This window comes from Schistocerca gregaria, chromosome 3 (assembly GCF_023897955.1).
Source record: "Schistocerca gregaria isolate iqSchGreg1 chromosome 3, iqSchGreg1.2, whole genome shotgun sequence".
Lineage (NCBI taxonomy): Eukaryota > Metazoa > Arthropoda > Insecta > Orthoptera > Acrididae > Schistocerca > Schistocerca gregaria.
The window spans coordinates 497,240,694-497,368,293 of record NC_064922.1 but is presented as its reverse complement, the minus strand read 5'-3'; the positions used below and the strand labels follow the sequence as shown (position 1 = coordinate 497,368,293).

Sequence of the window (127,600 nt, the reverse complement as noted above, 5' to 3'; positions counted from 1 at the left end):
CATACCCCTCGACTCTTATAACTGCCATCTGTTTTCTGTACAAATTGTAAATAGCCTTTCGCTTCCTGTATTTTAACCCGGCCACCTTTAGAATTTGAAAGAGAGCCAACCAAACAATATTGTCAAAAGATTTCTCTAAGTCTACAAATGCTAGAAACGTAGGTTTGCCTTTCCTTAATATTTCTTCTAAGATAAGTCGTAGGGTTAGTATTGCCTCACGTGTTCCAACATTTCTATGGAATCCGAACTGATCTTCCCCGAGGTCGGCTTCTACTAGTTTTTCCATTCGTCTGTAAAGAATTCGCGTTAGTATTTTGCACCTGTGACTTATTAAACTGATAGTTCGGTAATTTTCACATCTGTCAACACTTGCTTTCTTTGGGATTGGAATTATTATATTCTTCTTGAAGTCTGAGGGTATTTCGCCTATCTCATACATTTCATAATATTGTCCTCAAGTACATTGCCCTTGTATGAGCCTCGATATACTCCTTCCACCTTTCTGCTTTCCCTTCTTTGCTTAGAACTGGGTTCCCATCAAAGCTCTTGATATTCATGCAAGTGGTTCTCCTTTCTCCAAAGGTCTCTTACATCAGCATACATTTCATCACTTTTCTTCGTCATCTGCAGAGATAGTTGGCATATAAACTTGTACTACTGTAGTAGGCGTGGACTTCGTGTCTATCTTGGCCACAATAATGCGTTCACTATGCTGTGGAATGTTGTGTCTACCCCGGGGGCCTTGTTTCGACTCAGGTATTTCAGTGCTCTGTCAAACTCTTCACGCAGTATCATATCTCCCATTTCACCTTCATCTACATCCTCTTCCATTTACATAATATTGTCCTCGAGTACATCGCCCTTGTATAGACACTCTATATACTCCTTCCACCTTTCCGCTTTCCCTTCTTTGCTTAGAACTGGGTTTCCCTCAAAGCTCTTGATATTCATGCAACCTTTCTCCAAAGGTCTCTTTAATTTTTCTGTATGCAGTATCTATCTTACCCCTAGTGAGATAAGCCTCTACATCCTTACATTTTTCCTCTAGCCATCCTTGCTTAGCAATTTTGCACTTCCAGTCGATATCATTTTTGAGACGTTTGTATTCTTTTTTGCCTGTTTCATTTACTGCATTTTTATATTTTCTTCTTTCATCAATTAAATTCAATATTTCTTCTTTTATCCAAGTATTTCTACTAGCCCTTGTCTTTTTACCTACTTGATCCTCTGCTGCCTTCACTATTTCATCCATCAAAGCTACCCATTCTTCTTCTATTGTATTTCTTTCCCCCATTCCTGTCAATTGTTCCCTTATGCTCTCCCTGAAACTCTGTAAAACCTCTGGTTCTTTCAGTTTATCCAGGTCCCATCTCCTTAAATTCCCATATTTTTGCAGTTTCTTTAGTTTTAATCTACAGTTCATAACCAATAGATTGTGGTCAGAGTCCACATCTGCCCCTGGAAATGTCTTACAATTTAAAACCTATATCCTAATTCTCTGTCTTACCATTATATAATCTATCTGAAACCTTTTAGTATCTCCAGGGCTCTTCCATGTATACAATCTTCTTTCATGAGTCTTTAACCAGGTATTAACTATGATTAAGTTATGCTTTGTGCAAAATTCTACCAGACAGCTTTCTCTTTCATTTGTTAGCCCCAATCCATATTCACCTACTATGTTTCCTTCGCTCCCTTTTCCTACTCTCGAATTCCAGTCATACATGACTATCAAATTTTCGTCTCCCTTCACCATCTGAATAATTTCTCTTATATCAGCATACATTTCATCAATTTCTTCGTCATCTGCAGAGGTAGCTTGTACTACTGTAGTAGGCGTGGGCTTCGTGTCTATATTGGCCACAATAATACGTTCACTATGCTGTTTGTAGTAGCTTACCCATACTCCTATTTTTTTATTCATTATTAAACCTACTCCTGCATTACCCCTATTTGATTTTGTATTTATAACCCAGTATTTACCTGACCAAAAGTCTTGTTGCTCCTGCCACCGAACTCAGAAATTCCCACTATATCTAACTTTAACCTATCCATTTCCATTATTAAATTTTCTAACCTACCTGCCCGATTAAGGGATCTGACATTCCACGCTCCGATCCGTAGAACCCCAGTTTTTTTTCTCTCCTGATAACGACGTCCTCCTGAGTAGTCCCCGCCCGGAGATCCGAATGGGGGACTATTTTACGTCCGGAATATTTTACCCAAGAGGACGCCATCATCATTTAACTATACAGTAAAGCTGCATACCCTCGGGAAAAATTATGGCTTTCGTTTCCCCTGGCCTTCAGCCGTTCGCATTTCCATCACAGCAAGGCCGTTTTGGTTAGTGTTACAAGGCCAGATCAGTCAATCATCCAGGCTGTTGCCCCTGCAACTACTGAAAAGGCTGCTGCCCCTCTTCAGGAACCACACGTTTGTCTGGCTTCTCAACAGATACCCCTCCGTTGTGGTTGCACCTACGGTACGGCTATCTGTATCGTTGAGTCGTTGAGGCACGCAAGCCTCCCCACCAACGGCAAGGTCCATGCTTCATGGGGGGGGGAATGATTTTGATACCTTTAAGTAATTCTCTTAGACAGAAGACATAATAAACAATAATGGCATTTTAATTCAGTGTGTTCAATGAACTCCACTCAACCAATCATCAGATAATACTAATGATGAATTAAACTACCATCTGTAAGGAGAGAAGTAATTATCAACGATGTGAACAACAACAAATGTAAATAGGCTGTTTAGGTTTTTATGTTGGTAACGCCACGTAGCGCTCTACATGAAAATCACTGACTGAGCTGTGTGAAGTCTGTGGCTGGTTGGCATTGTTGGAATTGTCGCTATTGTAGTGTTGAGCAGTTGGATGTGATCAGCGCGTGGCGTTGCGCAGTTGCAGTTCAAAAGAGAAATCCGGGAAGTACAAGATCAGTTACACAGGTAATACAAGAATTACAAATTTCAGAGGACACTCGCGCTCCAATACGGGATGAGTGACATGGAAATACGGAACAGCCACAAAATAATAACAAGGGCACTTCGGAAATTATGAAAGAAATTGCCAAGGTACACTGAATTTTGAGATGGAACCGCCGAAACGAAGTAACAATGACCGATATGCGACTCGCCGACATGATGATTTTGACTATAAGCTGTTCATCACTACACGTAAATTCAAAACATTTAAGAATTCTGGCAACGACATTCATCCACAAGCGTGACTTCATCAATTCTCACATTGTTTTCCTTCCAACTGGTCATTAGAGCACAGATTAGAATTTATGTGTGGCTGCTTAGAGAATGAACCAGCTGTAAGAATGAGATCGGTCATTCACGATTGTCACAGTGAATTATATCATGCCTTCCTCTCAGCATATTGGTCGCCAGCTACACAAGACCGAGTAAAACATAGCATCATAATAATGAAACATTTCGAACAATCTGAATGTTCTAGTCTTGTGAAATGTTTTGAAGACATGTTGCACGGGGGCTATGTAAGTAGGCTGTTTAGGTTTTTATGTTGGTAACGCCACGTAGCACTCTACATGAAAATCACTGACTGTGCTGTGTGAGGTCTGTGGCTGGTTGGTATTGTTGGAATTGTCGCTATTGTAGTGTTGGGCAGTTGGATGTGAACAGTACGTAGCGTTGCGCAGTTAGAGATGAGCCGCCAGCAATGGTGGATGTGGGGGGAGAGATGGCGGAGTTTTGAGAGCAGATGGTCTGGACGTGTAAGACTGTTTGTAATGAACTGATATATATATACTGTATATCTTGAACTGATTATAATGACTTTTGAACACTATTAAGGTAGATACATTGTTCTCTATGAAAATTTTTCATTTGGTAACTATGCCTATCAGTAGTTAGCGCTTTCAGCAGTTGGAATCTTTCATATCGCTGGCAGTATTGGCGCTCGCCGTATTGCAGTAGTTCGATTAACGAAAATTTTTGTGAGGTAAGTAATTCACGATAGATATAGGTTATTTTTAGTCAGGGTCATTCTTTTGTAGGGGTTATTGAAAGTCAGATTGCGTTGCGCGAAAAATATTGTGTGTCTGTTTAGTGATGATCAGAACAAGTAAAGAGAGAAATGTCTGAGTACATTCAGTTCTGCTGAGTTGTTTGAAAATCAAATAACGTAAGAGGTTTATCAGCACAGTAAATCATTAATTTTTTCTAAGGGGATGTTTCACAAAGAGGAACCTCACAGCGTCTGCATTTACTGTTGTGTTCGTATTTAAAAATTCTCATTATTTATTATATTATAATTTTATTTACATATTTACATGTTCCATTTTATTCTTCTGTAATTTGATCTGAAGATGAAATTCCTGAAAAAGATTACCAGAAAAAAAGGAACGGCTAGGACTGTGTCAAGAGTGTTTCACTAGCAGTCTGTTCTTCTTCTCTTTCATCTTCTGACTTGAGTTGCCCCTGGACTTCTATTACTAAAACGATCCCTATGTGCTGGCGTTGTATCAACATGATGACGGTGCTGTATCGTTAAAGTGGAGACCTCAAGTCATCACTATCGAGGAGGCTTCGAGTGAAACCCTTAAAAAATATGCTGGACAAGTACATGTTATTTTGAAGAAGGAAGAGGGAAAGATTGGGTTTAAGGTCCCATCGACATCGATGTCATTAGAGACGGAGCACAAGTTCGGATGGTGTCAAGGATGGGGAAAGAAATCGGCTGTGCCCTTCAAAGAAACCAACCCAGCGTTTACCTGGAGTAACGCAGGGAAATCATGGAAAACCTAAATCTGGATGGGCGGCATCATTCCGTGACTGTGCTGGACCAACTGTCGTCCCATCTCTTGGGTGGTCGTCCGCACAGTCATTTCCCTTGCTGTCGTCCATATTTACAAATTTTAACTAGTCTTGTGGGTCCCATCCTTTCCACGTGGTCCTTCCATATCCTTTTCCTTGTCTTCATCCATTTATTTGTTTCTTCTATTTCACACTGTTCCCTTCACGATACATTTGTTCTCTTATCCCTCATGCTTGCTTCTTGGATCTGTGTTAGTATCTTCACTTCCATTGACGTGAACTTATCTTTTTCGTTTATGCTCTAGTTTCTGCTGCATTGTCATAATGCACCATACTTTTATATATTTTTATTTTCGTCATAAATTTGTTTCCCAGCACAGTATTTTGCAGGTATCCGGCTACCCTTACTATTTTTGTCACTTGAAGATCCTAATACAGTATGTCTAAAATTGACATAGCATTGTTTTTACGACTCTGATAATACACTCCTGGAAATTGAAATAAGAACACCGTGAATTCATTGTCCCAGGAAGGGGAAACTTTATTGACACATTCCTGGGGTCAGATACATCACATGATCACACTGACAGAACCACAGGCACATAGACACAGGCAACAGAGCATGCACAATGTCGGCACTAGTACAGTGTATATCCACCTTTCGCAGCAATGCAGGCTACTATTCTCCCATGGAGACGATCGTAGAGATGCTGGATGTAGTCCTGTGGAACGGCTTGCCATGCCATTTCCACCTGGCGCCTCAGTTGGACCAGCGTTCGTGCTGGACGTGCAGACCGCGTGAGACGACGCTTCATCCAGTCCCAAACATGCTAAATGGGGGACAGATCCGGAGATCTTGCTGGCCAGGGTAGTTGACTTACACCTTCTAGAGCACGTTGGGTGGCACGGGATACATGCGGACGTGCATTGTCCTGTTGGAACAGCAAGTTCCCTTGCCGGTCTAGGAATGGTAGAACGATGGGTTCGATGACGCTTTGGATGTACCGTGCACTATTCAGTGTCCCCTCGACGATCACCAGAGGTGTACGGCCAGTGTAGGAGATCGCTCCCCACACCATGATGCCGGGTGTTGGCCCTGTGTGCCTCGGTCGTATCAAGTCCTGATTGTGGCGCTCACCTGCACGGCGCCAAACACGCATACAAGCATCATTGGCACCAAGGCAGAAGCGACTCTCATCGCTGAAGACGACACGTCTCCATTCGTCCCTCCATTCACGCCTGTCGCGACACCACTGGAGGCGGGCTGCACGATGTTGGGGCGTGAGCGGAAGACGGCCTAACGGTGTGCGGGACCGTAGCCCAGCTTCATGGAGACGGTTGCGAATGGTCCTCGCCGATACCCCAGGAGCAACAGTGTCCCTAATTTGCTGGGAAGTGGCGGTGCGGTCCCCTACGGCACTGTGTAGGATCCTATAGTCTTGGCGTGCATCCGTGCGTCGCTGCGGTCCGGTCCCAGGTCGACGGGCACGTGCACCTTCCGCCGACCACTGGCGACAACATCGATGTACTGTGGAGACCTCACGTCCCACGTGTTGAGCAATTCGGCGGTACGTCCACCCGGCCTCCCGCATGCCCACTATACGCCCTCGCTCAGAGTCCGTCAACTGCACATACGGTTCACGTCCACGCTGTCGCGGCATGCTAAAAGTGTTAAAGACTGCGATGGAGCGCTGTATGCCACGACAAACTGGCTGACACTGACGGCGGCGGTGCACAAATGCTGCGCAGCTAGCGCCATTCGACGGCCAACACCGCGGTTCCTGGTGTGTCCGCTGTGCCGTGCGTGTGATCATTCCTTGTACAGCCCTCTCGCAGTGTCCGGAGAAAGTATGGTGGGTCTGACACACCGGTGTCAATGTGTTCTTTTTTTCATTTCCAGGAGTGTATATTATGTGATGCCTTCCCAGAAGCGACAGAAACTGGTTATAATAATGAATTATAAACACACTTGATGAGAAATAGGATATTTCTACGAGAGATCATAATAAAAATGTAATTAATCAAGCTACAGCAAAATAACGAAGTCGTAAGTGTGAACTTTGTCCCATATTCCCATTTCATTACCTCGGAAACTAGTCATATGAGTCAAAGGCTTTAAAAATGTTCTTATACTGAGTTTTGAAATAGGTCTAAACATGCACGTTGTAAGTAGGCTGTTTAGGTTTTTTTATTGGTAACGCCGCTTAGCGCTCTGTATGAAAATCACTGGCTGTGCCATGTGCAGTCTGTGGCTGGTTGGCATTGTTGTAATACTCGCTATTGTAGTGTTGGGCAGCGGCAGCTGGATGCTAACAGCGCGTAGCGTTGCGCAGTTGGAGGTGAGCCGCCAGCAGTGGTGGACGTGGGGAGAGAGATGGCGGAGTTTTGTAATTTGTAAGACTGGATGTCATGAACTATCATATATATTTTGACTATTAAGGTAAATACACTGTTTGTTCTCTATTAAAATCTTTCATTTGCTAACTATGCATATAAGTAGTTAGTGCCTTCAGTAGTTTGAATCTTTTATTTAGCTGGCAGTAGTGGCGCTCGCTGTATTGCAGTAGCTTGAGTAACGAAGATTTTTGTGAGGTAAGTGATTTGTGAAACGTATAGGTTAATGTTAGTCAGGGCCATTCTTTTGTAGGGATTATTGAAAGTCAGATTGCGTTGTGCTAAAAACTATTGTGTGTCAGTTTAAGCACAGTCGTATACAATTGTTCTAAGGGGACGTTTCATAACGTCATTACGCAGTAAGCGAGTCAAACAGAAAGACTACTCAGGACCGCTGGCACAAATTTTGTGTATGGTGATAGATTATTGCAGCTAATTAGTAGTCTGTAATAAGGTGCATCGGTATTCAAGTGAATGTGCGTCTTCTGGCATCTGCTTTTCATTTTCCTTCAGCTTCAGCTTCTGCAGCTTGTATTGTGCAACTGCTATTCGAACCACTGAGTGTAAAGGAGATAATACTAAAAGAGTAGCAGGTCAGCTAAAATGTCAAAATACTTGATACTGGCAATGTCCAGCAGACACGGCCTCCCGTGAGGATACTAGAAGTAATCACCTGGTAACTAGATGTGGCTTTGAATGCTGTTGCTGTAGGGCGAATTCAGCGACTGTAGGATGAAATATGATAACAATATTTTGTGGGTGCAGCACATCACCTTAATTTCCACTCTCAAATAACCAGTTTCTTGCATGAGTTTGTTTTATATCCAGCTGAAATCGATCACCCAGATCCGTTCGCTCATATAAAAATTTGATTCATATTGATAACAACATATTTATCGGGTCGAATAAAACTGTTCCCTTTATTCTGCACTAATATGAAAACTTATATGAATTAAGAAAGATGCAACCGCAAAATCATTTATGGAAGCATTCATGTGTAAGAGATTCTTGGATTTGCGCTACTGTAAAACTGCTACTGTAAAACGCAAGTATAAGAAGCCCCTTTTGAATATAATAACCTTTCTCTCTGGTAGGAATAAATCTAACGACTGTGAGAAGATACTGCTGAATTTTTATACCTGACTGAAGCTATGTACACCGAAGAACCAAAGAAACTGGCACACCTACCTAGTATCGTGTAGGGCCCAGGCGAGAACGCGGAATTATCGCAATATGACGCAGCATGGCATGGCCTCGACTGATGTCTGAACCATGAGTCCTGCAGGGCTGTCCATAAATCCGTAAGAATAAGAGTGGGTGGAGATCTCTCCTGAAGAGCACGTTGCAAGGCATCCCACATATGCTGAAAAATGTTCATGTATGGGGAATTTGGTAGCCAGCGGAAGTGTTTAAACTCAGAAGAGTGTTCTTGGAGCCAATTTGTAGCAATTTTGGACGTGTTGGGTGTTCCACTGTTTTGCTGTATTTGCCCAAGTCCGTCAGAATTCACAATGGAAAAGAATTGATGCAGATGATCCGACAGGATGCTTACGTACGTGTCACCTGTCAGAGTCGTATCTAGACGTAGCAGCAGTCCCATATCAATCTAACTGCACACGTCGCACACCATTACAGAGCCTCCACGAACTTGAACAGTCGCCTGCTGGCGTGCTGGGACCATGGATCCATGGATTCATGAGGTTACAATTTGAAACGAGACTCGTCCGACCAGGCAACATGTTTCCAGTCATCAACAGTCCAATGTCGGTGTTGAGGGGCCCAGGGGAGGCGTAAAGCTTCGTGTCGTGCAGTCATCAAGGGTATACGAGAAGGCCTTCGGATTCGAAAGCCCAAATCGATGATGTCTCGTTGAATGATTCGCACGCTGACACTTGCTGATGCCCCAGCATTGAAATCTACAGCAATCTGTGGAAGAGTTGCGTTTCTGTCACGTTGAACGATTCTCTTCAGTCATCGTTGGTCCCGATCTTGCAGGATGTTTTCGGTCGCAGCGATGTCGGAGACTGATGTTTTACCAGATTCCTGATACTCACGGTATGCTCGTGAAATGGTCGTACGGGAAAAGCTCCACTTCATCGCTACTTCGGAGATGCTGTGTGCCATCGATCGTGCGCCGACTACAACACTACGTTCAAACTCACTTAAATCTTGATAACCTGCCATTGTAGCAGCAGTAACCGGTCTAACAACTTCGCGGCACTTGTTGTCTTACACAGGCGATGGTGACCCCAGCGCCGTATTCTTCCTGTTTACATATCTCTTTATTTGAATACGCATCCCTATACCAGTTTCTTTGGCGCTACAGGGTAGGTTAACTTCAGAACAATCAAATAGAGGCAGTGAGCATGAAATTAAAGGCCAACGAAAATACATTTTCATTACCGTGAAAGAACTCAGTAAAAGAACATCATGTCAACCAGACATAGTCTGCGACTGAATACCAATGACTGAATGGTTAAGAAACGCGTTGAACTCCCGCTCTGAGGGTTCATTACAATATTAAGTATGTACATAGATGATAATAATAATAATAATTGCATGTGCCTCTATGGCCTGGTGAAAGTCTCTCAATTGGACGCCACTTCAGCGGCTTGCTTGTCCCTAAGTTATTGAAGTGGAGAAAGGAGACCTACAGTTTAACTTGGAATCCGAATTGCGTGTTTGTTTTTGGCGACCCCTCATGTCGTGAGAGGTGAGAGCAAGGTTAAAACGAAGACTAAAAAATCAGCGGTATGACCGAGAATCGATCCTGCGATCCCTCGATTTCCGGGTACACACGTTATCACTATTCACCAATACCGACATACATTTGGGTTTTGACTGGTGAGTTTGCGAGTATCAAAATATATGACTTATAACTTAAATGTTTCACATAATCAAGGGATGTCAGAACACACAGCATGTAGCTAAGTATTCGACATAAATTTCAACTTGATACTTCTACACGTTTCTAAAAAAAAAAGGATCTTTATAGACACCTATCTTTCAGCTGCATTGACTAAGAATCTTAAATTTTTTACACCGTCAAGAGACCGTAGAACTTTGTATTTGCCGTAAATTTCAACTCGGTACCTTTACCCTTTCTTCAGAAAAAGCGCTCTTAACATATGGACAGACAACAAATGTAAAAAAAGTTATATAATTATGAATTAACAAGTTTAGGATTTTTTTCTTTAACTCTCATGGTGAAATATTGCTTCTTGTCAAATTTTATTACTCTTGTTATAGCTTAGCTGTCGGTAGAGTCACCCAAGCCGGACAGGCCGAAAGGGAGAGGCCAGACTGTGCCCAACAACGGCCTATTTGTCCCTTTCTCCTGCAGGAAGTCTGTTCTGCCCATGTCCCTGTTCCTATCATCACCAGTGACAAGCAAAGGGCGGGGAGGCTTTCAGGCGTTGGGGGAAGCCAGCCTCCCTAGGTGAGCAAAACCTTAAAAGAAAATCAGATAGCCCGCTTTCCAACTATTCTTGCGCAGCCCTCGTAAGGCGGCCAGGTGAATTTTTCCAATTACTACTAGTACTCAAAACAGCCTCGGATGAAAGTCAGATATACCGATGACGAAGCCGACGAAGAGAAAGTTTAAGAATAAATGGATTCCTTATACAATTGAGGTAACAACATGGAATGTCAGAGTTTTAGCAAACAAAGTAGAGGACTTAGCAGAAATTGTAAAAAAAGGCCAATACAGACATAGCTTCCTTAACAGAAGCAAAGAAAAAGCTACAGGGTAACAAGTATGTAGGAAAATATCTGATGTTACGGGAATAGCGGAACGCGTAAACAGGCGAGAGAAACAAAAGGGATTGCCATTTACTTACATAAAAGATGAGGAAAAAGGATTACAGGGTACAGTTACATAAATGAAAGAATTGTAGTTTTCACTGTCAAGGGAGAGAGATAAAACTTTGCTATCATTGCAGTTTATGTGCCTGATGAAGAGGAAAAATATAAGTAAATATTTCAATGACAAACTCCAATCGTTTTTTTGGCAAGTATACCAGTAAGCATCAAACAATACTGACAGGAGATTTAAACGAAAGGGTGGCGAATAAGCTGTCCCAAAAATTGTGAGAACGATGGGAGCAAATGTCATACATAACAATGGAAGATTGCAAAGAGATTTTGTTTCTTTTGACAAACTAAAGGTAACAGTATGTTGTTTCGCAAAAAAAAGATATCCATAAATAAACACGGTCAGCGCGATGATTTAAGTCTCTTATTGACTACACTATCATTAGTGAAAAATTAGAAGGCAAGGAATATGACACAGGTTCTTACCATTTCTTGGTGATATCTCAAATAGACGTGTACGCGAAATGCAGAAAGAGGAAAAAAACCGACAGGGGGAAAGATGAAGAAAGAAATCTGTAAAGTATATCTACTAAATGGGCAAAGCGTACGAGATCTGTACCAGGAGAGACTTAATCAAGAATTGATGAACAAAGAAGAAGAGAAAGAAATAGAAAAGAAATCGGAACATACAGAAACTGCAATTAAGAAAACTGTTGAAGCTTTAGGAAAAAAGGAAAAGATAAAATGAAGTAAGGGTTAAAAATTTGGACACCAGAATTAGACAAAGCTATAAGAAGAAAGCAAGACGCCTGTCTTAAGTATCTCAATGAACCAACTGAGGAGAATTGTCAAATTTACAAACAACGGAGAAATGCAGCGGATCGAGCAGTGAAACGAGTTCGTCAAGAATATTGGGATAGGTTTATAAACATAATAGAAGACGATACTTACGGAAGGTAAATAATACTCTATAAAACAACGAAAATGCTATATAAAACAGAAAAAGAAGTTTCTCAAATAAATAACATCCAACAAACAAAATGGATAGAACATCACAAGAACTTGTTGCATGAAGAAAACTGGTCCTCAGTGAATTGAAATAGTATGTGTAGACGATTTATGTACGATTGAATAAAGAAAAGTTCTCAACTAAAAAAAAAAAGAAGCTACTAGTATGGTTGGTATAAACTCTGACCTGCTAAAATTGGGAGGCACCCTACTACAAAAGAGATTACTTCATCCATTTAATGTGTGTTGGAAAAAGATAGCTATTCAAAAACATGATCACAAGCGAATGTGACATCACTATTTAAAAGGAGAATGCAATAGCTGCGAAAACTATAGAGGAATCAGATTACTTGACACAACATACAAGGTTCATGCAAGAATAGTGAACACGAGGTGAAGGTTATAGTTGAGAGATTATTAGTCGAAGAACAAATTGGATTTTTGAGGGGCAGAGCGACCACAGATGCGCTATTTATAATAAAATAGATAATCAAAAAACAGAGAAAGTATAACAGGGAAACACGTTTAGCGTTTATTGATTTAATTAAGGCATATAATAACGTAGATAGGGAGAAACTGTGGAAACGTATGGGAAAAGAGGATATCCACAACACCTAATAAACACATTTAATAGTCAGAACAAACACACGACTGTAATTTTATATATAAATGATTAACACAGCTTATAGCTACAAACAAAGAAGTTAGTTAAGGTTGCAGCATTTCACCCTCACTTTTTAACATTTATTTAGATGTAGTAATTTAGAAATGGAAGAAGATTGTTAACGGGCGAATTAAGGCTGATAGTAATTCCCGCTTGAATTGTCTTTTACATGCGGAAGACGCCACATTGCTGATGAGTAATGAAGATGGTTTGTAAGGGGGAATACATTTGTTAGGTAAAGTCTATGAAGAGTACCAGCTGGCGATTTCAGAAAAGAAGACAAAATCAATGACTTTCAGAAGGAAATATCCTGTACAGACAAAAATAGTGATCAGTAATAGAGCATTATAACTGATATAAGATTTTAATTATTTAGGTTATGACGTCACATATGACTAACACGAAGACATAGAGAAGAAATTAGCGAAGTTTGGGAATATATATGAAACAATAGACAGATGTCTAAAAATAAAGCGAGGAAAGAAACAAGACTGAAATCCTTTAGGGCAATGGTAGTTTCAGCTCTTGTTTACTGAAGTGAATCGTGGGTGATACGTAAATGTTAAGAAAGGAGCATATGAATGACAGAGACGAGGTAGCTAAGAGCAGTAAAGGGATGCACAAGAGTCCACAGATTTCGAAATTTGGGAAGAGCTAAAAATATTTAACATCCTCAGAAAAATACAAGAAAACAGAATAAACTGGCATGAACATCTCGAAAGAATCAGTGAAGAAAGATTATCTCTCTACATAAGAAGATTTAGGCCGGTTGGGAGAGGAAGTCAAGGAAGACCGAGGAAGCGATCCGTACCGTAATAGGCAAATAAAAAAAAAGGCCTACTTCTTGAAGTGAAGACGATAATGAAGGTTTTAGTGTTTCTTTAGAGTAAATGACACTTCCACAACCTAATCAGTTTTTTTCTTTTAATTTATTTTTAAAAACACGGTAACCATTTAAGGTTTTCACTGCCTGAAATATTCGTTTATTTCTAGATGAGTCAATCTGAACATTTGTATGACTGGTTAAGGAAGCCACCCGCCTTAAGAATGCCACTTCTGGAATTCGGGGAGGCGAGCGGATCCCGGGTGGAATCTGCCAGGTGAATTAACGAAGCACAGTGTGCCAGCCAGCCAGGTTGTTGTTTTTAGGCAGCTCCCCACACCTGACTACGTGAACACACGGTTGGTCCCGTGTTCTACCTCAGTTAGGCTATTGGCAAACATTCCGAAAGTGTTCTCACATTGACATTTTAAATTAAAAGGTTAATTTCAATGAAAAAAGTCATGTTACAAGATTATAAGAAATTCACACTTTATTTGTGGACATTTTGTTAACTTTTGTTCAAATTTTGTGGAAAGTTGTTAGCCCGTAGTTTGCTTCTCTCAGAAGTTATCGGCGTAAGGCAGTAGTGGCACGTTCTCGTCCCAGAAGTCCATGCGCTCTGCATCCTTGCCATGTGAGAGCGTAAAGGTGGCCTGCATGAGCATATAACCGCGGGTCGAGTTGTTGTACGGCTCCCATACCACCGGGTCTGCTTCTGGAGTAGGGTTTCTGCAAAAAGAGACGTCATTAAGTGCTCGTGGTGAGTACGGCTGTAGTTGCTCTTACATATTTATACCAGAGTAGATATTATGCACTGCATCACCTCTTCAGCAGGTTTTCACACACATATTATGTGACAGCTACAAGTTCTCGTAAAATCTTCCGATTCTATCCTGTGTTACGTTTATAACTGAACATGTCACACAAAGGCGTATACGTACCCGTACTTCGCGAAATTGCTCCAGTACCGAAGCACATTTCTGCGAACTTTGTCTTCGTCTGAGTCGGGATCCAGATTATATACGGTGTCTTTCCTTACAAAGAGAAACGGCAGATCGCTGGAGTGCGGGGCTCCTGAAACAAAAAAGGAGTTACTTTCCTTCTATATGCAAAGTGAGTTTTGAGGGTTTACTTTTTTTTAAAATCTGTATGTGGTCATCCCTGGGTGTTAGTTTATGTTTAGACTGAGATCGATACTTGTTCAGAAATTTGTCATCGTACTTAAATTACTTTTGTTTTTTAATTTATCGTTTCGTAGGTATTCTCAGATCTCAACAAATCACTATAAATATCCAATAAAATTCACGTTTACTTTTCCGAAATTCGCATAACATGTTGGCCGAGACTGTATCTCAATGGAACATGCTGCCTGTCTCCTTGCGTGGCCCATAGCACAGATTCCTGCATTAAGTACATAAACCACAAACGAATTGGTGCGAATAGGCACTTTTGTTGGTGTTAGCCATTTTGTCGTAGGTTGAAACATTGTGGCAGTAGGATGCAGAATGAAGCACACGTGGGGACTTTACATTTTCGCCACATGTACTGTCATTTTTCAAAAACAATGGTACCTCTGAGTTTTAGCATCCCCAAAGATACACATGCATTTTATGAAAGGTCTACAAGGCAAAAACACATTTCGCCTTTGCCCTATTTTTTTGTTGCAGGAATAGAGGGGCTCAATTTGATCTTTTAAGAGGAACTACATTTCTGTGTAGCTATAGTAGAAGGGCCTTCAGAAACAGATTGGAAGTACATTTATGAAACTCTTTTATGTCATCTGTGGCCTTAGGACATTACCCGTAACCCGCTTCTTCTTTTCTTATGAATCGATGAAGAGGAAACATGCACCAGCTGTGTCAACTAAATACGGAGGATATGTCGTCATCTCAGTAGGACTGTTTGTATCTGCTAGACAAAGACTTGCTGGCTGCTGCATGATACAGGTGGGCAAAAATGTGGAGCCGGTCGCTGTGACCGAGCGGTTCTAGGCGCTTCAGTTGGGAACCGCACGACTGCTACGGTCGCAGGTGCGAGTCCTGCCTCGGGCATGGGTGCGTGTGATGTCCTTAGGTTGGTTAGCTTTAAGTAGTTCTAAGTTCTAGGGGACTGATGACCTCAGAAGTTAAGTCCTATTGTGCTCAGAGCCATTTGAACCATTTTGAAAAATGTGGAGACACCAAAACCACGCTACCGTGCCTAACACGGTATAGGAAAACCGTTGGCATTCAAAGCAGCACTCTCTCGTCTCGAAATGAGTAAATACAGATCCTGCATGGTTTAAAGGGAATCTTTTTCCATTTTTTCTGCAATATAGTGGCAAGTTTAGGTGACGATGATGGAGGTGGATAGCGATCATGCAAAGTAGACCACAAAGCCTCAATGATACTGAAGTCTGGTGACTGTGGCGGCCATGAGACATGCGACAATTCATCTTCGTACTCAAAAAACCGGTCGTGGACGATGCGAACTGTGAACAGGGGCCCTGTCGTCTTGGATCCCGCATCATCATTGTGGAACACACATTGTTGCATGGGATGGAGCTAATCAACCAAAATGGTCACATAACCGTTGGCTATAACATGCCCTTGCAGAGTACTTTGTGGGATCCATGGGCTACCACGGTATGGTTGCCCAAATCATCTCCGAGCCCCCGCCATGTGTTACTTTTGGGGCATAAACTCAGCCAGAAGTTGGAAACAGCGTGCAACAAGACTCGTCCGACCAAATAAATAACTTTCCTTCCTTCTTCCATTGTCCAGGTTTCATGGTTGCGGCACCACGTTTTCCTGTTACGGGCATTTGCATTGGTGTACTGATTACTGATTTTGGAATCCCAGCTTGCCCTGCAATTCCCTGGATAAGAAGCTCCCTTCGTTTTTTTTTTTTTTGTTTTTTTTTGGGTGGGGAGAAGGGGGGGGGGTGAGGTACCGAAAGGATTCGCAGGCCCGCCATTCAGTTCACGTTGTAAATGAGCGGACGATGTTTTTACGCTTTCCAACTTGTCCAAGTTCGTACTGTTCTCACCACGATTGACAAAACGTACTGGGGCGCTGCACAAGTGCCTTTCGTGATCAGATACAACAGCGCAACCTGCAGGTTTGGTATGTATCTGCTTTTGTTTTCGAGCATGCATTTCTCGCGATGTTTCCATATTTTTGTCCAACCCATGTATTTGTGTGAATGGGAATAAGGTTCAAATGGTTCAAATGGATGTGAGCACTACGGGACTTAACATCTGAGGTCATCAGTCTCCTAGACTTACAACTACTTAAACCTAACTAATATAAGGACATCACACACATCCATGCCCGAGACAGGAGTCGAACCTGCGGCCGTAGTGGTCGCGCCGTTGCAGACTGTAGCGCCTAGAACCGCACGGCCACTCCGGCTGGCCGGGAAGAAGGAACACCAAACAAAGGATCTACCGAGATCTGCAGACGACGAAGCAAGAGAAGAAGCCATCCAGTCAACGATGTTTTGCTAATTGCAAGGTGTAGCCGATCTATGTCGTCATGTTAGTAACAGTCAACTCCGCATTTCAACGTAATCTCTTGGAAAATGTTTAACCGTTCGATACCACCCGTCTGCTTTAACCTATAACATCATCGAGATGAATGAAACCCTCATCGAAATAAATACGCACCGTAACAAGAATGTTAATTACTCTCGCCAACTCACACCTTTCAAAATAACCTAGAGCTCGGACGACAATGCAGAACAGTGTGTCACAACAGCCTACAAGAAAAATCGACGCTGTTCTATTCTACTTGTGCATAAGCACGGATGGCGTCACACGCCAATGTCATTGGTCCATGCCGACATCCGGTATTAGCAGTGAAGAAATGAATTGGTCTTCTTGAAAACCCGGACAGGTGTGCTGAATCGCATAACTTTATAGTTTAAACTAGGATTGAGAAGAAATTCTTTCCACCGTCTTAGCTATGGAAGGCACAGTTGTCGAACAACAGGGATTTACAAGCCTCTACAGGAGCTTCTTTATTGTTGTAAGTTCTTAACTTATTTGACTCATTCGTAAAGACCGGAAGTTTCTTCTAGGGATGGTCTAGGATGTTACTAAGGGCTGCACCGATCGCAGTTCTCGTGACTTCATGAGTAAGCTGAGGAAGCGGCTTGGAGGAACAAGTCCACAATTCTGGCTAAAGTAAAACTAGAAGTGAGATGTGGTGATTATATCTCTCTAATGATTAGACAAATAGCGTGTTCTGAATAGTACAGTTTCAAAGTTTCGTGTGACGTGTTGGATACTTTTTACGATGCGTTAAATACTAATTTAAAATCTAATATTTTCGCTATTTCACCCCCAATACTAGGACGTTTGTAATTTATTCTATACTGAAGTTTGGAGCTATGATTCGTGCAATTCTTCTAAAAGACTCTCTAATACAGGGTGTTACAAATTGGTACGGCCAAATTTTCAGAAAACATTCCTCACACACAAATAAAGAAAAGATGTTATGTGGATATGTGTCCGGAAACGCTTAATTTCCATGTTAGAGCTCGTTTTAGTTTCGTCAGTATGTTCTTTCACCTACGCTCAATGGAGCACGTTATGATTTCATACGGGATACTCTACCTGTGCTGCTAGAACATGAGCGTTTACAAGTACGACACAACATGTGGTTCATTCACGATGGAGCTCCTGCACATTTCAGTCGAAGTGTTCGTACGCTTGTCAACAACAGATTCATTGACCGATGGATTGGTAGAGGCGGACCAATTCCATGGCCTCCACGCTCTCCTGACCCCAACCCTCTTGACTTTCATTTATGGGGGCATTTGAAAGCTCTTGTCTACGCAACCCCGGTACCAAATGTAGAGAATCTTCGTGTTCGTATTGTGGACGGCTGTGATACAATACGCCATTCTCCAGGGCTGCATCAGCGCATTAGGGATTCCATGCGACGGTGGGTGGATGCATGTATCCTCGCTAACGGAGGACATTTTGAATATTTCCTGTAACAAAGTGTTTGAAGTCACGCTGGTACCTTCTGTTGCTGTGTGTTTCCATTCCATGATTAATGTGATTTGAAGAGAAGTAATAAAATGAGCTCTAACATGGAAAGTAAGCGTTTCCAGACACATGTCCACATAACATATTTTCTTTGTTTGTGTGTGAGGAATGTTTCCTGAAATTTTGGCCGTACCTTTTTGTAACACCCTGTATATGTGATTTTCTTTATTAAAAGCTACACTCAATACGAAATAATACTGCCATAAGAAATCTTGCTAGTCCTTTCTAAATTCACTGGGAAAGCGTTTAAAGAGCTGTGAATTTTCAGGTTCCAGAATCTGATTATCTGACTATACCTACTTCCGGTATTGAATTCATATTCACCGTTTTTAGAATAAAGTGAGCTGCTGTTAAACCACCAGTCTACCTTTCACTAATTTAATAATTTTTGCTTACTCATATACAAATTGTGTCCATTCATCATACAATAGAAACATCTACTTTCATCAAGTAAACTAACCATTATATGCCCATAACTTCATAGGCAAAACCTTTATGCATCGAAGTCGCCCTGAAGCATAATACACCATATTCTGGACAATGAGTTCTGAAGAGATCCTTAGTGCGATGTATCATTGAAACTACATACTTAAGTAATAGATAATTATTTAGTAAATCTTGTCTCGTAATTCCAATAACTGAAGAGAGAGTGTATAGTAGTCGATACTTTCTTTCCGACACGTATATAGCTCATTCGGCATCTTTTTAATAGTAAACGCCGCTTTACATCACTCGTCTCCAAGCACAGAGGCGTTGGATATCCATCCGACCCTTAGAGATTAAACCTAACTTACGTAATACATAGAATAGATTTTTAAATATAATTTGAAATGCTTATTTCTTTTGTCAATAATTCAATTGTATTTCTTGATATCACAAAAAATATTGGTCACATACGTATCCGAGGACAAAAGAGAGAACAAAAACAACATTAGATTGGATTTGAACATGGGACGCAAAAATTTGAAACTGTGATCCAAGCCACTGTGCTAGCAATTCACTTGGGTATACACAGTGCGAGAGGACTGATGAAGTGGCATCAAAATTTTGACCGTCAGTTTCTCGGAATCCATTGAATGTTGGCACCTAAGCAAAACTAGGTGTTCTTTTCTTCTCACCCTTCTTTCACGCTGCAAAGTTTCGACTGTGTCAGAGAGCTACCAATGGCGGGTTATTCAAAAGACATGTCCTATAGGACAAAGTGCACATTCGTGATTCAGAGGGCCTGGCACACAGTCTTATTCAGTAATAAGACAGGAACGTTCATTCAAAGCAAAACATGGGCTCTAAAATGCACATCATAAGAGCCATGAGCACTTCGTCATCTTCGGTACTATCAAACGTCTCTTCTACTCTCTCGTAGTTTTTAGAGGATACATTTTGGAGCTCATATTTTCTAGAATTTTCTGCTTCGAATGTTTGTTCCTGTAATGTTCCTGAATACTAGATTATCCGAAGGGTCTAGACTACTGAATCATCAATGTCGACTTTGTCCTACGGGACATGACTTTTGAATCACTCTGTATTTAAAAAAGTCTCACGCGAAATAGAGAAACAACTCTGTTTGTCTAACAGTTTACATTGAAAGCACATGTAGCACAGAACATATACAGGCAATGCTCGAGTTCCTCTCATCACCTCATCAACATATCTGGAATGATTGCTGATGCCGCTGCGTAGCAATATTTCTGAAGTGAGGTTGGTTACCTGGTAGTAAACGCACATAGACAAAATTATTTTTTTCATAAACCCTCAGAGAAAGAAATCTCATGGCCCTCCATCGAGTCTTTGCAGTAAATCCAGAATTATTTAACTACAGCTTAGTGGCACTCAGGAAACACGCCATGCAATAGCAAGGTAAAGTCTTTTGTTCATCTTGCAGTTTAGGAAGGATCCATCGAGTAACAAGACAAACTGTTTAAGTTTCACTTGCTTCGGAGAAGAAGAATGGTTCATAAACTAGACCTCAAAGTTCAGAACAAAACATTTTTAATTTCGGGGACGGTGATTCACACACCAGTATATTCTGACTCCCTAATACGTACACCATGAGCGTTTATCCTTGGATGAAATGTGGATTAACTACTAAAGAAAAACTTTTCTCACAAACTGCAGCAGCTGAATTTAGGGTCTCCAAGAAATAGAAACATTATGAAGATGATGGCAAACGTTTCCTTAAAACTCTTCAGTTAGACGGCATTGGAACTGCTAATTCACTTCTCGTCTTCTTAATTTTTTGTTGGACTATAGGGGAATCTCTCTTGCATATTCAACATACGGTCAGACGCTCTTCGTTTTACATAACGAATAAAATTAACACTTTCAAAGAAGTAATACGATTTGCGATCTGCAGATGTTATTGTCATTCGAAGTACTGAAGTAAAACTTAAAGTAAAATTTACATAGCGGTATTATTGCACATATTATTTGCACACTTCTACAGGATATTCTGTTCGAGTGACACAGGCATTGCTAAAATCGTTTTCGTGCTTAAAAGCAAACAGTCTTGTTTGTTCTATCATTAGATCGTTGTGTCATCACTTGACACGACGTCTCCGGCGTATAGTAAATTATCAAGAGGCCGATATTATTTCTGAAGCATTTAGTATTTCGAGTAACGTAGTAAGTTTTATAGACGTTGTTATTAATAATTATGTGCTGGTGTAGTTGTTAGCAAAGACAAGAAATGTTACAAGAAAAGCGAGGTGGCAAGCTATCTGCAGGCGTTACAAGTAATTTTACCGTTTTATCAAATTAGTTTTATTATTCTGTATAATTATTACAAAATTGAGACTATGGCTTACGCCTTAGCGAGGCTGCATATTACTGCACATGTTATTGCCTATAAGCATGACCTTTTTAAAAAATTATGTTTGACCAGATTACAAAAACATGCATCCAATTTTCTGTTGTTTGTAGAAGGTGTAAACTGCGATGTCAGGTCGTGCTGTTGTCTTGTGGCTAGACTATGTCACTCCAGAACCCTACAGAACAATGTAAGAATCGCAGTATTCATGACACTAGACATTTTTACATACACACTATGAGATCAATAGTATCCGGACGCGCCCAAAAACATACGTTTTTCATTTTAGGTGCATTGTGCTGCCACCTACTGCCAAACACTCCATATCAGGGACCTTAGTAGTCATTAGACATCGTGAGAGGGCAGAATGGGACGCTCTGCAGAACTCATGGACTTTGAACGTGGTCAGGTGATTGAAGTGTCACTTGGGTCACACGTTTGTACTTGAGATTTCCCATTCATAAAAATCCGTATGTCCCTAAATTGATGTTTTAAGCACCTTCTTGCTTCCCACTGTTGAAGAGCAATTAGGAATGGCGATTGCATCTTTCAACGCGATCGAGCACCTGTTCGTATTGCACAGCCCGTGGCTGAGTGGTTACACGACAATGACATCCCTGTAATAGACTGGCCTGCACAGAGTCCTGACCTGAATCCTATAGAACACCTTTGGAATGTTTTGGAATGCCGACTTCGTACCAGGCTTCACCGACAGACATCGATACCTCTCCCCAATGTAGCACTCCGTGAAGAATGGGCTGATAATCCCCAAGAAACCTTCCGGCACATGATTGAACGTATGCCTGCGAGAGTGGAAGCTGGGCTAAGGGTGGGCCAACACCATATTGAATTCCAGCGTTACCGTTGGAGGGCGCCACGAACTTGTAAATCATTTTTAGCCAGTTGTCCGGATACTTTTGATCACATAGTGTACTACCTAAAAGATGCTAAGAAACTATATGTTGCTGCAACTAATTGCGACTATTTCGTCATCACCTGGCAGAGTTTAAATCTTAAAATGATATATCTCAGATATGTATAATTGCAGAATATACTAAATATATAGATAATTATGTGGAAGCAAGTGGGCCTGGTGTGTGGCACAGCGTCATCAGGTACCCAAACACAACATAATCCATTATAAACATTAAAGTCTGCCAGATGATAATGAAGGAACTTGCGGAAAAATACAGTATTGTAGCAGTGTTTCGGTGTTATACAAAAAAACGTATTTCATCAAAGCTGGGGATCGCAACTTCAAGAAAATTTTATTCGTGATACTGCGTAACGATAAATTTTTCGTTTTATTTTATCTTTAAAGAACTTGTGTGATTCTTTGTACTTACCCCACTCTGAAGAGTTGACGCTGTCCACGTGGTAATCAAACTCATAGTAGAAAACTGGCAGATCCGTGATTTCAGTCACTTTCCTGACGAGGGCGTCAGTCGGCTCGAACATAAGGTAGTCGTTGTTGAACTGTTGTAAGAAAATAACAGGTCTCATTAAACTTCACTTTATATAACAGATGAAGTTTAAGGGACTAACGCGATATGCTTTTAGTTCCTCAGAAAGGAACATCAGTAGGGTTCCACTTACGCATTACACATGTGTTCATTGTATGAGAAATTCGGTTATTGCTTTGCAATACGAAATCAAACCTGCTGTTGAACAATGCGCATAACGATCAAAAACATGCATCATTCTTTTCTGTTCTGTATGGTGTCTATTATCATAGTTCAAGTTCAAGAGTAATAAAAATGTTTGGCATTCAGAACGTTGCGATCAATTATCTTCAGAAATGTCTTGAGGAAACTGACTGCTACTGTAATCCATCACGCATATAAAGCAGCCTCAGCATCACGTATTGTTTGATGATTTACCTACCACTGTTTTGTTTTAAACATATATTTTTGGTCTGACGAACAATAACGATAACGTTCGATAACGTTACTTTAGTATAGAAGCAACGAAAAATGAAAGCCACTCATAGGACGGAATGTGTAGTTTAGGGAACTGGAAGTAAACATATAGCAAATTCGTACTTGAATGAAATGGAATGTACAGTAAACTAGTAATATGGTCACAGTGTGCCGAGTTATATTCATCTGTAGGTACTGATAACAGTATGTTTTTGTTTATTAAAAACGATATCGTGGTACTTCTACATTTCTATGTATGTCGAACAGAAAATCAGTAAGTAATTCTATTCACAGATGAGCTTTGGTTTTCAAAAACGATGCTCATTACACTCCTCTACAAACTCTTTAAACACTTGAGTACAGTACTGTATAAATTATAAAAACACTTGATGTATGTGCAGGGAAATTATTGATTTGTTTGGAAAACTGAATGTATGATTAAAATATTTTTAAATGTCGGCACACTTCAGAGTACAGTTGAGAGTCTTTGACTTACATTACAACCAGCATGTTAATAATTGTTCTATTAGACTATTGCAAACATTTTATTAGAGAATATTAGTTCTGTTCAGTTATCATAACGTATTTTCAAAGTTAATCAACGTTCATATTAAAAGCAAGCAGAGGTCAATGTATAATAGGAGTTAGAAAGACAGATCTATTTTTTATTGGACAACCTAGATTGTTATGTATTTATTTACTTGTTTTTATTCTGCAGAACACCTCTTTTAAGAAATAATATTGTAGAAAGTTTGATTAGATATCCAAACATAAGTAAGAAAATAACCCAAATAATAACACACTAAATTATGTTGCTTAGTTTTACAAAGATTAATAACGAAGATGAAGGTCTCTGCTATGGCCAGCCAGTAAAAACCAATCTGGCTTTCATCTGGAACGATTTTAAAAACCTATGAAAACTTCAAATCAGGATGTGTATATCAGGTAAACAGCACTGCATCCTCCTTACAATTTTCTTCTGTAATTTGGTTATTTTAGATCATCAGATGGTGATGCACGCTTGAAATACTCATAAATGTTTTTCAACCTCTCCATTTCATTCTTAAGATACAATTAATTGGACACAGATTATCCCAAGAGGGAACATAAATCTGTCTAACATGGGACTGAGAAGCTGCTCTCTATCAGCAACAGCCTTTAGTTCTTGTGCAAGGTTACTAAAATTATGTTGCAGATTGCTACACAATGTTACGAACACTATTTTAGGCCGTGGTCGCAACTTAAAGAACTTTCCTCTATCCTCTATATTTTAAGACGATACTGATACTTTTAAACAAATTCCTAATATGAATCATATATCCCTTAGGAAAGTAGTATATGAGATAACTTCCAGTTACTTAAACTGATGCCTTCTTGAACTTCCTTAATTAATACCATGCACAGCCTTGACAGCTCACCTTTGGGGTAAAATTATTCTTTGTGCTTGAAGGGAAAATCATCAAAACATTATCCTATGCGACATGAAAGAATTCTGGAATGAAAAATTTAAAAAAACCAATAGCAACAACAATGTATCATCAGCACCAGCTGTGGGCGATGCTATAGTCATAAAGGTAATTATACTCAACTTCTGCACAAAGTCAAGAAATTAATCTGCCCTCGTTGTCACAAATATGGTGTCTACAGCTTCACTAATTGTACCAGCATTGAAACTTCCTGGCAGATTAAAACTGTGTGCCCGATCGAGACTCGAGCTCGGGACCTTTGCCTTTCGCGGGCAAGTGCTCCACCATCTGAGCTACCGAAGCACGACTCAGGTCCGGTCCTCACAGCTTTACTTCTGCCAGTATCTCGTCTCCTACCTTCCAAACTTTACAGAAGCTCTTCTGCGAACCTTGCAGAACTAAAGCTGTGAGGACCGGGCGTGAGTCGTGCTTCGGTAGCTCAGATGGTGGAGCACTTGCCCGTGAAAGGCAAAGGTCCCGAGTTCGAGTCTCGGTCGGGCACACAGTTTTAATCTGCCAGGAAGTTTCATATTAGCGCATACTCCGCTGCAGAGTGAAAATCTCATTCTGGAAACATCCCCCAGGCTGTGGCTAAGCCATGTCTCCGCAGTATCCGATCTTTCAGGAGTGCTAGTTCTACAAGGTTCGCAGAAGAGCTTCTGTAAAGTTTGGAAGGTAGGAGACGAGATACTGGCAGAAGTAAAGCTGTGAGGGCCGGGCGTGACTCGTGCTTCAGTAGCTCAGATTGTGGAGCACTTGCCCGCGAAAGGCAAAGGTCCCGAGTTCGAGTCTCAGTCGGGTACACAGTTTTAATCTGACAGGAAGTATCATATTAGCGCACACTCCGCTGCAGAGTGAAAATCTCATTCTGTACCAGCATTACTATGTTGGAGCTCTTCACCCTCTCAGAAAGCTACACATCATACACCAAAGTCCAGCAGGTGGCCTACACAGCAAACCCAGGACCACTGCAGCAGACGACAGCTAGAAAGTTTCACGCATCTGTCTGGTTAGCAGGCGACAGCAAAAACACCAAGAAACATCTTGGCTTCGTGGGCCTACTTGACTCCAAGGAGTCACATGGCTAAAAAATAGGTCTGATAGTAACCTGTCGTGTCCATGGTATTTAGGCTGGTGGCTCCACATTGACGGGCTGGTTAGTCCTAGCGACCTCTCTGGGCCAGGTGCCAACCATAGTAGTGCATAGCAACCTTCAAGCCCCCGGTTCCTCGATGTCCGTCTACCTACCAGAAGGCGGCACTACATGGCGCAGCCGTTGCAATCCTGAGTGGCCTCTTCTGCATGGGCTTGTGTGGACATTGGTATTGGGGGATCACTGTGTTGTGTTATACCTCATATTCGTTTGTGACCCAGAAATTAACTTTCCTATTCAGTTTGGTCTCGTGGCAGTCAAATCGATATGCTGACTTCGGTGATAACCAAACTCTTTAAGAACTACCATTTGTCTTTTGCATGTAGCTCAAACTGTACATGATTTTATTAATAAACTTTGTGTGTACTGGTTTCCTTCTCTACACTTCCAGACACTCTAGTGCTACAACGATGAAAATTAATATTAAGACGATGTCAAACCTTATTTTGAAGATTTAAAGAAGAATTCATGATATTAAAAATGTAATTATAATTTTATTATTTTCATTTTTGTGCTCAGTGTATCAAAGACTTTCTAAATTAGCATTGTTTGTACTACGAAACTATATATGATTGTTAAGGGTTAAGCATGTAATAATTCGATGTAAGACATTTTGTTGAGTCTGAATTTTGTTCTCGTACTGGTCGGTAGAGAAGGAAAAGTTTCTTAATCGATGTGAAGGTATAAAGGAGGGAGAGAGAGAAGGTAAATACAAGTTATTCGAAACAAATATCTCCCAAGTAGTAACAACTTGTCATTTCCTATAACTAAAAATTGCAAGGTCTAATCTGAGCCTGTTCTGAATAACAGCGAAGAACATTTATGTTATCATATATTTTCTTCGTTTGACCACGGTTGTGATTCGCATGTTTCTTTTTGTTACGCGACGTGTTATGAATATTTTCATTATACGCGCAAAAGTGCACAGAGCTTTAATCGAACCTGCGTCTTTCGGAAACGATAACTTTTAATCAGTACGATTACGCGAATACCGTCTAAATCGCAACCGTGATTGCAAAAGTGTTTCCTGGACCAAATAATTCTTATAAAATGTGTATTCTCCAAAGCGAGCAGCATTGCACTATCGCTGATTCGCAACAATCGAAAGAGTAAAAGCGGTGCTTAAATAAAATTGCCACCTTTTAATAATTATTATTATCCCATTAAATAAATAAATAGCAATTCAGTGGCTATCCAGTCAATAAACAGAAGGGGCAATCAGCACCCCATTGATGAAGTACATATAAACTGCCGATGAGATTTTTACTGGTAAAATAAATTCTCACAGGTGTTGTACTTTCCAGGTAGACAGTGTTTATTTGCTTGTACTCCGAGTATCGAGTGAAATTATGTTTGTTTTTCATCCCAGCACGTCAAATCCAGTGGATGTGACCTCCCAAATTTTGTTGCTTCTTCAGAATATGCAACAGGCCCAAGAGTTCGTGTTAGAATAGATGTCTGCCATAACCACTATTCCACAGGAAATCTCCAACTGCGCGTTATGGATAGACCCAATGGTGAAAGGGTTCTGCACTGCACCAGCTACATCGCACACATCTGACAAAATGGTCAAGCCAATGTCTCATCTTGAACAACACTACTTGGCACATAGTGTCACAGGTAATGTGCAATAACACGCATTTATTTGGCTTTGGTACACCAGCCATGAAGTGTATCACTTGCTGCAGCAACTCAACCTGAAAGTCGAGCTGCATGCCGTCGCATGTGAACATTTAAAGTGATGCTTATTGGTCTATATTGACTCTCAAGAGAGCGTAGCAGCTGCCTAACACTTTTCAGCAAAATTGCAAGGTAGAAGTGCCATTCCAGAGACTGCCATTTTTATTGCATGAAACTTCGACGACTCTGATGATCATATCAATGGACATTAACAGCAGACCTCTGGGTTCGCCGATTCTGCAGGTCATTGGTGGGGAAACGATCACCTTCCGGGACTATGAGATGTGCCACAACCTCTCATATGTGATGGAGGGGAGGAATGCTAGGTCCGAGTCCTTTGACATAGCAACCAGTCTTACACCAGTATCTAGTTTGTGGCCCACACAGCAAGCCACAGGAGGGTCCTTAGCAGATGACAGCAGGAAAGCTATATGTACCCGCCTGGCCGGTGTGTGGCAGCAAAAGTGCCACGAGAGGTCGTTACCCTTGCAGATCTACTTGCCTCCGCAGGGTCATATGGCCGAAAGCACGTCAAGCACTTAGGAAAAATCGAGCCTCCAGTTCCTCGATGCTGGTCTTCCTACTGGAAACCGCCGCTATGTGCAGCAGCCAGCGCCGTCGTCAGATATCATCGAGAGATGGCTTCTTCTGCATATACTTGTGCAGAAACTGGCTTTTTGATATCGCTGTGTTTCGTTAATAAACCTGCTATTCATTTGTGAACCCAGAACTTGACTTTGCTATTCAGTTTGGTCTTCTGCCAATCAAGCTCACATTGTGAGTTTTGGTGATAACCAGATTCTTCCACGCATTGTAATTTCTCTTTTGGATGTAGTTCTAACCCCTAGACGGAAACTTAAGATCATGTGTTTATTAATAAACTTTATATTCATTGTTTACCTGAGCTCTACTTTTTGGGCGCTCCCATCGGCGCAGCGCACGCCATACGTCATAAGGTAATTGAATCTAATTGTGAACACAATCGTATGAGAGAAACTGGATGTACTGTGTTTTATTGCAATTGTGAACCAAGAGTTTCTTCTCTTCAGAACGTGATTTGATACATTAATTGGGTCCTGAACTGAATCTGTAACATTTACGCTAATTATCATCCGCAAACGAAACAGCTGCGGATTCATCTTGTAGTGTACGGCAAATCATAAAAGGAACCGAAGAGAGAAAACGGCGCTAATATGAAACTTTAAAGATCATCCCACATTATTATGCCCAAATTGATGATATTTAATTTCCTGTTATGTGGGAATGTAAAGCAGTCTTACTTTCTACTTGTGGAAAAATAGGGAAAAGTCCGTGACAAACGAAATGCCTTACTCCTTATTCTGTGAAGTTCTAATTTACTTCTGTGATGTAGGGAGTTAAAAGCCGATGTTAAAACACCATAAATATCCTCTTCTCACACTGTTATTAACACATTCGACTAACTGTGCAAAATGGAGTTTGCGTCGTGAGCTAAAAAGCGATTCGTAAAACTAAACTGCAAATCTTTTGCGCTCACAAAAGTACGTAGCTGCCTTATTGTGGGTTGTCCTGCCAAACGATACTATTTTCTAGCGATGCAGCTTTCCTGCAACCTTCGCGTAAACTTTCACCGGGATTTTTCTCGACGATAACGAACCGGAACACTCCCTTGGATATCGCCACGTTACGAAAGACGTGTTAAGTCCTGTTTGCTAGAAAGTCCTAAACCCACTCAAAAAATGTTGGTCCATTATTCCGTAAGCTCTTTTTTGTCCATGAAACGATCATAGAGAGCAGTTTAGAAGGCCTTGGGGAAGTCAAGGAACACCGAATCTAAGATGCCGTTATCTACTGTCCTCTGGACTTCATGAACGAATAAAGTGAGCTGAATTTCTCAAGATCTCTGTTTAGTGATACACGCAAATTTTCAGCTACTGATTTTTGTATATTGTGCAATGAACGCGAGCTACGTAGAGTATTTACATAGATTTTTTACAGAACACTATTCAAAGCAACGGTTGGAGATGGAACTGCGGAGAAAATATAGCAAGGAATTCTAGAACATTAGCTAGATTCTGAACTGTAACGTTTCATACGGCTGTGATTAGTAGCAAAGAAGGTAGTGAAGATTTTTTTCGGTGGGAACGTCCATTACTGTTTAATTCTACTACTGAAGATAAATCGTTGGAAGCAATAACAACAGTAAAATAGGTAGGACTATGTGTCCAGATCGATTTCACGTGAAACCAGTTGTAGGAACTAGCTGTAGGAAAAGCATATTTCAGGCTGAGATTAATAGGAGGAATCCTTAGGAAATGTAATTCATTGTCACAAGAAGTGGTTTACAAAGCACTCATTAGATCGATTCTTGAACATTGCTCTCAGTCTGGAAACCTTGCGAAATTAGGTTAATCGAGGAGGCAGACACAAAGAGGAGTGATGCGTTTCCTGACAATTTCGTTTAGTGACTGGGGGAGGATCACGGAGATGGTCATCAGTCTCCAATGGCAGACGCCACATGACATGAGGTCGTGGAAAGCGTACTCTCCAAGAAGAACCAGGCAACTTATTACTTACTCCCACGAACGTCATTCGAAGCGGCTGCAAAGAAAATTATAAAAAAATAAGAAAAAATAAGAGAAGTTAGAGCTCACCACCAGTTCCCACCCACCATTCAAGAATGGAACATTAAGAGGACGATACGATAGCGTCACCTGAAGTACCCTCCAAAATACACCGTAAAGTGTCTAGCGCCGTATATGAGATGTAGCTGTAGAAATTGCGTCGCTAACATTGTTTATTTTATGTCCAATCTGTATCGTGTGTAGTCTCATATTTGTGCATATTACTCGTTAGCTTCCATAACGACTTTATTTAAAAGACTTCACAGTGTTTTTAGGTATGTTCGTTACACGGCAGGCTTAGTGAGCACCATCTGGCAGCCTGCATTTCTACATCTACATCTACATGACTACTCTGCAATTCACATTTAAGTGCTTGGCAGAGGGTTCATCGAACCACAATCATACTATCTCTCTACTATTCCACTCCAGAACAGCGAGCGGGAAAAACGAACACCTAAACCTTTCTGTTCGAGCTCTGATTTCTCTTATTTTATTTTGATGATCATTCCTACCTATGTAGGTTGGGCTCAACAAAATATTTTCGCATTCGGAAGAGAAAGTTGGTGACTGAAATTTCGTAAAGAGGTCTCGCCGCGACGAAAAACGTCTATGCTGTAATGACTTCAATCCCAACTCGTGTATCATATCTGCCACACTCTCTCCCCTATAACGCGATAATACAAAACGAGCTGCCCTTTTTTGCACCCTTTCGATGTCCTCCGTCAATCCCACCTGGTAAGGATCCCACACCGCGCAGCAATATTCTAACAGAGGACGAACGAGTGTAGTGTAAGCTGTCTCTTTAGTGGACTTGTTGCATTCGTGAACATCGTAGCAGACGGAAACCAGTTGTGATGGTTTGGGACGCGCCATCAGACATGTAATACCATGTCGGCTTTAAAAAATTCGAGGCAACTGCAACAGCAGTCAGCGAGGTTTTGGAGTCCACGGTACTGCTTCAGGATTGTCCAAAAAGATGTTACCACTCTTATCGAACTACGTAATTTTAAATTTTCTTTTGGAAGAGAAAAGGAAGGTAAGAACTTGGATGGAAGTGTTTGGGTCACCGTCGATAGTAAGAACAAAGTTGTTTCAGTAACAGTTTCGTAAGGATCCTCCAAGCCGTTCAACTATTTGTGCGCTCGGGTCTGTGCCCAGTGACTGTAAAGGCCGGCCACTGTGGGTGAGCGGTTCTAGGCGCTTCAGTATGGAACCGCGCTGCTGCTACGGTCGCAGGTTCGAATCCTGCCTCGGGCATGGATGTGTGTGATGTCCTTAGGTTAGTCAGGTGAAAGAACACATGCTTGCTTCAAGATCTACTGACTTTTTTTTTTGGGTCATCAGTTTTCTGACTGGTTTGATGCCCGCCACTAATTCCTCTTCCGCGCCAACCTCTTCGTTTCAGAGTAGCACTCGCAAAACTATGTCCACAATTACTTGCTGGATGTATTCCAATCTCTGCTTCCTCTACAGAGTCTGCCCTCTACAGCTCCCTCTGGTACCATGGAAGTATTCCCTCACGTCTTAACAGATGTCTATCATCCTACCCCTTCTCTTTGTCAGTATTTTCCACTTATTCCTTTCCTCTCCGATTCTGCGCAGAACCTCCTCATTCCTTACTTTATCAGCCCACCTAATTTTTAACATTCATCTATAGCACCACATCTGAAACGCTTCGATTCTCTCCTGTCCCGGTTTTCTCACAATCCATGTTCCACTACCGTACAATGCTGTGCTCCATACGTACATTGTCAGAAATTTATTTCTCAAATTAAGGCCTGCGTTTGATACTAGTAGGCTTCTCTTGGCCAGGAATGCCCTGTCTGCCAGTGCTAGTCTGCTTTTGATGCCCTCCTTCCTCCGTCCGTCGCTGCTTATTTTGCTGCCAAGGTAGCGATATTCCTTAACTTCATCTACTTCGTGACGATCAATCCTGATGTTAAGTTTCTCGTTGTTTTCATTTCTGTTGCTTCTGATCACTTTCGTCTTCCTCAATCCATATTCGTCTTCCTCAATCCATATTCTTTACTCATGAGACTGTTCATTCCATTCAGGCGATCATGTAATTCTTCTTCACTTTCACTCAGGGTAGCAGTGTCATCAGCGAATCGTATAATTGATTTCCTTTCACCTTGAATTTTAATTCCACTCCTAAACCTTTCTTTTATTTCCATAATTGCTTCTTAGGTGTACAGATTATCCCTTTTTAATCCGAGCACTTCGTTCTTGGTCCTCCACTCTTATTATTCCCTCTTGGCTCTTGTGCTTATTGTATATTACCCTTCTCTCTCTATGCTTATTCCAATTTTTCCCAGAATTTCGAACATTTTGCAACATTTTACATTGTCCAATGCTATTTCCAGTCCTATGAACTTGTCTTGACTTTTCTTTAGTCTTGCTATAGTTATCAATTGCAACGTCAGTATTGACTCTCTGGTGCTGTTACATTTTATAAAGCCAAACTGATCGCCATTTAGCACATCCTCAGTTTTCTTTTCCATTCACCTGTATATTATTTTTGTCGGCAAATAGGATGCATGAGCTGTTAATCTGATTTTGCGATAATTCCCGCACTTGTGAGCTCTTGCAGTCGTTGGAAGTGTGTGGATATTTTTCCGAAAGTCAGATGGTATGTCGCCAGACTCATACATTCTACACACCAACGTGAAAAGTCGTTTTGTTACCACTTCCCCCAATGATTTTAGAAATTCTGATGGAATGTTATCTATCACTTCTGCCTTATTTGATCTTAAGTCTTCCGTAGCTCTTTTAAATTCTGATTCTAATACTGGATCCACTATCTCTTCTAAAACGACTACTGTTTTTTCTTCTATTACATCAGAGAATACTCCCCCTAACAGAGGCTTTCAATGTACCCTTTCCTCCTATCCGTTCTCTCATCTGCATTTAACATTGGAATCCGGTTGCACTCTTAATTGTACCAGGCTTACCTTTAATTTCACCGAAGGTTAACTTGACTGTGCTATATGCGGAATCAGCCCTTCCGACAGTAATTTCTTTTTCGATTTCTTCACATTTTTCATGCAGCCATTTCGTCTTAGCTTTCCTGTACTTTCTATTTATTTCATTCTTCAGCGATTTGTATTTGTGTATTCCTGAGCTTCCCTCAATATTTTTGTATTTTCTTCTTTCATTGATCAACTGAAGTATTTCTTCTCTTTCTTCGTAGTTACATTCTTTGTAACTATGTTTTTCTTTCCAACTTCTGTGTTGGTCCATTTTAGAGATGTCCATTCCTCTTCAACTGTACTGCCGACTGAGCTATTCCTTATTGTTGTATCTATAGCCTTAGAGAACTTCAAGCGTATCTATTCATTCCAAGGTATAATACTTCCGTAACCCACTTCTTTGCGTGTTGATTCTTCAATGTCTTAAACTTCAGCCTACTCTTCATCACTACTACATTGTGACCTGGGTACGCCTTACAAACCAGTATCTGATTTCGGAATCTCTTTGTAACCACGACGTAATCTAACCAAAATCTTCCCGTATCACCCGGCCTTTTCCAAGTATACCTCCTTCTCTTGTGACTCTTGAACAGAGTGTTCGCTAATAATAGCTGAAATTTATTACGGAACTCAATTAGTCTTTCTCCTCTGTCATTCCTTGCCCCAAGTCCAAATTCTCTTGCAACCTTTTCTTCTATTCCTTCCCCTACAACTGCATTCCAGTCCCCCATGACTATTAGATTTTCTTCTCTCTTTAGGTACTGATTAACCCTTTCAATATCCTCGTATACCTTCTCTATCTCTTCACCTTTAGCTTGCGACATCGGCATGTATACATGAACTATCGTTGTTGGTGTTGGTTTTCTGTCGATTCTGATAAGAACAATCCTACCACTAAACTGTTCACAGTAAAACACTCTTTGCCCTACCTTCCTATTCATAACGAATTCTACTCCAATTACATCGTTTTCTGCTACCGTTGATATTGCCAGAAATTCTTATCTTCTTTCCGTTTCACTTCACTGACCTCTACTATATCTAGACTGAGCCTTTACATGTCCCATTTCAGATTTTCGAGTTTCCCTATCACGTTCAAGCTACTGATATTGCAGTCCACGACTCGTAGAACGTTATCCTTTCGTTGAGTGTTGAATATTTTCTTATGGTCACCTTCCCCTTGGCAGTCCCCTCCAGGTGATCCGAAATGAGGACTATTCCGAAGCTTTTGCCAATGAAGGGATCATCAGACACTTTTTCAGTAACAGGCCACATGACCTGTGAACACAAGTTAAGTGTCGTTAATGCTGAAGTTTCTATTGCCTTCTGTATCCTCATGACATTTTATTTCACCTTTAAGTGGCATTTTCTCATCCCTAGACAAGAGAGTGCCCTTAACCTCTGTCCGCTCTTCCGCCCTCTTCGTCAAGTGTTGATTGTTAAGCAGCAAGCAGTGGCGGGTTTCGAACCTGGGACCGAGGGGGTCAAAGTGGGTAGTGGTCGCAACCCGAGGCCTGGCTACCATGCTCCGTTCCCACCCTCCAGGAACTGAGGAAAACGTAGGGAACATGGATTGGAGGTACAATGAACAACGCCGCGCGGGATTACCCGAGCTGTCTAGGCCGCTGCATTCATGGACTGTGCTTCAGATCCGGGCGGAGGTTCGAGTCCTCCCTCGGGGATGGGTGTGTGTGTTTTTCCTTAGGATAATTTAGGTTAAGTAACGTGTAAGCTTAGGGACTGATGACCTTAGCAGTTCAGTCCCGTAAGATTTCACACACATTTGAACAATGAACATCGATTATTTATTTATTTTTCTTTTTGTTCTTATCTATTTTTATTTATTTATTTATTTTTGTCATTAATACCACCAAGAGTATCAAAAACGGACATCACGCGAGGAGGAAGAAGCGGAAAGACGTCAGAAATGGCTCTAAGGCCTACAGGACTTAATATCTGAGGCCACCAGTCGCCTAGACTTAGAACTGCTTAAACCTAACTAACCTAAGGACATCAGACATATCCATGCCAGAGGCAGGATTCGAACCTGCGACCGTAGCAGCCGCGTGGTTCCGGGCTGAAGCGCCGAGTGTCATTCGGCCACAGCGGCCGGCAAAAAAGACGTCAGATTAATGGAGACTATCAACGTATAGTCTTTCCGAGAAGAACATTCCGATTACCACTGAATATATTGGTTTTAAGTGTGGAACAGGCGTGGATAAACTCTTCATGACAGGAACACCCCCAGCTCTGGGGTGCGTTAAGGAAGACACTGCAGAGAAAATTGGAGAAAAATTGTCTATTTTGGACTGCAGACAATTGGACAACGGTTGTCATTAAGGAACTGCCGAAAGTCATGAATCCTTTTCTTGCCATCAGCAAACTAGTAGTGTGCTGCGCGTCCACAAATCCACCTCACGGAGTTCTTCTTCGCTTGCAGGAAGTTTCCTACGTCCGGAAAGAGGAGCAATTGAGTAGGTAGCTGATGAGGAGGCGTACAGGTAATTAGGGACAACATCTGTAGCACCAAGAACCAGACACCTCTCGCCGATCTGCACTCCAGGCTGCACCCGTCTGTGTCCATAACATCACAGTCTGCGGAATGAATCCTGTGAAGGCGTGACTGGCATACTTGCTTCCCGTTGGCAGTAAGGTACCATGCAGACTGGACGTCACTTTCAAGATAAGGAGCGCTCACCGATCGCCGAACGGCACGCCAAACGGCGTGTAGAAGCTTCCCCTCAACCACATTCGTTGACCTGTGCTGCTGAAGGAAACCATAGATCGCCTCCGTGTATGTCAATTGCGCCAGCAGTTTCACAGTACGGACGTAGCACAGTTCAAGGAAAAAGTGGCGGAAGTAAAAGAAGGGCGCCGGGACTTCCGAAATTTGGGTAGTTGCTGGGAGAGAGTGTGGTGCAAGGGTTTCCAGCAATAGGCTGGTAAGACACGTAGGCGCCACAACGTCATGTGAGAGCCAATGAAAAGGACTACCGCTCTGTCAGGCACAAGATCAGACCTACACCGTCCTTGCACCGCGGGAGGGTCATGGTTTCGTACCTTATCTTGAACAGCAAGCCGTGGCAAACAAACGAACTCATTGCCGCTAGCATGCGGCGGGCCATTGATGATGGAATAGGAAGTGTCTGTGCCACGTGGGGTATACGTGACGCCAAATATACATTTACGTATTGTGTGCGTTGCAGAAGATGGAGCGCTCGTAAATGATCATTTAAGAGTCCAGATCGAAGTTGGAAAAGTAGACATCGCCAGTTGAGGGCAACTGTCCACCGCAGATCACTTGCGAAATCGAGTCCTAAGCATCGGAGAGTATCAGCGACACGCAAAGGAGCAGCACTGTCCGCAGAAAGTTCCGCACCTATAGCAAGGGCGCTCGATGTGCAGACGTTAAAGCAGCGGCCAGAAGATTCACCATAGGTGGTAACCCATGCCAGTGACTCCTTCACCTCAGCACCGCTTCGAAGAACGATGACGAGAATATCTGAATCTGCAGTGCAGATGAATACATGGTCACCGAGAGGCATCCCAGAGAGGCGTTGACGGAGGCACCATAGCAACGGTTTCATGGCGAATGCATACAACAGTGCAGAGAGCGGGCAGCCTTGACGTATTGATCGACGGATCGAGATGGGAAGAGTAAGACGGCCGTTGTAGAGTACACGAGACGTAGCTCTATGAAGAAGACGCATTTCTACGTGGATGGTAGTATCAGGATAGCCCATATTACGAAGCACCCTTTCTAGAGTCGTCGTGATTGGCTCGATCGAACGCCTGGCTGGAGTCAAGAGCTGTCAAAAGTCCAGGCGTGCGACATTTGTGTGTAAGAGCGATTATGTCCCGATAGCGACAGAGGGCAGTGTGGGTGTTATTGGTACCTCCCAAATATGTTTGATCGGGGGAAACCACGTACCGAGGTGTCCGTTTAAGCCGCGCAGCTAACAGCCGGGTAAAGATCTTTGTATCGCTGTTGAGTAACGTCAAGGGACGGTAATCGCATATCCGTGAGTTACCCCGAGGCTTGTGGATGGGGATGAGGAAACCTTCGAGGAAGTCGTCTGGAATCGGCACGAAAGGTGACATAAAGTCCCGACAAATTTCCGTCCACACTGGAGCTAGGAGGGCACGAAATGTCCGGTAAAACTGCAATGGCAGGCCGTCAGGGCCAGGCGACCTGTTCGTAGAACTCACCTGGATAGCGTCATGGACTTGGTCATCCGTGACATTAGCAATCAGATCCATTGTCGCTTCCACGGGAACCGAGCCAAAGGAGAGTCTGGAGAACCCTGTAATGTTGGCAGGGCGGTGATGTTGTTCAGCTTACAGCGTAACATAAAATGCACGGGGGGTAGACACGATATCCAGTTGGTTATCAAAACGCTGCGCATCATCAGTAGCAAGAACACAAATCAGATTCCTCTGTCGGTGGCGTCGTTCCGCTATGACATGATACGTAGATGGACGGTCTTGCACTAACCCATCTCGTGTGCGCGCCCTGAACATAGCTCCTTCAAGATGGCGGCGAGAAAGGACGTGAGCTGTGCCTTAGCACGATTCGCCATCGCCTGGCGCTCTGGCGACTACGACATCATAGTAAATTCCCGGAGAATGGTGAAATAGAATTCCTGTGTCCGTCGCCTCAACACTGCAACCTCCCTTCCGTAACCAATCAAGGCCTTGCAGAGAGCAGTTTTCACACAGAGCACCCACCATGACAAGGATGGCTGGTAGGCACGGTCTTGATGAGCTGTCGGCAGTTAGGTGAAGTAAGTTGGACCGTCTAAGTTAACGAGCATTGCGCTCTAATTTAAGTATATGGCCGAAATATTCAGCCTTCAGGAATTGTGAAACGAACCCTGTCGTCCAGGACTGCATGCCGCAAAGGGTGCAGATTCACCACGAGATGGGGAAACTCACAGGCGTCTATTGTCTATTGAGGTCTAAGCACTATAGTGTGTGAATGAGACAGAGGAGAACCTACGTCATAGGGGAACCCAGTAGAAGGCTTTTGAGGCCTAGGAGACGTAGCTGTGTTAAATATGGTGGACCTAAGATCGGCCATAGAGGGATACATTTATGAAAACTATTTAATTCTGTTGTAATGAAGGGAATCAAGCAGCAGTAATTTTAATCTACCGTCCTCCATAAATTTTTATGGTGATCCCAATAAAACTTGAGTATTGATAACGTCTATAATAATTTAGGATTTACTGTTAAAGTAAAAGTAACAAGTTCTGTAGCAAAGACCTGAATGCTAAAATCTGAACACTTTGGTCCATCTTAACGATCGACATTTCGTATAAAAGCGCATCCTTAAAATGATAAACGTTGTAAATATCAACTCTGTAACTTTATTTGTTTAAAAGATACATAAACTTAAATTATCAGTATTTTCAGTTAAGCATCACATCATCATTTCCTCCACACAAAACACATTGAACGATGACAGCATGACACCTTATTGAATAATTAGGTAACAGAATATTTGTTCTAAAGTTTAGTGCATAATAGTTACTTTTGTTCTTTATTTATTTATCAGGAAGCACATTGGTGCAAGGTTACTGACCGTGACATTCAAAGCTGAGAAGGAAATTGTATTGGTTTTATGTAAAAGAATTTTACGCTTATTATGTAATGGATATTATTGTCACTTTATTTAGAACGTGAAAATGGTCAAACTTTGATTATTTAAATAAGTTAAAATGTAAAGTAATGTAGAATAAGTTGTAGCCAATCAGACGGATGGCTTCAAGAAGGGGAAATAGTCAGCTGAGCGAAGATGTTCGGCGCGCGAGAAACGCGGTCGGAGACGGGCAGAGGGCAGTTCTGGTCTAGACACCAAAGAGTACAGTTCGGCTGGAGACGCCAAAGGATATAGTTCACATTGAGACGCGAAAGCGAACGATTAGTCTTTAGGTAGCTAGGATGTGAAACGGCTTAGAATATTTCGCCTTGTGTGGTATCGCGGGACTTAGTCTCTGAGCGGTGAGCAGCCGCGAACCCGGTGTGAACTCTAACTTTTCCGAAAGTTAACGAAGAGAAGTATTGGACTAGTAATTCACGATGAGATTGTGAACGAACTGTGTCAAATGGATATGCACTCGAGTGTAACAGTAACTCTAAATAGATCACTTTTGCTATTAGTTTGCTTTCTGTATAAACATTATTCTAACCAATTTGCAACTGTGTCGCCTACATCATTTATGGGTCGTTAATTTAGTTCCCGATATTATTATCACTGTTACTGTATGCTATACTAACTTCGTATTTCGCAAAATTGCCATCAGACAGACAATTTAACCAAAGGGTTACAAGTGTCTAATTTGGGGCGTGAATGCGACACACTCGGTTCAACCCCTAGACGAGTTTGAGCCAAGACATTTCGAAGAGGAACCGCATGTGGGCCCAAACATCTTTGGGATATTAGCTCGCAGTCGTGTTCAGTTTCCATGGTCCATGGCTGCGCCACCTTTTGTCGGCAGAGATTGATGGTGTAGATACATGAGTCATTGTCAGAGAACGCAGGGGGCCGAACTTCAGCAGCCGGCGACCCACCGATAATATCGCGGTAGATGTAAACACGATCGAATCGGCTGGAAGAATGACTGGTGAAATGTGTAAACCCTGGACGCTCGCAATGAACATGCTCCCAGTAACATACCAGAACTGTGGTGTCACCGCCAGACACCACACTTGCTAGGTGGTGGCCTTTAAATCGGCCGCGGTCCGTTAGTATACGTCGGACCCGTGTGTCGCCACTATCAATGATTGCAGACCGAGCGCCGCCACACGGCAGGTCTAGAGAGAGACTTCCTAGCACTCGCCCCAGTTGTACTGCCGACTTTGCTAGCGATGGTTCACTGACTTCTACACTCTCATTTGCCGAGATGATAGTTAGCATAGCCTTCAGCTACGTTATTTGCTACGACCTAGCAAGGAACTAGTATCCGTTCTCCATTAATGGATTAAAGTTAAGTATTCCATCAGCTATGTCCGTTTTTCTCAATTCTAAATCCCTTGTCATGTTCCAGACCTCACGCCAGCCTGCGTGAGCTGAGACGCTTGCATTAAGGCCTCCTTTAACCATACGGTTGGCTCTCCTGCCAACCACAACAAGAACCACATGGCACATAGACATTGACGATCCTGACGTCACTAAACGCGAAAGCCATACTTCTAGCATCAGGAAGATAGGCAACTGCATCAGCTAGGATACGGTCACGAAAGAGGATCGCTACCCTACTACTAGGAGCATGAGAGACATGTGCTGTAAAGCCGTGGGAAGCACAGGAAGTTGCAACATGCACGTCCTGAAGGAGAGCTTCGTCAACGTCCGCGTCATACAGCGTGTCATAGAGTAAAGCCAGCTTGTAGCGTACGCGAATAGTGTTGACATTGACCGTGGCTATCCGATCAAAGTGGATCAAATGGCTCTGAGCACTATGCGACTTAAATTCTGAGGTCATCAGTCGCTTAGAACTTAGAACTAATTAAACATAACTAACCTAAGGACATCACACACATCCATGCCCGAGGCAGGATTCGAACCTGCGACCGTAGCGGTCGCTCGGCTCAAGACTGTAGCGCCTAGAACCGCACGGCCACTCCGGCCGGCTATGCGATGAGTCTGGAAAGCTGCCATCACAGGAGAACAGGCGATTCAAACACGGAGGAAGTACAAGGGACCCCCTGTTAGGCCCACACAGATGAGCACATCACTGCGACGGGGAGGGAGCCGACCCCACCAAGGCAGGGATCCATCGTTCTGTACCCTCCAGAATGTCCATAAATATAAAGTAAAATCGACTAACTACAGGGAATGTTCCTCTATTAACGCGAGTTTTTACTTTTAGAAAACTGACGCCACACGTCGAGACAAGTGTTACACCACGAATGATTCATCTTTAGCGGTAAACAACGAATGAGTATTACCTATGATTTGACCATGGCTTTTAATATGAATAATGGGTTTCTTTTAGGTAGTACGGATTAAGCTGTAATGTGTCGTTCCATAGTTATTCCTCGTTACTAAGTTTTTGTTTTACTACATGATGCCTACTATTATGCTTTAAAAATTCAGCTATCTGCTTACAGTTCTGCCGTAGTATGACGCTGCACCTTTAACCCAGTTATTATTTTTATGACCCTTAATGTGTTGAACACTTAATGTTTTATTGTTGCTGTTGCTGTGGTCTTCAGTCCTGAAACTGGTTTGATGCACCTCTCCATGCTACTCTATCCTGTGCAAGCTTCTTCAACTCCCAGTATCTACTGCAGCCTACATCCTTCTGAATCTGCTTAGTGTATTCATCTCTTGGTCTCCCTCTACGATTTTTACCCTCCACGCTGCCCTCCAATACTAAATTTGTGATCCCTCGATGTCTCAGAACATGTCCTACCAACCGATCCCTTCTTCTAGTCAAGTTGTGCCATAAGCTCCTCTTCTCCCCAATTCTATTCAATACCTACTCATTAGTTATGTGATCTACCAACCTAATCTTCAGCATTCTTCTGTAGCACCACATTTCGAAAGCTTCCATTCTATTCTTGTCTAAACTAATTATAGTCCACGTTTCACTTTCATACATGGCTACAGTCCATACAAATACTTTCAGAATCGACTTCCTGACAGTTAAATCTACACTCGATGTTAACAAATTTTTCTTCTTCAGTAACGCTTTCCTTGCCATTGCCAGTCTACATTTCATATCCTCTCTACTTCGACCATCATCAGTTATTTTGTTCCCCAAGTACCAAAACTCCTTTACTACTTTAAGTGTCTCATTTCCCAATCTAATTCCCTCAGCATCACCCGACTCAATTAGACTACATTCCATTATCCTTGTTGTGCTTTTGTTGTTGTTCATCTTATACCCTCCTTTCAAGACACTGTCCATTCTGTTTAACTGCTCTTCCAAGTCCTTTGCTGTCTCTGACAGAATTACAATGTCATCGGCGAACCTCAAAGTTTTTATTTCTTTTCCATGGATTTTTTACCTACTCCGAATTTTTCTTTTGTTTCCTTTACTGCTTGCTCAATATACAGATTGAATAACATCGGGGAGAGGCTACACTCCTGTCTCACCCCCTTCCCCACCACTGCTTATTTTTCATGTTCCTTGACTCATATAACTGCCATCTGGTTTCTGTACAAATTGTAAACAGCCTTTCTCTCCCTGTATTTTACCCCTGCCACCTTCAGAATAAGCTATATAACTGTAGGTTTTAAGAATCAAACTTACTGTTCGTTTGTCGCTGTAGAGCGCGCACAGGTTTATGTGCTACTATAGCGGCTTCTGGCCAATTTACTTTCAAGCTGCTGTAGCTTCATGTAGCTATCAATCGTCCTCGTGCTATTTGAAAAGAAGCACTGTTAACACACTGTAGATGATTTTGCATACATTCCTCATAAATGCCGATTGTCACTACTTGAAAATGTGAGTTACTGGCTGTATTAAGTTTCATTTCTTACGATGCAAGTACACTACTGGCTATTAAAATTGCTACACCACGAAGATGACGTACTACAGACGCGAAATTTAACCGACAAGAAGAAGATGCTGTGATATGCAAATGATTAGCTTTCCAGAGCATTCACACAAGGTTGACACCGGTGGCGACACCTACAAAGTGCTGACATGAGGAAAGTTTCCAACCGATTTCTCATACACAAACAGCAGTTGACCGGCGTTGCCTGGTGTAACGTTGTTGTGATGCCTCGTGTAAGAAGGAGAAATGCGTACCATCATGTTTCCGACTTTGATAAAGGTCGGAATGTAGCCTATCGCGATTGCGGTTTATAGTATCGCGACATTGCTGCTCGCGTTGGTCGAGATCCAATGACTGTTAGAAGAATATAGAATCGGTGGGTTCTGGAGTGTAATATGGAACGAAGTGCTGGATCCCACGGCCTCGTATCACTGGCAGTCGATATGACAGGCATCTTATCCGCATGGCTGTAACGGATCATGCAGCCACGTCTCGATCCCTGAGTCAACAGGTGGGGACGTTTGCAAGACAACAACTATCTGCACGAACAGTTCGACGACGTTTGCAGCAGCTCTGAGACCTTGGCTGCGGTTACCCTTGACGCTGCATTACAGACAGGACCGCCTGCGATGATGTACTCAACGACGAACCTGGGTTCACGAATGGCAAAACGTCATTTTTTTGGATGAATCCAGGTTCTCTTTACAGCATCATGATGGTCGCATCCGTGTTTGGTGACATCGCGGTGAACGCACATTGGAAGCGTGTATTCGTCATCGCCATACTGGCGTATCACCCGGCGTGATTGTATAGGATACCATTGGTTACACGTCTCGGTCACCTCTTGTTCGTATTGACGGCGCTTTGAACATTGGACCTTACATTTCAGATGTGTTACGACCCATTGCTCTACCCTTCATTCGATCCCTGCGAAACCCTACATTTTAGCAGGATAATGCAAGACTGCATGTTGCAGGTCCTGTACAGGCCTTTCTGGATACAGAAAATGTTCGACTGTTGCCCTGGCCAGCACATTCTCCAGATCTCTCACCAATTGAAAACGTCTGGTCAATGGTGGCCGAGCAACTGGCTCATCGCAATACGCCCGTCACTACTCTTGATGAACTGTGGTATCGTGTTGAAGCTGCATGGGCAGTTTTACCTGTACACGCCGTCCAAGCTCTGTTTGACTCAATTCTCAGGCGTATCAAGACCGTTATTACGACCAGAGGTGGTTGTTCTGGGTACTGATTTCTCAGGATCTATGCACCCAAATTGCGAGAAAATGTTATACATGTCAGTTCTAGTATAATGTATTTGTCCAATGAATACCCGTTTATCATCTGCATTTCTTCTTGGTGTAGCAATTTTAATGGCCATTAGTGTATGTAACTTTTTTTTCTATACGAACAAGAACGATGTCCTCCGTACGTGAAATTGTTCAGTTTCAAGAAAGTTTGTAACAACAGCTGTAATTTATTTATAGGCAATCGTTTGGTAAATGACGTCCTACCAAAACTAGTCACCGCGAATAAAGGATATTTTTCATTGCGACTTCGACGAAATTACATAGAACAGCTTTAATAAAAGTAAGTTTCTGGCCCAATTTTCCTGCGTCATGCTGGAGATTCATAAGGAAGTTACTATGTTTTATTTCGTCCTCGCCTTATTCGTCATCGGAGTGGAGATGTGGCGTTTCAATGAAATGAGTAAAACAGAGCGGAATAAAAAATACATACACTTGACAATGATAACATGTGGATATGCTACATCGTTTTCCATGTGTCCCCACTCCAGTACTACAATATCAGCAGCCGCAGCACTCTCAATATCGAGATCTTTGACACGAGTTGGTATCTGTAATTTAAAATAGTTATAGACTATTGGATTTAGCCGTTCGATCTGGGGCACCTGTGTTTTTAGAATCGATACTGCCTGCAGAAGATATAGTCAGGTGTAGGACATACTTCTTGTGTGAATGTGAAATTTAAACAGACAACAAGTTCCTACGAAATATTTTAGTGTTCCTTGTAGTTCCTAAAGGTTTATATTGGATTAATTTGGATTACTGCGTTTCGCATTTAGAAAATCAAAGAAGAAACCTTAAAGTTTAACGTCTTATCGACCTCATTAAGTACAGAGTGCTAGCTCATACAGAGAAATGTGAGGTAAGTGTGTCCTGTTTGAGAAACAATTCGCTATTCCTATGAAGGAAGTTGTGGAAACTGCAGAAAACATCAGTACAGCCGGACGCACATCTGCTTTTTCGAGCTACAAATGCAGTGGGTTTTTGTCTGTGTTATCTCGATGTATAAGAGTATGCAAGTGCTGACACAAGGACATTTATGGAATTATTTTCCGTGTATTATAAGAAACTCCTGTTTGACGTTTAAATTCTTCTTATGTACTCACATTCACGAGCGGCTCCGGATTGTCTAGAGAGATCGTCCCGTTGCCAAAGTAGAATTCCCTCAGCTTGGCAGCCGCCTCCTGCTGTTCTTCCACAGTTGGCAAGTGCAGATTTGGTCCGACCGTCTCAACAAACTGGTCGTTAAGTGCGTTGATTTTATTTGGGTTGGACAGAATTCCAGCACCTACGAGCAAAACATCGTACGTTAGACATTACAATAAAGACAATAGAAATTAGTAAAATATAAGTCGTGTTACATACAACGTCATCACAGTAGCTGACATTTTAATTCTATTAAAAACTTTACAAGATGATATCAGTTTAGGTGAAGATGGTTAACCTTATTTTCACTGTTTTAAGGCAGGCGTTAGAGGGAATGAAAATGACCATACCGCAACGCGAATACAGTAAGAGGTATACTTTCGGTATGATAAGAAACCAGGGGACCCGTACGAAACTTTCTCACTTTCATAGTTTTAAATAGTGATAGTATTTGGAATAAGTGTAGGCATTGAGATAACGGTAGTTGGGGAAGAGAAAAATCTTTAAAACTGAACCGAACGGCGTAAAATAATAATCACGAATTTATGATGGATCTGTGTATATATTTAGAATACCCTGTTGTCGAAAAAACTTAATAATTAATGAGCTAATACAAACACAAAATAAAATAAATAAGGACATGTAATTTACTCCTCAGCACAATATCTGACTGTCATCACGTACCTGTAATTTCTAACTTTCGACCGCAGTATTTACATTTACCTGTTGTCGAAGAGAAGTTTAATAAGAAATACGAATATAAAATGAAAAGACGTAAATAAATGCGGAATGTGTAGTTTAGGAGATATTGTTCGCTTCTTACATGGTACATCACTAAGGGAACCGCAACTTCTAACTGTATTTTGATGTTTTAATTGCACTTCCTACTTTATCTGAGCACTTTAGGCCGTAGCAGCAATAGGTCAATCACAATTCAAGGCGACAATGACGAACATGTTTCCCGTTTCGGAAAGTATATTCGTTAAAAAGTTAGCTCGAACGACGGACAGAGATAATGGACTGCCGCAGTCTTCACTGTGAGAGAGATGAGCGTATGGCATCGTTGGCAGGAAGGCCCCGTCTGCGAAAGCTCGGCGGCCAAGTGCAAGTCGTCGCCACTTTGGGCGGCTTGCGCGCTGGTGATGAGGATGAAATGATCGTGAGGACAACACAACACCCTGTCCACGAGTGGAGAAAATCTTCAACCCGGCCGGGAATAGAACCCAGGCACGCTGCACGGGAGGCCAGCACGTTACCGCCCAGCTATGCAGGCGGACTCTACACGCTTATTATCCATGACAATGCTGTATACAAATTATCAGTTAATAAGTATCGGTAATTTATAGTATGAAAAAGGAGTCTCTTATTCGTGATTTGTAAGTTAGCTTCCTAAAGTATAGATATGAAGCTGGGAATTTACGATGCCCTTTCGTCTTTGAGAGTTGAAAGTCTCTTGTGTTAACGTATTCCAAAAATAGTAAGTTTTAGCCCAAAATCGATGTGCAACGGCCGAAGCCGGCTGAAAACCTTTCTAACAATACCTTATTCATCCCTGTACGATTAGTAGAACTATTCGTTGAGAAAAAGAGATGCTGACTTGAGAAATAATGTATTTGATAAAAAGACCTCGCACATTCACTGAAATGACTGGAATCATTATTACTGAAAAGTAACAACACCAATCAAATCATATCATACAGGCTGAATATCCAGTGAAATGAACACAGTGGGTGAGTCAGGAGGAAAGGTACATGCTTGGAGGAGTGATAGTGTTCGTGAATCTGAACAAAGAAGTCTTATGAACATAATTATGTAAAAATGATGTGGAACAGGACAAACGCAGGTGCGAATAAATGAAACATTATGATTTCATTACTTGTTTCATTGTGTACATTTCCTTACAAAATATGTTAAAAAAGTCCACCGTAACTGCAATGCATTTATAGCTCTTGTAGACAGCTGCCGTGTCGTCGTTCTAAGGTCATTCGCACAGTCCTTCACTTGGGCAAAAGTACGTAAAATACGAGCAAGAAATTCCATATCGTAAGGAATGTCTTGCCTGTTTTCTTTCTGTCGAAATATCCATAATTGTAGTAGCATCAGCGCATCTGGTGTACAAGTCAATTTTTGCCATGAAGACTTACCGAAACATGACTGCTGGAAGCAGGGAGTCCCCTAACAAGTGAATGGTTCAGTATGACATGTCGAAACCTACCCTGAAATTTTTTACCCAGCAACAAGACAACGAAAGAAATGCATTGCCGAAATTTTAGCTGCTAAGAGGCACTGCAAGTGTTTTGTAAGAAATGTTGAAGTTACACATTTTTACCACGCGAAGAACAGCTTATGACAGCGGATTGTACAGCCCTTCACGTCTAGCACGCAACTCGACAAATAGCTCACTCAGCGCCGCGTAGCGGAATTATCCGGAATTCACAGACGCCAATTTTGGTGTTGGTTTGGTTTTTTACTTTCATTCCAATTGATCAGTAGTGAGGAGGTCTTCCAGGATGTAGAACATGTCAGAAAAACAATAATACATGACAAATATTTACAACTAAAACAAATAAGCTAATGTACCATTCCACAGGACCCAAGTGGAATGATCGTCATTTTTTTAATGAACACTATATGAAAGAATCATTTTACAAACACTAATGCACTCAATTTAAAATAAAAAAAGTTTTTATTTATTTATAAAGTAATAAACATGTAATAGAACTACTAAGCCGGCCGTGTGACCGAGCGGTTCTAGGCGCTTCAGTCTGGAACCGCGCGACCGCTACGGTCACAGGTTTGAATCCTGCCTCGTGCATGGATGTGTGTGCTGTCCTTAGGTTAGTTAGGTTTAAGTAATTCTAAGTTCTAGGGGACTGATGACCTCAGATGTTAAGTCCCATAGTGCACAGAGACATTTGAACCATTTTTTTAGAACTACTATAATACTTATTTACAATGAACACATTACTGCACTGAAATGGTGCAGAAGTTATATATTACACACACACAAATCAGTTACCTTATCAGTTTACCTTATCATGTGACACAAATTTTAACTTGATACGTCCAGGTGTTCCTGAGAGAAAGGGGTTTTAACAGACGGACAGACAGGAATTGGATAACAAGTGACGAAAATTTTTTTCTATTGTGATATAATTTCAAATTAATAATTTTCGGTTTTTCCCTTACTTTTACTGTGGAATCTTGCTTCTTGCCACATTTCATAATTCAGGGTCAATGTCAAGTACGTTCTAGGTTTTGATGAATGAGTTTGCAAGTATCGAGATACTTGACATAAATGGTCGTACATTTAGACTGTATAGACTTATAAGTTTAAATGTTTTACTCATAAATTTCAACTTGACGCATCTGCCTGTTCCTGAGAAAAAGGTTTCTTAATAGTCAGACAGACAGACAGATGGACAGCAAAGTGATCCTCTAACGGTCTGTTTTTGCTGACTGACATACGACACCTTCTCTTTTGACATCTTGCTGCAGTTTTCTTCTGTCTAACGCATAGCGTTGACTTTACTTATTATTATAATAACAAAATAATCTACTTCGTAAGTGGCTCTGACGACTGTGTTGCGTGGATGGGAAGCTTCTAATATTTTAAAGCTGCACTTTGTTCCTTACTTTAGCTGTCATATAGGAATACATTTTATAAATATTTTCTAAAAAGTATTTAATGATGCATTGTGTTTGTTTTTCACCATGGGATAGCCTGATGACGGTACTTTATTACATGATTGTTTTTTTTTCAATTTGTCCTGTAACTTACGTAAAACCTGTAATAAAGAGTCAATCATAATTGGAATAAAATAATCTCCACTGAATAATGAAATGTGAATCAGTACCAGTGATTGGCAATACTTAACTACCGGTATTAAGGTTACAGTTTCGTATATTACCCTAAACGCACAGCTAAATGAGAAGACATCATTGAAGCAAGTTGAACTCCACAGAGAATGAGAGAAACGGAGTAGGTCCATAACGAGCAGGGAGTCAGTCCTCCATCACCATTCGCAGAACAACCACTCGCCCTTGTGCAAAGGGACCCTCAAGACAGTTATCAGAGTTGGGCTGGGCTATGTGAGACGACGTCGACGTATCCTCGACTGCCATAAGTACTTCAATGCACATTGCATCTTCAGGAGATGCATGAACAACAGAGACTGTTTTTTGTGAGCTGTGTGGCCGCAGGATACATGGTGCTAAATGCCAGACTCCGAGGAGAACTACCTCTGTGGAGAGAAACAAGGGTCAGTCAAAATTCGCCAAAACAGCACGGGTTGTTAGGATAACATATTGGAATTGGAATGGGAGCAAAAAATTTATGGCACCATTGAAGATAGTCAGATACCGACACCTCGCCAGGTGCTGCAAAACCAGATAGTTAAAGAAATGTAAAAACGATTACCATTGTTTCACACAAATAACTTAGTAGGAGTAAGTAGTTTACTGTGGTGACAGAGGTCCTTCCAAATTGCTCAGTGCATGCAGGAAGGCAGAGTGAGGCAATATTTCAGACACATTTTATAGCACCAAGACCAACAAGTTTTGCAACTGATTAACTACCTGAAATGCAAGTAAGGGAGAGAGACTAGAGTCCTGTAAGATGAGTTCTTATTCGTCGCTTGGTAGAGCCAATCACAGATTATGCAGGGCCAAAAACACTGGAAGTACAGAGTTTCCTTGTCGGAAGTGGTCTGCAAAAAGTTACTTCGGGGGCCAGACGTCTTGGCAGACGGGCGTCTTGGTAGGCAGACTTCGCTTCCAGACGACATTGCCTGGCTCGTCTGGCTCTCATCTGGTTGAGTTGGAGCTAGGCGCACACAGAGGCAAGTTGTCGGTTCAGACAGTCGAATTAAGTCAGGTGATGCTGATGCTTAAAGTAGTAGAGGAGTTTTGCTATTTGGGGAGCAAAATAACTGATGATGGTCGAAGTAGAGAGGATATAAACTGTAGACTGGCAATGGCAAGGAAAGCGTTTCTGAATAGTAGAAATCTGTTAACATCGAGTATTGATTTAAGTGTCAGGAAGTCGTTTCTGAAAGTATTTGTATGGAGTGTAACCATGTACGGAAGTGAAACGTCGACGATGGATAGTTCAGACAAGAAGAGAATAGAAGCTTTCGAAATATGGTGCTACAGAAGAATGCTGAAGATTAGATGGGTAGATCACATAACTAATGAGAGGGTATTGAAGAACTGGAGAGAAGAGAAATTTGTGGCACAACTTGACTAGAAGAAGGGATCGTTTGGTAGGGAATATTCTGACGCATCAAGGGATCATCAATTTAATATTGAAGGGAAATGTGGAGGGTAAAAATCGTAGAGGAAGACCAAGAGATGAAAACACTAAGCAGATTCAGAAGGATGTAGGCTGAAGTAGGTACTGGGAGATGAAGAAGCTTGCACAGGATAGAGTAGCATGGAGAGCTGCATCAAACCAGTCTCAGGACTGAAGACCACAACAGCAACATGAATTTACTTATCATTGTTTTAATGGCTGATGGTTTTCTTTTTCAGACATACAGGGCCAGTTTAAGATATTTGATTAACGATTCACCGGCCGCTGTGGCTGAGTTAAGCCGCATAGTGCATGGAGCCATTTGAATAGTTAACGATCCCAATCAAACTACTGCGCCCACCGTTTCACGTTAGGGCAAAATCTTACAACTTGATGCCGAAAGTAAGATATAAATGTCGTATTGGACTGTGGCTGGACTATCCCATGGGTGAGTTCAACCGCCTGTCGGAAAAGGTGTTCTCCTTTTCCTTACGGAAATGAGAGAGTTGTCGTATGTGTTTTGTAGCCTGTATGTGAGTGTAATGGATGCTTGTAGAGTGAACTGCTGTGTTTATGTTGTATAATACAGGGCGTGCGTAAGGTCCGGGAACACTTTCAATTATTTGCGTCACAAGAACCAAATATTGTACAGATATCATACATATGTCATTTTGAAGAGGAACCCAGGAAGTTTTTTTCATGTATATCGCCACAGCGTAGTTTGGTAATTTGCCCATAGCCAGCACTAATCGCAAACATAGCGAGTTCAGGTGCGAGAGCACTTCGCCGAGAGCACTGTCACTGGATATTTCTACTTGGACATGTTGCAGCAATGGCTGATGCTTCAAATGCAATCGGACTCTCTGTTTATCTTTCATCAGGATGGGGCTCCACCCTACTTTCATCGTGAAGTTTGTGAGTATCTGAACACGGAGCTACCGCATCGACGGATTGGCCGTGCTACAGAAGAGGACAGATGTTTCATGAAATGGCCTCCCCGATCGCCAGATCTCACTCTGTGTGACTTTTTTCTGTGGGGACACATTAAAGATCTGGTGTGTGTACCGCTTCTACCACGTGATGTAGCAGAGCTCCGGGAGAGAATACGGGAAGCGACTGCCACAGTCGACGATGCCATGCTGGGATGGGTATGGCAAGAATTCGATTACCGTATTGACTTCTGCCCGGTCACTCATTGTTCGCATATTGAATGTTTGTAAAAAAACCTTTTTGAGTTTCTCTTCAAAATGCAATATGTATGACATCTGTGCAATGTTTACTTTTTTGCAATAAATAACTGAAAGTGCTCCCGGACTTTATGTACACCCTGTAATGGTGAGAGAAGGGAGGTGGGTTGAAACCCGTAGCCGGCAAGTAGTGTTCTCCTCTCCAGTAGCACCCCACATACGACGGATGTATCACCATCAACAGTGCCACATACCCTCACTTAATGAGTCACTGTGTACAGGTTTCGAATTTAATTCATGACATCGGCGCAACCACCGGCGATCAGGAACTTTGCTCGACTATCTCTCTTCCCATTACCAGAAAAGTTCCGGCAGTGAAAACTTCGACCACCACCAGGATGAGAACCGGCTTACGTCCGAGTGGAGCGCCTCCCCACGGTTAGCGACCTCGGCTACGGGGGTGGGAATAAGTTTAGGGCTTTAACAAAAACTTTCTTGTGTTTACTCACTTACGTCGGTTACCACAAAAGTTATTATGATGTTATTTTTACATTTATTAGATACTCGTACCATTGGATCGAAAAATCGAAACGTTCCACAGCGGAGTCATCTTGCCAGAACAGCCTCGTTCAATGGCGCAGACAAACTGCGAGAAGTTCTGTAACATGTCTTGACAAATATTAAATAAAGAACTAACACATACGGTCTAGTTCACAATTCCTATTGCAGTCTTCTAGGGGTTGAAGAGGGAACTTAGTAGATGAAGTTTTGTTAGGGACATCGCATAACACCTTCGTCCGACTACGGGGAATTGGTATGTTTGAAAGTAGGAGGGATGGCTGTGGTACTCCACGGACGGGCTGCAGGGCTGCACTCTCGACCTTGCGGAGGACGTCTTTTGTCACGTGGAGGGCAACCGAGTACTACTTCTCGAAGCATTACCTATGCCGTGTGCTTGTGCAGCACACGCTACACAACCTATTGTATCCGCTGTGTGCGTACCGTGAAGCGAGGGATTAGAAGATTATCCGATCCTCAAACCGAACAGACGGTACATTTCCAGACATGGAATTCTTGTCAAAACTTCGGGTACTAAGTATCCTCTACAGCCCAAAGAATTATGTAACAGGAATTTTGAATTGCCTTCGGCTATCTTAAAACAATTGCCACGAAATTTCAATACTTTGTTCACAGAACGCACGGGAGCCACATGAAAACTGGGGTTGCTGTAGTCAGTTTGTGCGTTCTGCGCGCAGCAGGAGGGGCATGTTTACGACTTGAATGGAAGTTGGCGCTGTGAAAACCAGAAACACAAACGGAAGAGCCAACCTAGATATCATTTAACAATAATATGCAACAGATTGCTGTTAGTAAGCTGGAAGTACTTCCAATTCAGAGTCGCCATTTGACTAAATAGTCACCCTAGCCGTCAGGTTGCCGTACGAAAATTCCACCAACGACGGTCTGGAGATACGCCGACAATGGCTATTAGACACCCGAAGGAATAGCAGCTACTGTGGCCTTCTGCTTGGTAATATCCGTCTCGGTAAGCCTGATGTATTCGGAACTAACTGCAGACGATTTTTTGGATGGTTAGGTGCGACAGGCGATCAGCGGCGTCTGTACTAATTTATAATCGACACAAACGAGGAAGTTCGCGGAAGTCATGACAGCATACAACATATATGGTGACTAGCAAACCAATCAAGCAGAACGAGTGCATGATCCTACATGATCCCCGCATTATCTTGCAAGGTTACACACACGTCGCGATTCGAATCGCTGGTGCTCATCATCGAGTGTCAAAGATATTCAGGGTGAAAACTATTTAAACCGTCAAACTCTTACCTGTGAGCAGTTTTTAATCAGGTAGAGAATGTAATCGGTCTCAGTAATCTTGCAATTGTATATGATATGGGGACGGATCAGACATACACTCCTGGAAATGGAGAAAAGAACACATTGACACCGGTGTGTCAGACCCACCATACTTGCTCCGGACACTGCGAGAGGGCTGTACAAGCAATGATCACACGCACGGCACAGCGGACACACCAGGAACCGCGGAGTTGGCCGTCGAATGGCGCTAGCTGCGCAGCATTTGTGCACCGCCGCCGTCAGTGTCAGCCAGTTTGCCGTGGCATACGAAGCTCCATCGCAGTCTTTAACACTGGTAGCATGCCGCGACAGCGTGGACGTGAACCGTATGTGCAGTTGACGGACTCTGAGCGAAGGCGTATAGTGGGCATGCAGGAGGCCGGGTGGACGTACCGCCGAATTGCTCAACACGTGGGACGTGAGGTCTCCACAGTACATCGATGTTGTCGCCAGTGGTCGTCGGAAGGTGCACGTGCCCGTCGACCTGGGACCGGACCGCAGCGACGCACGGATGCACGCCAAGACCGTAGGATCCTATGCAGTGCCGTAGGGGACCGCACCGCCACTTCCCAGCAAATTAGGGACACTGTTGCTCCTGGGGTATCGGCGAGGACCATTCGCAACCGTCTCCATGTAGCTGGGCTACGGTCCCGCACACCGTTAGGCCGTCTTCCGCTCACGCCCCAACATCGTGCAGCCCGCCTCCAGTGGTGTCGCGACAGGCGTGAATGGAGGGACGAATGGAGACGTGTCGTCTTCAGTGATGAGAGTCGCTTCTCCCTTAGTGCCAATGATGGTCGTATGCGTGTTTGGCGCCGTGCAGGTGAGCACCACAATCAGGACTGCATACAACCGAGGCACACAGGGCCAACACCCGGCATCATGGTGTGGGGAGCGATCTCCTACACTGGCCGTACACCTCTGGTGATCGTCGAGGGGACACTGAATAGTGCATGGTACATCCAAACCGTCATCGAACCCATCGTTCTACCATTCCTAGACCGGCAAGGGAACTTGCTGTTCCAACAGGACAATGCACGTCCGCATGTATCCCGTGCCACCCAACGTGCTCTAGAAGGTGTAAGTCAACTACCCTGGCCAGCAAGATCTCCGGATCTGTCCCCCATTGAGCATGTTTGGGACTGGATGAAGCGTCGTCTCACGCGGTCTGCACGTCCAGCACGAACGCTGGTCCAACTGAGGCGCCAGGTGGAAATGGCATGGCAAGCCGTTCCACAGGACTACATCCAGCATCTCTACGATCGTCTCCATGGGAGAATAGCAGCTTGCATTGCTGCGAAAGGTGGATATACACTGTACTAGTGCCGACATTGTGCATGCTCTGTTGCCTGTCTCTATGTGCCTGTGGTTCTGTCAGTGTGATCGTGTGATGTATCTGACCCCAGGAATGTGTCAATAAAGTTTCCACTTCCTGGGACAATGAATTCACGGTGTTCTTATTTCAATTTCCAGAAGTGTATGTAAGAAAATTCCTTCACCAGCAGTTGTTAAATCCACTACAAATTAGTGCACGTGGCCCCGGCTTGATGGGGCCATGGCGCGTTTCAGTCATGCTCTGCGTCGTTTCTTGAACCGACAGGTCCAGAAAAGTGGATTGGCAATGGTGATCCTGTAAAATGACCTACTCTTTTTCCTGATTTGATCCCTCTGGACTTCTTTGCTTGATGAGAGACGTGTAACTTTGTTTACAAAAGCCCTGTTGAATCAGAAGAGGATCTGTTAGCCCGGGTAGCAGCATCAGAAGTGTCTATTAAGGACACTAGTTAGACAGAACATGACCCAAAGGGGTAACATCTATTAACAATTCAATGGAGGAATTTTTGAACCTCTAGCGTAACTTTTTTGTGTAAAAAACTGAAACTTGTTTGTATAACTTTTTGTCCTAACAGGAGAACGCAATATAAAAATTGTTTTCATTATTCAATGCAACATCCCAGAATTTATTGGATTAATAGATTTTCGTTCAGAGAAAATTTCTACTACAGGTTTAAAAAATCCTCACACGAAAATATTACAGTAGAGAACAATATTTGTTTCGGTATACGCGTTCACCTCCGCACACCCTGTATGAACGTTGGAATTTAGCCAATATTCCCGTCTACGTAGGACTGAAAGTCATACAAAAAACATTTTTTGCCAGTAACAAATGCTGATATTTGAGTATCTTACGGTGGTGCAGGGTGACAATTATACAACTATATGAAATAAAATCGTCATAACGTCTGAATGGTTTGCGTTAGGACGTTCATACTGCACCGTTGGTCTCAGGGCATGATGAAAATTAATATGCACTGTGTGCGTTGGTTTAGCGATGAAGCCCAATTTGAATTGCATGGTCTCGTCAGTAAGCAAAATTGGGGTATTTGGGGGACTGAGAATCCGCATTAAGCGTTCGAAAATTCTCTACACGCTCAACGGGTGATTGTGTGTTGTGCAATGTCCTGTCAAGAAATAATGGGTGCGATATTCCTTGATGGCATGGTGACTACCGAACGGTACGTGAAGGTTTGTAAGATGATTTCATCCCCATTATCTTGATAAGATTTGGTTCAAGCAAGACGGAGCTCGACCCCATCGAAGCAAGAGAGTGTTTGCTGTCCTGTTGGAGCAGTTTGGGGAGCGCTTTCTGGCTCTGGGTATACCAGAGGCCACTGCACGAGCTTCGATTGGCCGCCATATTTACCGGATCTGAACACTTGAGATTCCTTTTTGTGGGGCTATATTAAAGATGAGGTGTGCAGCAATAGCCGACCGCTGTGGCCTAGCGGTTCTAGGTGCTTCAGTCCGGAACCACGCTGCTGTTACGGTCGCAAGTTCGAATCCTGCCTCGGGAATATGTGTGTGATGTCCTTAGGTTAGTTAGGTTTAAATAGTTCTAAATCTTGGGAACCGATGACCTCAGACGTTAAGTCCCGTAGCGCTTAGCGCTTTTTGAATTTGTACAACAATAACCTCAAAGCCATTGCTGAGCTGAAAAAAGCCATTCAGGAGGTCATCGACAGTACTGATGTTCCAACACTTCAGCAGGCCATCCAGAATATCGCTATTCGTTTGTGCCACATCATCGACAATGATGGCAGGCATATCGAGCGCGTCATAACCCAATTCCGAATATCTGTACTGAGGTTTACTTGTTGAATAAAATGTGTGCACGCCGTAGTTTGTAACTAATTTACGTTTTTTTTCCACATAGTTCAATAACTGTCACCCTGTAAATACGTCATAAAGTTTGCTTCTTCTCTTCCTAACATCGCGAAGTCACCAAAGCACACCCAAGACATGGTTCATGCGCTCCGTGTATTGTAAGGGGACAGCGCCTACTTATCATCACCGATTTCGTCCAAATTTATGGAGTATACAGGGCAGCTCCAGATGGCCAAGCGTTACAAAAAGTAGCATTTTTTGGGGGAGGTCAGCTGAGGCATGAGCCATTTACGTTAACGTAGTTACCAGGCAGCGTTTGGTGCTGTGTAAAGAGTACAGAACGCTAATCCGAGGGTCGTAGGCTCGAGACCCTATGCGGGATTCTTTTCATTTTCAATTTTCACGTTACTTGCACTGCAAATAAATCGAAGTAATGCTCACTGTATTGTGTTTATTAATACTTCGTTAATGTTTCCATAAAGAACACGAAAAGCAAAGACAAAGCAAAATTTGGCATTGCAAATAAATCTCCAGGAAGAGATTGTATTCGTTAACTACAATCCCTCCTCGGAAAGTTATCTGCCGAGTCTCATGGACACTGTAAGTGCAATCCTTCGTTGGAAATTTATTTGTAATCCCAAATTTTCCTTTGCCTTTCTTTTTCATGCCTTTATGAAATTATTAATGAAATATTTATAAATACAATGAACTGAGCATTATTCCGGTTTATTTCTAATGTAAGTAACGTAAGAACTAAAAAAAAATAAAGTTTTCATAAAGGAACTCCACCCCACGACCCTCGGATTACCGTTCTGTACTCCTCCCACTGATGCAGTCGCTGTTTGAAAGCTGCGCTAACATAAATAGCTCTCGTCTCATCTGACTCGCATCAAACTGCAATTACGTTTAAAAGCTTTGCCATCTGAAGGTCCCACTTCCGTCAATTTCATTTCTGGCCGCCGGCCGGAGTGGCCGTGCGGTTCTAGCCGCTGCAGTCTGGAGCCGAGCGACCGCTACGGTCGCAGGTTCGAATCCTGCCTCGGGCATGTATGTGTGTGATGTCCTTAGATTAGTTAGGTTTAAGTAGTTCTAAGTTCTAGGCGACTGATGACCTCAGAAGTTAAGTCGCATAGTGCTCAGAGCCATTTGAACCATTTCTGGCCATGTCCTACATATACCATACATTTGGGTGAAGGCAGTGATGACAAGGAGGCGCGGCTCCTTTGTTAGTGGCACGCCGCATCCTTCTACTCAACGTAATTACACCACTGTCGGGTAAAAAACGGTAATCAGATTTCTGCAATGCTACAGTAGAGAACAGCTTTAATTCGTTAGGTAAGGTGAAAATGTCAATTGCCCACAGAAAATCCAAGATCCGACCACAGGAGGTGAAACATAGTGCTAAGAACCCCCTTTTCCTGTTGTAACATTACAGGACATATTGGGACATATTGAAGTATTCTATACTGTAGGCTTTTAGGGGATGTCGATACAGATACGCAAAATGTAAAGGGAAACTTTGGTGATGTTTAAATATTGTACTGTGTCAATATTAGGACATTTTGCACAGAAAGAACAAAAATAGAATTAATGTAAATATATATTAGTGTTAGTAACCTATTTTCATTCAATTTTGTATTTATATTTCATTTTGTAAAAGAAAGACTCACTGTTTGCTGTAGCTCTGATTAATTGTATAAATTATCAGTTTTGAGCTAAATTATTTCGTATAATATGGACAAGATACTTTTAAAAACTCACCAGCTAAAGAGAAAGTCTGTAAATGAATGTTTAATGCACATTTCTGGAACTTTCTATGGAGAAATTCTATATTATGATCGCAAAAATACGAAAACTTGTGAAAACTGTTTCATAACCTAATTTCGAAAGACGATTTGTATCAAGAAATATTGCTAAAAAGATTTATTTACGTTTTGAAACACGATTTAAATCATTTTACATATAAATAGTTGTTCTAAATCACTCAAGAAATATCCAGAATCAAATGTCAAAATATTTCTGGAAACATCGGTACAAATCTGGTGAAGGTTATCCAGAAGCTGGTAGAAAAATGTTATAAAATCTATTTGGAAATTATGCTTGTAAGAATTTATATGTACTGATCCTTTTACTTACTTTAATCTGTACTAAAATTCTGTAATGTCTAATTTAGTTTTAAGTCGTGAATTGCTATCGTATTGTAAACAAAACATTGTCAAAGACTCTCATTGTTTGGAAAGATATTAATACACCTAGGAGTTGTCAGTAGCCAGTTCGAATGTGCAGTGCGGTTAGCTCGGAGAGTCAGTTGTTGAGTCTGTGAAGTCTGTCAGTTCTGTTTGTAAATAAACGTCTGTAATGAAGAATTACTTGTTGTCGTCAATATGAACTCAAGACCTTTTGCACGAAGCAGACACCTCCTAATGCAACGTTTTAATTTGCTGTTGAGGAGCTGAAATGTTATAATTTGGTGCAGAAAGTCCTGGGACGTTATAATTTGGTTGAGGAAGCTGGGATGTTATACTGTCCAACAGGCTCTTGAAAAACTCGCCAAAGAAATAAGTTCACAGTTAACAGTCCCAAAGTGGGAAATCTTTTTCCTCGGAAATAACACGGTTTATGCTCATTTTAGTAAAATTTACCTGTACCTGTTTTTCGACCAGCGCCCCTTTCAGACAATACAAAACTTTCGCCGAATAATAAATAACACCAGCTTGAACTAAATCATCTATGAATCTATGAAAATCACAACTGACGATAAATTATTTTTTAGTTTATTAGCTTTCGGAAAGAGCCCATACAGCCATCTCAACACTTGAAAATTTGGATGACAGATTACAATTTGTTTTGACAATTCAAAGTAGACATCAGCTTAAGTCGTACTCCGGTACGAAGTTACAAAGGCTTTACAAAGGACACGATTAACTGTTAGAAACAGTTGTTGCCTTAAAACAAAGCGTGCCTATACCAAAATGATGTAGTCATTTTACGAAACTCGAAAGTACCCATAAAAATTGAACGTCCATGTCCGATGGATCTGCCTTTCACTCCATGAAGGACTTTGACCGACTCCCTGATTACGAAAATTCAGAACAACATTTAGGCTTTTGAGCCAATCAACATTTTAACTGCAAAATGTTTGGCTTGTTTCTTGCGCATAGATATTAACATTGGTTCAGGCTCCTACACATTAATAACCAACCTCTACGCATTGCGCGTCTAGAAGAATCATCTGTAATCTATTTCTGCAAGCTAGGGCAAGAAAAGTTTCTATCACTTCACGATAAACCCACAGAATATACCATAAAGTGATAGCTTCAGCGAGCTCAACATAGTACTTACGTTTTGGGAGACACCTTCCTAACCTTCCAGTATTACTGCTAAGAGAATTATCGCAGTACTCATGCAGTTTAGAATTTCTAAATACCTCAGTGGATGCATTGGCTTTTCGCAAAGACGATAATTGTCTCGCATCCTGTACTTAAAACACGTAGAAGCAGCATTACACTGAAATCCGGATTTTATGAAGGATAACTTCTCCAACACCTTGTCCCTACAAACTTTGATATTTTACTCCGTTACTGCACATTTGGTCTCAGGCTACTGACGCGGTCGAGCTTACCGTGTTCCGTTGAACGCTAAGATATAATTTCTTTGTGGTTGAATCTTCATTCAAAGTAGACATAGAGTCAGTGAGCGATGAAATACCACTGCAACATATTGACTTGTCAGTACGTCTTACTGGCAGAAAATTACCTGTATTTTATTTACATTTTAATGTGGGGAGGAATACTGCTGAGGTTCCAACGAGCATATTCGAAACAAATAAGCAGCCTCATTACTCGTTTAGTCAGTAAAATATTTTTCGATACAAATAGTAAGATTTTTGTATATCTTTATTGCCTTATAATGAATTCGTAAGACAATCTTGGTGCAAAACAGGAAAGTATATCTTATACAACAGATGGATCCATAGCCGTAGTTAAGGACGACACAATTATAAAACCAGATGTGGAGGTGTCAGCCTCTTCCACCTAGCTACCCAGGCCACACGTCGGAATCCTCTAAATGAGGAATTATCGCATTACTCGCAAAAATCAAGCAGAGAAACGCACTAATCTTTTGATGACTGCCAATGCGGGGAAAAAGGTTAAGAATAAAATACTGGGAAGATTTTAAAAATCTTAATCTTGGAATCTTAGAGGAATAAATACTAAAGAAAAACAACAAATGAGTCTCATTGCAAAAATTGATATAACTGTAATATCACAAACAAAGGAGAAATTCCAAGGCTCTAAAGAAGTTAATGATTATATTATGATATACAGTGGAGTAACTAGAACTCGACAGGCAAGAGATGGAGTTGCAAAAGTACCCACAGAAAATGACTGCAATCATACACGTTCATAAATAAAAGACTGACACATATCAAGTTAAAGATATTGAGAAAGGTGGTGAATATAATTGGTGTATATGAACCAGAGGAGGGCAAAACCACGGAATCACATGCAACCTACCAGTGCGTACGGACAAAGGTTAACGGAATACCAGAAGCAGATTACTTAATAACTGCTGGGGATTTCAATGCAAGGACAAGAAAGTCTATCATTAAAGGAGATATTCTGAGAGATTTTCTACCTTCAACCACTTAAGAATAGCAAAGAGCTTTCACCCACATAAAGATACTCATAAATTTACATGGAGCGCTGAGGGTGCTAGATCTACAATAGAATATATTATTACAAATAAAATGTTATTTTATTAATTGAAGACACCAGAGTCTACACAGAGTTCGATGTTTGTACTGACCATTTTCTGGTAATATGAAAACTAAGAATTCCATTGTATAGCAATAAAAGTATCAACAAAAAACAGATACAACAAGAAATTTAAAGGATGTATTTGCTACAAGATTCAGACATTAGATGGTCATACGAAAAGTTTTAGATGAAATAGTAAACGACGTGTAAGGGAACAGAAAATTAATGAAAAATGGAAAGAAATAGTACGAATAATACGATCAACCGTTGATGAAGCTTTAGACAAAAGAATGAAATAAGAAAAGTACTAGGTGACTTTCTGCCTGCAGCAAAGAACTACCAGACATAGTAAAATTTAAGAAACAAGCCTACCTAAGATTCCTGCAACCAAGGAAACAAGAATATTATAGGGAGTTTAAATGACACACAGTAGTGGGCAGAAGACAGACAAGAAAAATAAAACAGTTAAGCTGGGAAAAATTTTCTGAGTGAAGTAGAGCAGGATTTACGTGGGCAACAAACTGAAGGCTATAAGATGCTTAAATAACAAAATAAAGATGAAAGAGACATGATTCATATTAACCGCATTTCAGAAAATAAGTGACTGGGTTACTTCTAGTGTTTATGAGCAACTGATTAAGAAAAATGTGAAAACTGCAGTTAGTGACAAGCATATTGATGGTATATCAGTGGAAGAACTAAGGGTTTCGTTAAAGGCATCGAAAAATAATGTGAAATTATTTAAATATGTTTTGGAATCATTATCCCTAAAGCTATAGATAGTTGTTGAAAATAAAGTAACATTCCACGTGATTAACAAACGGAAGCTTTTATCCCAGTATTTAAAAAAGGAGACTGTAGGATGTATGACAGTTATAGAGGTATTAGTATTTTGAACTCTGGCGAAAGTAATAACAAATAGGCTAAAGACACTTTCGGAAACGTTGGAAAACACCGAGAATACAACCATCCCAAATATGTAGCCTTTATCTACTATGGGAAAGCCTTTTTTAAAGCTGACAGAGTTACATTTTATGAAATTTTGGAGAAGAACGGTGTGCCTCAGCATCTAATAAGTGCAAGTCGAAGTGTGCACGTATAAAATGAAATCAAAGTGCAAGAAGGTAATCCGCTTTCGAGAACTGCAACTAAAGGAATGAGTTTTTCCTTGTCAAACTAGTACATCATTACCAGCGCAGTAATAAAGTTATAAATACACTTCTATTTGCAGATGATCATGTAACCTCAGTGGACTCTGAAGACAAATTTCAGAGAACTATTTGGTCCTTGCACAAGGTAGTAAATGATTATAATGTGACAATGTCTAAAAGATAAAACAAAGGTAAAAAAGGGCATAAGTAGTAATTACAATGAACTGCTTGAACAAGAAAGTACTTTCAGATGTCACGGACGTGGGCTATCTATTACACATCCAACGATCAAGAATTCAATTTATAAAAATTTCAACTAATAATAAATACGATGTACCACACTCTTCTAAAAAAAAAGAGTACCAAAGAGACAGTACTAAACTGTAGGGTTGCGTAATTTCTGGTTCATCCTGTAACACTAATAGGTCTAATGTATGAATCAGAGATTTGGACTCTTACCGCTAGTTAGCGGAGGAGGAATGAAGCAGCAGAAATGAGACTCCTAAGACAACTAGCTGCTTTGAAACACTGGGTGTCAAAAGCATACTTCATAAAATATAGGAATACAGAAAAAATCTGAAAAACCCATTCAAAGGACGTCAGGTGAAAGAGTACCTAAATTAGAGTTCAGACGGACTCCTCAAGGGAGAAGAAAAGTTGGGCGTTCTGAGAAGAGATGGAAGGATCAGCTGCAGTCTACTTGAAATTGGAACATGCAAGTGTGCCTAAACCAGAACTGTATATGATAATAACACAGTATCATTGTGGTTGATTACGGAAATTATATTAAAACATGTGGTATAACACAGTTGCGGAATACCAATATTGCCCATATAGCATCGATTTTTCCCATTGATTTAGTAAATGAAAATCATACATAGTTGTCTTTTGCGGTGAAGAGGACGGTCATGAACTCCAGTGAGACGAAGTAACATTAATAATCCAGATATAAAAGTACAATTCCTTCGGTGTCCGGTGTTACACGTGTACAGCTAACCGGCAAATAAACTTTACTTTGAATGCTGAAAATTACTGATGTCTCGAAATAATATTGGTGTTAGAAGTTATGGTCTCTTTCGGGACTCTTTTGAATTGACGTTATTAGAAATCTTGTAGTTCATTACCGGACTGACTCACCTCTAGAGATTTTGGACAACTAAAGCACAATCAATTTATCTGCGACGCTATACTGTCGTATTTTTCATTACTCTAGATGATGGATTTTAATTAAGTACTCATTTAATTACCTGAAAAAGGTCAAAACTTACGTTAGATGATGATGCTCACCTGAGGAGGAAGTTGCGTCTTGGTCGATTGTCACACATGCAGGCTACCAGTATTACTTTACAATATGCAGAATGATTAAAACGTGTTAATTCATTATATTGCAGCACTTGACACTTACCCAACTCAGCAGATGTGACGCCAGTCATGATAGGAACTTGGAGGAATTGGCCATCGATGAGCCTCTGGATTGCTGACTCAGAGATGAAGGCACCCTCCAAGTCTGGCTCGGTGTGAGGATACCACAGACTGTACGAAAACAACTGTTTTTCCTGAAAACAGAGACAGCAGCAACGATAGTACATTGTGGTCAGTTACGTAGAACCAAACAAGGTCTGTAATTGGCTATGCAATAAACTGAAATGTTGCTGAGTTGTATATCATACTCATAATTTGGCAGTATATTTCAACACAACGATTATTAATCTTCTGAAATTAAAAAATTACTGATCTGCATTTACACCAATCAACTGACTGATCTGCGTTATTTCCGTTACACTAGTAAATACTGCAGAAGAGTATTGTTAAAATTTGCGTCTATCTCCTTTATAGATAACTTCACGTATCACTGCCCTCTTATTTACGGCTGTTACCTGCGGAGGTTCGAGTCCTCCCTCGGGCATGGGTGTGTGTGATTGTCCTTAGGATAATTTAGGTTAAGTAGTGTGTAAGCTTAGGGACTGATGACCTTAGCGGTTAGGTCCCATAAGATTTCACACATTCATTTTTATTTAAAAAAGAATACTCCTCTGGCACTCAGGAATTGGAAGATACAAATGTGCGCAAGTTGTCTACACTAACTGAACGATACCAAACATAATTATATTACATATAATATTTGTACTATTAGCACTATGTTATATGCCATGCCATTTCTTTGGGGTTAAGAAGCCAGAAGGCTTAGATGTGCATAAGATGTTTATACTGAATGAACTACGAAGGCAAGGTGGTAAGCTCTCGGCATAACAATGAAAGCGTGTGCCTTTTCTTGCTTGAAAATGCCCTTATTTTTCTAAGTCGTCTGATTTACGGCTAATGTGCTTCGATTAACGGTTCTTCAATTAGTGTTTTCCATTCCTGCAGTGAAATTGTGGGAGGTCTGCAAAACACCCATCTTTGACTGGCAGTGCCTCTTTATTGTACTCGGAATGTTTTCCATCCGCACATTTCTTTGGATAAGGTATCAGAACAACGTCAGAGGGTACCAAGTGGCGGACAGGGAGGGTTTTACAAGGAGTCTCTACTGCACATTTCTTGGTTTTGTCATTAGTTATGCTCATTTAAGTAAGGCGCATTGATCTGATGAGTTATGTTTTTTATTTTGCAATTATTAACTCTTCTCACGTATTTTTTCATATAATTCGTCCAAATGACTTGCGTAGTGTTCCCAAGTTATTGTTTTACACTTTATAAATTAATCAATGATAAAAATTTGTTTTGCATCCCAGAAAACTCGTAGTTTTTCTGATGCAACAACACCAGCTCACCCACCGCTGTAATTGTTATTTTGTTTTTGGTTATCGTGGGAAGACTCACGTTTCAGCCATAGCAATTGAGCACGGCAAAAAAGCAATCATACTTTTAAAACTGTCAAAACAAAAACATTTATGAAAAATTAATTATCCCTCATACTTTTCGTCAGCTTTCAACAAATCGATATCTATATTGCCCTAAGCTATGGAATAATTCTTTTTCCTTGTAAAATGTACACCATTCTTCTTTCTGTTCCAAGATATGGATTCAACGATTTCATATAATTTTTGTCGTTGATAATCAAATATCACATTGTATACATACTCGATGTTTACAACCGTTGTTTCAGTTTTCAGACGTACCTCTCGCGAATATTTTTAGAGAGAAACATAGCCGCGTCTGAACCAAGTTCCTGGTTTGAAAAATGATTAACAGAACAATAAAAAATGGTTTCACTGAGATCCATTTTGTTCATTTGAACGAAGGGTACACAGCGAAAATACTTTAAAAAGACAAGTTAATTATTACGCTGACGTTCTTATCTGTTCCCTTATGCTTTTGCTCATAATACAGCATCATTTAAAATACCACTGACTTTTGTGTCAGGGCGAGGCGATAATGTTTTTCACATTGACACATTATGTTGAACTACGCAGAAGGCGGAAGGAGTATAAGAGGGCCTACACATGGGAGATGAACTTGAAAGAAATGTAATAGAAGTGGAAGAGCACACATATGGAGATGAGATGGGAGACCGTGTAACGCGAGAAGAATTTGACAGAGCACTGAAAGCCGTAAGTGGATACAAGGCCTCTGGAGTAAGCGACATTCCGTCAGAACTACCGATAGCCAGGCATCACAGAAATATTCAATCTGGTGTGCAAGATGTATGAGGCAGATAAATTTCCCTAGATTTCAAGAACAATTCTGTACTTCCAATTCCAAAAAAATCGGTTCTGACGAGTGTGAATATTACCGAACTATCAGTCTAATAAATTGTGATTAAGAAATACTAACATAAATTCTTTACATAAGAATGGAAAAACTGGTTGAAGACGTACTCAGGAAGGATCGGTTTGGATTCTGCAGAAATGTAGGTACACGCGAGGCAGTACTAACCCTACGGCTTCTCTTAGGAAATAGGTAAAGGAAAAACAAACCTACGTTTATAGCACATGCAGACTTAGAGAAAGCTTTTGACAGTGTTCGCTGGAATACTGTCTTTGAAATTCTGAAGATAGCAGAGGTAAAATACAGGCAGCGCAAGGGTATTTACAACTTGTACAGAAACCAGAGAGCAGTTATAAGAGACGAGGGGCATGATAGGGAAGCAGTGGTTGAGAAAAGAGTGAGACAGGTTTGTAGTCTATTCCGAATGTTATTCAACGTGTACATTGAGCAAACAGCAAAGGAAACCACAGAAAAAATTGGAGCATAGATTTTAAAGGTTCAGAGAGAAGAAATAAAAGCTATAAGGTATGTAGATGACGTGGTAATTCTGTCAGAGAAAACAAAGGGACTTGGAAATGCAGTTGAACGGAATGGACAGTGTCTTGAAAGGAGGATGTAAGATGAACATCTACAAAAGCAAAACAAGGTTAATGAAATGTAGTCGAATTAAATCAGGTGAAGCTGAGGGAATTAGATTAGGAAACGAGACACTTAAAGTAGTAGATGAGTTTTGCTATTTGGACAGCAAAATAACTGACGGTGGCCGAGATAGGGAGGACACAAATTATAGATTGGCAGTGGTAAGACAAGAATTTATGAAGAAGAAAAAAATGTTTATATTGGTTATAGATTTGAGTGTTAGAAAGTCCTTTCTGAAGACATTTGTCTGAAGTGTAGCCATGCGTGGAAGTGAAACAGTTTAGACAAGAAGTGAATATAGGCTTTCTGAAGGTATTTGTCTGGAGCGTAGCCATGTGTGGAAGTGAAAGAGCGTAGACAAAAAGATAATATAGGCTTCAGAAACGTGATGCTGTGGAAAAATGTTGAAGATTACATTGGTAGATCACGTGAATAATGTGGACCTACTGAAGAGAATTTGGGCGACAGGAAATTTGTGCCACACCCTGACTAAAAGCAGGGGTTAATAGTTAGAACACTCTCCTAGACAACAAGGGATCGTCAATTTAGTATTGGCGGGAAGTGTGAGGTGAAAATCGTTGAAGGAGCCCAAGAGACGAATACAGTAAACAGATTCAGAAGGGTGTAGGTTTAAATTGTTATTCGGAGATGAAGTGACTTGCACAAGATAGATTAGTGTGGAGAATGCATGAAACCAATCTTCGCACTGAACTACCAATGCAAATTGTATCATTAACATCGTATAATATGTTTCTATTGAACGATAGTGTTAATGGTTTAACCTGTTCTGTTCTTACTTGTCTTTATATTTGGTTTATGGATTAATAAATATTCGTGGCATTGCGGTACTGCCAAGGAAACACGGAGATTGTGCTGACGTGTGTTTCTCCTTCCTTGGAGCTAAGACCTGCATGTGTTACTTCTCCCACCTGGATGTGGAAACTGGAGAGAAGTGGTTGCCAAAAGTCCAGTAGATCGTCCCTCATCGTTATGGAGGTCAATGCTTGGTTTGTAATCAGAGAGTAAAATGTTTCCTTCCTTTGGTTATCCAAATATGTTTTGGGATATGTAGACCATCTTCTGTGACTATAACTTTATTTCAGTGTCCAAACAGTCAAATTTAAGTAAGGTTAAATATTACTTTGAAATGAACTGTCATGTTGCATAAGTACTCTTTTCTTGTTGTTACATAAATTAATACTTTTCATTAAGGTCACAAATTTGTAAGGTGCCATTCTTCGATGGATTTTGTGCTTTAATATTATAACTACAATAATAATCTTATTTTGTTTACATGAACAATGTCTCTGACATTGTTGTGCAAGAGAAACTTTTCTGCAGAAATCTTATATTTTTCTTAAAATTAAGTGTGATATACAAAAGAGAACAAACAGGTAGTAAGAAACGTTATCTGGTAAGTAAAACCAAGTACCAGAACCGGACGCATTTGGGAAACCATCACAGAAGCTCAAAGTGGCAAGTACAATCTACAACTGATTCAGCAAGGATTTACAGGAAATTACATCAAAACAGATTAAAAACTTTCCTTAAACGAAATGTATGGTCTTTAAAACTAGATGGGTCAAAACGTAAATAACTTTAGGAATAGAAGGAATAAAAGACATAATTTTAAAATATCGGTTAAAGATGTGAAAGAAAACTAGAGGTCACATTTTGCATTGGTTCATACAAAGGGAGTAGAAATAAGTGTAATATCAGCATGAATGATTATATTCAGAGAATTAAGGCATGAAACGTTGGATATATTTGTAAAAGAGCTTGGACAAAAACGAGCCTGCAAAGCTTTTAAAAATTCTAAGACAATGGTTTTGTAAAAACAGCTCAGGGGTATCCGGAGTCCTCTGGCCAGCTTAGGCCCAAAATCAAGACTTTCTTCGGCACGATGAATTATAACACACTCCTAAAGACATGAAAACTCTACAAATTAGGGAAACACTTAAACTTTTAGACACACAAGGGGCAAGGCAAAATTTCCAGTTGCGAACAGCATGTATTTTGAAAAGCACTGATTATTCAAACGTCAAACAGACTAAAGTATTCTTAAAAACGGATCCCATCTGAGGGTTACAACAGCATTTTCACAAGACATTTTTAGTTTCGTAATCGACGTAAGGCCCGTGAAAAACAGATCAATGGCATTTTTCATGAAATGTAATTAAGGCATGTGTACTGATCAAGCAAGAAAACAAAACAAACCCTGAGAAATTAAATAGATAATGAGAAATCGTAGAAAACAGTCTTTAAGTTTCCACAAAATCATGAGAAAATTCTAAAGGGTGACTACAATACCTTCCTAGTGAAAGATACAAAAATGAGAAGAACAATTGGTGATTTCCCTGCACACAAATGGACTAAACAAACTGAGACTGGTAGATGCTGAAATTTCACTCTCAAAATCATGTCAACCCGTTTTAATTTCAAAATAAAAAAGAGACATGATGGTCATCCAACAAGAATATAGGTGAATTTTACATCATTCAATTCACAATATCGTTTCCACATCACAAGGACATTTTACATATTCAACTTCGCAGGGGAAAAGATATTGTCACAGACCATATCTAACTGAAGTGAAACAGAATTTAAAGCCCAAGAAAATTTAGAAAAGGATGTCAGTAATTCGTAATCGGATGCTAAAAAGATCAACCACCGCTGTCAGCAAGTGAACTCGATAAAATGCGAGCTTAAAAGTGGGCAAAACTCAAACGCTCATAAAAACTGTTTAAAAACAAATTCCTTTACAAATGGAGGAAAAAGTTGTTGGTGGAATGAAATAAGAAAATGTAACTGAAATATTCCTGGTAATTAGAAAAGAAACTTCAGAATTAGATAAACAATAAGACAATCAACTGCTTGAAATGGAAGATAATTATACGAGGACTTTTCATAAAACCTTAGAAACAAAACTAAATGGGTACTAGCCCGAATATCTCTGCTTCAAGAACAAAAATGGACGGTTAGCACGTAACAACAAAGAAAAAAAGTATAAAACTTTGTAAATATTAAAAAAAAATTAATATGCCTTGAGCCCACTGAAAGATTTACACCAAAATTTGTCTGAAAACCAATCCACAGAAGTTCTCTCACATTGTTGGTAAATTTTCCCTTAAAGAATACATAAGGTATCACACCTGATCTGACATGACGAGCGAGCTGTCCACTTGTAGGTCAGTAGCATTGACAGAGCGCAGGAAATCCACCAGCTGTTGTGAATCATTTGTCTCGAAGCCAAGGGCTGCTCCCAGTCTGAAGGCGTTCTGGCGGGCCAGCTCCAGAGAAGGTAAGAGTGCAATGAAATTGCCACTCTGGATGATAATTCTTGAGAAAAGGCCTGCACAGATATGACACACATCAAGGAAAACAAAGTGGTAGTATGTTTTATTGCAGCCCCAAAATGAATTTTCAGTAATAATTTTCGTGGTACACTATTCAATCAGCAAATAGTTATTACACATTTATGTATTCACTGCTTGAAATGCAACTGATTATGGCCACTAGTATCTTTTAAACTCTAGTGGTGAAGTCTATTCTTTGAGTATGGTACCCAAATTGTATTTACTCAGCAGGTCAACACCAAAAAAATAATTGACGTAGAGTAACAAAGTTTCGGGAATACAATTCTCTACGCAACATATTTGAGTATTAACATTTGCCAGACCATAGGTTAATGTAGGCGCGAAATAAGCCTATGGAAATGTGAAACGCTGGAAAATTAATAACGTGTAACCACCACAACGTTGAAAGCAAGCACGTAATCGGGCATGCATTGTATTGTACAGGTGCCGTATGTCAGTTTGTGAGATGGAGCTCCATGCTTGTTGCGCTTGATCGGTCAATACAGAGACGGTTAAGGCAGTTTGTGGATGATGCTGGAGTTGCCATCCAACGATGTCCCATGCGTGCTCGATTGGAGACAGATCTGGTGATCGAGCAGTCGAAGGCAACATGTCGATACCCTGTAGAACATGTTGGGTTACAACAGCTATATTTAGGCGAGCGATATTCTGTTGGAAAACACTCGCTGAAATACTGTTCATGAATGGCAGCGCAAGAGGTAGAACTAACAGACTGACGTACAAATTTGCAGTCAGGATGCGTGGGATAACTACGAGAGCGCTCTTGCTCTCATACGACATTGGAGCCGAGACCATAACTCCAAGTGTAGGTCCAGCATGCCTTGCACTCAGACAAGTTGGTTGCAGGCTCTGAAATGGCTCCCTTCTAACCAACACACTGCCATAACTGACGCTGAGGTAGAAAACACAAAAGACCTCCACCCTTGCCCTCGTATGAACTCTCGCTTGACACCATCGAAGTTGCAATTAGTGGTGGTTTGGGGTTAGTGGAACGCGTCTGAGTCGGATCTATCCTTGAAGTAACCGATTTTTAATAGTAAGTTTTGTCACTGTGGTGCTAACTGCTGCTCAAATTCCTGCTGCAGATTCATTACGATGCGCCAGAGCCCCACGACGAACACGATGGTCTTTCCTCTCGGTAGTGTCACTTGGCCGTCCGGTTCCGGACTTCTTGCGACCGTACAATTGCAGTGACCATCGCTGCCAGCATTCATGTACATTGACTACATTCCTGACAAGTTTTTCTGCAATATTGCACAAGCAAAATCCACCTTCTCGGAGAGCTATTACACGAGCTCCTTGATGTTGATATTGGTAGCTATTGTCGCCCTAAAGGCATTCTTGACTAACTTCAGCTCACCACATTGAATCTCAAAGGTAACTAACGCTCACCACCATTTCAGCGTGTTGTTGTTGTTGTCTTCAGTCCTGAGACTGGTTTGACGCAGCTCTCCATGCTACTCTATCCTGTGCAAGCTTCTTCATGTCCCAGTACTTACTGCAAGCTACATCCTTCTGAATCTGCTTAGTGTATTCATCTCTTGGTCTCCCTCTACGATTCTTACCCTCCACACTGTCCTCCAACGCTAAACTGGTGATCCAGTGATGCCTCAGAACATGTCCCACCAACCGGTCCCTTCTTCTGGTCAAGTTGTGCCACAAACTCCTGTTCTCCCCAATTCTATTCAATACCTCCTCATTAGTTATGTGATCTACCCATCTAATCTTCATCATTCTTCTGTAGCACCACATTTCAAAAGCTTCTATTCTCTTCTTGTCCAAACTATTTATCGTGCATGTTTCACTTCCATACATGGCTACACTCCATACAAATACTTTCAGAAACGACTTCCTGACACTTAAATCTATACTCGATGTTAACAAATTTCTCTTCTTCAGAAACGCTTTCCTTGCCATTGCCAGTCTACATTTTATATCCTCTACAGCAAACCTGATATGCATCCTCACAGTAGCGCCACTAATGCCATTCTTATGCAACTGGCCCGAAATTTGAATAGGCGTCATCTTTCAGATGTAGAAACACACCTACCAACTTTCATTTATGCCGCACAAATTCTTCTTGGTGTTGCGATTTTTTCCGTCAGTGTACATCATGCGCAAAATAATAAATTCGGTAACAGTTACAAGTCAATGTCTTGGATGACACGACAAGTAAGTTTATCTACAGAGAGAACTTAATTTATTATTAACAGGAACAAGAAACTAAATAGTTAATAGAATAAAAGGTGAGAAAGTCAAAGCGTTCAAATTTCTTAGAAAGATGTTAGAAGGAAATGTTTGAGAAAAGTAGCTGTACATGGAAGAACAGAATTTTTGGAATAACCTTGGATGCTTCCAGTAAAATGAACCTATCCAGACGTAGAATACATAACGCTGCGTTATAAATTAGACAAATTAAAAATATTGTTCAAAACTTTTTAAAAGAAAAGGTTAAATAAGAACAACAAAAATGCGCATTCGTGAGGTATATTAGGACACAGGTAAAAGAGAACGATAAGAGACACAAATTTCACCGTTTTGAGCTTTTGTGTAGATGTGCTTACAGTTATGTTTGAGCTGATCTCCAAGGAACTCAGGGAAAATTACTTACAATAAAATGGATTGTAAGCCCTAGTAAAGGTCGAAAAATTTAATTAATAAAAGATGAGGAAGGAACAGAAGTAGAAATGCTCAGAACGATAGTTTAAAGATATGATTCCAAGGAATAAACCAAAAGAGAGTAGAAACGATGTGGTCTGGAGACATGTTATAAACTAGGATTGACGTGTAATACCAAAATGAGTATGGAAAGTGAGAAGTTTTGTGTACAAGAAGCATTTCGGTGTGACGTGGTTTGTATCAAGTTCGGGTATATTTAGCCGCGAAGCTGACACTCTTGAAGCAAGCGGCCTATTTTTGACATGGTTAGTTCTATCAACTACACTAAAACTATAGAACAATGGATTGGTCAACATTTTTAAGAGTCAGTGGCAAACAGTGATCACCAACCTGTGGACAGTGGGGAGACGAGGTGGTAAGATACAGACCATCCACCGGCGCTCTGGCCCCACAGAGTGATGAGGTCAGGGTCGCCACCGAAGCTGGCGATGTTCTGCTTCGCCCAGGTGAGCGCCAGGTGCTGATCCTTGAGACCCGCATTTCCAGGGACGACCTCGTCACCTGTACTCAGAAAACCTGCGACAAAACCCATATTTCATCTTAAGACCTCGTTGCAACCAGAGACACGGAACTGCAGTTTCTGTAATGTTTCCATGAGACATCCAGTATAATTCAATTTTTAGGAAGTCTTTTCTACAGGTATTAGCCTGGAGTGTAGCTTTTTATGCAAGTGAAATGTTGATGATTAGCAGTTAGCACAAAATAGCAGTGTTTGTAAAGTGTAACTGTAGAAGAATGCTGAAGAGTAGATCGGATAACTAAGGGGACATGCTGAATCGAATTGCCAAAAAAAGAAATTTGTGGTACAATTTGACCGAGAGAATGAATTAATTGTTAGGGCACATTCTGAGGTATCAAACAAAGATCTGTTTGGAAATGGAAGGAAGTGTGGAGGTAAAAACTGTAGAGGTGGACCAAGGCTTCAATACATTGAACAGGTTCAAACAGATGTAGGCCGCGGCGCTGATGCAAAGATAAAGAGAGAGGATAGACTAGGAAGGAGAGTGGCGTCAAAAGTCTTCGGACTGAAGTTTACTACAACGACAACATGCTATGTACCAGTTATTGACATTGAGTATCAACATAGTAAAGTTGTTTTTATTGTGTAATTTTATGGCAAGCTATGCTTTCATGTTGATTTGTTTCACGTACTGGGAAATGTCAAGTTATACGGTCTGGAGTAGAAAATCTTAACGAGCAACGATGGAAAAAAGAATAGCAGCAAGTGATGCGCTAGTAGAGAACTTCGCCATGGGCAGCGGAAGTAGCCTGAGGGATTATTCTAACACGGACAGCGACAGTGGCATGGATGGTTCAAATGGCTCTGAGCACTACGGGACTCAACATCTGAGGTCACCAGTCCCCTAGACTTAGAAATGCTTAAACCTAACTAACCTAAGGACATCACACACACCCGTGCCCGAAGCAGGATTTGAACCTGCGCCTAGAATCGCTCGACCACAGCCGCCGGCCTGTGGCATGGAAACGGTGATAAGCGCATGCTTGAGTTAAAGTTCTAAGAATGAATTGGACGGAACTTGATAGTTTATGTGAAGTGCATTGCGAATGGAGGCGGAATCGCGCAATTCGATGATGTGGAGTGAATTGAGTACTAGCTGAACATCGTTACTGACAACAACGTTATCGTTACAAAGTATGAACTATGAAGTAAGCTGAGTCGTTGAGATGCATATTATGGTATGATACTCCCAGTGTCTTTATGTCAATAGAACTCGAATTCAGTAATTAATCATTCTTTTTTCTTTTACCTGAAATGGCAAAATTGTCTGTTTTCTACTCCCCCCCCCCCCCCCCCCCCATGAACCATGGACCTTGCCGTTGGTGGGGAGGCTTGCGTGCCTCAGCGATACAGATGGCCGTACCGTAGGTGCAACCGCAACAGAGGGGTATCTGTTGAGAGGCCAGACAAACATGTGGTTCTAGAAGAGGGGCAGCAGCCTTTTCAGTAGTTGCAGGGGCAACAGTCTGGATGATTGGCTGATCTGGCCTTGCAACATTAACCAAAACGGCCTTGCTGTGCTGGTACTGCGAACGGCTGAAAGCAAGGGGAAACTACAGCCGTAATTTTTCCCGAGGACATGCAGCTTTACTGCATGATTAAATGATGATGGCGTCCTCTTGGGTAAAATATTACGGAGGTAAAATAGTCCCCCTTTCGGATCTCCGGGCGGGGACTACTCAGGAGGACGTCGTTATCAGGAGAAAGAAAACTGGCGTTCTACGGATCGGAGCGTGGAATTTCAGATCCCTGAATCGGGCAGGTAGGTTAGAAAATTTAAAAAGGGAAATGGATAGGTTAAAGTTAGATATAGTGGGAATTAGTGAAGTTCGGTGGCAGGAGGAACAAGACTTTTGGTCAGGTGAATACAGGGTTATAAATACAAAATCAAATAGGGGTAATGCAGGAGTAGGTTTAATAATGAATAAAAAAATAGGAGTGCGGGTAAGCTACTACAAACAGCATAGTGAACGCATTATTGTGGCCAAGATAGATACGAAGCCCATGCCTACGACAGTTGTACAAGTTTATATGCCAACTAGCTCTGCAGATGATGAAGAAATTGATGAAATGTATGATGAGATAAAAGAAATTATTCAGGTAGTGAAGGGAGATGAAAATTTAATAGTCATGGGTGACTGGAATTCATCAGTAGGAAAAGGGAGAGAAGGAAACATAGTAGGTGATTATGGATTGGGGCTAAGAAATGAAAGAGGAAGCCGTCTGGTAGAATTTTGCACAGAGCATAACTTAATCATAGCTAATACTTGGTTCAAGAATCATAAAAGAAGGTTGTATACATGGAAGAATCCTGGAGATACTAAAAGGTATCAGATAGATTATATAATGGTAAGACAGAGATTTAGGAATCAGGTTTTAAATTGTAGGACATTTCCAGGGGCAGGTGTGGACTCTGACCACAATCTATTGGTTATGACCTGTAGGTTAAAACTGAAGAAACTGCAAAAATGTGGGAATTTTTGGACATGGGATCTGGATAAGCTGAAAGAACCAGAGATTGTACAGAGTTTCAAGGAGAGCATAAGGTAACAACTGAAAGGAATGGGGGAAAGAAACACAGTAGAAGAAGAATGGGTAGCTCTGAGGGATGAAGTAGTGAAGGCAGCGGAGGATAAAGTAGGTAAAAAGACGAGGGTTGCTAGAAATCCTTGGGTAACAGAAGAAATATTGAATTTAATTGATGGAAGGAGAAAATATAAAAATGCAGTAAATGAAGCAGGCAAAAATGAATACAAGCGTATCAAAAATGAGATCGACCAGTGCAAAATGGCTAAGCAGGGATGGCTAGCGGACAAATGTAAGGATGTAGAAGCTTATCTCACTAGGGGTAAGATAGATACTGTCTACAGGAAAATTAAAGAGACCTTTGGAGAGAAGAGAACCGCGTGTATGAATATCAAGAGCTCAAGTGGCAACCCAATTCTAAGCAAAGAAGGGAAGGCAGAAAGGTGGAAGGGCGATGTACTTGAGGACAATATTATGGAAATGGAAGAGGATGTAGATGAGGACGAAATGGGAGATAAGATACTGCGTGAAGAGTTTGGTAGAGCACTGAAAGACCTGAGTCGAAACAAGGCCCCCGGAGTAGACAACATTCCATTAGAACTACTGACGGCCTTTGGAGAGCCAGTCATGACAAAACTCTACCAGTTGGTGAGCAAGATGTATGAGACAGGCGAAATACCCTCAGACTTCAAGAAGAAAATAATAATTCCAATCCCAAAGAAAGCAGGTGCCGACAGATGTGAAAATTACCGAACTATCAGTTTAATAAGCCACAGCTGCAAAATACTAACTCGAATTCTTTACAGACGAATGGAAAAACTGGTAGATGAGGATCTCGGGGAGGATCAGTTTGGATTCCGTAGAAATGTTGGAACACTTGAGGCAATACTGACCTTACGACTTATCTTAGAAGAAAGATTAAGAAAAGGCAAACCTACGTTTCTAGCATTTGTGGACTTAGAGAAAGCTTTTGACAATGTTGACTGGAATACTCTCTTTCAAATTCTGAAGGTGGCAGGGGTAAAATACAGGGAGCGAAAGGCTAGTTACAATTTGTACAGAAACCAGATGGCAGTTAGTAGAGTCGAGGGACATGAAAGGGAGGCAGTGGCTGGGAAGGGAGTGCGACAGGGTTGTAGTCTCTCCCCGATGTTACTCAATCTGTACATTGCGTAAGCAGTGAAGGAAACAAAATAAAAATTCGGAGCAGGTATTAAAATCCATGGAGAAGAAATAAAAACTTTGAGGTTCGCCGATGACATTGTAATTCTGTCAGAGACGGCAAAGGATTTGGAAGAGCAGTTGAATGGAATGGACAGTGTTTTGAAAGGAGGATATAAGATGAACATCAACAAAAGCAAAACGCGGATAATGGAATGTAGTCAAATTAAATCGGGTGATGCTGCGGGATTTAGACTAGGAAATGAGACACTTAAAGTAGTAAAGGAGTTTTACTATTTAGGAAGTAAAATAACTGATGATGGTCGAAGTAGAGAGGATATAAAATGTAGACTGGCAATGTGGAGGAAAGCGGTTCTGAAGAAGAAAAATTTGTTAACATCGAATATAGATTTATGTATCAGGAAGTCGTTTCTGAAAGTATTTTTTTGGAGTGTAGCCATGTATGGAAGTGAAACATGGACGATAACTAGTTTAGACAAGAAGAGAATAGAAGCTTTCGAAATGTGCTGCTACAGAAGAATGCTGAAGATAAGGTGGATAGATCACGTAACTAATGAGGAGGTATTGAATAGGATTGGGGAGAAGAGAAGTTTGTGGCACAACTTGACTAGAAGAAGGGATCGGTTAGTAGGACATGTTTTGAGGCATCAAGGGATCACCAATTTAGTTTTGGAGGACAGCGTGGAGGGTAGAAATCGTAGAGGAGACCAAGAGATGAATACACTAAGCAGATTCAGAGGGATGTAGGTTGCAGTAGGTACTGGGAGATGAAGAAGCTAGCACAGGGTAGAGTAGCATGGAGAGTTGCATCAAACCAGTCTCAGGACTGAAGACAACAACAACAACAACAACTTTTTTTACAGTTAACTCGCACTTGGCCGTCTTTCCGGTCCAGCTACTGCTTTACATGTACGTGTTTTCATACCAGTCGTACGCATGACTACTTGTAAATTTTATGTCGCCATTTGCTGAGGGATGTGCTCATGCACATCAAATACCGCTTGCAAATGGCACAGTAACCAAAACTGGACAATAGCGGAAAATAAATAATAAATATAATTGATGGCGGCAAATGCCATTTCGTAATTTATGTACGATGTCACGTGTTTTACGATCCAACAGCTTCTCCTGATTGCTATTCTGATAATCGCTAAATAATGAAAGATCTTTTTTAGAACGAGCGAAATAATGCCCCTATCGAAGCACAAAAAAGGAGAATATAGTCCTGTATAAAAGACTTTGTATGAAAAGTGGGGTAGTACCTGCCTCAATCTATCTTCCTCAGCACCCTTCACAATATTCCCAAGAATTTTGGCAAGCTGACATATTCGTGCTCTTTTTAACATGCGACGCACGTCTCACTTCCATGAACTCTTCTAATTTGTAAGTCGCTCATATCCACAAGTCCATCACTGTAAGTCATTCACACCCATCCGCTTCCACTTCCTCATTCTCACTCACTCATTCAGCCCATCTCACTGTCACTATCTCCTTGTGTCTATCATTGTCTCCTGTGTCACAGCCACAGTCTTCTTCGTTCTGTCCTACTACTACTATCTCACAGGAATTGTCTTCCTCTTGCTCTCTCTTACTGCTGCTGTCTCACTCACCTCTCCTCACTGCTGCTACCTCTTGTGACTGTCACTATCTCTTCTTCGTAGTCATTCTCATTTGTTCTCACCCACTTCCACTTTCTCATTCTCTTTATTCATTCCCACTGGCATAGCCTCCTCCTCTCTTTTCCTTGCACTGATCTGCCACTGTGGCCCTCTTTCTCTCTCACTGCCATTATCTCCTTAGCTCTTCCTGTACCACAACCACTGTCTGCTATCTTCCAGTATTTATTGCTCTTCCGTTTCTTTCCCACTGCCAATATTTCTTTCTCTCTCAGCATCCAAAAGCGCGAATATGATCGAATGGCAAAATTTTTGGGAAAACTTTTGAAGATGCTGCGGAAGATAGAATGAGGCAGCTTGTGTCCCAGTTTTCTGTCAATCTCTGAAACAGGAGCATTTCGCTTTTTTGCGCTCTGACAAGAGCATTTATCCGCTGGTTCCCTTCTTTTCCTTGCCAAACCATGTCACACTCACACAGAATTTTACGTCCTTATTTAACGTGTACGAGAAGGGTAACTTTGGACCTCTGTATCCCGCAAACGGATAACGATATCAAGAAAATTTTCAAGGTTCTTCGAATATATGGTAAAAATCGTAAAAATTGAAACCATTTTTTGTGCGTAACCGTTTGGGAAACCGTGTCTCGGTTTTGGTACGAAATAAAGGCTAAAAACACGTTTTTGAGAGTTTTCGAAGGAACCGCCCATGAACTAATAAACATTATTGAACATAGGATGTTATCCCTTCTAGATAAATGTCTAGTGAACGTACAGTTAAAATTTGAACAATTTTCTGTGGTTATTTATTATCCAGATTTCTCATCGTAGCGGATTTTTCGTGCGTATTTGTCGTGTCATGTAAGGTAACTTCGTCAGCATCTAGGAGACGTGTAAAGGTATCAAGAAAATTTTCCACACTGCTCAAGAACGGTATCTGAGGAACGTATTGTAAAAGTGTCAGCCATTGCTGTTCATATCCGTCAAAGAACCCGCAGCAATGTTTAGGCACGAAGAAATGGTAAAAAACACCTTTATGGGTTTTATAAGGAACCACCCTTGAACTAATGGTGCCTCCGTAAGTCAATTAAGGCCCATCGTATACTTTATTAAACGCAAAAAGAACCAAACGATTTGCTCCATTTGCCTAAGCAAAAGGATGTGTGTAATATTCATACTCTGACCCTTTTCTAATACTATCCTTCTGTTGGGTTTGCAAATGATCCCTAGCCCATATCTTTCTATCAAAAATAGAACCTGAGATATCAACCCAGGAAGAATCCTGTTGTTATGTGCGGCGTTTTGGACCATCAGAATCAGTAATTTAAAATTAAAGAACAATTAAATATGTCACAAAGTATTAACGTGTAGTTGAAGTCTGTTTTATTTAAACGATGAAAATAATAAAGTTAATTTCATACATTAATTACTTAATACAATTCGTCTCTGTAAGCCTCAACTACTGAAATGAATAAAACTAGCTGTCTTTTGTTATACTTCATTGTAATGTGAGATGGTCTTGTTGTGTAATGCACTTATATAGTACTTGGGTTTGCTTAGCGTGCGGTATTTCGACCTTTTTGGGCATTTCAGGTGCTGGATAGACCTTTAGTTTACATAGAATTAGTAGAGAGTTAAACAGTGTCCGTGGTTTAAGGTCCCTGGTAAGTTTTATTGGAGAGTAACGCTGCTTGCATTGTCGCGGAAGCAGACAGTGCATCTTACAGCAACTTATTCTGTATAATTTAGCGTATATTTGGGCTATCGACCGTTATTATTTGTCTAAATAAGTCCTATTCAAATTCTAAGTTACATGATAAGGTTTAACACTTCTCTGTAATCATTATGGAACTTCAGACATTTTTGTTAGCTTTTCATTTTATTTCGTCCATTAGTGAATAGTTTAAGGATGTACTTTATGTAGTTTTTCTATAACACGATTCCTGCTACAGTAAGATTACTCAGCAACGCTGCCTTGTTCCAAACGCTCTTAGGAGGAAGAATCATGCGGTCACATTGGTGGTACTGATCAGTAAGTTAGAAGCACTACTTTTTTATATTTCTATTCCATACTTTCTTTGCTCTACGTGTTTTTCATTAGACATCAGCATGTTGCAAATTGTGATGGAGTATGGTTTAGTGAAATCAAAATTTATCAGCAGTGGCACTGATTTGTTTGTTTACAGCAAAACGTCAGTGACTAAATGGAATGAAGCTTCTTGAACAAAATCAAAAATTTCGAATGACTAAAGTATAAAATTAGTGTTTTGCAGATTTGGCTTCACAGTTCGATACAGCCAGTACTTTTATTTGTAGCTTGCAATTATTTAATTTCAGCTTCGTTAGTTATCATTCAAAACTATATCACCTATGCTGCTTAATATGTTGACTCATTTTTATATCTGGACAAGATAAGGACATTTACAGCTACAGCACTCTCACTGTCTTAATACTGTAAGCATTTTTAATCAAAGAGGCAATAGTGCCCCATTTGGCATTAGGTAATTTGTTTCACCATACAGCCACATGGGATGCTGCACGGTCTTAATTGTATTTCGTATCTAACCAGAATGTAAAACTTATCTGAACTTATCAAGCAGTATGCATAAATGTTTTTGATTGTTAATGTTATTTATAAGAACTATGTTGGAATTAGCTAACTGAAAAATGTAATTACGAATAAACGACACAACTATGCAGAAGACACATTTGAAAACTGGATAAGAGGCCTGTAACATAACTTTTGTCTCGACGACATTGGAGATTTGAAGTATGAGTGTTTGTGCAAGACACAAGCAACGTTTTAAACCCATCAAAATCGGTTGTAGCTAGGTGCAAGGAGAGCATATTGTTTTTCCACATTGTTCGAACTGTAATTAACGAGAATTGGTATGTCAGAATTAAATGAGAAAGTGTTCTGACAAGTGATGATATGATGGCTTATCCTGTTCTGGGTGGTGCAGTAAGGGAAAAAAATGGGTACATGTGGTGTGTCACGTCGTGCACGATATCTAGTACTCAACTGCTGAGTGATGTGCTTAACTGTGGCCTGTCTGTTATTTGGCAACGGAAATCTCAATCTTCCACTTCTTCTTCAGCTGATGGTCATTGCAATTGATTCTGGTAGTCGTTTTACTGGAATCGGTACGCTCAGTGACAGTTGATACGATGGCCCATCAAGTACAGAGTGCTGGAGCGTCTACACAGTCGATGAGTACCCGTGTGTTACCCCAGTGGTACAGTTGCAATGAAACCTAATGAGGCGTCATATCTGGAATAGATAATAAAGAGACTATGAAACAATTTTTCACTTCTCTATTGCCCACTCGAAATTCCTCTCATACTCTCCGTATGTATCTGTTTTTCGACAGTTAGTTCGAATACTGAAAAAGGGCAAAACAGTATCTCCTCAGAAAAGCTAGAATGACTCATAACTGATACAAAAATAGTGTCCGGTGTGTGACTAAGGTGTAGGTTTAGTTGTACTATCTGGTGAGCTAGTGTTGTTCTTGCAGATGTGTCAGAGCACCTTTGTAAAGTTAGTTTCAGTGGAGCAAAATAGTATTTCTTATGAATGATATATCAGGACGCACCCCTCCGGCATTGTACATTTTGGTTAATAAATCAAAGAAATTGGTTGGAAGCTCTCAGACAAACTCTCAGCGAAATCCTGCTACGTAGCACCCTTCTGGTCAGGATGTATTCACTGATTTCGTTGGGAAGGGTGTGATAAAACCATTGCACTCTTTCCTTGGGCAAGCTATCCATAACTGTTGTAACTGGTCCTTGGATACGGGCACTGGAACGTTGTTAATGTCCGAGGTGACTCTTCACATATGCTATCGTGGATAGTACACAAAGGACGTCAGCTTCTTGCCAACAGCTCATAGCGATACGTGCCATGTGTGACCGTGCATTGCCCTGTTGAAAATGGCGCCACAATACCGTTGCGTGAAATGTAGTACACAAGGACAAACAATGCCCGTGAAATACCGCGTCCTGAAATCATACGTGACGGCTCCCATACCACGACGCAGGAGCAACAACGCTTTGCCTCTCCAACGCACTGGAATAATGGGTCCCCTCGCCATGCCGCCGCCGATCTTGTCGAAGATCCTCATCTGGGGTACTGAAGAATCACGATTCACCGCGAAGGCAATGCAACACCATTCAGTTGCAGTCCATGCTCCCAGCACACAGCACCGGTCCAAACGTTTGCCTTTGTGGAGCTAACGGTAACCTACGCGAGGGACGGTAATGCCCTAGTCCGGTGCTGCTAATCTCCGACCACAGCTGCAGATTTGTTTGTTCTCAGATGGCAGACACAGATGCAAGGGGGTCTGATGTGATCGAACAGAACTTCGACGACGAGTATGCCTGCCCTCGCCACACATGGGCTCACTGTCAATATTTCACAAATCTGACCAAATGGAGACCCACATTGATGCCTCATTCATATTCTGTCAGGTGCTGACAACACTGTCTCACAGGAGTAAGCAGCATCTCCGTGTCCCTGGTGTTATCACTCAACTTCTGACGCTATTCACCGCCCTATACACTCCACCAGGCCTGGTAACAACACTAAATACGCCCAACACTAATGCACTCTGGTGGCCATTCTACCCATCACAGACTTGCATCTCCAATCCTTTACATACCTGCCCAAGGTGCATGTATGTGTGAAGCAGTGTATGTCTAGAGTTATCTGTTCAGACTGAAGTATTGCATAGGAAGAGACTATCTTGGATATGACAGGGACTGGAAGATACCAGAAATCAAAACGAGTAGCATACGCGCAGGGGAAGTAACTGAATAATGCACAACAGCGACCGTTGGTTGTTAATATGTCGGGCTCTGAAGTTAATTCCGCAGCACAATATTCTTCGGATTTAAAACAACAAATATATATCCTCTTCTAAAAGTACAGTTTTCTCCGCCTAAGATCCAAAATTTATATAACAGGAAAGAGGTATTCTACAGAGAACGCCATGTAAACCACCTTGTAGAAGAAAACTAGTCATCAAATTCTAAAGGGGTTAGACATCCGTCAGGGGTTACTTCATAAGTCTCCCAACTTCTTCTTCAGCCGACAGAGGTTACTCGTGATGATTACATTGCGTTATAACTGTTGTCGTATTGTGAAGGGTAATAAGAGAGAGACAACTCAAAGAGTTATTGCTTCTGTTGTCATCCGAAGAGGTGCCAAAGTAAGATTGATTTCTCGCAACGCAACCACAAGAAAAAATAGTCATCGACGAATGGATGGTATTGGCGTAGCCAAGCAACGTTTGGCTACACCGCCCAACGGGCCTTCTAGTTGCGGCCGAGCACGGTACCGCTCACCTCAGTCCGGGATCATCGACTAAGACAGCATCGTCTTCCAGTAGACCAGCTGCACGATCAGCGTATTGGGCAGAAAAGATTGTGAAAATTGTTGTTAAATGTACTCTCAGTGAGAGACTTCTGGTTTGTCTGTATCAGGTGATACGCCAGAGTAGATCTAGTAGATAGTGTCGGAAGTTCCATGCGGATTTTCGCGGATGATGCTGTACTATACAGAGAAGTTGCAGCATTAGAAAATTGTAGCGAAATGCAGGAAGATCTGCAGCGGATAGGCACTTGGTGCAGGGAGTGGCAACTGTCCCTTAACATAGACAAATGTAATGTATTGCGAATACATAGATAGAAGGATCCTTTATTGTATGATTACATGAAAGCGGAACAAACACTGGTAGCAGTTACTTCTGTAAAATATCTGGGAGTATGCGTGCGGAACGATTTGAAGTGGAATGATCATATAAAATTAATTGTTGGTAAGGCGGGTACCAGGATGAGATTCATTGGGAGAGTCCTTAGAAAATGTAGTCCATCAACAAAGGAGGTGGCTTACAAAACACTCGTTCGACCTATCCTTGAGTATTGCTCATCAGTGTGGGATCCGTACCAGATCGGGTTGACGAGGAGATAGAGAAGATCCAAAGAAGAGCGGCGCGTTTCGTCACAGGGTTATTTGGTAACCGTGATAGTGTTACGGAGCTGTTTAACAAACTCAAGTGGCAGACTCTGCAAGAGGGGCGCTCTGCATCGCGGTGTAGCTTGCTCGCCAGGTTTCGAGAGGGTGCGTTTCTGGATGAGGTATCGGATATATTGCTTCCCCCTACTTATAACTCCCGTGGAAATCACGAATGTAAAATTAGAGAGATTAGAGCGTGCACGGAGGCTTTCAGACAGTCGTTCTTCCCGCGAACCATACGCGACTGGAACAAGAAAGGGAGGTAATGACAGTGGCACGTAAAGTGCCCTCCGCCACACACCGTTGGGTGGCCTGCGGAGTGTAAATGTAGATGTAGATGTAGTAGATGTTCTAGTAAAGTGAACTAGTCTTTCAGTCATTGTATGCCCTCAGTTTCCTTCCAGAGCAAAGTAAACAACCAAACATTTTATCGATTAGTGTATTTTTGTCTCTAGTGCAACACTGTTGATAACATATTAACGTAGGTACACTGATGAGCCAAAATGTTATGACCACTACCCACCGGGAGGTTGTATGCTGCTGAGGGCGCCTGACACGCTAAGAGAAGTATATGAGCGTAGCAGAGACGAATGAGGTATCACTCTAACGACGATAAGTGGCGCAAATCCTGAAATCCGCCAACTGAAGCGACTTTAACATATATTGTTGTGGCTCAGGGCCTGGGAGCGAGCATCTCGGAAACGGCAAAGTTGTTCGTGTGTTACTGTCGTGAGAATCTATGGAAAACGGTTGAAGAACGCTGAAACCACGAGTAGGCGACAAGAAGTTGGACGTCCATACCTCATCACATTACACAGCGGTCGGAGCCTTGCCCGCACTCTAAAGCTAGATAGGCGGCGATCTGTGGGAGATGTGACGACAGAGAACAGTGCGCGCAAATGGCGTTCCACAGCAGAGGACCCCTACGTGTTCACCTGTTGACCCAACAACACCGTCGGTTATGATTACAGTGGGCACGGCATCATCGAGATTGGACCGCGTATCAATAGAATCGTGTCGCCTGGTCGGATGAATTCAGTTTATCGTTAAACCAGGTCGATGGTCGTGTCCAGATACGTCGTCATCCAGGCGAACGGCTGCTAGGAACATGCAGTGCGTCACGGACTCAGGCCGGCGGAAGCAGTATTATGTTATGGGGAACATTCGCCCGGGCTCCCATGGGGCTTGCTGTAAGAATCTAAGGCGCCATGATGGCTATGGACTACGTGAACCTTATTAGGGATGCTTGATGCCTCCCTCAACAGTGATGGCGTCTTCCAGCAGGATAACTGTCCACGTCACAAGGCTAGAGTCGTGCTGAAGTAGTTTGAGGCATGATAGTGAACTCACGTTTTGGTCTTGGCCATTAAATTCGGTTTATCTGAAACGGATGAAACTCAACTGGGACGCTATCGGGTGCCAGCTGCGCGCTCACAAACCAACTGCCCGTAAGTCACAAGAAGTGTGAGACCTATCAAGTACTTGTCGAATCCATCGCACGCGCTATCATTGCTGAATTGCGTTCCAAAAGTGGACCAACTCGCTTTTGAGTAATGGGTTATAATGTTTTGGTTCATTAGTGTAAATATTGTGCATCCTTTGGTGATAAAACCAACGGGTAAATTAGGTATAGTCATTTGCTACTAATGAATGTATCCATTATAATCATTTTCATTGTCACAACTACCTCCATCAACTGTTCTACGTTCGACGGAGACAGCAAGACTAATAAGAATTAATATTTTTTTAAAAAATTTGGAAATTATGGTACCAAACTGCAGAGGTCATCGGTCTCTAATCCCACACACTAACTTAAACCAACTTACGCTGTGGACAACACACACACCCATGACCGAGAGAGGACTCGAACCTACTACGTGGGGAGCCGCACAGACCTCCGGCTACGCCGCGCGGGAATTAATATTTTGATTCTGGTAGGTGCACAACTGCTACGCACCTAGGAGATTAGATTAGATTAGATTAGTTTTTCGTTCCATAGATCGGTGTTGAGGAGATCCTCGTGGATGTGGAACATGTCACTTTTTTTTTAAAGCTGAAATAACAATACTAATAGTATGAATATATACAATACATCATTTGTTTCTATTAAAAAATTCGTCAGTGGAGTAGAAGGAGTTGGACTCTAGTAAGTCTTTCAGGATCCTTTTAAACTAATCTTTATTTGTAGCTAAATTTTTTATGTTTGCTGGCAAATTATTGAAGATGAGTGTTCCTGAGTAGTGGACCCCTTTTTGAACTAAAGTAAGTGCTTTTAAGTCCTTGTGCAGATCATTTTTGTTCCTGGTATTGTATGTATGAACTGAACTGTTTGCTGGAAAAAGAGATATATTATTTAGGACAAATTTCAATAAGGAGTAAATATACTGAGAGGCAGTACTTAATATACCCAGTTCTTTGAAGAGATTTCTACAAGACGTCCGTCAATTTACTCCACAAATAATACGTATTACACGCTTTTGGACTCTGAAAACTTTTGTTTGACTTGAAGAGTTACCCCAAAATATTATACCATATGACATTATGGAATGAAAGTAGGCAAAGTATGCAAGCTTTTACACTTTTATGTCGCCTATGTCAGCTAACACTCGAATTGCAAATGCAGACTTGTTAAGGCGTTTCTGCAGTTCTGTGGTGTGCTCCTCCCAACTGAATTTACTATCAAGTTGAACTGATAACACTACGCCACATTACTGCCGGATGGATGTTATGCGGTTAAGGAAAATGCAAGCACTAAAACCATAAGACGGTAACACACTGTTTGTTATTAGCAAATGTGACAAATTTCACGTTATGATAAGGGTTTGGTCTTACATCTCTTTCTTAAGGATTTTTATCACTGATACCGAACGCAGAACATTCCTCTGTTAAAAATGTTTCATGCTTTACTCAGATTTTTTTTTGCAGAAATGGGCGGTCGGTCTATAGCCTACTTTCATTATGCTACAATTTTCTAAAGTATTCATTTGTCTTGAACATACACGTTGTAATGGGTGCAAGTACAGATATTTCTACTGGACTGAATACGCTGTTCTGAACAACATTACATCCGTATTTACTTCATTTGCGAATCAATAAGTATAATTATTAGGAGCAGTATGTTTTAAGATTGTTTAGTACCTTCACGTGCATGTGGCAAGACAAAGTCATTAATCGTCATTTTTATCTGTTTTCCGTGTTCCCCATAGCTGCTCTAAATTCGTCGAGGTACGTACCGTCAGTGCAACTAAATGAAGGCAATATGTTTGTTGCCATACGCGTTTCGCTTCTTTTATTTGGGAAGCATCATCAGTGACCTGAAATACATGTTTCTTTTTATGCATACAAAAAACGTATTATGTGATAGATAGCTGGAAATCGTAAGTAGCACCAAACGATACATACACTATACGGGACTTGTGCTGCAAAAGTTGCTTCTAACCTAAAAAGGAAGAGAAAAAAACGGCAAAATGTAATATAGCAACATATTATAGCTATCACGTATCGTTTATTGTATGTATAAAAAGAAACACGTATTTCAGGCCGCTGATGATGCTTCCCAGATAAAAGAAGAGAAACGCGTATGGCAATAAACATACTGCCTTCATTTTGTTGCATAGAACGTACATACCTCCACGAAAGTCATTAATGCTTATTTTCCCCTGGACAGCAGGCCAGGTACTGGTGGGCACATGGACGTAAATGGTTAGATGGTTAGTTTACACTGACAGGCAGTACAGTTGAAGCCATACAGAAAACATCAGGTCGTAAGGTTTGTGATATGTTTGAGGGGAGACTGTTCGATTTAGAGAAATTACAGCTAACACAATGGTTCGTATACATGTTAAAGCACTCAGTCTTCAGGCCACAAGTCGCCCATCGGGACCATCCGACCGCCGTGTCATCCCGAGCTAAGGATGCGGATAGGAGGGAAGTGTGGTCAGCACACCGCTCTCCCGGTCGTTACGATGGTTTTCTTTTACCGGAAGCGCTACTATTCGGTCGAGTAGCTTCTCAGTTGGCATCACGAGGCTGAGTGCACCCCGGAAAATGGCAACAGCGCATACTGGGCCGGATGGTCACCCACCCAAGTGAAGGTCACGCCCGACAGCGCTTAACTTCGGTGATCAGCGGCAAGGCCATTGCCATGTACACATATCAAGGTACCAAAAGTATCTGTACTTATACCCCTTGCACCCTTTGTGACGTTTTGACTGAAAACAGTGACAGAACATTTTCAAATTGGTTCACAAGGCAATGCAGCAAAGGGGCTCGCAGTAAGCGCGTGGAGAGGCATACGTACCGAACTGAGCCAACCGGTAGTTGATGGTCACGAGGATGACGCCGTAGGAGACGAGGAAGTCGGGCCCGTGTTCGGTGTCGGAGCCGCTGTTGTAGTAGAAGCCGCCGCCGTGCACCCAGAAGAGCACGGGCAGGTTGGCGCCCTGCTCTGGGACGCCCGGCACGTACACGTTCAGGTAGAGGCAGTCCTCGGAGCCGCTGCCGTCGGGCTGTATGCAGTCGCTGCCGTACTCCGTGGCGTCGCGAACCCCTTCCCAGCCACCGGCTGGCTGGGGATCCTGCGAAGGCGTCAGTGACTGCGTGATAAGAGACTTTCGCAGAACTCACCTTTTCCATTTTAAATTGAAATTTTTGACCAAGCCAGTTGCACGACAGGTTATTCGACTGAGAGATGACAACAGGGCACCACGAAATAGTTTTGTCCACAGCCTTCATCCACATCTATATCATTATTCCGTCAGGCGCTGTATGGTATGTGGTGAAGGGTACATATTATACTAGGGTCATTTCCCCCTTCCCAGTCCTTTCACTAATGTTACGTGGATAGAAATTTCGTCTCTCTATGCCTATAAGTTTGAATTCATATAACTTTTCCATCTTAGGAATTGCTTGAGGTCTATGTGGAGGAAAGAAGTAGGTTTCTTGATTCGGTTTGGAGCCTACACTAAGTATCTTGCGGATAAGGCCCTCTGTAATGCAAATTATCTTTAATGTCTCCAACTACATTTGTTGAGTATCTCTGTGTCACTCTAACAATGACCGAATACATATATCACGGGCTGTGCTCAGAGTTGTCCCGAGGAGGTTCTGCACCCCTGGCCGAAAGACCAATATTGAACTCGCTCCTTCCTCCCCCCTCCCCCCCCCCCCCCCAATAAAATTAATGGTTAGCAAACTTTTCTACACAGATTTAACAAATTTTATAATTTTGTAAGCAGGTTTAATAAAAATGAAGCATTATTGAAAAATATTACTTAAATGAACTATATTTATGAAAAACATCAAATACAACTAATTAAATATATCATTCTAATAAGTAAATTGCAAATTGTATAAACTTTCCAAAAATATATAAACTACGGGAAAATCTTTATCTGGTTACTTGTGGAAGTGAGATGTATAATAAAACACAGATTTTATTTCTTCCTCATTAATTATTCATTGTGCATAAATAATTAATTAGAAATAAAAGGTAAAGGTTATTAGAGCGTAACTTAGCATTTGCTTGCTATAAGTGATGCAAACTCACTAATTGCGTCATTGACGATGTTCAGTTGCAGAGCATACGTTTATCTACACGAGCCTTTAGTTTAGAATATAGCTGTGCACAGGCACAACGTTTAAAATATCCTGTAAGATCGATTTTCAGCCACAGAAGGTTTCTTAATTGTTTATACGTACACAGCAGATCGTACCATCCAGAGCGTGGGAGGAGTAAAAATGGAGTGGAAAGCAAATTACTTGTTCCCTGCCCTCTTTTTTATGGCTTTCTTTACTAACGCAAGCCGCTCCAGTCTCCAGTCGACAGAAATCTGAAGCCTTAGGTCAAATGTATGGTTCGCCACCTGCTCGCCTGCCATTGTAAATACCGAAGAGAAAAAGCAGAAGAAACTCCACTATTGAACATGAGTAAGCTGTGTAGCTGTCAGTTGTAGGAGCCAAGTGCACATGAATCATGTTAGCAATAGACGTCTGTTGAGTGGTAGTAATTTTTCTCGTGATGCTGCGAGGATGAAATGACACTAGATATGACACTGTGACAAGAAAGTGCGTTACAGTGGTGGGACTAGGGAAATGATTCTTGTCGCAGGCATAAGATGGGAATATGAGGGCAGGAGAACTTATGTATCTCTTCCGGTTAATTCTTAGATGGTCTTTCTGGTTTTTCTATTTTTTTTTTCTGACCAGCCTTTGGGACCGGTCTATGCCTCCGCCCTTGTGTGATATTCACAGCGTCCACTTGATCGTAAAGGCTGAAAGCCGAGGACATACTTTTTTGATATGCAAAGTGCAGTTACATTAATTGCAGTCCATAAATTTTGATCTTCTATGATTGTTTGCAAATGAAAATCTTCTTTCTATTCAGTTGTGTTTGAAAAGAAAAAGTTTCAACTGAAAACGTGGAAACAACATTTTCTGATCGTTTCACATTGCAGCAAAGCAAAGCTGCTGCTGTTTACGGTACACGTAATATTTCTGGCTGATAAATAACATGAAACTTTGACTTTCCTTCGAATAACTATGGTAACGGTAAAACCGTATCATAAAAATTTCATCGTCGCGACTGGCCGTTCTGTAGGTCATTTTCATACAAGGAACTCAATTATCGCAATTGATCAGTCCTCGTGGAGACCGGGAGAACTTCACACAGAAACAAACTCATATTCTTTGGCTGCGATGTTGCAGCTCTCCTCACGTGCATGTGAAACTGATGTTATCAAAATAAATGTGCATACTTCCTTCTTTCTTGGGGCATCAGTCTTCTGACTGGTTTGATGCGGCCTGCAGCGACTTCCTCTCCTGTGCCATCTCTTTATCTCAAAGTAGCACTTCGTAACGGTAACAGCCTGAACTATCACTAACCATTTATTACAATTTTTAAAATTTTTTTCCGAAGTCTTGAAAGATTGATATAGGTGTGATGACTAGTTAACAGCTTATTACTCTTTCACGTCATCTAAATGAAGATGGAAGAATAAATTTTTTGTTGTTAACTTTAATTTTATTACGTTATTACAGTGTAAGTTTATTCAACATAAACTGTCAAGGGAGACAAAATCTGCGTGACCTTGTAGCGCTGACAAGCGAGGAAGCGAAGAATTGTAGAGAAGGACTCGGAGGCATGCATGTGGAGGGTGTGGAAAGGGCCATCTGTCTGCAAGTACACTGTTAAGTTTAATTTTATACGTGCTTCTTCAGCGTTCTCCGCCCCAGTATTTGATGTAGCTACATAATTTGTATGGAAAAGTCGTCGCTCAAAACTACAAGACACAGGATGAAAGATTTTTCCACACTTTATCTAGGTGGAAATGTTGGGCGCAGCAACGTCAAGCATAATGGCGACGGCAGTCAAAACGACTTGTTGCATTCTTTTCCTTTTTTTTTTATTGAAACATAAAGAACGAACCATCAGCTAAAATAGTAAACCGAGAGCACATAAGGGAAGACCTTTTGCGTAATTTAGGAAACTTAGCATTGTTAAAGTGTGGGCAGTCATTTTGATGGATGTGGTGCAGTTATTTTATTAATAGATGCACTTTATCCGAATTATTTCTCAAGTTATTTACCTAAAGTCAATACATGTCCTGTTTCCTGACCATAATACTTTTTATAAATGTTTTGTGTTACTTTAGTTTTGAAATTCTTACGAAGATGCTTATATGTCATAAGCTCAGTTTCTCGTCATAAAGCAGTTGATTCTTTTGAGCTAATCTGTTTTATTTGTGTTTGATGATCGCACTGCTACTTTGCTATTTTGCTATTGCATGATTTCATTAGAGAATATCAATAGGTATTTTCAATAACTATGAATTTCACTTGTTGTTAACTTTAAGGTGGTAGCCACAGTGCTACGTAGCAATTCAGAGGCATTGATTCACCTTGTTTCTAAGAAAAATTTCTTCTTATCAGACACATTTATTATTCATTTTAAGTAAATCCAGGATCAAAAAAAATGGTTCAAATGGCTCTGAGCACTATGGGACTCAACTGCTGTGGTCATTAGTCCCCTAGAACTTAGAACTACTTAAACCTAACTAACCTAAGGACATCACACACATCCATGCCCGAGGCAGGATTCGAACCTGCGACCGTAGCAGTCGCACGGTTCCGGACTGCGCGCCTAGAACCGCGAGACCACCGCGGCCGGCAATCCAGGATCAATTATGAAACATGAAATTCATTTGTCCCTTCAGAGCTTGGCGGCAAACTTAATGTCCACGTTCGATTTCAGAGAGGTTGTCAGAAGGTGAGTTTAAAACCAGTTCCCTTAGAGTCTACATACTGATATGGTGATCATGGAACCAGTAATACAGACTCCGGTTAAGGTAGGCAGTACAGTGTATAAGTGAACTGTATTTGTGTGTCCGAAATCGGAGCCTCCTATCATCATTGTGCTTTGGATAGAAGTTCGTTGATTTTTACTATTCAAAACAGTCTTGATCACGATTTATTTATCAAGGAGACCGGTTTCGACCACTGCTGTGGTCATCTTCAGACCTACAAGTTGTATACAAAGATCAAGACTGTTTTTAATAGTAAATATTTGTAACACATTGATCACTGCCAGTCCCATAATGTATTCAAAAGTAATTCGTTTGATTTTGATTGCCTTAAATAAAAAAGACAACGACGGAAACAGTCATGGGCTACCTTATAATATCGTTTCGGATCTCCTTTTTCCTGGTGTAGTGCAGCAACTCGACGAGGCATAGAGTCAACAAGTCGCTGAAAATCCACTGCGAAATTACTGGGCTATGCTGCCTCATTAGCCGTCCAGAACTGCAAAAATTTTGCGTGTGCAGGATTTTGTGCACGAACTGACCTCTCGATTATGTCCCATGAATGTTCGATGAGATTCATGTCGGAAAATCTGCGTGTCCAAATCATTCGCTCGAACTGTCCAGAATGTTCTTCAAACCAATCGCGAACAACTGTGACCCGGTGGCAATTCCATGTTTGGAATGGCTGCAAATAGTCTCCAAGTAGCCGAAGACAAATACTTCCAGTTAATGATCGGTTCCCTTGGATGAGAGGACCCAGTCCACTCCATGTAAAGACAGACCACAACTTTATGTCGCCACAACCAGCATGGACACCACCTTGTTGACAAGTTGAGTCAATGGCTTCGTGGGGCTTACGCCTCACTTGAACCTTACCATCCCCTCTTATTAACTGAAATCGGGACTCATCCGAGCAGGCCACGGTTTTCCGGTCTCTGTGGTCCAACTGATATGGTAATGAGCCCAGGAGAGGCGTGCAGGCGATGTCATGCTCTTAGCAAAGGCATTCGTATCTGTTAGGTGCTGCCATAGCCAATTAACGCCAAATTTCGCCGCACTGTCCTAACGTATACGCCGTCGCAAGTCCCACATTGATTTCTGTGGTTATTTCAGTGTTGCTTGTCTGTTAGCACTGTCACCTCTACGCAAAAGCTCTAGGTCGTCAAGCGAAGGTCTTCTACATCTAGATCCATACTCCGCAATCCACCGGACTGTGTGTGGCGGAAGGTACCTTGAGTACCTCTATCGGTTCTCCCTTGTATTCCAGTCTCGTATTATTCGTGGAAAGAAGGATTATCGGTATGCCTCTGTGTGGACTCTAATCTCTCTGATTTTATCCTCATGGTCTCTTCGCGAGATATACGTAGGAGGGAGCAATATACTGCTTGACTCCTCGGTGAAGCTATGTTCTCGAAACTTCAACAAAAGCCCGTACCGAGATACTGAGCGGCTCTCCTGCAGTCTTCCACTGGAGTTTATCTATCATCTGCGTAACGCTTTCGCGATTACTAAATGATCCTGTAACGAAGCGCGCTGCTCTCCGTTGGATCTTCTCTATCTCTTCTATCAACCCTATCTGGTACGGATCCCACACTGCTGAGCAGTATTCAAGCAGAGGTCGAACAAGTGTACTGTAGCCTACTTCCTTTGTTTTCGGATTGCATTTCCTTAGGATTCTTCCAATGTACCTCAGTCTCGCATCTGCTTTACCGACGATCAACATTATATGATCATTCCATTTTAAATCACTCCTAATGCGTATGGAATTAACTGCTTCCAGTTGCTGACCTGCTATATTGTAGCTAAATGATAAGGGAACTTTCTTTCTATGTATTCGCAGCACATTACACTTGTCTACATTGAGATTCAATTGCCATTCCCTGCACCATGCGTCAATTTACTGCAGATCCTTCTGCATTTCAGTACAATTTTCCATTGCTACATCCTCTTGATATACCACAGCATCATACGCAAAAAGCCTCAGTGAACTTCCGATGTCATCCACAAGGTCATTTATGTATATTGTGAATAGCAACGGTCCTATGACACTCCCCTGCGGCACACCTGAAATCACTCTTACTTCGGAAGACTTGTCTCCATTGAAAATGACATGCTGCGTCCTGTTATCTAGGAACTCTTCAATCCAATCACACAATTGATCTGATAGTCCGTATGCTCTTACTTTGTTCATTAAACGACTGTGGGGAACTGTATTGAACGCCTTGCGGAAGTCAAGAAACACGGCATCTACCTGTGAACCCGTGTCTGTGGCCCTCTGAGTCTCGTAGAGGAATAGCGCAAGCTGGGTTTCACACGACCGTCTTTTCCGAAACCCATGCTGATTCCTACAGAGTAGATTTGTAGTCTCCAGAAAAGTCATTATACTCGAACATAATACGTGTTCCAAAATTCTACAACTGATCGACGTTAGAGATATAGGTCTATAGTTCTGCACATCTGTTCGACGTCCCTTCTTGAAAACGGGGATGACCTGTGCCCTTTTCCAATCCTTTGGAACGCTTCGCTCTCCTAGAGACCTACGGTACACCGCTGCAAGAAGGGGGGCTGGTTCCTTCACGTACTCTGTGTAAAATCGAACTGGTATCCCATCAGGTCCAGCGGCCTTTCCTCTTTTGAGCGATTTTAATTGTTTCTCTATCCCTCTGTCGTCTATTTCGATATCTACCATTTTGTCATCTGTGCGACAATCTAGAGAAGGAACTGCAGTGCAGTCTTCCTTTGTGAAACAGCTTTGGAGAAAGACATTTAGTATTTCGGCCTTTAGTCTGTCATCCTCTGTGTCAGTACCATTTTGGTCACAGGGTGTCTGGACATTTTGTTTTGATCACCCTACCGCGTTGACATAAGACCAAAATTTCTTAGGATTTTCTGCCAAGTCAGTACATAGAACTTTACTTTCGAATTGATTGAACGCCTCTCGCATAGCCCTCCTCATACTACATTTTGCTTTGCGTAATTTTTGTTTGTCTGGATGGCTTTGGCTATGTTTATGTTTGCTGTGAAGTTCCCTTTGCTTCCGCAGCAGTTTTCTAACTCGGCTGTCTGTGGTGAGAGATAATGCCTGAAATTTGGTATTGTCAGCACACTCTTATGCTTAATATTTCGTAGTTAAATTTAGGTTCCGTACAACAGAATAACTAATAGCTCATTCTTACATGAACAATATTTTGAGATTTCATATTTAGAAATGACCGGTACTGTTATAAAATGTAATGCATGAAAGGACTTTTCAGATTTGTATGCCGTCACAACAGGGTAATATATATATATATATATATATATATATATATATATATATATATATATATATATATATATATATATATATTCAATTTCGAAAAATCAATTAGATAACAAAATCTGAAAGTTTAGGACGGGAATACACAAAATAGAAGGCAGGAAACCGTTTGGAATGGTACAGTAATTTTAACTTGACTGTATTCATGTTTTAGTAAGACACGAAAGAGATCGAAGCAAAATGGCTCCTAATACCATTGTACCAGGCGAGACATTACCAGTTGAATCGAAGATCGATGCTAACAAACGGAGCAGTGATGCCACATTTGCAGTTATTGGCCATCTAGGGAAGGCGCAAGCTCTCTGTCGTATCCTTTGACTGGACCTACTCCGATTTGAGTCATCAAAGAACCAGAAGCAACTCTGATTCAAATTAAACGTGAACAGAATCAAACAATGGACAACAGTCTACCATTTCCTACGTAATGGTCGTGTCAAAAACGTGCAGTTAAGTATAACTGACATGAATACTAATGGATGCCATGAATACAAATCTCACCACTAAGATGGAGGAGAACCGTAGTCACTTGAAAACTGAGCTTAACAAAATAGGAGTTACGATATTTGAATGAGGTCAAATCTTACAGAAAAGATGGAAGCGAACTTGGCTATTTTGAGTATTCGAGGGCAACGTGTTACAGATCTTTAGCAGATCGATAGGTGCCGTAAGAAGAGATGTAACGCTTACCAACATTAAAGAAACATTCAATTCTGAAATTCAAAGACAGCTGGAGGAAACTGTTGATCCGATGATTAACGGAAAGTTACAGGAAATGGTGCCTGTAACCTAAGCAGAAATCTCTGAAGAGACTTTTGCAGCAGTCGCCGCATTGCATACCTCTCTTTCGAGGGTGCATAACAGAATAGGATATTGCGTGAAGAAATAAACATGGGAGATAGAAACTACGACAGCAAAGATTCGCAAGGAAGCAGAATCATTACGATGATAATTACAGAATCAGGCTAGGACTAACTATAAACCGATGGTAGTACAGAAGTCAGAAATACTGAGAAGAAGAAACGAGGAGTTTGGCATCAGGTCTACTTCATTAAGAACATTCGCACGTGTGCTATCTATCGGGATGAGTGACAGAGAAAGGATTAATTAGTTGATTGGTTCCTTAGAAGGCAACGCAAAGTGTTGGGGGCTGAATTTAGATATCGTGAACCTAAGGTTTTGACAATTAAAAGAAAAGTTTCTAGGAGCAGTCTGATTCATCCAGAACTACGATAATTTGTGACGAGAATTTGTTGTCACGACAAATTCAGAACATGGAGGACGGTCCATCAACGATTACTGCAAGATGTGTTTCAGCCGAATAGAATGTCTCAAGGAGAGGAGGACTGAATCGGAAATAGCACAGCTGTTGTGAAAGGAACTACCCGACGATCCGAAGGCGGCCGGGGTGGCCGAGCGGCTCTAGGCGCTACAGTCTGGAACTGCGCGACCGGTACGGTCGCAGGCTCGAATCCTGCCTCGGGCATGGATGTGTGTGATGTCCTTAGGTTAGTTAGGTTTAAGTAGTTCTAAGTTCTAGGGGACTGATGACCTCAGCTGTTTAGTCCCATAGTGCTCAGAGCCATTTGAACCATATTTTTGATCCTAAGCAATGCATCGGCAACCATTTCATGATCTTCGACGGGTTTTTAAAAAAAGTTGAGATCGAGGAATACTCCACCTGACGGGCTGCAGAAACCAAAACATACCTGAAAAAGGTGGACAAAATGGACATCAAATGAACATGATGAGAGGGCGCGGTAAACTATTCTAACGGTGGAAGGTGCAGGAAGATGCAGAAAACTAGTTTCCACGCAGCTCGAGGGCCTCACTGGTGCAGAAGGAAGTAAAGGCCCAATAACAGGCAGAAGTACTAGAAGAAAGAAGAGAGGGGCAAGAACATGAGGCATTGTCATGCTGAAAATACATTCTGCACCCGAAAGCATGACAAGCTTAAAGTTGGAATACAGACATCAAGAGAAGTGGTAGAATTGCTCGCAACTGAAGAAATTCAGCTTAAAGATAATCTAGTGGAATCAAAGTCTGGAAGAAGGGAAGATGTGGAGATTAGTCGAGATCGGCAGGAAGAATTAGTGGTGGAAGTGCCCACAGAGAGGCATGTTGTTACAAATAATGACAATAGTTGTGAACAGGGGAAGAATTCAAGCGACGTGGCGTTGATGAAAGAATTCCGTCAAATATATGATGAATTGAGAAAGTGGGAAATCAAGAAGAGCACGTAAGAATATGACTGTGAAGCACCCCTCCCCGAAATCGCGGAGAGGGAGGAGGAAAGAGGGCACCGCACGTTAATGCATGCAAATACAGATGAGATTATCCTAAGTGGAGAATAAGAACTACAACTCAAAAATCATACTCCAACTAAGAAAGTAATTCTAAAGGAAGTAACTGAATCTGATCAGAGGATGACATTTATAGAGAGCCATGGTAGATTTGTAGTAGACGCTGAAGTATATGACCGCGGTAGCAATTCGACACATAGCGACGTGAAGATGTATCCGATGCAATGAGACCGTATAGGCAAGAGAGTACTTCTGCTGAAGTCTTGAACGACGTAGCACGTCCGAGGTGAATGCAGGAAGAGGAAACGTATGTTAGGCGGTCCAGAAGTTGTCAAAGACATTTACTGGTTTACAGAGGAAACTCAACGTCGACGGCAGCGGGCATAGCCGGCCGGCCGGCAGGACACTGGCACCAAGTCCCATGAAGGAGTTGGTGCTGGCGCCAGGTGCAGCCTACTCTCCAACCCAACGCTGCTTCTGGCGGCCAGTCATCTCGATGTCTGTCGTAGCCCTGGTGTCATAGTTGTGCTGCTGGTTTCCACCGACGAGAAGTGAACTCCTAAATCGAAATTTACACTCGTTTGTATGCTTCTGGCGCCCATTTGTTTTGACTAAAAGCAGGCAGCTAATCACGTCGTACATAACAAGAGGCTTTCCCTTGCGTGGTGACGTCGCCCTGCTGGCTACACCGTTATTACTAAGCGGTACAGTTTACTGCTGTGCTTGGATATCCTGGCTTCACAGTCCCATTGCACGTCTGTTAAACTGATCCCGACGTCACCACACTGTTGGCTACGGACTTGTGACTGTTAACGTGATTCTCCATGGTAGCTTCTTCACTACATCTCATTACGTTTGCTGAAGAATTATAATTTGTGCTCAAAGACTGGGTAGCGCACTACACTGCCCCACTCCACGGAGAAGACCCATTCCCTCCGGTCTTGCCCGGACCCGTTTCTCTACTATGATTACGTTTACCCTTGCCTCGGACATGTACAGAAAGGGCGACAGCCTCAAAAGGGGCGGGACAAAGTCAGGACTTGTGGGGACCAAGCAGCAATCGGTATTGTAATTGTAAACTGTCGAAGCTGCATTGGTAAAGTACCGGAACTTCAAGCGCTGGTAGAAAGCACCGAAGCTGAAACCGTTACAGGTTTGGAAAGCTGGCTGAAGCCAGAGATAAATTCTGCCGAAATTTTTACTGAGGTACAGAGGGTGTTTAGGAAGGATAGATTGCATCGAACCGGTGGTGGCTTGTTTGTCGCTGTTAGTACACTCCTGGAAATTGAAATAAGAACACCGTGAATTAATTGTCACAGGAAGGGGAAACTTTATTGACACATTCCTGGGGTCAGATACATCACATGATCACACTGACAGAACCACAGGCACATAGACACAGGCAACAGAGCATGCACAATGTCGGCACTAGTACAGTGTATATCCACCTTTCCCAGCAATGCAGGCTGCTATTCTCCCATGGAGACGATCGTAGACATGCTGGATGTAGTCCTGTGGAACGGCTTGCCATGCCATTTCCACCTGGCACCTCAGTTGGACCAGCGTTCGTGCTGGACGTGCAGACCGCGTGAGACGACGCTTCATCCAGTCCCAAACATGCTCAATGGGGGACAGATCCGGAGATCTTACTGGCCAGGGTAGTTGACTTACACCTTCTAGAGCACGTTGGGTAGCACGGGATACATGCGGACGTGCATTGTCCTGTTGGAACAGCAAGTTCTCTTGCCGGTCTAGGAATGGTAGAACGATGGGTTCGATGACGGTTTGGATGTACCATGCACTATTCAGTGTCCCCTCGACGATCACCAGAGGTGTACGGCCAGTGTAGGAGATCGCTCCCCACACCATGATGCCGGGTGTTGGCCCTGTGTGCCTCGGTCGTATGCAGTCCTGATTGTAGCGCTCACCTGCACGGTGCCAAACACGCATACAACCATCATTGGCACCAAGGCAGAAGCGACTCTCATCGCTGAAGACGACACGTCTCCATTCGTCCCTCCATTCACGCCTGTCGCGACACCACTGGAGGCGGGCTGCACGATGTTGGGGCGTGAGCGGAAGACGGCCTAACGGTGTGCGGGACCGTAGCCCAGCTTCATGGAGACGGTTGCGAATGGTCCTCGCCGATACCCCAGGAGCAACAGTGTCCCTAATTTGCTGGGAAGTGGCGGTGCGGTCCCCTACGGCACTGCGTAGGATCCTACGGTCTTGGCGTGCATCCGTGCATCGCTGCGGTCCGGTCCCAGGTCGACGGACACGTGCACCTTCCGCCGACCACTGGCGACAACATCGATGTACTGTGGAGACCTCACGCCCCACGTGTTGGGCAATTCGGCGGTACGTCCACCCGGCCTCCCGCATGACCACTATACGCCCTCGCTCAAAGTCCGTCAACTGCACATACGGTTCACGTCCACGCTGTCGCGGTATGCTACAAGTGTTAAAGACTGCGATGGAGCTCCGTATGCCACGGCAAACTGGCTGACACTGACGGCGGCGGTGCACAAATGCTGCGCAGCTAGCGCCATTCGACGGCCAACACCGCGGTTCCTGGTGTGTCCGCTGTGCCGTGCGTGTGATCATTGATTGTACAGCCCTCTCGCAGTGTCCGGAGCAAGTATGGTGGGTCTGACACACCGGTGTCAATGTGTTCTTTTTTCCATTTCCAGGAGTGTATTTATCCTGTAGTGAAACAGAAGTGGATAGTTCCTGTGAATTATTATGGGTGGATGTTATACTCAACAACCGAGTTAGGTTAATAATTGGCTCCTTTTACCGACCTCCCGACTCAGCAGCATAAGTGGCAGAACAACTGAGAGAAAATCTGGAATACATTTCACATAAATTTCCTTAGCATCTCATAGTCTTAGGTGGAGATTTCAATTTACCAGATATAGACTGGGGCACTCAGATGTTTTGGACGGGTGGTAGGGACACAGCATCGAGTGACATTATACTGAGTGCACTATCCGAAAATTACCTCGAGCAATTAAACAGAGAACCGACTCGTGGAGATAACATCTTGGACCTACTGATAACAAACAGACCAGAACTTTTCGACTGTAAGCGTAGAATAGGAAATCAGCGATCATAAGGCCGTTGCAGCATATCTGAATATGGAAATAAAATAGGAATATAAAAAAAGGGAGGAAGGTTTATTTGATTAGCAAGAGTAACAGGAGGCAGATTTCAGACTACCTAACAGATCAAAACGAAAATTTCTGTTCCGACACGGACAATGTTGAGTGTTTATGGAAAAATGTTCAAGCCAATCATAAAATGCGTTTTAGACAGGTACGTCCGAGTAAAACTGTGAGGGACGGGAAAAACCCACCGTGGTTCAACAACAAATTTAGAAAGCAAAGAGAGCTTCACTGCAAATTTAAACGCAGCCAAAATATCTCAGACAAACAGAAGCTAAACGATGTCAAAGTTAGCGTAAGGAGGGCTATGCGTGAAGCGTTCAGTGAATTCGAAAGTCAAATTCTATGTACCGACTTGACAGAAAATCCTAAGTTATCGGCTTACGTTAAATCAGTAAGTGGATCGAAACAGGATATCCAGACACTCTTTGATGATAGTGACATTGAAACAGAGGATGACACGCGTAAAGCTGAGATATTAGACACCTTTTTCCAAAGCTGTTTCACAGGGGAAGACCGCACTGCAGTTCCTTCTCTAAATCCTCGCACGAACGAAAAAATGGCTGACATCGAAATAAGGGTCCAAGGAATAGAAAAGCAACTGAAATCACTCAACAGAGGAAAGTCCACTGGACCTGACGGGATACCAATTCTATTCTATACAGAGTACGCGAAAGAACTTGCCCCTTCTAACAGCCGTGTACCGCAAGTCTCTAGAGGAACGGAAGGTTCCAAATGATTGGAAAAGAGCACAGGTAGTTCCTGTTTTCAAGAAGGGCCGTCGAGCAGATGCGCAAAACTATAGGCCTATATCTCTGATATCGATCTGTTGTAGAAACTTAGAATATGTTTTTTGCTCGCGTGTCATGTCATTTATGGAAACCCAGAATCTACTCTGTAGGAATTAACATGGATTCCGGAAATAGCGATCGTGTGAGACCCAACTCGCTTTATTTGTTCATGAGACCCAGAAAATTTAGATACAGGCTCTCAGGTAGATGCCATTTTCCATGACTTCCGGAAGGCGTTCGATACAGTTCCGCACTATCACCTGATAAACAAAGTAAGAGCCTACGGAATATCAGACCAGCTGTGTGGCTGGATTGAAGAGTTTTTAACAAACAGAACACAGGATGTTGTTCTCAATGGAGAGACGTCTATGGACGTTAAAGTAACCTCTGGCGTGCCACAGGGGAGTGTTATGGGACCATTGCTTATCACAATATATATAAATGCCCTAGTAGATAGTGTCGGAAGTTTCATGCATTTTTTCGCGGATGATGCTGTAGTATACAGAGAAGTTGCAGCATTAGAAAATGGTAGCGAAATGCAGGAAGATCTGCAGCTGATAGGCACTTGGTGGAGGGAGTGGCAACTGACCCTTAACATAGAAAAATGTAATATATTGCGAATACATAGATAGAAGGATCCTTTATTGTATGATTATATGATAGCATAACAAACGCTGGTAGCAGCTACTTCTGTAAAATATCTTGGAGTGTGCGTACGGTACGATTTGAAGTGGAATGATCATATGAAATTAATTGTTGGTAAGGCCGGTGCCAGGTTGTGATTCATTGGGAGAGTCCTTAGAAAATGAAGTCCATCAACAAAGGAGGTGGCTTACAAAACACTCGTTCGACCTATCCTTGAGTATTACTCATCAGTGTGGGATCCGTACCAGGTCGGGTTGACTGAGGAGATACAGAAGATCCAAAGAAGAGATGCGAGTTTCATCAAAGGGTTATTTGGTAAGCGTGATAGTGTTAAGGAGATGTTTAGCAAACTCAAGTGGCAGATTCTGCAAGAGAGGCGCTCTGCAGCGCGGTGTAGCTTGCTCGCCAGGTTTCGAGAGGGTGCGTTTCTGGATGAGATATCGAATATATTGCTTCCTCCTACTTATACCTCCCGAGCAGATCACGAATGTAAAATTAGTGAGATTAGAGCGCGCACGGAGGCTTTCCAGCAGTCGTTCTTCCCGCGAACCATAAGCGACTGGAACAGGGAAGGGAGGTAATGACAGTGGCACGTAAAGTGCCCTCCGCCACACACCGTTGGGTGGCTTGCGGAGTATAAATGTAGATGTAGATGTAACCTGTAAAGCAACTACATAATACCATATTACCTACCTCTCAACTACTACACTGCTACATTAATCTCTGACTCCAGAAACTTATTTTTCGTTTATTGCACATATTGCTTAATCACACATTAGTCAAGGGCCCCAAGCAATGCTCATTAACTCAAATATTATGAGACTTCTTCATTACTAGACATGTTGACATGCTTATGAAAAACAACCTCCAGCTTTCCTTTCCACACCTACAAACTGACACTTTTCTCCTCAATAAATTACACCTAACATATGAAATTCAATAAAACGTGATCTCGTTTCATTAAACTCTTATATTTGGCACCTCCTTTGTTTACTTGGTGATTTCTTAACACTTTGCTTTGAAACAACTTTGCAACTTTATCCAAGTGCCGGCCGCGGTGGTCTAGCGGTTCTAGGCGCTCAGTCCGGAACCGCGCGACTGCTACGGTCGCAGGTTCGAATCCTGCCTCGGGTATGGATGTGTGTGATGTCCTTAGGTCAGTTAAGTTTAAGTAGTTCTAAGTTCTAGGGGACTGATGACCACAGATGTTAAGTCCCATAGTGCTCAGAGCCATTTGAACCATTTTTTTAAATCCTAGTGACAACAGTTCTCCTTACGCTTCCCAAGACAAAATAATGAAAACCTCCTTACAGGGAAACCACCACTCACAGCACTGTGACAGGTAGTCCAAATTATTCCTACCACTGTAGCTCTCCTTACAGACTGAATTCTTCTCGAACTGCTTGGATGAAATGGCTCTAAGCATTATGGGGCTGAACATCTGAGGTCATCAGTCCCCTAGACTTAGAACTACTTAAACCTAACTAACCTAAGGATATCACATACATCCATGCCCGAGGCAGGATTCGAACCTGCTACCGTAGCAGCTTCGCGGTTCCAGACTGAAGCACCTAGAACCGCTCGGCCACAATGGCCGGCCATCATGCGAGTTACCCCTTAATGTATTTGCACATAGTTTCAGAGATTTGTCTGGTATAATAGAAGCATCCCATCACAGTTCCACACTGGCAACAGTTTTCTATCACTGAAGGTTAACTTTGACCGCAGCTCGTGGTCTTGCGGTCGCGTTCTCGCTACTCGAGCACAGGGTTCCGGGTTCGATTCTTGGCGGGGTCAGGGATTTTCACCTGCCTCGAGATGACTAGGTGTTTGTGTTGTCCTCATCATTTCATCATCATTCATGAAAGTGGCAAGATTGGACTAAGCAAAGGTTGGCAATTAGTACGGGCGCTGATAACCGCACAGTTGAGAGCCCCACAAATCAAACAACATCATCATCATCTGAAGGTTAACTTTGGCCTGATGTTCACTCAGAACGTTTACTTTCAGACTCGCTTTGCACCCTTTACCCACTTCATTTTTTTTCATGTACAACAGACCGTGGCTCTGCTGTAAACATTAGCTGCGCACATCAGATTCTTGCTCTGCAAGGCTGTGACACACCACTTGAGCTCGCGCCACATCTGAATCTCTGCCATACACTTATCAACAGTTTCAGCTCTGTCGACTTGATCATCCATTCTATGAGCTCGTCTCCTTTTTCTTTTCCTCTGTTCACCTCACTTCTGGGGAATGGCTCTGAGCACTATGGGACTCAACTGCGGTGGTCATCAGTCCCCTAGAACTTAAAACTACTTAAACCTAACTAACCTAAGGACATCACACACATCCATGCCCGAGGAAGGATTTGAACCTGCGACCGTAGCAGTCACACGGTTCCGGACTGCGCGCCTAGAACCGCGAGACCACCGCGGCCGGCCTTCTGGGGAAATACAGGTGTCCGTACCGACTCTGCCTCAACATCTGCAACAACTTCTTGTGCATTCCCTGTAGTATCCACAACAACAAAATCGTCTGCAATTCCATTCTGCATGACGCAAATATCGCTGACACATCCAATTCCCTGTGCACTACTTTCTTCAGCGCCATGGAGATCACATGGCACTTGACTATGCTTGTGTCACTGCAGCAGTATGTGAAGACAGCTGTGCATGGGGGTACTACTCGCCGCCCTCTGACAGGAGTCAGACGTTGGCTGGTGTAATAGTGCCAAGTTCCACTAGGAAGTCAGCGTCAGTGGCAGCAGGCATAGATGGCTTATTGGTGGGGCTGTGGCTCCAAGATCTGTGAAGGAATTAGTGCTGGTGTCAGCACCACCCCATCTCAAATCCATGGCTCCTGCTGGCGCTACACAGTTGTCTCACTGCCATTGTATCCTTGGTGTTGTGGTGATGTGTTGGTTTCCAGCAACGAAATTCGAACTCTGGCAGGCGTTATTTTTAGTACGAGACTTTCCCTGGCGTGGTGACATTTCCCTGCTAGCTACACGGTTACCTATGTGCGGTACAGCTTACCTCTGCACCCAGTTATCGTGGCTTCGCGATCCCCTTATGTGACCTTGTGACCCACAAATCGCCACAGTGGCTGCTGCCGACTCGCAGCTATTAATGCTCCATGGTGCCTTCCAAACTAATAGTCGTTATTTTTGCTAAAGATTTATAATTTCTGCTTAGATGCTGGGTTTCGGTACTACAATACAAAGGGTAGTAACAGATGATTAAATCCTGTGATGTTTGTCAGAGGGCAAAAGTGTCAAATTCTAACAGTAGAGGACATGAATGCAATCACGCTGGACACTTTTTGTCCACTAGCAAAGACCCCAGGAAATTTCTCATATATTTTTTTGTAGCAGTGGAGCTTTTCTTGAAAGTTATTAAACTTTCCCTTAATAAAAGCGACACCAAGGCTGTGCACAACAAGATGGCTCTAGATTACTTTGTAAATGTGGCTAAGCCAGAGAGAGAGAGAGAGACCTGTCAAATAACAATACTCAATTGAAGAGACGGAAATCAAATAGAAGTAATACACATTTCCATGTATCATCCTTTGAGTAACTCAGCAGAACACTACGCGAGAGAGAAAGGATGACTTTGCCATGCATATTGCATGACAATCATTGATACTGGAGCAAAAACACGGTAGAATTTGAGAAGCTAATGAATACATTGAACCATGAAGGTGCTCCTTTTGCTCCATAAGAAATTTTGAGAGAGGTGAGGACCAACTGTTTAGTAGAATGATTATTAGAATTTCCTCTATGGAGTGAAACTAACGTTAATGACAAAAAGAAATTGCTTGGAGACAAGATGCAGAGATAAGCTGAAGCTAGGATTCACCATCATGACAAAAGATTAAAACTTCCTATGTTCAAAACTGATAATTTGGTTCGAGTGAAAAATCACAAGAAATCAAGTGAAATCGGACATGAAATCAGTAACATTAAATTCATTCGTCATGGACCATTTAACATTCTGTATGCACCATATGCAAATACAAATTATCTATAATATCCTATATCAGGGAAGCACTTACGCATAAGAAACACTGTAGATTTAACAATCTATAAGTCATTAGCTTCTCAGGACAATGCTCAGATGTGAAGAGTCTGAGGGAATGATAAAAAGATAAATGTATGTTAGCTTAAGTTAATATAAAATGGAGATTAATAATTTGTCATATTTATTATTTTGATCTATGCTTATGTACAAATAGGCGTTAAAAGGACATTCTGACACATTTTAGTTTAGTTATAGAAAAGAATCGTATCTAATTACATGTAAAAATCCAAATAGTGAGGTACTAAGAAAGCCTTTTCAAGTAAAAAAGTTTGTGATTGTGTTCACAACAAATCAGTCATGTAAACGAGGTGGAATAGTGGAATGAGTGTGCAAAGACTCATTTGATGCAAAAATAGGAAACTGTGTGTGAAAGGTTGGCAATGAACAATAAACGCTAGAGGGTACATTGTTGCTTGAAACTTTTGAACTTAAAATTTAAATTTGAAAATGTGTTATGTGTTTCTATATTTTTTGTGTGTAAAATTAAATGTGTTTAGTGACAGAAATGTTATGTTGAAATTAAGTAAAAGGTATTCTGCTCAAAATGAGGAATGACATTAATTTACACGTTGCTATTCTTATTTTTTTTGGAACAGTTCCACATCTTACTAATGAATAGATGTGTTTAACAATGTTTTTGAATGTATGTTGTGTACAAAAAAATCTTGTACACAGCAGAGATTGATGGAGCGGGAGTACAACGTGTATAAGCGGTCCCGCTGACAAATATAGAATGTGGAAAAGTATGGTAATCGGACGTAGTGTGCAAGTAGTGCGGTAGAATCTGCCTTCATTCAAGTGGACCATATGGTCTTGTGAAATCGGATGAATGTATTTGGAACACTCTGTATATCTCGCTCATTGCGAAACAGCACTCAAACTTCATCTCCTCAATGGAGCGGATGTACTGTTCATCGACCGATCCAGTAACAAGTGGTCTTTATCACACAGCTCTTAACGGTATTTAGACTACAGTGAATACGACAGAACTTTTTTATTTGTTTAGTAACTTTGTAACGCCCTCTTTGGAAAATTTTATGAATTACTGTGCTGGTAAACCTCTTACGTTATTTGATTTTCAAACAGGTGAGCAAAACTGAACGTACTCAGACATTTCTATCTTTACTTATTCTGATCAACACTAAACTGACACACAATATTTTTAGCGCAACGCAAACTGACTTTCAACAGTCCCTACAAAAGAATGGCCCTGAATAACAATAACCTATACCTTTCATGAATCACTTACCTCATAAAATTCTTCATTACTCGAATTACTACAATATCAGTTCATAGCATCCAGTCTTACAAATTTCTTTTTTCTGACGGACACACGTCCAGATCGTCTGCTCTCAAAATTCTGCCATCTGTCTCCCCACATCCACCACTGCTGGCAGCTATGCGCTATTTAGATCCAGGTGCCCAACAATACAATAGCGAATACTGCAACAATGACAAGTAGCCACAGACTGTACACAGCACAGTCAGTGATTTTCATACAGAGCTCTACGTGGCGTTACCAACATAAAAACCTAAACAGCCTTATTCCAACAATGCCAACCAGCCACAGACTGCACACAGCACAGTCTGTGTTTTTCATACAGAGCCCTACGTGGCGTTACCAACATAAAAACCTAAATAGCCTACTTACAGCTTTTGATTTCAAGACGAAAGGTGTGACAGTGTAAAGGAGTTAAAAGCCAGGGGAGAGAAGCAGCCAATGGCACCAGACTCACAGCGAAACGCAGCTCCCCGACTGGTGGCTCGGCATAGGGTATCCCACGGAAGGCGGTGTAGGTCGTGTTGTAGACGCTCTGGACGACGGTCCCCAGCAGCGTGCCCTGCTGCACGGTGACCTGCACGTCCTTGGCCTGCGGAAACAAAGTCACAAGATGCAGCGTTTTTGAGCGAGTGGAGAATATATTCGACGCCACCTTCGGTTTTTCAGCTCGACGCTTACGAGAAAAAAAAAAACTGTTTCTGTTAACACACTAACAGCAAGTCGACTGAATATTAATAAAATGAGGCATTTCTTAAAATTGTCAGCCTTTACAAGCTGCGACTCCTGCCTCACTGAAAAGGGCATTGTAGGTATACTAATGTTGTTTTTGTGGTCCTCAGTCCGAAGATTGGTTTGATCAGCTGTCCAAGCTACTCTATCCTGTGAAGGTTGAAAGGTCTCTGTGTACTGCATCACTATAAAAAAGACTTAAATTACCTAATTGTTCACATGCAAGCCCTAAATTAGATTTGAATTGAATATATTTTATGTTCCTAGATTTCGACCCTTGTCATTACCGTCTATGTGAAAGTGCATGCGAATGTATTTTTCGTGTTTCCATTGGTAGCTAGTAGTATGGAACTCGCTGTCTGCTGTGGTCAGTCTGGCCAACTTTGGGTGTTCAGTCGAAGAAAATAGGTTTGTGCCTTCTAAGTTGTCTTTAGCGACTGTGGGTAGGTTGGTACCGCAAGCAACTGTTTTGAGTAAATTAATTTCAGTGTTAATTTGATGAGAGTACTGACATCTTAGTGGTTACTATGCAACAAGTTAATAATTTCTTTAATTATTTGTAATTAATTTATTCCCGACTTCGTTCGGTGGCGACCCTAAATAATCAACTACAAAAGAAAACATCACAGCGGTTATTTCCATTAGCATTCGGGAGTGCAGTAGGTTTAAAAAGTCCCGCATCCCATTTCATATAACCCATTTAAAGTCTCTTAATCCCTGAATAACTACAGCAACCTTACATCCTTTTGAATTTTCTTACTGTATCCATCTCTTGGTCCACCGCTACGATTTTTATTCCCTACTCATATCAACCGATCCCTTCTTTTAATCAAATTGTGCCACAGGTATCTTGTCTCCCTAATTCTGTTCAGTACCTCCTCATTTATCACGCTATCTAGCCATATAATCTTCAGCATTTTTCAAAAGTTTCTATTCTCTTCTTACCTAAACTGTTTATCGTCCATGTTTTACTTTCACACATGGCTACGTTCCACACAAATGCTTTTAGAAAACACTTCCTAACACTTATGTCTAAATGCTATGTTAACAAATTTCTCTTTTTCAGAAACGGTTTTCTTGCTGTTGCCGGTCTACATTTTATATCCTCTTTGATTCGGCCATCGTCAGTTATTTTGCTGCCCAATGAGCAAAACTCATCTACTACTTTTAGTGTCTCGTTTCCTAATCTAATTCCCTCAGCATAGCCTGATTTAATGCGACTACGTTCTATTATACTTGTTTTACCGTTGTTGATATTCGTCTTGTATCCTTCTTTCAGGACATGGTTCATTCCTTTCATCTGCTCTTCTTAGTCCTTTCTCTGACAGAAATACAATGTCATCGACATACTTCAAAGTTTTATTTATTCTTCCTGAACTATAATTTCAACTCCAAATTTTTATTTGGTTTCCTTTACTGTTTGTTCAATGTCGAGACTAAGTAATATTGGGGATACGCTACAACCTGTATCACTCAGTTCTCAACCAGTGTTTCCCTCTCAAGACTTACAAATGCGGTCTGGTTTCTGTACAAGCTGTAAAAAGCCTTTCGTTACCTGCGATTTGCCCCTGCTACCTTCAGAATTTCAGAGAGCGTGTTTCAGTCATTTAAAAAAGCTTTCTCCAAATGTACAAAAATTATAAATGAAGGTTTGCCTCTCCTTAGCCTATTTTCTAAGAGAATTCCTAGGGTCAGTTTTTCCATTCTTCTGTAAAGAATTCGTGTTAGTATCTTACAACCATGACTTACCTGGTAAATTTCATTCTTGTTAGTTTTCTGTACCACGAACGAATGACTTTGCAAAGGCTAGTCCATCTTGGCATACCAGCTGAAGAAGCTGTGTCTAGAATGTTGGGGAGGAAACTAATTATGCCTAGTGATATGAAAGCTGAACTTGTACATTATTTGCTGATAATGGAACAAATGTTTTATGGGCTAACAAGAAATGATGTTAGACATTTGGCTTATCAGTTGTGCAACAGAAATGGAGTAGATCATCCTTTCACTGGTGGCAGAGTCGCTAGGAGGACATGGTTTGACCATTTTATAAATCGTCATAAAGATTTGTTGTCAATTCTCACAGCTACGCCATTCTCCAGAGCTAATACTTTCAATAAAGATGTAGTAAACAATTTTTTTGATATTCTTGAAGGTGAATACAAAAAAAAAGAAGTTTGTTCCTGATCCCATTTTCAATGTGGATGAGACGAGTTTATCTGTTATCCAGAGTAAAGTGCCTAAAGTCGTGGGTCTCGAAGATAAGCGGCAGGTTATGCTACTGAACCCATTTTCAGCTTGGATTAGACGGGTTTATCTGTCGTCCAGAGTAAAGTGTCTGAAGTCGTGGGTCTCAAAAGTAAGTGACAGGTTGGTGCTTTGAGTGCTTCCAAAAAGGCATCCGTTGTTACAATTGTTTGTTGCATGAGCACTGGTAGGGCGTTTGATCCAACAATGCTAATTTTCCCAGGAAAAATATGTGTGACCTTTTGATGAAAGGTGCTCCGCCGGGATCCATAGGATGATGCCACCCATATGATTGGAAAAAAGGGTGTCTGTTTACGGAATGGGTGGATCACTTTATCAAATATGTCAAGCCTGTGGAAGAAAGCCCACTTCTTATCTTGGATGGGCATAACACATATATCAAGAATATTAATGCCAAGGATCCGGCAAGAAGGAACCATCAGACAGTTATAAGTCTACTACCCCACAAGTTACACAAAATGCAACCATTGGAGAAGTCCTTCATGTCCCCTCTCAAGTTTCACTATAGTGAGAATGTTAGACAGTGGATGCTCCATAATGATAAACCACTTGGCCCTTATGAGATAGCTGAACTGTTTGGAAAAGCATGCATATGCAATCGAAGCGTTTTCACAGGTGTCGACTTTGGGGTCTCAGAATGGAAGAGTTGGATGTTAATTTCCTCCAGACGTATAATGGAAGGAAGAATTCTAAAACAAACCAACTTCGCTGCCTCAAGAAAACCAGTCTGATAATGCAGAAGGCTCCCCACAGAACACACGTGAGGCCAATACTGGTCCACACAAGGCTCACACTAGCGACCAGAGCCACCACACACCATGCACCAAAGACCTAGCAGAAACTGATCCTAGCAGTGCATCCCACTTTGCGATAGGAAATCTTATGATATCACCCAAAGATATTTTGACTGTTCCAAAAACAACAAAAAAAGGACTTAAGCCAGGTAAGGTAAACTGTATATACAGCATTACTCTATAAAATATATTTGGAAGAATCTAAATAAAGCATGAAGAAATGGAAGCTGATAAAAAAAGGAAAATGAAAATAAAGGAGGAAAAGAAGTGGACAAAAAAAGGTGGATAGAAAGTAATGCTACAAATGATATACAAAGAACATGTAACGTGGGTCAGGTGTTGAGAAAAGAAAGAAATAAAGAATAAAAAGCAAAATGCTATCAGTGAAGCGGAAATTGATCATTGACCTACAATCTCATCATCCGAGAGCTCAGAGGAGGAATCGATAGACTCTAAGAAATCAGTTCTAGAGCCATGTATTGGTGTTGAAGAGCCTGGAGATGAAGATGCTACGTGCCTTTTTTGTGAGGGGTTATATTCAAAAGACACTGAAGGAAAGCTATGGATCATGTGCCTAATGTGCAAGATGTGGGCGCACAACGAGTGTGCTAGACAGAACATTATGTTTGTGATTTCTTCCAACCCTAAATGAATAACTTATGACTATCATGTCCTAGTATAAAGGGTTAGCTATTTTATAATTACTCTATAAAAATTTAAAGGAAATAATATTGACGTTTTTTGTTTTTATAGGGTAGCCCATAGTACCACCACATTTTCATTTTTTCACAGTACATCAATTTTCTAAAAATGATTTCCTATTAAAGCTGCATATTGATTTAAATTATAAAATATGTATTTGGCTTTCTTATAACACCATAAAGGATATTTTTTGAGGTTTTCCGCAAATTTCAGTTACGGTTTTGGAATTTATGGTTTAAAAATAAAGTGGTAGCCCATAATACTACCTTCGCTTCCAATAAAATGAAAATGGAACGAGAACAGACATAAAGGAACGAAAAGAAGTAAATGAAGACAGTATTTCAATAAAATAAACAAAAGATAGCATAATTTGTAGTGGGAAGGCAGTGATCGTCGCTAGAGTGCGCACTGTACATGTAGTTGGTGTTACTCATTCTTGGCTACAGTTTTTGTTGTAGCATTCAAGGTAGCGGACGTAGATACAGGGAGTGGCCCAGTGCTCCGTGTGTCGTGTGTTCAGAAACCTCTATATATGATGGCGCCACCGTTTATCTCTGCAAGCCATCGACAGTGCACAATAACACTCCTCATTTGGAACTCAAATGCCAGGAAATAAGTTCTTCAAAGAGTTCGAAATAAAAGTTTTGGTTGGAAACACTTTGCTCGTTACTTGCATGGCCATTTTAATTCGTGTTACATTTACATTTTATGACTTGTTGCAGTGCTTCAGAATGGTAGGTATATTGAGTTTTTGTTATAGCTTCTGTCATTTGTTTTTAATCTCTTAATCTACTAGGTAATAATGTACTTTCTTTTACTATTATTGTAGAGCCTGAAGATGGCTATTGCATATCCGAAACCGCTAATTTTATTCAAAAAGCTGTTCTATCAAGACATTTGAGTAAAACGTTTGTATTATTGTGCTTTGCACGCTACCTGCTAGGTGTGAGGAGAACTAGTTGGTAGCTCTACCTTTTATTCGTAGTGACGGTAGTTTATTTCGTAGAGTTTTGTGGTCATCAGTAAGAAAAGCTTCAGAAAGATCTAAAAATGTGTCTGTGACATACTCAAGAATAGCAAGTACCACTTTTTCAAATGTTACCCTAAAGCCAGTTTTTGGGTAATAAATCTATCGTACATTATATATATTAATGACGTTCTCTAGCACGACTAAATTCTACCATTATAGGCACTAAGTATATTTTGTACGTGAAGGAAATCAGTGTATACTACTCACCATCTTGCTAATCCAAAGGAAGTGCATCTAAAACAATCAGCATAACTAATACGAGTAGAAAAGTCGCGGTTGCTCACTTGTGTTTTTAATTCCAACTGTTATCAACCAAGATTTTCTACCTTCCGTTTCTCATGTGATTTTGGATGGAGACGTTGAGAAACCCCATGAAAGCTGTTGCATAATTCTAAAAGCGCATATTCTTCAACTAAGAGACCTTCCATTTTCCCTAAAACTGAAGACCCGGCTCAGATTTTCGTCACCATTCACATATTTTACAAATTCCTCTCCTCATACTGTATATTCTGTTTTCTTAAGCTGTGTTTGTCAACGGGATATGCAAACTCGCCCAGTTTGTGCTGGTTAAAATCCATCGTCAAGAGGAAATTTGACAATGAATTCCTCCTAGCTACTTACTCCCGCTTTTCTGTTGATGGTAACATCAATACCGGTTCCATAATCAAATAAAGCTGTTACCATACAAAACGTCTGACCAGAAATTCTGCCATACTTCCGTTTCACTTCAATAATCTTGCTACTTTTAATTTATATTCTCCAGTTTCTCGTCTCACACCAGCGTCATATACACAGGTTCCGAGAATCTGAACGATATCTGTAAGCGTCCTCTTGGTAACTCGCTCCTGGACAATGTTCACTCGGAAACCCAAGAGTGGGGCTTGTCTAGTTTCGATATGTACATATGTATGCAAAGAAAGTAATATCAAAAAAATATTTCATAGAAGTTGAATGTCTTGCAGAAATATCCCTAACGTCTTTAATACAGTGAATTTAATATTTCTCCATCATCGTGCTGTTGTTCATTATTGCTTCTTCTGTCTGTAGGAATTTCCGAGGCTTTTAGCATCAGAGGGGGTAATGGACCTCGCATCTTTTCCTACCTGGTGATGATCCTTTGAATAAATATTGATTCATTCCACTACAGCTAATGAAGTTAATCTGTGAAGTGAGACTTGCTCACTAAAGTGCTGCTTCGGTTTTATGAAAGAGGCTGATTGCTGGAAGTTATTCTGAAAGTCATTTTAGCGAGATGGTATCAAATACGCAGCATATTATAAGATCTACCATCAAGTTTCTCAAACACTTGTCGTCTGTCGTGAACCAAGACATAAATATTTTATGCAATCATAAACAAGGACACCAAGAACTACTTTTGTTGCATTTTTTATTATTTAGTGAAAGTTTCACAGTTATTGGCTTTACAATATTTTCATAGCAGCTGATAGCAATAATTAACAAACTGGAAGTGTTCGTGACTGAGATTTGAGTACAGAACAGCAGTTAACTCGAAAGCAAAGTGCCATTTTTCCTTTTCTCATACCAAAATTTTCTATGATAGAGTTAGCAAGCAGAAAGGAATACTCTACGGAAATCTAAATTACTGCACGTACATGTTGTCTTTGGCTAGCAGATAACTGACATGCAAATGAAAAATTTGCGAAAAATAAGCGCTCTAAACTGAAACCCTACAAATGCACTGAACCTCTATCTGCTACTCAACTTTTCTCTACAAGGCAGTGGCGTGATCCACAACACTGCATGAAATTAAGAAGAAAGAAAGGAAAGACTGAGGTTTAAGATCCAGTCGATGACGAGGTCATTAGAGATAGAGCACACGCTGGGAATGTTTTTAAGGATGGGGAAAGGAAATCAGCAGTGCCCTTTCACAGGAACCATTCTGGCCTTGCTTGTAGCGATTTTAGGAAATCACTGAAGACGTAAATCTGGATGGTCGGACGCCGATTTGAACGGTCATCCTTTCGAAGGCGAGTAAAGTGTGCTAACGAAAATATCAGGTATGAAGGAAATACATTTTACGTGAATGAGGAAATTATTAAGTGTAGAAATAAACAGGTAGAACACATGACACGAATTAGGAGAACATGAATAGTGATCATACTGCTGATCTATTATGACCAACAACTGAAGTAAAGATGACTGGACTAGGTTGTTTGACTGGGGAATAAACCAGCAATGACTGAAACTTCAAGTTCTCACAGTTTCCCCTCTTTGCTTTCGAGACCAGTTAAAGTTTTGGCACCTCCCTTAAATCGTGTTCAGATAGAGCGGTTGCTGGATACTTGTAACATGGTACTCGAGTTGGTTTTAAGAGCTTTCCGTCATTCTCAAGAACGTACCAGGACGTGAGCTGTTAAGAGCTCCACCCCTCGCTGGCTTCACCCTTGGACAGTGCCGCTAAATACTCATCAGTCAGCAACACAGCCCGAATCCGGCAACAGCATATAACAAAATGACTACGAGCACGGGTTGTTCAGAGACTATCGTTTGTTTGGTGCGAATTCATCTCTCCATTATCCATGACATGTTTGATACTTTGTAAACAAATAGCTGAAATATATCATTTAATGATATTAATAAATAAATCTTCCAAAATATCAATTGTTTACGTCACTTTCAAAAATGTAATCATATGCTGTTAACATTACGAGATTAAAAGTAGTTGCACCTTGTGCCAACCGATGCCACCATCTCAGATCTTCTTAAATATTTTCAGTCACAACAGTAACCATTTCTACTCCAAGATTTCTAACACAACACAGAGGGCATATACATTTTATACGAAATCTTTGGACATGTCTACATAGAATGGGGTGAAACGTGATTTTGTGGTGCTAATTTCGTTGTATTAACCGTACATTCTACAACTTCAAACTACTATATTATTCTCTGTGGAACAGAGATATTTACTGTATTTACTGCGTTACTGAATGGGTTTCAAACAATGCAAGCTGGAACAATATCGCATATACAGAGAGGTGAGAGAAGCCATGGGATACCTCCTGTATCGTGTCGGACCTCTTTTTGGTCGGCTCATTGCAGAAACTCGACATGGCATGAATTCAGCAAGCTGTTCCAATTATCGTGCAGAAATATTGAGCCGTGCTGCCAGTAAAGCCGTCCATAATTGCGAAATTGTTGCCGGTGCAGGATTTTGTGCAGGAACTAGTAAGGTCTAGTAAGGTCATCCGAAGACCAGTATCAGCTGCAAAGCGATTTAGAAAAGATTGCTGTATGGTGTGTCAGGTGGCAGTTGACGCTAAATAACGAAAAGTGTGAGGTGATCCACATGAGTTCCAAAAGAACTCCGTTGGAATTCGATTACTCGATAAATAGTACAATTCTCAAGGCTGTCAATTCAACTAAGTACCTGGGTGTTAAAATTACGAACAACTTCAGTTGGAAGGACCACATAGATAATATTGTCGGGAAGGCGAGCCAAAGGTTGCGTTTCATTGGCAGGACACTTAGCAGATGCAACAAGTCCACTAAAGAGACAGCTTACACTACACTCGTTCGTCCTCTGTTAGAATATTGTTGCGCGGTGTGGGATCCTTACCAGGTGGGATTGACGGAGGACATCGAAAGGGTGCAAAAAAGGGCAGCTCGTTTTGTATTATCGCGTTATAGGGGAGAGAGTGTGGCAGATATGATACACGAGTTGGGATGGAAGTCATTACATCATAGACGTTTTTCGTCGCGGCGAGACCTTTTTACGAAATTTCAGTCACCAACTTTCTCTTCCGAATGCGAAAATATTTTGTTGAGCCCAACCTACATAGGTAGGTTTAGGTGTTCGTTTTTCCCGCTCGCTGTTTGGGAGTGGAATAGTTGAGAGATAGTATGATTGTGGTTCGATGAACCCTCTGCCAAGCACTTAAATGTGAATTGCAGAGTAGTCATGTAGACGTAGATGTAGATGTAGATAGATGAACTGTACTCTCGATTATGTCCCATAAATGTTCGATGGGAGTCATGTCGGGCGATCTGGGTGGCCAACTTATTAGCTCGAACTGTCCAGAATTTTCTTCAAACAAATTGCAAACAACTGTGTCCCGGTGTCATGGCTTATTGTCATCCATAAAAATTTCATCGTTGAATGGCTTCAAAGGAACTCCAAGTAACCGAACATAACCATTTCCTGTCAATGATCGATTCAGGAGGAACATAAGACACAGTCCATTTCGTGTAAACACAGCCCACACCATTATGGATCCAACGGCAGGTTGCGCAGTGCCTTGTTGACAACTTGGCGCCATGGCTTTATGGGGGCTGCCCCACACTCGAACACTACCAACTGCAATCGGGACCCTTCTGACCAGGCCTCGGTTTTCCAGCCATCTAGCGTCCAACCGTTATGGTCATGAGCTCAGGAGAGGCGCTGCAAGCGATATCGTGCTTTCGGCAAAGGCACTCGCATCCCACAGCTCGTTAACACCAAAGTTCGCCGCACTGCCCTAACGGACATGTTCGTCGTACGTCCCACATCGGTTTCTGCTGTTGTTTCACGTAGTGCTTCTTATCTATTAGCACTACAATTATATGAGTACGCCGCTGCTCTCGGTCGTTAAGTGAAGGCCGTCGGCCACTGCGTTCTCTGAGGTGAGAGGTAATGCCTGAAATTCGGTATTGTCTGAGCACTCTTGACATGCGGATCTCAGAATATTGAATTCCCTAACGATTCCCGAAACGGAATAACCCATGCGTCTAGCTGCAACTACCATTCCGGGTTCAAAGTCTTTTTATTCCCGCCGTGCGGTCACAATCAAGTCGGAAGCATTTTCACATGAATCACCTAAGTACAAATGACGGCTCCGCCAACGCCTTGACCATTTTTACCTTGTGCACGCGATACTACCGCCATTTGTACGTCCGCATTTCGCTAAACCATGACCTTCGTCACCTCAGTGTGTATTGTTTTGGGCCTGTAGTGTACAAGCTCCTGCATACAATTTCTGCCTGTCGCTGTTGTAATACCGTGCAATTTCCATTACTGCTCATTGTTCAGAGTTTAAGCATTCACTGTTTAGTGTGTGCCAAGCAAGGAAAACGCGGACAGGAGTTGGGAGGAGGGGCAGCGCCGTCATTTGCTCTTACCTTGAAAGAAATTACAGTTATCATAGGGATCCGAACTAACCTCCTGTGTCGACGTACAGACAGTTCTGCCAAATGGGTATCGGTTGGAAAGAGTGGATATTGACTAGCAAGTGAGCCGACACGCTATTGTTGTTAAATCTTGAAACTATATCCCTGTTCCACGCTATTCTTCGGGCAGCTGAAAATGCCAGATGGCTCTGGGTTCTGTAAGCTTCTATTATCGGTTGTCTTCAATTCAAGACGTTATCAGTAATTGCCAAACATTGCCAAACATGTGAATAATGAAAGTGTGTACATGAACGTATTATGCACAACTCTGACAGAAACTGTACTCTCTCACTGAAGTGCTTTGTAAATAGTAGGTATCCTTTATAGAGTGGTAGCATTAATATGTTTTGTGATTAATAGACACTGTTTTTCAATAGTTTTGAATGTTATTTTGTAAGAAACTGTACTTTGGTCCCACCACCCCTTCTCTTTATCCTTCCATGAAAGTTACACGTGTTGCGCTCTCCTCCCCAAAGTTCGGATTCTGCGTACTTCCTTGACTTAGGGTTGATACCTAACCTACCTTCAGAACTTCTCTTAAATATTTTGCATGTCGGTTGATTCGCGATGTTCAGTGGACAGTGGCTTCTGAGTGAAACAATTTTCGTTATAGATCATTTTTCTATTGTCTTAGGCGATGAAACCAACACTCTCGGTTTTGCATGGTATTGTTGCAAGACAATGAGGACTACACAAATGTTTGCCACCAAACATATATCAGACGTAGCACTTTCCATTTCTCCAGGCCTTGTAGTACATCTGGCGCTGATATAGTGAATAAGAAACTAAACACCCACACAAATAGCAATTTCTAAAAATAGTCAAGTCCTACGGCCAAATTGAGTTTTTTTCTGCTCCTGTCTCGTTAGTACCATCGCTTAAAAATAACATAACCAGACTCAGAGCAGTGCAAGGTTTCGTTATGAAAATCCATGGTAAACAGAGAACCATTTCCCGTAGATGTACTAAAAACTCAGGCTGATCACTATCCTATCTAGGGGCTGATTTGTATCTCTTACGTCTGTTACGCAATAAATGATTTAATAGCACGGATCGTACAATTAAACCACTACAAACTCTGTTAATGAAGCACGTGATTTTACTCCTGTTTAAATTCATATTTACTTATAAACAGGTTAAGAAAATTATAGGATAAATGCGGGAGAGGCGCCGCATGCAGTATAGATTGCGCAGCCATCGTAGTTTCGGAAAATACCGTCGCAGTGTGAATCTATTGGCGCTGCAGTTGCTCTATGGCCGCCAGACCAGAATAAGTGTCTACATTTCGATCGAGTGAGTTTTCCATAAACTTTGGGGGGGGGGGGGGAGGGGGGAGGGACAACCGAGGTAAGTTTGCAACTATCCCTTCAAAATCTTTTCAGAGTCAAAAAATGGTTCAAATGGCACTGAGCACTATGGGACTTAACTCCTGAGGTCATCAGTCCCCTAGAACTTAGAACTACTTAAACCTAACTAACCTAAGGACATCTCACACACCCATGCCCGAGGCAGGATTCGAACCTGCGGCCTTTGTCATCCTAAACTTTCAGATTTTGTTATATAAGTGAAAATTATATATATTACTCTGTTGTGACGGCATAAAAATTTGTAAATTCCTTTGATGCAATTCCTTGTATAAAAGAACCGGTCATTTCTAAGTATGAAATCGATCTGAAAGATCTCAAAATATTGGTCATGTAAGAATGAACTATTAGTTATTCTGTTGTTAGGAACCTAAATTTAACTACGAAATATAAGCATAAGAGTGTTGAAACCTTCCCGTCTAATATTGGATGAACGTTTGCTTGCTGACTGAACGCTGCGTCTCTTAAAATATTTTAACTGCTGCTCTGTCAAGACTACCTGCTGATTATTACGACGAAACATAAAATGTGTTGTCGCCGTGGCCCTCAGTCGTTACCTGAAATTATTAAGACTGATTCTTACCTTTAATTATTTATACTGGATCGCCATCTGACTGCTACAGCAAACTGTGGAATGAATATACTTACTTCTCTTTAACATAATTATAAGCTGCTGGTGGAGTTTCATAATACTTTGTGACTGGAATTCTTTAAGTTGAAGTTAATTTAGATTTGATAAAAGCTGAAGCTCAGTTTAGACTTTTCTTTTCAGATAACAATAAATTCCGTAAAGCATTTACGTGAATGATTTTGGGATAGAAAATTCTTAATGCATTTAATCTGGTAGAAGTTAACTATATTCTGAGAACGATCTTGACAAACAATTACAAGGGGTATAGTTCTTTACAAAAATTCTTAAAAACTAGCATTGCGCTACATATAGCGAGTGGCTGGCGAGCACACCGCTTATTTCAAAGTGTTAATTCATACCTCGCTTACAGCGACCTCCTCTCATGTCTCGCTAGCTACGACTGCCTCGTCTCACATCTTACTCGCAACTGCTCGCTTCCAACGCTCAATGCTACAAAAGTGCGGTCTCGCCGCCAACAATGGTTTTTGGTGCAGACAATCCCTGCTACCATTACAGATGTATTACTGCGCGCTGTTTCCCGCTCTTTCTCAAAATGTATCTATGCGCGGTTTCCCGCTCTTTCTCAATAATACACAATGCAATTTAATTAACAAAACAATTTAAATAAGAAACAGTTCAGATAATTACATGCTAAAACAGTTTAAATACGCCTATTACATAATTACATATGCCGCTACTCGGCTTTCTTAAAATTTTACTACGTTGTTGAGTCATATGGACTCAACATAAGTATAAAATTTGATTATAGAAAATAGTTTGAACAAAGTGTATACACAAATGCTGTCATACGAAATGATTTGTCTATCTCTAATAAAGAGAATATGTAAATAGAAAGGGTTTTAGTAGGAATTGTACATCAAGTAAAATTTGGTTCCCTTAAATTTAACAACAAGAATAAGAGTAAATGTGAAAATCAATATACAGATCATATGAAGCAATTGAAAGTTTACATTATGAAACATTTAATTCAAATTGGCATCTCTTAGTACCACAATTAAGGAAGGTACAAAAGGAATTGGATAGCATGGTCAAAGCACTGGCAACTGTCTGTGAATGCACTCAAAAGTCTGTTCCTTTCCCTCACATAGCACAACACCAGGTTTCGCCATGTGGTTCCATCATCGCCTTGCTCCATAGTTTTAGTGTACCCAAACACTAAGTACGTCGTCGAATAGCCTGAGTTGCCGCAGCCACATCAGGATTAAGTTCCATCTCCAATGGTCCATTAAGGTTGGTGGTGTGCATCTTGGTATGCAAACACCTATTGTCGTACATCATACTGTGGTGTGTATCTAGGTATGCAGGCACCAATTGACATACATCGGGCTGTGGTGTGCATCTAGGTATGCAAACACCTCGTCGAGAACATCATTGGTTGAAGTCACGTGTTTCACAATTCACTGATTCTGTGCTCAATAACCATGGGGATGCACAGGAATTAAGGTACGGGTAAAATTGTTTTGGCACTGGGTTCACGGACATTGTTGGTACCATAATTTGACTACCAAATAATTTTCCCTATGACAAAATATGTTGTGTCGTAATTTGTAACAATATGTAGTTTTAATTTAAGAATTCTTCCAGAAAATTATTCCCATATATAAAAGACATAAAAGTTCCTACTTATTCAGTATTTGATAGTATACAGATTTGTTATAGACAAGTACATTATTACTTATTCTGTATTTACATATCTTAGTTTCTTACATCATTAATTATAAATTTTGTTGACAATGCATTTCTTGACTTACTGTCCTAAAATTTTATCTTCCATTCAGGGGTGTAGTCGTCAGTTATGAGTCGTCAAATGTCAGGTCATAATATACAATAAAATTACTGTTATAAAATTATTTAAAGTATTCTTTTACAGCTGAAAATTAAGGTAAACATTATTCTGGTTAGACATTGTAATGTGTGGTCCCCATCCATAGTGTTGCAATGTGTCACATGCTAGCAAAATTATTTCTTAACATTATACATTTCTTATATACTAACATAACATACACATTCTTCTTCTGCATCTGTGTCAACTCTCTGCATAACCTGTTATAAACATTCAGCATTAATTAACGTCAGCACACGGCATGACTTATTATAAAACATTCAGTATTAATTATCGTCAGTGCACGGCATGACTTCAATAAACATCTTCTGGTACTTCTCGTCCGCTCCTGGCATGACCTATAAAACACTTTATCATAATATTAACTGCTGCAAAATCACGTCAGCTCCCGGCATGACCTATAAAATTTCTGTAATGACAATTAGCGTCAGCTATCTGCGTGACCTAAAGATTCACATCCTTATTCTAACTAAAACTACGTTTCATTTTGATGACGTGTGACAACAATGCTGCATTCTGGAATAAAGAGTACATGTTAATGTTACCACTAAAATAATTGATTAATGAACGATCTATATTATCAGTTTAGCTATTGCAAAAATCGACATTTTCTTAAGTAATTATGTCACGTTATAAAAAAAATTTCTTTCATTTATGAGCTCTCAGTGCACAAATTCATACGTCGTGTCGTTGTCTGCATGTTCTCTTTAAGTTAGGAAATGTTTCTCGTGTTTTTATTTGTCTTGGCTGGCGTAGCATCATTAAGTACTGCTGTGTTCTTTAAGGTACGGTGAAATATTAGCGGCCCGCTGCGTGTCGCGGCTTTGTTTGTTACTGAAGCGCGCTGAAACTACCATTGTTGCATACTTACGTGTCACGCCGTCCTTTCGTCAGCTGAAATGCAAAAATTTAAGTCAAGAAATGTTTCACGTTGGACACATGATGATTCCCTAATGATTTCTTCTTACGTAGCGTTTCCACATGCACTACATTAGCGTGTGGAATATTACGAACTCTGTAAGGGCCTGCATACAGAAGTTCGAATTTACGGCATCTGTGCTTACCTTTGTTGGAAAGAAAATGAGTGCGAATCAGTACTTTGTCGCCAATCTCGTACTTCTGTAGTCGACTTACCTGCTTCTGTTGTTTCTTCCGCCGATCTGCAGCTCTTTTAGTGTTTGCTAATGCTGTGTCTATTATTTCACAATGTCGAAGCCTACGCGTCTTAGGAAAAGTAATTAGTTCGGTAATTTTGTTCGGTGGGTCTTTATTTGTCAGTATTACGGTTGGTGATAGCATCGTAGATTCATTGGGTATTGCATTTATCACTTCTTGAAACTGTAAAATATATTTATCCCATGTTGTATGTCTTTTATGACAATAAATTCTGCATAACTTCCCGATCTCTTTCATTATTCTTTCTGATGGGTTGGAAGAACTGCGATATCTTGATATGTAAATAGGTGTTATGTTCTTACTTTCTAACATTTTCTTCCATACGTCTGACCTAAACTGCGGACCGTTATCCGAAATAACCTTCTGTACACGTCCTACTACTGATAGAAAATCTCTTACAAACGCTCTTGATACTGTTCTTGCTGTTGCTTTCCTTAGTGGAGAAAATGTTACAAATTTGGATGTTAGTTCTACAGCTACAAAAATATAACTATAACCATTATTTGTTCTGGGGATTGGACCGAAAAGATCCACTGCTGCCATGTGTCTTAACTTAACCGGTATGATGGGATACAATGGTGGAATGTGTGACACTGTTGATGATTTAGCTTTTTGACATATCTTGCATGATGCTATTACTTTTCTTATGTGTTTTTCCATGTTATTAAAGTGGCAATTTTGTCGCAGAATCAGAAAGCATTTCCTCGCTCCGTAGTGTCCATAACTTAGCGGGAAACAGCGCGCAGTAATACATCTGTAATGGTAGCAGGGATTGTCTGCACCAAAAACCATTGTTGGCGGCGAGACCGCACTTTTGTAGCATTGAGCGTTGGAAGCGAGCAGTTGCGAGTAAGATGTGAGACGAGGCAGTCGTAGCTAGCGAGACATGAGAGGAGGTCGCTGTAAGCGAGGTATGAATTAACACTTTGAAATAAGCGGTGTGCTCGCCAGCCACTCGCTATATGTAGCGCAATGCTAGTTTTTAAGAATTTTTGTAAAGAACTATGCCCCTTGTAATTGTTTGTCAAGATCGTTCTCAGAATATAGTTATGTAATTTTGATGGAAAATTAGGTATGTAGCGCAACGCTACTTTTTAAGAATTTTTGTAAAGAACTATACCCCTTGTAATTGTTTGTCAAGATCGTTCTCAGAATATAGTTAACTTCTACCAGATTAAATGCATTAAGAATTTTCTATCCCAAAATCATTCACGTAAATGCTTTACGGAATTTATTGTTATCTGAAAAGAAAAGTCTAAACTGAGCTTCAGCTTTTATCAAATCTAAATTAACTTCAACTTAAAGAATTCCAGTCACAAAGTATTATGAAACTCCACCAGCAGCTTATAATTATGTTAAAGAGAAGTAAGTATATTCATTCCACAGTTTGCTGTAGCAGTCAGATGGCGATCCAGTATAAATAATTAAAGGTAAGAATCAGTCTTAATAATTTCAGGTAACGACTGAGGGCCACGGCGACAACACATTTTATGTTTCGTCGTAATAATCAGCAGGTAGTCTTGACAGAGCTGCAGTTAAAAGATTTTAAGAGACGCAGCGTTCAGTCAGCAAGCAAACGTTCATCCAATATTAGACGGGAAGGTTTCAGTGTGCCGAGATTACCGAATTTCAGGCATTATCTCTCACTACAGACAACGCAGTGGTCGAAGGCCTTCGCTTACGACCGAGAGCGTTTGCGTAGTCAGTGCTAACAAACTAGCAGTGCATATGGCTTACCGTTACCATAGTTATTGGAAGGATAGTCAAAGTTTGATGTTATTCATCAGCCAGAAAAGTTACGTGAACCGTAAACAGCAGCGGCTTTGCTTTGCTGCATGTGAAACGATCAGAGAACGTTGTTTCCATGTTTTCAGTCGAAACTTTGTGCTAAAACGTCTGTGCTAAATAGTCAAATATTTCCAAACGTTTGAGTAGTTGTAGTAACAGCAAGTTCTGTTTTGATTCTACTGCTGCCATCATGGCTATCAGGGTCATGAATTTATAAGGTACAGGGCGTCTCTCCCCTAGAGATCGGGATGCATGCCGCAGTAAAATCCGGTATATCTGCCGCATACTTTTTCCTTAGGGATATTTGCGAAAAAATCAAATAACAGTGTTAAATAAGTGACAATATTTCTGTTTTGCTTGTATTTTCGTTCAAATGGCTTAGCATGCATTTTTAGTGTGTTCACGCAGTCTCATGAAGATCCGTGCACAATATTATTCATTATTCACGAATATATATATATATATATATATATATATATATATATATATATATATATATATATATATATATATATATATCGCCCAATTACTTAAAATTTATTCACAGAATGTTAACGAAATAAGTGTATATATACAGGTCTTGTCTTAAAAACACTGTAATTTTGCCGTTTTTTAGGATGTGGCATATCACCCCTAGCATAAAGAATAGACTCTGCAATATAGAGATGTTTTCATGGTCAAATGTTATGTTTAAATCTTAAATTGAAAAAAAATAAAAAATGTATCTTATGGAGAACCGGTGTGTTCCGTTCTACAAAAAAAATTCTTACTAAAAGTTCGCCACGCGACTTCCCATATGCGATTTTGAAAATGTGCGCCATATCTCCCGGATTTACCCTATGGAAGGTCATCGTTTGTGTTTGAATATTCGCATAACCATAAAATACACAGTGATATGAAAACGTATCTGTATTTTTAGTTTAACCTCCTGTATAGAGAGGAATCGTCTATTACCTTGGCATAGACAACGAGGTGAAGAAGCAGGACGGACCCAAGGCTGATGCAGCGGAGACCCATAGTGAACTTGTTCCCGTCGAAACAGCAACACTGTTCTATTCTTCACAAGTCGAAAACTGCGATGCGACTGCGCTCATGTAAAGTCAGATGTTAGGTGAAGGCCAACTGAAGTTGTTAAGTACCCGTGATTGTTTCTGCTGTCGTTATAAAACGAATACTTCACTCAGGCCGTACTTGTGATTAGATAGCAGAATTATTTTTTTGATAGAAAACATGTACTCAAGTTATCCTTATGTGATAACTAGATATCTCAAGATCAGAATCTATATCAAAGTACTTTCGAAAAGATGATTAATCGCGCTACCTGATAGCCATTTAAAATTCGTTGAAACCTACATTACCCACCAAGCAATTTGCTTCACACTACAGAATTGAAATTATAAAAGCAAAGGATTATAAGAATAATTTTTGGACATTTTCTGCTGTATCT

At 41.3% G+C, this 127,600-nt stretch overlaps 1 protein-coding gene across 1 annotated transcript; it reads right to left on the bottom strand.

Moving 5' to 3' along the window:
• Nucleotides 1-13,958: 13,958 nt before the first annotated feature.
• Nucleotides 13,959-127,290, bottom strand: LOC126354067 (juvenile hormone esterase-like). The gene is made up of 10 exons (XM_050003441.1): nt 127,108-127,290; nt 109,099-109,233; nt 89,065-89,341; nt 73,242-73,427; nt 70,008-70,207; nt 63,914-64,064; nt 45,035-45,216; nt 22,675-22,804; nt 14,429-14,561; nt 13,959-14,216 (listed from the first exon to the last, which is right to left on the bottom strand). The coding sequence occupies exons 1-10, from the start codon at nt 127,168-127,170 to the stop codon at nt 14,048-14,050; spliced, it is 1,626 nt and encodes a 541-aa protein (XP_049859398.1). The 5' UTR covers nt 127,171-127,290; the 3' UTR covers nt 13,959-14,047.
• Nucleotides 127,291-127,600: the final 310 nt, after the last annotated feature.

Coding starts and splice junctions, on each gene's coding strand:
- LOC126354067 (XM_050003441.1), bottom strand. CDS start 127,170: ATGGGTCTCCGCTGCATCAGCCTTGGGTCCGTCCTGCTTCTTCACCTC. Junction 70,208..73,241: donor CGTCTCCCCACTGTCCACAG/GTTGGTGATCAC, acceptor ATATCTGTGCAG/GCCTTTTCTCAAGAATTATC. Junction 64,065..70,007: donor CGCTCGTCATGTCAGATCAG/GTGTGATACCTT, acceptor CTCTGTTTTCAG/GAAAAACAGTTGTTTTCGTA.